Genomic DNA, 143238 nt, shown 5'->3' with positions numbered 1-143238 from the left:
ATAATACCACCATCAGCAGAGGAGACTTGTGTAATCCACTCCTTTGTTGACTCCTGGTGTTCTTTTTTTTAATGCAGCTGTGCTTGCTGCCTTTTTTTTTTTTTTTTTTTTTTTTTTGGACATGTTGCCTCTTCATATCAGCCTGCCTGATAATTTGAGGCTACATAATAATGCGCATTTGCTGAGAGCTTGTGACAGAATGGTGTATGAAGTTTGTACTGGCTGTGGGCTGCATTAATCAGAAGGAATAAAGTCCATAAATATTTTCCATATGACTTCTAAAATGAGTGCCTTCATATTGTCAAAACATCTCCCAGTGCCATATAGTCCGTGAAAGCAATGCAATGCTTTTCACGTTTAGCAATTCTATGTAGCGTATTGCCACTGTTTGTCATGTATTTTCTGGTTATTTAGAAAAGGAGAAGGAAATTTATAACTAACAAATGACACGTGTTTATACGCTAGTTTTCAAAACTAGATCTTTTTTTACCTCATGACATCACAATTTTAAGATCAAGGCTGTCATTCTCTAATACCACTAACAGGTTCTGTATCTCACTGGTGGTTGGGGATCCACTGTTTAAGAGATAAAGTATCTGGTTCTATACCCGAGTCACCAATGAAAAATTATTTCCTATTAATGGCTAGAGATTATCCATAATTTCTGGAGGAAGTGAAATTTCTTTGTAACCAACTAGGTGGTATAGCTGATGAAAGACTTTAAATAGAAATTTTTTCATATTCAGTAATAGATCCTGATCATTTTTTTATTTTGAAAACCATATGGATTATCAAGGATTATAAGGATTATTAAGGACTATAAGGATTATTATGTTATAGACAAACATCTAAAAGGTCATTGTATGTTACCTAATGATTTATCAATTAATAAATTCAATTCATAAAGTTTGCTAGGTAGTACCTACATATAGTTTGAAATCAACAATTTGGGAATAATTTGAGAATAGAGAACTGATAATTTCCTACTGTTTCATCAACATGTTTGAATTTAAGCCATGTGATTGGTAAAACAGGAGGCTGTAGCGAAGACCTCTTCTCTAACAGTTAAATTTTATTTCATGTTTGTTAAACATAGTCTTAGCTGACAATAACAGACTGGATTTTGTTTTGTACATAGTACAGTGGTCTCTGTGAAAGTATCAAAAACAGATGAAAAAAAAAAAAAAGGCAAAATAAAGTTGGGCAAGTGCACACATGCATCCTTTTGTGAAGTAGAGTCATGATAAAATCATGGACAGACACAATTCATTTTTAACAGCTGGTACCAAAACTAGCTTTCTTCCTTGACATAAAGCTTCATTTGTTCTGATAGCTCTCAAAGTCCTTATCTACCCCATTTGATGGTCATTGCCTCATAAAAACAAGTGTTCAGAATATTTTGATGCCATTGCAGAGACATCAAATTAGAAATTGAGGAAGCAAATTTTTATTACTAACTGTAAAAGTGTCATAAAACCATAGAATATCCTGTGTTGGAAGGGACCCACAACGATCATTGAGTCCAACTCCTAAGGACTCCTATCATTATAGCCCTGTTATTAAATGATGCGAGGGGCAAGACTGCAGTTTGTATTTGTATATGTATCCACTTTTACAATTATGTAGTTAAACTGGTGTAATTACTGTAAGTTGCCACCCTGTAGTAGTCAGACTGCATGGTAGCCAAAGAACAAGCAAGCCAAATTTTCAATGACCATACCTCCCTTTTGGTAATCTGAGCAGAGAGGTCATTCCTTTCTGCTAAGGGAAAGGAGGGTTTTTGTTTTATTTTGTTTCTTGGAATGGGTTTTTCTGGTATTTGCTTCAGAGGTGGTAGAAGAACAGATTCTCATTGTGCCATTTATATATACTCACCGATCAGAAGCTGGAGGTTTTGTGGCCAAGTTCAGTTTCTGTTTCTACAAGGACAGCACAGTTCACTGTAAACCAGGAGTATGGGCCAAGTGCTGGGATTTAAGGGGCTGCCCCCACTAACTGGCAAGGGAGGTACATGGCTATCAGCTTAGCCAGCTGTTGGAAAGTGGGCTGGATGCTGTCTCTTGAGCTCCTTTGGTCGATGCCTCAACTGTATTAGCCAGAAGATCTACAAAGCCATTTCTTCAACATTAGTCTGTTTTCCAAAAATATTGAGGCTTATGCAATCATATGGCATGTATCCATAGGAATTTCTTCCTGTCCCCAACTGCAGGCCTCTATCAGCAACACAGTTTCAGCCACATATGAGTATGGCTTAGTGTTCTCGGAAATATTACAGATTCTAAAGATAAGAGAGGGTGTATGGTCTGTCTGTCCCAGATCAAGGAAAGGGTACAGTGTAAACTGATTCCTCATCAGATAGCTAAGTATCAGGACAGGAAAGTCTGGCTACAGATGACCTAGCTACTGGAAAAGCATCCATGAAACACTGAACCCTACTGACATTCAGCAAATCTATCTGCAAGATACAACTTCAGAGGAATCTAGGCCCCATTATATCCACCATTGTTCACAAACAACTCCTTTTTTATTTAAAAATAAAAAATTAAATAGTCTTTGAAATAGGGCATGTTTGTTTTTGAAGATGAATGCTGAACTGTAGATACATTCTCCAATGTCTATCCTTATTTAAAAGAAAAAAGTTGAAGTATATGTCTCAAGCCAAGTTCTTCATATGTTTGCATGGTGTTCAAAGTACCACAGAGGATAAAAGGAATAAGAAGTTATTCATTCAAAAAGCAAAACACTGAAAACTGCAAAGTGCTTCTTGTGTAAAGACAGCAGGGGTTGCTTCAGCTGATTACCTTTGATATTAAATTCTGTGTTTTGCACTAAACTGATAAAAATATTATGGAAAGCTATTTCAAAGAAAGCTAAAGCTTTCAAAAGCTGAAAATAAACAATATTCCTTTTGTTAAAACTGGAAAACATGATTAGCATAATTGCCAAGTAGTCCAAAACAGAATTCTTTGTCTATGGAATGAGCATTTCATTTTCAAAAGGAGCTGCAGTAACTGACTAACACTATTGCAAAATCCTAGTTATTGATTACATTACATTATATTTAAGGCTTGGATAAAACTCAAAACCCTGTTGTTTAAGGTATTGTGCAAGCACATGATAAGAGTCACTCTCTGTCTTCAAGAATTTCATGGGCAAAAGAGATAAACAATTGTCAGAAAACCAAAAATAATAGCTTTTCTATTAGAGCCAAGAAACTGAAACAAAAAGATTGAATGACTTACCCATAATCTTATCTCTGGCAGATCTGCATATTTAACTGAGATCTCTAATGTCCTAATCCAGAAACAGTGAAGAATTGTAAACTATGTTTGCATAAGGACTCAATGAGGGTCTTGACTGTGAAAATCCTTTTAGCTCTTTCCAAAGATTCATAATGGGGAAGTTAAGATAACAGAATTGCAATTAATTCTTCTGGATTTACTTTTTATGGTTCAGTGATATATCCTTTATAAGTTTAAGGAGTTGGACCTACTAACTTGATGTGGTCTACGCCGACATTTTTCAAATAATACAATAATTATTCAGTAATTATTTCAAGTTATCAAAAGCAGTAGGCTAGAACAGGTCTTTGTGTTAGAAGACAGTTCTATACCAATGATTTCTTAAAATTTGTTATTGGTTATCAGAACATGCTAATGTTTAATTTTAATGGAAGAAACTTTCTTCATAGACAAGTATGTCAAACCTTGCTGATCTGGTGAATTTTGAGTTTATTTTAATTTTTCCAAGCCTGTATACTTAGAAAAAGTTTACTAAAGAACCTACTAAAGAACCTTACTAAAGAATGGGAAATATATTGCAAAATCTGTAAGTCGTGATGATGCTTTAAATGTGGTTGCTATACATGTTTTAACAACACACAGTAGTTATATAAACTACAAATAGAGTTAATTTATTTTTAATATTTCAATATAACTAGTGTTTTCAACACATACACCATGCTGTAAGGAGGTCATTACAAGTCAGGATCGGTAGAAAATTCTCAGTTGTAATTTTGAAGTCACTTTCTATTTTCATTTATTTTCAGGATATTAGCAAAGAATGGAACTAGAGTTTGATCTGGATTGCACCAGCAGTATTGGGGTGATAAGACATGAAAGCTGTCATGCTTAGGAAACCCAATTCATTCAAAATTTCTTTTTTTTTTTTTCTTTCTTTTTTTTTTCTTTCTTTTTTTTTTTTTTTTTAACAGCAATATGACAGCCTAACGCCTATCAGCCCTATCCTCTCTATGCAGTGAATTCCTACAGAACTTGAATTGTCATATCCTAGCCTGTATTTTTAAAACCAAAGCCAAAATACCTAAATGACCAGTTCATATTTCAAACAAAACCGCGTTCAGCATACAGACTTCTGTGGCTTAAGGGAATTCTCCTCCAACACATGAAAATATTATTAAGGGGAGATGTTCTTCCATAGTCTCTGAGAAAACATAGCCAAATGCAAGACTTAGAGTTGTCAGCACTCAATATAGATCACATTTATAGTGTGATAATACTCTAACATAAAGTGTGATGCTGAAAAAGATTTGGAATTTATTGAAGCTTTCTTACGGAATGTGAAGACCCAGTACTATTTGGAAGAAAAAAATAAATAAAATAATGAATATCTTCTATACATGAGCAGGGCTTGCAGAAGGAGCTCTCTTTGCAACATTAGTAGGACTATTTCTGAAATAATAACTTCAGTTCTCATTGTTACACTTGCATAAAAATACTGAAAGTTTGAAAGGGCTGACTAAGTGATTACATTTGAGGGAGATGTAAACTTGCTTAATTTGATTCACTGAAGAGAATATTAAGATGTAGTATTAATGATCAAGTGGTTTATGGCACGTTTACATCAGACACATGGAAGCTCAGACAAGGATAATGTAATACCTGAAGAATGTATAACAATTATTTATATAGATATTTAAATACTCAGAATAGCAACCCTAGAATATAACTTTTTTCTTTTTCTTTTCTTTTTTCCAAATATTACTTCTGGTTATACAAAATATTTATTTTCATCTTCATTCTATTTCTAAGCACCCATAAGAGCATCTGTCCAGGACTGGGGAGTGAAGTTAGAACTAAACTGGAAATCTGATAGGACTGAAAGGAACATTAGGGAAACAAAACGTGCAAGTCAAGTGCTATTTTGGGATTAAGAGAACGTATATTTCCTTTTGATCTGTTTCCTGCATTTTCAGTATAAGATGGTTAAACAAATACGTTTTATTTTGTCCATGAAATGGAAAAGGTCCCAGTGGAAAGCTTATTAACTCATACAGATGATTATCAGACTCAACTTCTGTTTACAAATAGGATGTTACTCCATTGTTGTCTTAGTAGACTTCTCTTCTTACCAGATAGTATTCAGAAACAAATTCTTGCCATTTAGTTGCAAGCCTTTCCCTTAAGCAAAAAATTGATGGATAAATACGTTGTAAGGGTGATTTCCTAGGTCAAAAATCACAGAGGTCTATTTTTTAAAAAAAAAAAAAAAAAGCAATAAATAAGTACCAGGAATGGTTATAGAAACCATTGTATATGGAAACTACCCTAGCTAGCTATCATTTTTTGATATTACTCAGCTTATTCTCATTATAGGCAATGAAGATCTAGCCAACACAGTCGGTGGAGAGCTGTACAATGGTCCAAAAGGAAGTGCCTATGGTCTACTCTATAGGATACATTGGCCCCATTGACTTCATAGTGCAATCTGGAGTGGCTCTGCTTCCTATCATAGGCCCACTGATGTTTCTGCATCTGGAGCTGAATGCCAGCCATGGTGCACTTGTTGTCTGATCATAAGCCCCCAGGGCTAATTAAGAGCCCCAGGGAACCCAAATGCAGATCTTGCACAGGAGATATGGAAGATCCATGGCCTCTCAGCTTGCAAGTGGACTAAGGTGCTGGGAACACCATAAGGCATCTCAGATGTCACCAGGCATCAGTATTTTAGCAGCTGAATTGAACCAGGCTACCTCCTGAGTAGGAAGCTGTGATCTTTCCTAGTCTACTCCCATGCCTACAGCAGCTAAGGTCTGGCTGCTTGCAGGATGGATCAGTACAAGTTTGTAAAGTTTACTAACATACTAAGACTCAGTGCAAAGCTGTATGAATTTGGTTGGTGCACATTTAGCTTGAACTTCACATAATAGTCCTTAAACCACTGTCTAATTCCACAAGGTATTTTTTGGAAGAAAAAAAAATTTACATCATTGGTAGATTGACCAATACAACTTTGCAGGGAAAAAATATCCTCTGTCATAGATTATATATGTGTAAACAATAAGTGAGGAGAATTTTTATTTATTTATTTTTGTTCTCTGTGTAATTATTTTTGTCTTAGACAGAGCAGCTGGTAAAGAGTTACATTGTGATTTGATTTTTCATTAATTTGGAAATTATGATTGAGGCAGTTTGTAGTAGAGCAAAAATGGAGGGTTGTATATGGTACATTCCTGTCAGATTGGGAGCTGGCAACCACTGCAGACAGCTTTCCTTCAGCATAGTTTCCATGAATCTGTATGTGCTGGTTTTCATTAAGAAGCTTTAGAGTTCTCTTGTGTGTTCTCCCAAAATGTCAAGCTTTTATTAAAGTTAGTTTGTAGAATTGTTTTTCACAGAAAGCACATGGTGTTTTTTGTACTGCAGGCATCAGATCTGCTATTGGAAGCAAATAGTGAAAGGAGCTGGTTAGGAAGACCTGGAAAAGAGCTGAGAACAGTAAGGGGAATCGTGAGGAAAGCCTGCACTGAGATGTGGTGTGCTTTGACTTTGAACCCCTGCATTGGTTTCCCAGTTTCTAAATCCTGAGGCTTACTTAATGTTTATGAAGCACGTGGGAGAGTTGCAAAGTGGTAAGTGGCATAGGAGAGCTGCAATAAATAACAGGTGTGGACTTAGTATGCACAGGGGACATCTTAGGTGGGTAGAGAACTAACTAGCTCTGCAGCAGCTCTGCCTCTCCCACCCAGTACAGGGCAAATAAAACATCAGAGAACACAAAGCCTGGACATTTCTTGGCTGACAGTCAATCACAGGACATTGCATTGGTCAGTAGCAAGCCCTGTGCAGCGGGTGTTCAAATGGGAATTATTTCATACAAACTGAAAGCTCAGGAAAAGGTAAAAGTGATGTACCATATTCTTTGCTCTCTTTGTTCTTCAGTCTTCTTTATTGTTCATGTAGGACTCCAGAGGTTTTAAACTTAAATATGCATGTTGCATGTTTTTCTAGGTAGAGTTAGCAACCATAGGACTTTTTCTCTTCATCGGTAAACACATTCATTCTAAACTGATTCTTGTCTGCTGAAAAATGAATTTATATATTGTTACTGTCCACAGATCCCAGGTGTCTGAGATACTGCCAGACTAATGCTGAGTGTTCCAAAATGATTATTTTTTTCTGGAATAATAGTAGCAAGAGATTTTATCTGTGAAATTCCTACATACGGAGATCTGGCATAATGCTCTTGATTCTGAGAAACAAGGTAAATTGCATGTTCACTTAGACACTGAGTGGTTTTGCAAACCACACAAAGTGCATAGATAAGGAACTGCAGAATTATAGGAGATGTCTTAGGGATCATTTCTCTTTCACTTCTTCAAAAAACCAATACTACAAAACTTTTATGTCAATCTTCTCATCAAAGCTTAAGCTTACTTTACCAGAAAGTAATAGTTTCCTTTCTTCCTCACCATCTCCAGCCCGGTTATGTTGTTCTGAGATTTACAGTGACTGTTTGACACATAAAAGTTTTACCACTTTCTTAGAACATTAATTTCCTTATGTTTTTCAGTTAATTTATTAAATGAAAAGTTACACTATAACTCAACAGATTTAATAGTTTTTAGGAACAGAGTTTCTTGTTGTTCACTGTGATGTTCCCTGACACCTCAGACACATGTCTAGCCCTGGAGTAGGCCTGAATAAGCATCTGAAATCTCTGCCAGTTGTTCTAATCTTGCCAACTTCTTTGTCCCTCCTGTGAATCCATCCAATGACTTGTGTCCACAGGGCCGTGAAATTGTCCCCAGACCTCAAGACTGACCTTGCCATCCCCTCTCTGTGTCTTTCTTGTGCACATATACCTGATCCTTCCCTTCTGCTCAGCTTCTGTCACAGATCTTAAGTCTCAACAGAGATGCCAGCATGCATGCCTTATATAGACAAGTGGAAGGATATATTTCTTTAATTTCTCTAGCCCTTGGAAGAAGTTTTCCCACTGTCCCTCAACTCAGCACTCATGGCCTGAACAACATCATATTCCAGTAATTTGTTCTTTTATCCTGAGTCCGTATAACTCCAGTTCCACCTCACTTATCTTCATCTCACTCCCCTCCTAAACTACTTGGATGGCTATTGTTACCACTTTGTGGACCTTAATATATTTACATTCATAGTGCTTCTGATGTATGGGTGCTTTAAAGCTCCTATTTACATACAAAGCACTCAGGGTCCTGTATGAAATCTGTGGCAGAGCTGGTGACCCTCTGTCCCAAGAGCCAGAGTAACCCAGACCAAAGCATTGCTGCAGCATCCTTTCCGCATGCAGCCAACCCTGATCCCCCCAAAACGTTTTTTCCCCAGCATTTCCCTCCCTGCCAAGGTTTCAAGGGTGAGCACCCTTCCAGAGAACACCCTCAGGGCACAGCTTCCCCATGTCTCTCTGAAAGGCAAGTGCTTGAGGAGCTGTGCTTGCTCACCTTGCTCTACCACTGGCCTTCACACCAGCACATCAGTTGTCTAGAGAGGTTTCCTACTTTACTTTCTCCTTTTTCTCCTGCGTATCTGGAGTTTGGTATAGTGCCACCTAATTGCTCACCAGTGCAATTCACATAACTTCCAAATACTTTTCTTCGATGCTTTCATATAAGGAAATAAAGATTGCTGAAGGCTTTCTGTGGTGGACCCTAATGTGCATATTTCTCACAACAAGAGTGCACTGCACAACACCAAATTTTTAAAGGGGCTTAATAATAATAGTGTCAAATACAGTATAGAATATATTAAAAGGATTTAAGGGTCCTTCTTACTGCAGTAAGATTGCAAAATCACCATTGGGATTCACTGATGATGAATCAAAGGTATGTCTCCACAGCAAGACTCTCTGAAGCTAAATCAATGTTAGGTCCTGAACAGTCTTTTGATACTTATTGAACTTTTTCCTAAGCAAAGAGAATCAAAGTATAGGGCAAAAAACTATCAGGAAAAAAAAAAAAAAATTACTATTGAACAAGACCACCCACTGTGACTGTTTTGATGATTTGTTCCTTTCTGGTATGTTTGGCATCCTGTCATATTTATAATTTTAAAGTATCAGTGGCAGCTTCCATATTTACTAAAACAGGCCTTGACTATTTAGTGCCATTATATTCCAAATTATATATATTATTAATTATTACTTGAAGTGCTAAGTATTGTTAATAACAAAAATGTTCACAATTTAGTATCTATATATGAATCAAATGCCAGTGTAGTCACATCACTGACACAGCCATATTCAAATGGTTTTAATATCGGTGTGGTTTTGAAATGTAATCTAATGTAAAGTACTACTTCTCTTGTACAATGTACCAAGAAATCAAGGATCAACAGGAGCCAGAACCCCACTCTCAGCAGCCACAGATGGCAGGGTTTGCTTCCATAAAAAATAAATAACTAAATAAATAACTAATAAAAAAATATAATATATCCAGTTTTGTTTAGAAATATTGGGAATGAGCGTAGTTCATAAATTCTAAATAGCAGGATGCCTGTGAAGCCCTGAGACAGCAAGTCAAGCAATTTTTATGTTGTCCTTTTCCTTTCCTTTCCTTCCCTTACCTTCCCTTTCCTTCTCTTCTCAAGGAAAAAAAGCTTTAATAAAGAGGGATGGATAGGAATTATTTGCAAACCAGTTCCACATCTTCCTGTCACCGCCAGTGAAGCAGACAAAGCATAGTTGGCCCCCAGCCCCTGGCCAGCATCAGGAGGTGCCCAACCCAGGCTCCCAGCCCTGCACTGCAGGAAGGCGCTCGGCCACCTGCCCTGACCTCTCCAGGCTCAGCAGCAGTGCTGGGCAAAGGCAGCTGTCCTGAGCTTGGGTGGGGTTGTTCTCTTCTAACAGCTGAGTCAGGGGACAGGCTGAGCCAGGTTTTAATAATCACTATCTGCAGCTATTGTATGCTTGTACAGATGCTAACGGCCAGAAGGCAGTGTGGATACTTTTTATTCCCCAGATTACATGGAAGGTTTTGCTGTTTCTTTTTTAGTACAAAATGCATGTGGTAGTTGAAATAAATTTTAGGAAATATTTTAACAAAATATATATTCAAAGATAAATCATTTTGCTTTTTCCATAGTTTATGACTCCTAGATAAGCAGCTCAACAGAAAAAGATAAGTTGATTTAAGTAATACAATTGTCACAAAAACATGTATTAGAACATGATGCTAAGTCAAATTTGAAGTGTTAGAGATCATAATAATCTTCATTCTCAAGAGTTATACTGTATCTCCTAATGGAGAAGACAGAAGAGACTTACTCTTTCTGCTGAGATGCATGTTGCAGAACTTGTGTAATGCATAACACTGTTATTTCCCTCTGCAAAGCTGCCTCCTATTCACTTTTGTGTTCATCTCCACTCTGTTTCACTGCTTTAAATGTAGGCAATTATTTGTTCCCTCTCATTCCTTCTCCCCTAAAGGGGAGAGATACGTGTTAACTTTTGACATTGAAAAAACACAGTCTCTAAAAATCCTATAAATTTAGTAAGCAACAAATGTAAGTATGGAGAGCAAAACAAGTGCAGCTATGACACTTTCTAGGAGAACAAACAGCGTTACTCCCTAGGACAGGGAAATAGCAAATTCCTGCATTGAGAACTTATGCAATGAAGAATTTGTCTTCACTTTCTATGTCTCAGTTATATACCTTCTTCTATGTTTCCCAGCTTATATAGATGATTTATATTCTGTGCTGGAATTAACTGTACAGACGCAGGACTGACACTGCTGGTCTTCCTTACAACTTTTCATGCTAAGGAGGGTGGTAGCATGCAAACCATATGCTCCACTTTTTTACATGTATTTATGTGTAAACATATATGGATATATATGTATATATATATGTATAAATTGATATATATATATGCACAACTTCAACATCAAATCATCTAGATAGTGGGTAAGAGTTGAAAAAGTGCGTTGTCTAGTTAATCCTTTCTACAAGGTAACTTATATGAACAAGCCCTGCAGATTCTTCTAGCATTTCTGAACAGATTAAGAAAATGGTTTTTCCTTCTTAAAGATTAGGAAGAAGGGAGGGTTTTGTTTGTTTGTTTTAATTATTATTTTGTTTCAAATTTTACTTAATAAATTTTGAATTTTGAGTTAGTCTTTAAAGGTTGATGTAAAACTGGAATTTTTTCCCCATCAGAGGTAGCTGATATTTGAAGAGCTGGAATTTGAAAAAGAATTAATAAATAAAAATAAAGTAAGGAGTTTAGGTAATAGGGAAAACAAAACAAAACAAAAAAAATGGAGCTCTCATATAAAATATAACTGAACTTTGCCATGGTATTTTTTAATAATATATAATAAATTAATAATACATGTGCTGTACATTTTTTTAAAATAAGTTAATGAAAAAGTCTATTCTGTATTCTGAGCAAATGTGTATGTGCAATAACTATGCATGCTCTTGTCTACTTCACAATCGTTATGCTATTTGAATTTAGGGAAATTAAGAAATTAAAATCAAAGGCTCCTTGCAGCAGCTGTATGGAGATATGCTTGTTCAGAAACAAATTGTCTATTCACTTTACATAATAAGGTTTACACCTGAAATACTAAGAGATACATATATTAAAAAAAAAAAAAAAAAAAAAAAAAAAAAACATAACTGAAGATTAAAGAACTTTTTTTTTCCTTCTTCTTACTTTCTTACTTTCTTACTTACTTTCATTGTCAGAGCTTGAGGTAAATGATGGCAGGACAATTTTCCCCACCACACAGCAGTGCTGATTTTCAGTGTAGAAGAGCAGTGAGTCTTATTTCAGTAGGTGTTGCTAGAGAGACTTAGAAGGTTACAGTCAGCTGCATGATGGCAGCCTGCTGGATGCAAGGAAGATACGTTGTGTGCGTTCACTGGTTAGGTCAGAACGTCTGGCTGGTGGCCTTCACCTCATCTATGCTTCCCTCCAGTGCTTCTCTTTTCCTGAAAACTTCAAGGAATGTTTGTTTGGCCATCTTACCCAAAAAGCTGAGGTTCTCCCATAGTACTTAGCCATTATTACAACCTAATGCTGTCAGCCACATCTTCCTGAGAGGAACGGTGCTCTCTCCCCAGCCAGCCACACAGCTCTGTCTTTACTGATGCAGTCCATAATAGGCCAAAACAGTCTCCCATCACTGTTCAGGTTAAACCACTTTGGTTTAGATTAGCATGGTTTCAAAAGTAAAGAACTTCTCTGGAAGATAACCCAAGAAGAGCCTCTTAGCAGCTGAACAGGGCCAAAGGGATCCTTTGTCCTTCTGGCAGAGCTGAGAGCTCTGTGTGACTCTGCAATGTCCCTGGGGCAGCCCTTCCTCAGACAGCAACCTCTCAGTCTGCAAATTCTGCGTGGCTAGAGCTGCCTCTTTCTGAACACAAGCAAGGTAGAAAAAGAGCTTGATTAGTTAAAACTCCTATGTCCTAAGAATTAGTTCAGTTCTTACTGATTGTATGATGGACAGCCAGTACTTCAGTAAAAGAAAGGGCATTTTACAAATGTCAAATTTTTGTACAGCAGCGAAGCAGAACCTGGTAAGAAAAGTTATAGACAGTTGCTTGAACTGAACTAACTGTATGCTCTTGAAATGATTATGTGTTTTGTTTTGATTGCTCAGTTACCGCTCCTCCCCTGGCTTATTTGATTTTGAAATGCTTTCTGGAAAGGCTTGTCTCTCTCCATAATTATATGTCCTCTAGGAGGACTATAATATTAATATTGATAGAGACATTCAGGGAGATTTGTCTGGATATTGGGAGCTCCACCTTTACGAGGCTCTGGAGTCTGCTTACAAAACTAATGAGGTCCAGAATGCAACAGTTCTGGGGAGGGAATTCATTTCTTGTCTTGTCATTTGGCAACACCCCCACCCCACCCCCCACCCCCCCCAAAGATCCCAGTTAAAACAAAAACAAACAAACAAAAAGCTTACAAAATATATGCAAGGAAGAAATGAAATTCAGTATTTATGTCCCTCTTACCCTTCCAAAATAGAAGTTCCTTGAGTTATAAATACATTTAATAAAATTATGGAAAAGGCTTCAGCAAATCCATGCATGAACTATATTTAGAAATGAACTTGCAAATGAATCGTTTACCAAAAATATGGAAAAGAAAGCCTTGCTTGTATTTCATCATTTCAATGTTTTAAATAGAAATGCTTTGTTCATTAGCCAGACTGTTCCTGGGAAGGCATAAAATTAATGCTTTGACAGATTTGAAAACAAATTGCTAAATCTGTATTGATATGTTATTTTCAATTCCTGTAGCACAGTAATCAAAACTTCCTAAAGAAACTTACATGCTAACTGATAAAAGGGAGATAGTGATTTTTTTACAATCAAGTAAAACTTCAGTCTTGTCTCTACATATCCTAATGTTTGGCACAATTAATCTTTAGTAGCAGTGCTGATTTCAATCAAAATGAACAGCTTTAGTGGAGCTAAAACTTTAAAACATTTTCAAAATTCATTTCTCTAAGAAGTTTGTGGCTCTTATATGCCCAGGGCACTTTGAAAGTTTACTATATGATTTTGGTCTTATCAGGCCTTATAAATTAGCACAAGAACACAAGTCCATCATGAAAAGGAAGTATTAGTAATTAGATAAGTAGTACTTATGCATTATTATGAAATAGGTATGGGGTTTCTTTTGTTTGTGTGTGAGTGTGTTTTCCACAGGATGGTATCCATACTTTCCTCTGCTTTGTTTATGGTGTTCTTTTGGAATATTGCCAGCTTTAACTAATACTGTTATTTAGTTCTCCGCATGAATGAGCATGTATATTTTGGGGTTACTGAGCAAAAGAAAGATGTATCATTGCCTACATAAAATTAAAAAAATAATAATAATTAAAAAAAAAAAAAAACAGTTTTCAAAAGTGAATTTTCATTTTGATTAGTTCATTTTTTGTCTCACCAACTACAATCCACTGCAAAGAAGGCAGAATGGTGAAAGGGCAGGAAGGGGAACTGATCTTCAGGCTCAGCAGTTTCTGAAAAATAAGATACAACAGCCAAAAATGGATACGGCCAAAATCACTAGTCACTTTGGAAGCCTTAACCTTTTATTTCATCACCTCATCAAGGGAATAATGTGTTCCTTATCACTTTCCTGCAGCCGTCCAGTCAGATAGGGGGCTAGCAAGCACTGGTGCACACGCAGGGCGGATAGATCTCAAGCTGCTTCCCGGGCACAGAAGTATTTCAGGGATGGCAAAATACACAATGATATCTGCATGAATCCTGACTAGCAGCTAATCCTATCCTCTGGGGCATTTCTGAGTGAAGGACAGACCATTCCAGAGTCTCAGTAGCTGCTAAATCTCCCAGTGAAAAGGAAAAAGAGCAGTGAAATTTCAGCAATTCATTAAATATTTTTTCCCAGTATAGTGAATGTCTGGGCATTATTTTTTGCCTTCATCTCACCTCAGTTCTCACAATAGAGAGGAAATGGGTTGTAAGTAATATACTCCAGCTTGTCAGAGGCATACTCCAAGAAGCAAGAACTGAATAACTGCTGTGCCTTACCAGCAGAGGAGCATACATGTGTTCACCTGCTGCTCCCATGCCCCACCTCTGCCTCTGGACCACCATGGGTATGGCAAATAGCCCACAGCAGTGTGGGCAGTGCTTCCCCTGGCACATCCCAGCACCCTGATAGCAGGCGTGCATGCAGGAGCGAGGTTGCCTCCATCCAAGCAGAGGGAAGGGGTTAGCCCTACTGAGGCATCAGCAGTGCCACTTTGGTGAGGGTTGCTCTGGTGCTATTGCACATTATCCATCACCTGTAAGGCCCATTTGGGATGAAGTTTTGCCTCCATAAAGATCATGAGTACTTAACTTTCTTCATGAAGGACACGGTCTCTAGGGGAACTTATCTCATCCTGTCTCATTACCCTTACCATTGGAAGAAGCCCCAGAGGGATTTTACTTAGGCAGGTCCATTCTGTCTCGCCTGTAAAACGAAGTGGTTTCCTGCCCCAAGTCACTTGCTGAAAAAGAGGCCTTGTATTTCTGAAGTGAACTCGAAATGCCATCTAGGATCAGACTGTGCTTGCAAGCCAGGCTGGAACAAAAACAAGCTTTTATATTAATGTCCTCGGGGCCTAAAATGACATTATTTTAAATTACAGAGAGGCATATGACAGTTGTGGGTCATAATATCTATTTGTTTTACAATAGCCCCTTGAGGTTGTATGCAGGGCTTTGGTAAACACATATACGCATCTGTGCTAAGTGCCTACACACAGTGACAGGCCCATCGTTAGGAGGAGGCAAGAACAGGCATATACATTAGTGGCACCATTTTTATTCTACTGCACAGCTCAAAGGAACAAAAAATACCAGTAACCCTAATAAGCCTAACTAGGTTTGTACAATAATTGCCAGTAACAAGTAAAAGACTATCAGGAGAAAGATAGGAAGGCAGAGAAACAGACTACCGGGGAGCTACACACAGACTGCAGCTGAGCCATAGCACATCTGAGGCTGGCATCACCCACAGGCACTTGGAATTTGTGTCTTACCGCAGTGTCTGCCCGGCCACGTCAGTGCGAGGTCTCCTCAGGCTCTCTGGGGAGCCATCAGCAGGGTCTCACCCCGGCGTGTGACTAACACGCATTGTGTGGCCACACAACGTAAACAACAGTGCAGGATGGTAGTCCTGCGGGTGCTGAGCTGGTGAAAACCAACCTCAGTGCAGGCTCTGACCCTGGCCTAACTCTCTGTCTGGACATAACCTCAAGAGCTCGAATGTTCAGGCCTCCATCTGGGCAGGTGTGACAAGTAAACAGATAGCAAATCACCACCGTAAGCAAGCGTGTGCAGTCTTTCCGAATAAACCATTCTGCGCCAAAGTAAATTACCATCAGTCGTCATCTGAATGAGAATAAGCTTCACTGATTACTTTTTGCATATTTGTTTAGAATGGAACCAGATGTTCCTCGGCCTGTGTTATAAACCTGCAACGCACGGTTAAGAAAATTATGAAAAGAAGGATACTGAGTTGAGTTAGTTTATCTGAAAATACGTATCTGCTTATGAATTACATTTCTGAATCAGAGTATGTTTCCTAGGCCGTTAGACACAGCAATATGCAAATGGCCATTCCAGAAATACTAATACTGCCCCAGCATGAGTCAAGGTTTGGTTGTTATTGTTACAAAGGAACAGTAATTGCCCCTCAGGAAAATTGCTCTGAATCACTGCTGAGGTTCGTGTGAGTGTGTTAATAGAATCCTTTTCTGGTTTTAATAATTTTAATTTTACTTGCTTGATGCTTTTGCATTTCTTGTTGTGGCATGCTTTTAGTCTGCAGCCAGGAATCCAGGCTGCAGTGATATATTAGACTTCAGAAGGAAGCAAGTTGCTCTATCTAAATCATCTGAGAAATTCTTTCTGGTTATCCAGTCTGTTTGAAATTGTCAGGACATCTCCCTTTCTGCTCAAGTTGTAATACCTGAAGCATTAGCATCCCTGCCTGTATATGTGTGGTTTCCTGTTGGAGTAATATTTGTAGCATTTCTGACCTTTGAATGAACTTTTAAGAATCAATAACAGCAAGATAGAAGGAAGGTCAGCAGCAGTTTTCCTCTTATGTGAGTGCAGCCAAAATTATGCTCAGAATATCTAAGATACATTAGGAGGTCTCATAATCACATTTATGCAGCATTATTTCAGGACATAGTTGGATTTCTTTAGCACTGTCATGTAGCCACTATTGCAAGGAAATAATACAATGCCAGAGTCAATTGTGGCATTAATGGTTTTTAAGCTATTATGTATTTTTCTTCACATGGCAGAACTACCACAACAGGCCTTAACAGTCAGTGCTAAAGAATAATTTTCTTGACTATATTTTGCCACAGGAAAAGTGGAACTGGATTAGAAACCTTTCTTATTAGTGTCTTGCTGCAACTGAAACACCAGTGAGGTATACATTTCTTCCCACTTTAAATTATATAAATAAAACTGACACAGTCACCACACATATGAGCTAGCTGTCTGAGCATGAGCAGCCATATGAGATAATTCAAGATGCAAGGTTTGCCTGTTCAGATCCATCATCTCAATAAACTTACACCTGAAATATAAAGGCTCTTTCCTAATTCATCAGCTTTCTGAAGCTCCTTCCAAAATCAAGGTGATCCTGTAATTAATTAAACATCTTGATGCTGTTTGCTGCCTCCGTGTACAGAGGAAGAAACCAAGCCTTGAAATTTCCCCTAATTTCACTGCCTAGAAGTGAAGTTCTAGCTTAATTAAGTCTTTTGCTTGTACAGAGCTGGTACCTCTAGAAAGTGTTTCTTGCACTTTTTTGCCTACCAAGGAAGCTTGGCCAGCTAGTTTAGATTATAACAATAAATTAGAAGCCTGACTTCAGGATGCACCGAGTTAAGTGAGATGAATCCCATTGCTAGAGGTGACAGTAATGAGTCTCACAGAGAGAGAGGTCTTTTACCTTGTAATTGGAGTGATTTTTGTTTTTCAGTCAGGGCTGCCCCTCATGCCTTTCCTTAGAAGCAGCAATGCAGAGTCTTGATCTTTGCTGGAGACACCTGGTGCTGCTGTAACACATAGGGCTCATATTTGCAATTGTAATATTGCTATTCTAAAAATTCTTTTATTAATACCTCCATTGTTCTCTACAAAGTACATGCTGTTGTCTGTCCTATCTCGTGTTTCTTCTTAGGTCTTTAGCAGCTCCTCCATCAGTCTGCTCTGTGTGATTTTCTACCTTCACTGCTGTAGCACTTGGGAGGCAAAGCCCATGACTTTGATTCCTCAGCTCTTCCGTAGCACTTGCAGATGAGGCTCAGCTGCTTCTTTATTCAAACATGTCTGCATACCCTTTTTATTTCCTGCTTGCTGAACAGATAGTTTACAAGGTCACATCTTAAGTGCCACTCTGTATACAAGCCAACCCCAGCTACCAAACATTATGATTGAACCCGCAGCCAGTACCGGGACTTGAACCTCTTACCACAAACTGGAGCTGTTTTCATGTCAAAATAGACCATGTTCTCCAAGCTGTGCCTCTCCAAGGCAGCTTCTTGCACATCTTACAAATACATAAGCATGTGCTGCTCTCACTAACAGCAGGCAATTTTCTTGTTGGTTCCAGAGAATGATGAGGAACAGGAGGCTCTGTTGTCACTGGACAAGCCGGGTTGGTATTCCCAAGGTAATGCTATCCATCTTTATGAACTACTGAAGAAGATGACTGGGAAGATGGATCCCAAGGTATGTTAAAAGTGAGATTAAAAAGTGAAAATAACATGTTTCAGTGTAAAAGTGTTACTGTTAATGATGTGATAAGTTACAAACTTTTGTTCTATATACACTGCTTTGGGGTGGAGCAATTCCATTATGCATCAAAGCTGACTGTTTTGTTCTGCTTCATTACTAATGCTTACAGCAATGGCCTATCAATGCACAGTGTTAGCATACTCCACACCTTCCCCGCTGCATAATATTTCCTGCCTTGTTCTTGGTGAAAAGTTCTGCGTGCACTCCCTATACTAAAGGGGAGGCAGGGGATGCAGTTGCTTGTTATTTAGGTGCATGACAAAAGCTGCAGGAGTTAAAGTGGCCTGCTACAGCTAAAGTGGCCTGCTTCTTCATCATCTTCTAGTTAACCAACTATTCCTCGATTATTTAGTAATGCTGGGCCCTGTTCTAGAGTCCAAAATATCATACGATTCCTGATGAGTTAAAAGTTTTAAACATTGCAGTCCAAAACTGGAAGGAGTATTTAAGTCTTTTTATTGGTAAACATAAACTTTCTAGCTAAGATGTTTTATTCTGGGTTTTATTCTGGGTCATGCATTTCTGCAGTTCTGTGGAGAATCAGATTATCATCACAAAATCAATCTCCCTGAGGAAATAGATCAAATAAATGAAAAGGTGGCCTCGGTGAAAAGTAGGATCATATTATTTTAATTACAGCTCTGGATGGGTGAAAAGTCCACTGACGGTGTTGGGACCCCAGTTTCCATAGTGGTTAGGCTACCACCTGGGTACAGAAAAGTTCTGAATCAACAAGAGGCTCTGCGTTCTCCCTTCTCTCCAAAGTCATTCAAAATGCATTCCAGTTGCTCTGTGCATTTTCTTTTTAGCCTTTTCCACTGCTTTCTGGCAGGCTCCTTCTGTCAGTCAAAAATCTCAGTGCTGTCCTGTGTGCTAGCCCTAAATGGGCACCCCTGGAGGGTCAGAGCAAGGAGGGGATGCAGAGCCATTCTTTTCCTTACTGAACCGATTGAAGATTAAATTCCAGACTATGACATTAACAAGATCTGTGTTTGTCATGGCCAACTGTAAACACAGAGGAATTTTTATTAGGTTGTCTTAAAGCTCTTTTTCTCTCTCTCTGAGGTAGGTTTTGCTTGTGTTTTCCTCATATACAAAGACCTTTTAATTTGCTGCTTCCTTCACAGGTTGTTTATTTTGGTGACAGCATGCACTCAGATATTTTCCCAGCTCATCACTATAGCAACTGGGAAACTGTCTTCATCTTAGAGGAGCTTCTAGGGGACAAAGTTACGGTGCCTGCAGAGACCGAATCTGAGCCCTTGGAGAAGAAAGGGAAATATGAGGTAAGGATTCCTTGCAGACATTTCCTAGAGCAGAAGAGAGCAAGTTACAGAAAAGCCTCCTGCCTCCTGTACTGAGCATGAGGTTGCTTGTTTCACCAGGCTGCTGGCAGCATCCCTCATAGACATATGCTCCTGGCCGCCATCCTGTACCAGCTCAGTATTGTATGGGTGCCACAGAGCCTTCATTACCCTGAAATAACTCACACATCTCAGAAAAAGATCTGTACATATATGGTCCCTTATTCATAAAATAGTCTTCTATCTAGTAAAAAGAATCTATCCTACAAGGAGAAGTTTCACAGCAGCTTATCAGGTGCAGCACCTGAACTCCACTGAGTTCATGACATTTCCCTGCATGTCACTGCAGTAATTTTTACTAGGTTGTTTTAAAGCTCTTTTTCTCTCTCTGAAATACAGTTTACTTGTGTCTTCTGTATATACAAAGAACTTTTCATTTGCTGCTTCCCACATAGGCTATTTATTTTGATGACAGCTGCACTCAGATAAGAAGAACTGTTCCTAAGACTGGTCAAATGGGAACGACTGATAGTTACCTCAGATAAATAATAAAATTTCCAGGTGGTTCACAGCTGAGAAGCAGACTCTTAGCATTACTGTCACTCTTTAATTGTCCCTCAGATGGTGAAATTTTACTACAGTTTATCCTTCTGTACACTGCTGAAGAACAAAGTAGGTAAGGAACAGCACTCAGATGGCAAAGTTGTACCTCCAGTATGTCATGCTGAGGAACTATAATCTAGTTCCAGTTTCAGCATAGGACCTCTGCAAACCTGCCCCCAGACAACAAGAATAAGGAAATACATTTACTAAAATTATCTACTTCTCATTTAGACGTATCTAATATTGTTCCCCACTATCCTGATTTCTAAACAAAGGACATTTGACTTAGTAAAATAAGGAAATGTAGTCTTTAATGTTCAGCCTTTTTCCTGAAGTGTAGGGTGGGGGAACAAAAAGTAAAGTCTCTTATCAATAAAAATGTGTTCTTCAGTAAAAAAAAAAGGGGGGGAGGGTGGGAGGAGGAGGAACAATGAGTAGCAGTGCAACAGAGGTTAATATAATTCAATTTAATTAATTTGTGTTGTAAAAATAACTCATTATCCTCCTAAAATCTTTTTTTTTTTCTTTTTCTCTGACTGGAGACTCAAGTGTATTGCAGCTTTCAACATACATCTCTGTAAGCTTTAGCTTATTTTTTTTTAACTCAACCATTGGTTCTAAAGCATGTTCAATATATGCGTTTGAAACATATATATTTAAACAAGCAGACAGCATAGGTTTATTTTCCTGGAAAGCAAGAGTTATTGAGTGTTATGTTTCTAAGCCCTTGGTGATGATGTGTTTTTATCTTGTTGCAATACCTCTGTCTGACTCCTCACAAGATCCATCTTCTCTATCACTGCAGTTACCAACCAGGAAATTGAGACTTTTAGACAGGTGTTTGACATTTCACTAAAACCGTGGCAGTCATGATAACAGATGGAAGCATCTCAGGGATACACCACCTCTACCACACAAAACCCCTGGTCAGTTTACATCCGCTACCAGTGACAGCGAGTAAGCAAGGGAGAAATGAATTGTGTTGATTAAAGGAATCTGAACCAAGGGGGCCGTGGTAGGTCAGTGGTGTTATTTCATTACCATGCTGCTCACTGGAGTCTGAACAACAGGTCACATCCATATCTCTGCAGTTGACTGGATGCTACTAACTTAACTGGACTAGTTCAAAGAGACTCCCTTTACAAACCCAGGAAAGTTTTATTTTTATTCCCCTAATCAATTTCTCCCATTAACCCTTTGGTTAGGAGGGGAGGAAAACCAACTCAAAGGACTGGACAAAGTCAGGTATTGTTTGAAAATTGGACAATAGCAAACTAGATTTAGTACCGTTCATTAGCCTTCTTATTCATTTCTCAAAAACAAATACTACTCCAGATTTTACATGCCACGCTGTGTGTGCAGAGAGGGACTAAAAATTTAATTCAAGACACAATCCCCCCTTCTATCAATCTTCACAAAAGAATACTCCATTAAATAAATGGAGCATTGCCTCTAATTTGCAATTGCATTTTTCAGAAAGAAATAACCAAAAAAAAAAAAAACTGTTTACAGTTGCATGATTTGTATTTTAACAGTAACAGAGAGGGGAAGAAAACAACCCACTTGCACACAAACTGGGAGCCTAGTAATTTCCATTTTCATTAGCAGTTTTTGTCTTTTCCACTTCAGTTAAATGTCTGATATAAGCCAGATACACACAACTGTGAAATTATGGAAACAACTACAGTTCTTTTGAGTGTATGAGTCATAACCAAATGAGCAAGAGAATTGCAGACTAAAAACTATTCATGTAATTATCATCTCCTAAGTGAATTGCAGCATGCAAGGAAAAATCAAAACAAAACAAAACAAAAACAAAAAACACACATTGTGTTGAAACTAGATTCCCCCCAGATTTGGGGGTTTGCTTGCTTGGCTGGAGGATTTGTTTTTTCCTTCTGTTCTTTAAATGTGTGATCAATTTAATCAATGAAAACTCTAAGAAAAGCTGGATTTAATCCCAGAATTTCAAGGGAAATCATTACAGACTAGGGTTATAGGAATGAATGGAGTAAAATGAGAAGACATTGGCAGATATAGACAATATTTCTGCAGTTAGAAGGAAAACCTAATTTTTACAGTATTGCCTAGCAGCTGTCAGGGAAGTCAGGCCCTTGCATCCCAGTACTTCTAGGACTCCTCTGAGTGACCTCAGCCAAGGGCCGATCGCTCTGGGCCTCTTGGCTCTCTTCATCTCTTTATTCTTGTTTATCTTCAACACAAATCTAATGATACTTTCAGGAACAACCTGGTGAGCTGCTGTGAAGCCCAGCCAGTTAAAGCAATGCCCTTAAAGCAATGTCCTTAATGCAGCATGGCTGTGTTGCTCAGGTGCATCTGTTCATTGTGGGCCTTACCAGCACAGCTGTGCTGGAGGAAACACATCAAATAATTGCCGTTATACAGGCAAAACTGCATTTTGAGCATTGTTTTTACTAGCACTAAGAGTCAGTGGTGGTTTTATTACCTTGGCACAAAGCACACAGCCATTGGTGCCACCCATTATTGGGATATAGTCTATGGTAATACAGTAAAGTAATCCTAGTGCCCCCCACTTGGTTCAAAGACACTGGCATAGATGGCAAATCACCATTTAAATAATGCCTTTAAAAAATACTACATACACACTGCTTTTCAGCTTGATTTTCACTCCTATCTCCCTTATATCTTTTCTTCTTTCCCCTCTTTACCAAACAGAGTAGAACTTCAGAGCTCAGCTCCCTGCCCAATTCAATTTTCTATAGGCCATTTGTAAGCTGGCAAATCAGTATTTCTTAAGGGTCCCATTAGGTGAATCTGTCTGGTCTGTTAACAGGCCCTATTTGTCTGCAGTTAATAAAGTAAAGGTGATAGTAAGTATCCCAAGTGCTTTAATTTAGTGGAAAGCTTTGGGTCTTGTGGAACAGTTGCACCATCTTTATTCTCTGAAGTCTAGACATAGCCTTTGAGGTTCTGTACCCTGATCTGATACAATCAACATCTAAACGCCTCCTGCTGTCTGACCAGTATACTTAAGAGCAAAACCACATCTTCAGGGGTTTTACACATGAAAGAAGGGGGTGCACAGCACTTCTCAGGACTTGCCGCCCTACAAGGAAAGCAAACTCCATGTTGAGGGACTACAGGAGTGGCTGGGGGACCTTCCAGAGCTCATCAGCCCTGCTGTTGAACGTGTATCTCCAGGTGTATGGGGAGCAGGGATATTACCTGGGAACTTATGCTAGATTTTGCAGCTCTATAGACTTTGTGCCACATTGTCTTGCCTTCAGTGTGGGCTATGTGTATTCCAGGTGAGATATGGACATCTTCTAGGCAGCAGTTCGTAATGACATAGGGAGTGCCAGCAGATGCTTCTAAGTATAGGGGCAATGTTTTGACAACTTTTATCAGATTTGAGATGTAGCCTTGCTACCAAACCATCTCATGTGGAAATAATCCAGCAGCAAAACATTACAAGTTCTCTAACAGGGGACTTGATGACAGTGCTCATGTCTGTGCTTGGTTTTATTACAGGCAAGAACTATAAATACTATATTTATCTTCCTCCTCCTTAAAAAGTAAGACATTCCTACTCTAAGAATCACATCTCTGAAGTAAAAAATAAAAATAAAAAAATCCTCTGTCTGTGATTTTAATTGCCTTTTGAACTAATCACTCATTTCAAAAAGCAGAAGCCTCAGATTTTTTTTCTCTTGTCAATAAACAAGACCCTTTCTTTTGTACAAATTTTTGTGTGGGTCAGCATTGGGTGTTGGTATTTGCTTTTTTTTTAATTAATCACCTAAAAAGCTGCATGTGTCATCTAGCTGGCAAATGATTTTAATTCAGCATAGCATCTACATTTGACTATAACTTCTGTGGGAAAAAAAAAAAAAAAAAAAAAAAGAGTAAAGTATTATGTTGCTCCTAAGTGGGAAAGAAAAGAGCACAGTTCCTGAATAGCAGTCAAACTGATGTTTTTGGAATTAAAGATATGTTTTTTTCCATGCTTCTTTATTCACATCAGAAGACAGAAAACACTATCTATATTTGACCAAATCACTTTCACCCTCCCACACCCAGCTATGCTTAGAGGAAAGACTATTATCCAAAATCATTGAAAAAATTGTTCTGTTTACTGACTTTTTTTTTTTTTTTTCATTGGAATCAACAGCTTTGTTGTGATCAAAAGCCAAGGATGCCTGTCATAAATACAAATTATTCCAGCACTTTCTCAAAACTATTAAGAAAGGGGTTAAATGGAAAATAAAGTACAAAAGATTACAAATCTGGAGGCACACACTAGGATATCTGTTCTTTGCTTTGCTATCCTGAAAATGACTTTACACACAAATGACTTTAACAGATTTTCTGCAGTGTGGTTTGCAGTTTTGTTTTCCATTTTTTAATCTCTCTGTAGAGGCCTCCTGGAGCTTTTTCTGGCTGCTCATGGCAATATATAGCAGGTTTCAAGATGAACTGCAAAAACAAAATTGATTTTCCCAATGCTGCTTTAACACTCTCTTTCAAACATAATGAGTCTGAAGTTGTTTACTGAAAACATACAGGGAAAAAAAATCAATTTTTCATAGTTTGTTAGGGATCTGAATGGCTCTCCATGGATCTTGTGACTCTGTTCTCATTCACCAGCTCAGAAACATATAAAAGACCACAGGTAAAATACTGCTACATTCTTCACAATTCTTCCACCTACCATGCAGCATCCTGTAGAGTCACTCCTTTCTGGTGGAAGAGTTCCCAGCTGTACTGGGCTGCTCAAGTGCTCCAGCAGAGGAAGGCAGCAAGCTAGTTATGCCATCTGAAACAGAAATAAATAAATAAATAATCTAAGGGAAAAACATTCACCAAAAGGTGACTTTCATGCCCTAGGGAATACATAAATGATGTAAACCTGAGTTTGAGGCCTTATAGGAGTAGGATTTTTACTGTTCTGTTTTACAGTACTTTTAAGCTGCATTGCTCCTGATATGCAATATAAGTTTCCCAGAAAATCAGTGAAATACTACAGACTTCTTCAACTAATGCTTGTGGTTGGATAGACAAGGAAGGTTTTTTTTTGTTTTGTTTTGTACTTTTACATATTTACTTATTTTATTTCAGGGACATCAGCCTAAAGCTCCCTACCCTATATCTAAACAGTGGGGCTCTTTCTTCGTGGACAGATTGCCAGGTCTGGAAAATGCAGAGGAAACCTTAGTTCGTACATGGTCCTGTAAATGCATTAGCACTTACAGCACTATCGCAATCCCTAGTCTTGAAGCAATAGCAGGTAAGGAAGACTTTTTTTTTTTTTTTTTTTTTTTCCCTAGTGGACATGTAGTATTCACAGTAACTTTGTCATACCATTGATTTATTTTTGAGATGACATGTATCCAAAGTAGATTCAAAAATACTGTCACACAACAGGTAAAAGATATGTCTCTCAATTAATTACTTTGATGTTTACGCTTTTAATAGTTTTCTGCTACACTACTTTTTTAGTTGTTTGTGTCTGCAGATATTAGTGTCTGCTTAATTAGAAACAGGATGCAATATTTAACAGATTGTAGAATAGTTCTTGAATTTGGATTTCAGGAATTCAGGATTTCCCCCCAGTATTTTGTGCTTTCTCCTTTCAGTGGTTAGCTACATTTGGAAACAAATACAGACAAAATTACTTGTGTTGTTTTAGACTTCAAAATGTGTTTCTCTTTGATCTGGCTCGTTATCCTCCCTTATCAGCTCCCTTATCCCATCACAGATGAAATGGAGATGAACAAACACAAGAATGTAATGAAGCCAAGAATGCCTAGGACTGTGCTTCTCTCTCTCTCTTTCATGTATTGTGTTTGAAACTGCATCATAGTAGACAGAGATTGAGCCTGAAATCTACTCCTTATCTAGAAAAAAAAAAAAAAAAAAAAAAAGGCCATTACAAGCAATGTCTTGTTCCCCAAAAAATCAGCTAATTAGCTAATTGAGAAATGAAATTAGTTCAGACTTTCTACCTTTTCCATCAAGGTTGTGCCAAAGGTGCAGTTATGACTAGTCTACTGGGTTTTGCTACTGTTTATCCCTGAAGGGGCTATGCACTAGTTTGTAAGGTTTGTAGCAATAGCTGTAGCAGTAATACTGCAATTAGCTTTGCAACTGCAGTACGTATCAGTTGATTATGAAGTGGTGGTGAAGATCTTCCATTTATCTATTCTCAATCTATTGTTTTTCCTTAATGAACTTTGATACACCATATCTAAAGGAATAAACAAAATATAAAAAGAATGAGGTGCTTAGCTCTGTGAAGACGACAGCAATTGTTTAGTTTACTAACCCCTCTGCTCAGCATCTGTAGCCTACTGTATGCACAAGACCAGTGAATACAAAGTTCTTCTGAGAGAATATTTCAGATTTGCCAAGCAGTTATTTCTATGAGAGAATATGTGATAAACCTGTTTCTTGCAACCACATCCTACACATCTCAGTATATTATAAGGATATCTCAAAACAGAAAACTCATACAATTCCACAATTTATATATGCTTCTGATATTTACTGTGTTGCAGTCTGTATTTCAGCCTGGAGGTACAAAGCCCAGATATAACAAGGGAAATTACCAGAAGAGAGGTAACTTCTGTAAAACACCTTTCTAATATTATTTTTTTTCCAGAGCCCTTCTGTAGTTTGCTTTGAAAGCGTTGACCTAGAGGAAATATGCGGGTTAACTATGTTCTGTGAAAATCCTCCTTCCCACCAGCTAAACCATAGCTCATTCTGCACAGCTAGCAAATGCTGTAGACCACAAGCTTATCAAGAAGTTCCCAGCTACAAATGAAAGTATGAGAACATTAGTCATATATGTAAAAATTATTGACTGAAGTGCAGGAACAGCATAGCTGTCTGTTCCTTCTCATTTTATCATCTGTGGAGCCCCTGCAAAGCTTGTTCCTCCATCAGGAAGGATGCTGTGTGCCTTCTCACGCTGCCTCTGACTGGCACTGGGGCAAGGACCAGTGTCTGAGAAACTTATACCCCAAAGCTAAAGGACAGCAAATGGAGAACTATCATTTTAACTTGAAGCTATGTGCGACCTCAAAGCTGAATATACAAGAACATCTATGGTACCTTACAGAGAGAGGTATTTCTCGTTTGTTTGTGATAAACACAGATGTTCATTATTATGGATGTTGAGGCATTCCTCACTCCTCACAATACCTTGTTTCACTCCTGTCACAGCAAGCAGTTAGAACCCCTGCTTTGCCAAGCCCTGAAGTTTTTGGCTGCAGTTTTAAGTCATAGCTTAGCTGCAGCTATTTTGGAATAACCAGCTAGAAGAGATTCAAACGGGTTATGTGAGTTTGATGTGCTCCAGCTTTTCCTTTCCTATTCATGCATTTTAATCACCAGCAGAGGACTTCCCTCTGCTAAGCTGCACAAACACAGACCCTTCCTCAAGATCCTTTATGCTCAAACGTGCAAGCTGCACTGTGCTGACCATACGGGTTGAGCTTTTGGCTGCCAGGCGGGCAAGCAGCTGCTTTGTTCCTGGAGATGTTCAGCAACCTTGTTCAAGTTGTGGGCTCACAGCTGCTTCACTGTTAGCAACCTGAGCTCTGGATGCCCATACAAGCAGTAGGCAGGGCCACATACAAATAAATATCCTAACAGACTGTGATCTGCAAAAGTCTTTGGTGAAAGCCAAACAATTGCTGCTAGGATAACTTTAAAATACACTTGACTCTTGTTTGGATGCAAAGTGTATCTGTACTTAAGGAATAGCCTGATTTACTTCTCCAGACAAACTTCATTGAAAAATATTATTCAAAAAATTATTTAACATTATTCAAAAGAAGTAAATACTAGTGGTGTTTTACAAAAATCACTGAGTTTTCATCAAAATTCGTATGCAAACTCTTTTGAAAGAATTATCAGAAATTAATGTGAGTTAATAAAGATCTTTGAGCCAGTTTAATTTTTTTTAGATACAGGATGTATAAAAAATAATAATAATCTGTAGATCTGGATTGAGAAATTGCAATAGAAACAACTATTAAAGTTCTCTTTTTTCACCAGCCTCTTTTGAGTTTGGCGCAAATGCCTTCTAATGGTTTCACCTAAAGAATTTACACATGTAACTAAAGGGAACAACCTGATACTTACCAAAGAGCATTGTAGGAAAAGGGCTCCCCAGGGAATGATGCTGTTGTAGTTTTTGGCCATTCAAAGTATAAAATAACAGAGCATATATACTAACTGTGTGTATAATTAGCAAAGCGACAGCTTGGTGAAAAAAAAAAAATATTCCAGTTCATTCTTCATGAGCTTTCTGGGCTGAATGAATGTAGTTATTCTTCTACACATTTGTCCTCATCTTTAGTTGAAAATTCAGTATCCGACCCAAAAGGGGGTTGCATTCAAAGATGTATCAGAAATTCTGCATTCTGATCACATATCTACCAAGCAAAATATTAGTAGGATTGTAGATTACTGCATCACAGCTTGTCATCTAAGCTCCCCTGACAGTCATTGAAAAGGAATTGTCATTTTCCTAGGGTATGAAAAGCAACATTTTCTTTATCATTAAAATTGCCTAAAGGACAGAAAGGATCTTCTATAATAAGTTCTGCATAATTTCCTCAGTTTAGAAAGGGAATCAGATAAAGGTAAAATAAAACTCTTCATTTTAAATTTTATCACATTGATAATAAGATGATATTAAATATATATATATAACTGAAAAGTAGCACTATCACTATATTGTTGTAATAGTAAGAGGAAATGAGCTAAAATGAAAGATTTCTGAATATTTCATAGTTTATTTATGACCTTATTCTCCTTCCCACTTTCAGTAAACAGGAAGATTTTTCTCAAGAATTTAAAAGCTGAGGAACTCAAAAGCAGGAAGGTTTTTCTCAATAATTTGAAAGCTGAGGAATTCATGATTATATTGCCAGTACATGGTTAATAAAATATTAGAAGCCAAAGCTCCTACTCCTGTTCTTAATGCCTCATTCACAAGTCCATCTGTTTCTTCACTTTTCTGCTATCGAATCTCTCCTCATTTACAGCTCCCTCACAGTTTTTAACCATTTTCAAGCGCAATGATATTGTAAACCAAATTTTCCAAACCAGGATCCTTGTGAATGTTATATTTTAGCTCACACATGGAAATTGAAAGGTGTAGGGATATGTCTGGAAACAAACAAACAAAAAAGGTATTTAGTATAAACAACAGTACCATCCTCAATTTCAGAAAGTTTGATTTGAACCAAGTAGAGGCAGGTGCCCTAATCTGTCATACCTGCATAACCCGAATAGTAACTTCAAGGAGCAGGTGACTGATACTCTGTGGCCTTTTCATCAAATTTCCAGATGTCTGTGTACATGATATGTCCTGTGTCGTGTAGATATTCCAACATTAACTGCAGAAGATCCTTCTGATTCAAAGGATATCAAATACAAATCATATTTTAGCTATTGAGCAAATTTTTGTAGAATAAGTCAGTAAAATCACCAGCCAGTGCTATCATTTCAGACTGATATTTGATTAATGATTGCATGATCCCAATAATTATATGCATATTTCAAGCATTTACTTTGAATTTTTTCATGGTTGAGATTTTTTTTTAAAAGTCCCACTTCAAAAAATTCCACAATGAGTAACTGTTGAGTTTTAGTGTTTATGAGGGAATTCTGTTAAGTTTGTTTTGTTGCGGGCTTGAAAAAGTGGGCCCTAAATCCTGGTAAGGAGAACCCAAGCAAAACAGTAAAACTTTTTTTTTTTCCTTTTTTTTTCCTTTTTTTTTAATTTCATGATTGTTAACCTAAGTTCCTGAACTTGTCTCATAACCTCTGAACTGTGAGGTTTGTCATTAAAAAATTACTGCAAGCAAGAACTGAGGTTTGAGAAATGTGGCAGTTCAAATCAGTTGCATTTCAAAGAATTAGTGCAAAAGTAAATGTCTTATGGACACAGTTCTTCACACTTTGGAGTTGTGATAACCAAGCTTATGTTGCACATGAGTATAAATCATTTCTTTAAATTTTGCGAGCCATACAAAATCTTATCATATCTCACCCATATGGGTACATAACATTTTCTTTATGCCTTATTGATATTTCAATTGGCTAGTGCAAGAGAAAAATCTCTGCTTTAATTTGCCAAAAGCTGTCTCTTTAAAGAAATCTACAGACCCATGCCCTGCCTCCTTCTGCAGGAGTTTGAGTCATCAGTCTGCTTGCTGTATAAATATAATGCTGAAATTGCCAGTGAACCATAGCAAAGGAGTTCATGTTTCTGCTTAGAGTTGCAAATTATCTGCACATTGGAGAGCAGAAAGCAGCTGTGGCTGGGACACTGGAATTGGCAAAGTGTGTCGCAGATACATGGGTCTGCCTGTCACACACTGACTGCAAATTGCATTCAGCTTGTATTTTAATGGTCAACGTCCTTGAATAATTTATTATTACTATGGAAGTCTTTAATTTAATCATGTAACCATGTGTAACTTGTATATCCTGAGCATTATCATTTGTAATCATTACTGACATGAAACCAAAAAATATATATAATACATTAGTTGTATGTTTTGTCATTGAAATTATATCATTTAATGTCAAACCTAACTCCTATTAAAATTAAATTAGTCTTTCCTGTAATCAAGGGGATAATTATATACTCTTACTTATTCAAATAAAACAATAATGGCATAAAATTTACTTAAACATATTGATGAATCTGTATTACAAATTACATGTTAATTATCAGTAACCTTTTGTACCTAATGCCATAACTTACAACCATGCTTTTACTTAGCAGTTTCAAGTAAGAATGTATCTATGCTGTATCTTAGAGACTTTAACAAAATACTTTGAGGATTCAAACTCCCTTTGGGGCTTAGCTGCTATAAGGAGCATTTGCTATTAAAAGACCCAAGAGATCATTTTTATAACTTCTTTTTATGAAAGAAGTGCATTTTTTAAAAAATGTTAGATATATAACAGCACAATTTCTTTTTCTTTTTTTTTTTTTTTCTTCTGGTTTTGGTGTTTTGACACAAGTGAAAAAATTGGTAGCAAAGAAAATTTACTAGAGTGAAGAGATGTATTAGCAGCATCTTGCTCTGAGTCTGTGTGTAAATTGAAAAACATCAGATAATTTAAATCCAATTCAGCTTTTCTAGGAAACTAGTTTCATTGTTCTTAATTTAAGAGACAGAAAAATACACTCAACACAATGGAAAAATATAATGCATTTATTTTTTCAGCTGCAAAATATAACCAAAACCAACAACATTTCAACCATAACAAATTATTATTCAGTAAATCAGAGATAGTTTTTTAAAAAAGTCTTCAGGACCCAGCATTCCCCAAAGGTTCTGAGAACAACTTTCACAAAGGAATTAATCAAATTACTTGGTAGTAATTTTGAACGTTGAAAGGACAATTTTCACCATATTACGGTTTGGTCAGCCTTTCCTTGCTCTTCCAGAAAGGTGTGTTGACTCGTGCCCCGAAGGCTGTGTCAAGTCATGCAGAACCCAAAAAATTACTTCCTAGCCAATAACTGACAGAAATGTTCCTGCAGTCCCTATTCTGCTCCATGAGATGTCAAAGCACAGCCACCTCTAAAAGATTAAAGGGAAAACTCATGAGCAACTCATTAAGAAAGGGGGAACCACTCAGTCATTTCTACTTTAAAATTATCCTTCAACTCAAGCAGCATAATTTCATTTGCAGGCTGCAATTAAAGCTATAATTGAGTTTTGACTAGATCGCAGGCTTATGGGGTGGTTTTAGGTTGTTTCTTTAAAAACACTGGTGGTAATACAAAGTGTTGCTAATTTTTAAGTGTGGAAAACAGTGCAAATAGCTACCAAGTATTTGAAAGACTGCTTTGACTAGAATGGAATTTTATACGATCTGAAATTTCACATATATATTGAAAAAAAAAAAAAATGTTGCTGGAAACCTTTATGTACCCTGGATTGTTGCCTAACCTATTCCCTCTGGATTAAGATGGAAATGCATTGAAAAGAACAATGTAGGCCTTGTCTTCACTGCTTAAAAAGCTTAATGTGTGTATTTGTTTGGCTTTTTACCTTTAGGAAAGCAATGTTTTTCACCCATCCTGAGGGAAAAAAAAATAGGGAAAGAAACCATTTGTTCTACAGGTGAGGGAAATGTGACAACGTTAATTCAAATATAGACAATGAGGTTGATTGCAGCATTTGCCTCAAAATGAAAGTACATTGGCTTATCATCACCAAATTTATTTTCATGTAGCTCTCATGCCTTTACAGTCTTAAAATGCAACTTAGTTCTTTTCCTCCATCAGAAATGCCTGTATGGTCAAACAATTGCTTGTTTTCAGGCTACCTCCTTTGACTTACCACATAAGCCCTTACCACCTGCCGTACGTCCAGGATGAGTCATTCAAACAAATTACTTAAGTGAACTTTTTAGGAAAAGACTAACACCTGCTAGTGGGATCTTGGTGATCTCTTAGGATTTTTTTAGATTATCTTCATCTAGATAGTTAAGAATATTATAGTCTAATATTTTGATCACTTCCAGATCAAACAAAGAACTACACAGGACTATTCTGTCAAAGGATCTCCAAAACTCACCATTTAAACTAAAACAAACAACGGCAAAGGAATTTCTAAGGTTTTTCTTCCCTGTAGACTTTACCAGGCTCAGATGCAAGTTCAGTGCATGCTGTGCGCACATCAGTTTTGCTCAAGCAGGGGTCAACGTCCCTCAGCCATAAGGTTGACCCAAAGTAACATAAATCATTATTCCTCGGTCAAGCTACACGCCACAAGCAATCACAACAGTCAAGGTGGAAAGGTCTTTCCAGCACCATGTTGCTGATTTCTCCCCAACACTCTGCCAGTGAGGCTTCTGCTTCACATTTCCCAGCAGCTGGCCACAAGTAATTTCTCCAGGTTCACTATTTTCCACATTAGATGAGACAAAACAGCAACCAGGAATAACCCTGGGTAGCAGCACAGCTCTTCTTTAGGCCAAGGCGTGCTACAAATGTCCACTGACAGAGCAGCAGGCGTGATCTTCAACCAATGCACCTGTGTTGGCAAAAGCTCTTAAATGGGGGCAATTAAAGCAGCAAATCTGCACTTGCATTAAGTTCAGTATTAGTCTTTATTCATAGATGCTCAGGAATAAACTGCACTGGCTCGCATAACCCTTTGCAAGTGTGTGCTATTTCCAAACTCAGTTTTATCACCTTCCTTCTCTAGAGCATGCCTCTGCTGCCAGCCATCCCATTTCCCAAAGATGCACAGAGATGCTCTCCCTGCTACTCCTCTTCTTCCTCCTCTCTAACTGTTCAGTCACAGCACATGCAAACAGCAGCAGTGACTTTCATGTAATTGGTAGAAGGAACTCTGACTTCAGGATTGGGGGAGCGTTATGTTAATACAGAAAACATCTGATCTCCTGTTTAGGAAAATAAGCCTTGGAAATTTTGCTAAAAATAGCTGCTATATAATAAATATAATTGTGATCTTGTTTCTTTTCTTTTTGTTACTAGTACACTCCCTCCCTCACATACTCAGGTTTTGCTGCAAGTGCTGTTTTGATTATTATAAAATAGAAATAAGTCAAAGATAGAAATATTTAATATTTTTTAAAAAACGTATACCTGTTACAGTTTACCTATAGGGTGGCAAGTCACAGAGTAGTTCACTTGGCAGCAAAACCAAACTGTTCAGCTCACCTGCAGCAGTTGTGCTTATTCCTCTGTTAAGAAATTATCTTAGAAATTATTGTCAATAAGAAAAAAGTATTTTCCTTTTTCTTCAACAGCAATTTTAAAATACAATAAAAGTTTTAAGGCCAAGCTCCTAAGCTAGTGCAAATGACTGGAATTCCTGTAAAAGCAAGAGAATTAATGAATGCTGGTTGATGATGTGACCCTATAGCTATACCGTCTGCATGCTGAGCTATGTCGTCGAGCTCTGTGTTCTCTTTTATATTTGCCACCATTAAGCAGTTTAAGATTTTTAAAGTTAAGACTCCAGTATCGCTGAAGAGGTTTTTGTTTTCCTCCCTGTGTCTTTTCCTTGGTAACAATCAGGAGAACATATCTGGACTCAGTTAAGAATACAATCCTCCTGTTTACTATGAGGTTTCTGCAGCATTTGGCTCCAACCCTGCCAACTGACCTCCAAGAAGGGAGGGGAGTGGGGAGTTCTGCAAGGCTTCACACACGTCACGGGGACGCTGCTATGGTGTCACGATTAAAAAATGTTGTTCTCCTTTTGCTGGTCAATATTGCGAAATGCTTGATGACATTTCTTCTGTGTGTTTTGGGAGCAATCCGTTTCAGTCTTGGACTGTGCTTTTAATTGGAAAAAATATCTTCCATCTAAAGAGCTTAGCTGAGATTATATTTATTTCATGTGTTATTTGTTCAAGGAAATCTCAAAAATAAGATTAGACGTGGGTACTGAGTTTATCAAGCAGGCCTATGTCTGGATTAGATTATAGTTGTCTTCCATTCAGTTACTCAAATATTTTCCTGATCACTCATCTAGAATATTATGTTTTCCCTTCTTCGTGTGGTTTTCTCTTCCTTCCTTGTGGCTACAACTCTAATTTTTCTTCCAATAAAAACTTTTGACTTTCATTCATTGGCTTACACTAACCGAATAGCACACAGACACTGAGACATTGTCAACTTAATAAGTATGAAATAAATCTATCCATATCACCTAAGTACATGTGTGAATATGGATATGCATAAGCATCAGAGCACAGTGTTGTAATTGATGTCACTTAATAGCTGGACCTTAATAATTGGAATACAGCATCTTAGTAACTGGAATTGGTCTGGCAGTGGTTACTGTTCAAACGTCATTTTTGACATTTTATTTACACCAGGGCTGCTGGAGTCCTGCAAGCAAGGTAGGGCTGGGCAGGAGTCCTTTGGTGACCTTCTGTGGTCAGGCTAGGCATGCAACCCATGAATGCTGCCCAAGTCATTGGAAAATGCTAGGAGCTCTGCCTGAAGGTTGCAAAGACAACCAACCAGTGTTCATCACTCACTTGCACTCAGGCTCTGGTGTGGGAGCAAAGAAATTCAGGAAGCTACATCTAGTAACTAAAATTGCTGTAGATATAGAAACATAGACCTCGAGAACCTCCATGTGTGGCTTTTAGGAAGCTTGGCTCCAAAAGTAAGTATCCTATTTGTCTTAGGAACAAAATGTGGCTTGTGGAATTACCAACATACAACAGAGAATTTCCAGGATTTAGGTCCCCACCCAGTCTCTTTGGGTAAAGTCAGTTAGTTCTTTCTTCCAACCTCAATCTGTTTAGTTTTTTGGGGGGGTTGATTTTTGTTTTCCTAGGTGAGCAGCAAGAGTAGATGAATTTTGTGCTGATTCCATTATCAGTGTAGGTTAGCACTGATCAGAGCCCCACTGTATGTAAGAGAGGACTGAGTATGTGGCCCCTTCCTAATTTACAACTCTCTCTCAGGGCTGGATAAGAAGGGGGTGCTAAAGTGTAAAGGTCTGCCAAGACAGCAGCTGTTATGAATATGTATGGTAGCAGAACCTGAAGAAATTTACTGACAAAAGAAAAATCTAGAAAAAAAAAAAAAAAGGAAAAAACTAGGAAGTCAGTCATTTTGGAAATAAGCACCTCTTTGTTTGGGTCTTTGTTTGTTTGTTTGTTTGTTTAACTGAAATTTGTTGTATTATCAAATGCTGTTTTGTTTTTTGTATTAAGCTGTGGCCTATGCATGCCTTTCAGTTTAGCAAAATTGAGATGCTCAATTCTTCTCAGTGTCATCAGTGATAATATAAAATAAAACTCAATACAAAATAAATTGCAAAAATAAAATGTCCAGGAGGCAAACTCAAGACCTTTATTATAGTACCTTGTTGATGAGCCAGTACTGCTGTAACTAGTGTTACAATTGCCACTTAAGTCCAAGAGAAGTTGGACTGAGCTTTCGCAGACAATGCACGTGAGACCTTTGCCTTCCAAGGCAACTGCAATTTGCAGTTGCAGAGTTTTCAAATAACTTACTTTAAAAGAGCTTACAGCACTCTTTACCAATGACATTTTATGGATTTCCCTTTTTTCATAAATTTTACATATCCCCAGTAAAATTCCTCTTTTTTCTTTCCCTGTCTACTTATCTTTCTTCCTCACTGTGTTTTATTTTTTATTGTTTTATTTATTATAGCCACTAGGACTGAATCAGTCTATGGCTTTTTCATAAATATATCACACTGAAATAAAGCAATAGTATGAAGTGTTCCATACTCAGGGGCAAAACAGATGCAGCAGATGCAGCAAATGAAATAAGTGACAAAAACAAACCTGAAAATCCCTACGTTTTTGACATAAAATCTGCTTAATGGGTGAAGAATAGTATCAGTTTTATGCTTCACATAACTTTCAGTGATGCCTTAAACAATGTTGTTGAATATGGATACCTTCTGTTCATTTTCCAAAATCATCTTCCTCAGACAAAAACAATATTTAAATGGACAAAGTGAGTTTTGAATATGTAAAAATGTGATTATTCTCTGTTGGAGTCTTGTGCATTGTGTATATAATATGTTCGGTGTTTAAGCTGATTGTTTAAAGCTAGTTTACCATGACATATGAACAAAATTACCATTTTAATCCAACTTGTTCCTTTCTTAGATTTAGATTAGATATAAGGAAAAAATCCTTTACTCAGAGCGTGGTGAGGCACTGGCACAGGTTGCCCAGGGAGGTTGTGGATGCCCCAACCCTGGAGGTGTTCAAAGCCAGGTTGGACAAGGCCCTGGGCAGCCTGATCTAGTGGGGGGCATCCCTGCCCATGGCAGGGGGGTTGGAACTAAATGGTCTTTAAGGTCTTTAAGGTCTCTTCCAACCCAAACCATCCTGTGATTCTGTGATTCTTCAACATAAGCAAACCTGCAGCACATCTGGCCCATTTATGGTGCTCTGCTTAAACTACTCTTGGGAGACTCCAGACTGCTAGTATAAAAAGATAGTGAAAGCTTTTTTTAAGAATAATTGTATGGCATTTAATTTTTGTACAGACTCAGCAGTTCGTAACATCACTGGGCCCTCAGTAGGCTAGAAAACATCTGCTTGTTCTGCCATGCTCAGAAAGGGCTCTAGAGAATCCCTTGACTAAGACAAATGAGATAATGTACTTTGACAAGTTGAAGTAACCCACTTAATAAAGCATAATTCACTTACAATCAACTCTCCTCCCATTCCTACTTTATTCCAGACAGAATCTATTATATCAGTGGAATCTAAATACTGATTTATTTGCTTTAGCTGTGTTTAATATGGTCTTAAAGTTGCAGATCTAGATGCTGACCTGGTATCTGCATATGAGTTGCTGGTGAAACAGAGCAACTGTTGTTTCTGCCAAAACTTCTAAGATTGTATTTTTCTATTTCACAAAAGCAGCTTAGTGCAAAAAAAAACTTATAGCATGTAGTAACTGCATATCATCAGCCCAAATATATTCCAAATAACAAATAACAGAAACAAACAAACAAACAAACAAACAAAGCAAAAAACACTGTTCATACTTAGCAAGGAGCTATGTTGTTTTTTGTTTTGTTTTGTTTTGTTTTTCATTTACTAGGAGGGTAACTGTTGAATATAGTTGAATAAAGTTTTATTTGTGTGTGTGTGTGTGTTTTTAAATTTGGTTTCTTGAGCTTTGAGTAAGAGGTAAGTATGAGAAGTATCAGTTTCCTGGCTATAAAGGGAAGAGGAGGGGGAGGTCACTGCTGGCAGTAAAGACTTATTTAAAAAAAAAAAAAAAAAAAAAAAAAAAAGCTACAGAAAAGAAAGCTTTGACTGTTCAGAACTATTTAAATGTATTCAGTGTTTTTTTATGGACTGGAAGTGATGAGTATGCCGAGTTACAAGTGCACATTTCTAGGAACGTTTGACACAAAATGATGGTGTTAACAGTGAATGGCAAAAAAGTCCAAGAGCGGGTGCCTTTTGGGAATCTTGCTACAATAGTCAAACACATACACACATAAAATAAAAACAACAACAACAACAAAAAAATGTTTAAATGTAGCCCTTATGAGTAGACTGCTGAGATAAAAGAGAAGGTAACTTGAAGAACTTGAAACTGTTTTAGTGGGAAAATTCCATCCAGGCTAATGAAGATTTTTGTTTAATTTTTAAGCATTGGTCTAATCATTTTAATATTTTTCTATGACTAACATTATTTCAGCAATGAAGGAGCTGAATATCCTTTACTGCAGTTGAGTAAACTGTCTTTGGACAGCTGAAGATGTCAAATAAATATGTAATCATGCAATCTGATTGAGTTCTAATACCAGTAAGCAAAGAGCTCAAGGACTTAAGAAACACTGCTGTTCACTCTAGACTTATTTTTTATGTGATATGGACTGTACTGCTAATCAGATGTGGTATATTTCTATCTTTCAGATTTACCACTGGATTATAGATTTACACGATTTTCCTCAAATAGCTCAGCAACTGCCGGGTACTATCCCAGCCCTCCAAGAGCCCTGCTGACAAGTGAGGAGTCAGTGACTATGAAATAGGTTGTTAGATTTTCTTAAATAGCCCTGTGGTCCTTTCTTAAGTGCTAATTGGTGAAAATGGTGTTTGATGCTTCATAAAATGGAATGATGGATTAAAGCAGACTGCTGTGTAGACTTGTGTTTCCCCTGTTTCTCTAATCCAGCTGGGACAGGTGAGCGATGCCTGCTTCACTGTAAATCCCCTTACCACCACTACCTTTCAACACAGTTATTGGCTTTTTCCATGCACTGCCCAAATGCTTTAAGAGAAATAATCTGTTAATAACTTGTCCCAAGTTACACTCTAAATTTCCAAGGGTATTTTCCATGCTATGGCTATTCAAGGTGGTGCCATTGCTGCTGTAAGTCCCAGGAAAGACATGAAATTAGACCTTCAACCATATCCCATTAAGAGTTACATTGGAGAGCCCAGGTTATCACAATAGATCAATGTTTTGCAAGCTCTGATGAATTCATTTTCTCACTGTCTGAATAAAGAAGAGAAGTACTGTGACTGTTCTTGGAGGTATGGAAATACCGAGGCCTAAAGAGAAAGATGCATAATAGCCAAAAAGAGACTTGAATGGAGTTTTGGCAGAAAAAGACAGAATTATAGTCCTGAAAGCCTTGGGCTCATGCTTTGTATTCCTGAAAGTGCCTTACCACTATTTCAGCAGTAAGGTTCTCTACGTGACTCCTCCTTCTCTAGCCTCAATGTCAGAACTGTTCTGCAGAATAAGGGAAACCCATGAACAATACCCTTTTCAGCTGGAGTGGCCTCAAACCCACATTTTCCACCTTCCTGGAGAAGCCTTCCAAGAGTAGGAAGGACAGAGCACCACGCTGCCTCCATCTGCCTTTTCTAAGTGCAGCCTAAGCCCAGAAGAGAGGAGAGACTCAAGGCGTAGGCTGAATATGTGTTTTCTTATCAGCTCATTTAGACAAGCAGGCATCCTGTTCTCTGTGGATTCACTCCAAAGACATGGTTCTCCAATGTCTTGATCAGGGAGCCTTTGGCACATAGCAGAGGGTGACTGGTGCAAAAACATGTCCAACACAGTGGTTTGGTCCAGGAAAACTAAGGTGGCAAAATTTTGAATGCACTTCCCTCCAAGTTTAAGGAACAATGCACAGAAACTTTTTTATTTGCTTCAAGAAAAGCCCACAATATGAGGTTACTTTCTTAGGCCCATAAAATTCTCAGAATGGATTTGACTTGTAATAACTCCTAACTTGTGTCATCAAAGGTCACTATTTTTGCAGCTTCACCAGTTAAAGTATTTTGTATTAGGAGCAGACCCAAACACTATTCTGCCCTATTTCAGAGATACCAGTCTTTGTTTCCATATTTTTTCCTACCTTTGTTTCATTTATGCTGTTTTAAATTTTAATTTTAATTTTTAAATTTAAATTTTATGCAGATGCTGTTTTAAAATTCCTGCATACTTACAAGTGATATACAACTTTTCCAATCTAACAGTTAGCATTGTTTTTCAAAAGGGAAAAATAAAACAGATGAGAAAGTAAAAATGAGCAAAACTTTATTTAAAACAAGGTGGGAGGGGAAGGAAAATTAAAGTGTCATTCCTCCTCATAAACAATAGGCTGAAAATGTTTGACTTAAGAAAGTAACAATAAGTAAAATGCTTGTGTTTATTTTGAAATATTTAAATTAGTATCAACATTGAGGGCCACAAATCTGGCTCAAGATAAGGGTATGATTTGCACAGAGCAGAGAAAGACTCAGATTAAAATCTCAGATCCCTGATTATAGCTTCATTTGAAGTTCTGACCTGAATCAAGTAATCCTTTGCAAATAATTTCTAACCAGGTTGCAGTCCAAACCAATATTGTGTACCCTTATGCTTTTGTTGTGCTGAATTAGAAGCTGATTTTTGGAGGTTGGATGTGTTTTTGTTTTTGTTTTTTCCTTTGGTTTTTAAATTAAATAATAATAATAATAATAATAATAATTTAATACCCACCAAAAATGAAAATCAGCTAAGTCCCTGGTTCCTGGCATCTCACTTTTCATTTTCTTTTCTTTTTTTTTTTTTTTTTTAATAGAAAGGTGACAGATTCTAAGTCTGAACACAAACCTCATTAGCAAAAATAAATATTCGGACTTAGCTGCACAGTGGCAGAACCTGCTTCTGTCCAACACTGTCACTTGCCATTTATATTTCCTTCCAGAAGTATCACTCAGTAACAGAGAAAGAAGTTAACAACAAACAGCTACGGTAAGCATAACTCCATGTGTCTGAGGTTGCAGAAAGAGTTAGGAAAAATAGTTGAAGTGTATGCCAAAAATAAAAAATAAAAATAAAAAACTGAGTTCCTATGAAATCAGTACTTAAAGACTCTTATTAAAGACTCTTATTAAAGAATTTCAAAAGATATTACAGGTCTTATTACAAAGCCCTCCAAAATGAATCAGAACATTTTTGTTTAGGTTGAATGAAAAGGTTTCATAAAGCCAGACAATTTTTCTGGTCTTTGCAAAAATACTTGTCGTCGCAGTATTTTTTGACTCAGCCACCAGCTTGAAAAGTTGCCATGTGCTCAGCAGTGCTGATGGAGGGAGGCCTGGCTGCCTGAGCAACTGCCCAAGTGGAGGCTGGTGATGGAGGACCTCCAGGAGGGCCACTGGTGCTGCGGCGACTGGGCAGCTCTTAGGAATTGATCTGGCATGGAGACCAGTGAGAAGAAATGCTGACAGCAGAAAAATCGCTAGAGCTGGCCACATTGATCAAGACCCTGCAAAGACATGACCTTTCCTTCTTCTTTCTCTCTCTTTTTTTTCTTTTTCAATTTGAACACTTGGAAATCTCATACATATTATCTTGGATTGTGCTGAGAGAGGCCATTGACAGAAAGATGGCTGAAGTGCCTGCAAAAGTATCTTAATTCCTGGCAGGGAGATATAAAGTTGAAAAGATTCATTAAACTCAATGTGTCTGTTTATATAGCCCTGAAAGACAGTTTGGCTTAAAACTTGAAATGACTAACAATTCTCTTTTGGCATCTGCTTTTGGTACATGTCATAACTTTAAAATAAAGAGAATTTATTTCTGAAAATATATATATGTGTGTGTGTGTGTGTTTTCTGAATTTACTTTATAGCTGAACAGCAGAAAGGACATTCTAAATCAGTGCAAGGAGAGGTCAGTGCTGCAGCCTCCAACAAAGCCAGCCTTGACCTACTCAAAATAACAGATAAGTAAGTCAAACAAGACCTGCTATTAATTAATACCTGTAATAAAGTAATACCTTTAGTACCTATAGGAAACTTTTGCTTTGATAGAGAGCAGAGTCTACAGTAAACACTTCCTAAACAGGACTTGATCCCGGAAACTAAAGGCTTCTTAATCCCCAGTGAGTAAAAGTTAAACAAATGCAGATAGCTTATCTCTGTGGTAGACCCAAGGGCACTGCTAAACACAGGCCTCACTGAGGCTGCTGGAGGCTCTTTACCTTGGCTGAGTCCCACAGCTGCCCGAAGCCCAAGGCAGCAGTTCTGGAGCAATTCCTCAGGAAATTCCCAGGAAAATCTCTGCTTGGGTAAGCCGTGCTTAAGATAACGATGTTAATGGTAGGCACTAGAAGGCACCAATCCTAAAACTGATTTAAACCTGCAAGTAGCAACTAGATGTTGCCCTGGTGGGCATGACAGCTAGAGAACTAACCTACCTGGGGAAATACCATCTATTAAACAGGGACATGGTAACACAAAAACAGGGGTTCTGACACAGGTATGCAGTGGGCAGGTCTTCTGGGGTGTCGAAGGACTCCATGGCACCCTTTGTCAGATCTGGCCACAACCGGGCTGCAGACCATGCTACCCTCAGTAAAGGCTGAGTTGCCACATACCACAACCGAGACTGCTCTAATTCAAAACCCTTCACTTCTGTTTTCCTGTGAAACATCATTCTCCTGCAGAAGACTCGATTTTCTTCCCAGGAGTCCTAATCTAACCTGAGAGAGGCACGGGGTAGGACCAACACCTATTGCCCTATCAAAACAAATTGTTTCCAGCCTGGCATTGGAGGGGTTCTCTTTCCTATGATTGCACAGACATTTTTTAACTGTGTGGAGTAATATAGATTAGTAATCATACTTTCTTACCATCAATGTGATTCTACATTCCTCACAGTGGCGTTGTTTGAAAAGTGCTTGGCTGTGATTTGTCCAATCACATACCAAGTAAATATTGTAGCTTCAGCTTTTAAGTCTTTTCTCCTGGGGCCAAACATGCATTAAATCATATCAAGTCAGATGGCAGCAGAGTGTAAGAACATATAGATTTCTATGGAGGTGCCAACAGTCAGAACATAATGGATGACCTTCGATGTCAATGTTCTTTTGCCACCACAGAGAACAAAAATACAGTAAATGTAAAACATGATTTTGTACACAATATTGATGTTTTATAGCAGAGAAAGTTCCTCAGAAAGTAAGGTTTAGAAATAAGGGCAGTACTATGCAAAAATGGTGATAATGGTGCAGCCACAGACATGTATTGTTAGCAGCCACCCAAGAACCACCCCTTCCAGCAGCCACGCAGGCCCCCAGGAAAAGACTCAATCCCATTACAAGTCCTGGTTCCTGGAACTCTGTTTTCTGCAGTTCATAGTAAGTGCAACATCAAACCTTCTCAGTGACTCACAGCAGAGAAAAAATTGTATCAAAAAGAAAAATAAATTAAAAAAAAAAAAAAAATGAGGTTGTCTTCAGAAAGATTTCAGTGAAAGGAACAAATCCTGCTTTTCTGTAACTGTTATAAATAGAAATGCTTACTTGAAAACTGAGCATGGATGAGGGCCAAAATAAGACACAATCCAGGAAGTTAAACAGACTTGGAGATTTCCAGTTCAAAAAGTTTGCCAACATCTTTACAGGTCAAAACCTGGGGATTCTTGTGTGCAGGTCAATGGACTAGTGTTGTGGCCAGCGTGACTAGTCATTTTCTTGAATGTAAGACAAAGGTCTAAGGGAAATCTTTTCAGGATGAGCTGGGTACCCACAGCAGTTCTCTGACAAGCATGGCAAGACCACAGAGGTTGTGAAGCTGACCAGATGTCACAGTTCACAGAAGGGCAAACATCTGAATCACCGCGTCTAACTTCTGCCCCCACTGTAGCTAAACCGATTTAATCAAAACTGTGCTAAAAGTCCCTCGTGCTTCCCACTCACGCTGCCAGAGCTCACACACATGGTTATAACAGCTTTTAAATACTTGCACTGGGGTGAGAAACCGTCTGAGCCACTTCAAAACCATTTTATGCCTTCCATCCTTTTGCAAATTAGAGGGTGCAAGGCACAAAATGGCAGCGGCACAAGTAGAATAGCAGGCTGTGCACCCACCAGATCAGATGGCCCAGACAGAGACAGTTCCCTCAGTCGGGAAAGCAGTTATATTTCCAGATGACTACTAAATGTTGAGTGGTTGTATGAAACACTTGATTTGATCTTCTCCTATTAAAAGGTTGAAGAACTTATGGTCCTTTTAAGAGTGAAGAACACAATCACAAAATATCTTGCACTCTGTATACAGGATGGGAGGAAAAAAAAAAAAAAAAAAAAAAAAAAAAAAACTTTTGTCCAAAATTTATGAGGGTATCTTTTGGGAAAACAAGTCCATTAACAATGAATAGGGCTTGTTATGTCACAACATAAATGCAACTCTGAAAACTGTGACTCCGTGTGCCTAGTAAATTTATATTAAAAAGAAAAGATCAACTTTTAAAGGCTCCACCAGCTCTGAGGAATAAAAGTGTCTAGGTGAATACAGTAACTCTTTTCTTGCCATATCTCAAAATAGTTCCTGATAACTGTAGTTTTCTTGCAACATAGTTCCCTGGAGCCTCAGGCCCACAGTAAGAATTTAAGTGGATGCTGAGCAATCTATAAATCATATTAATCCAGAGAAAGAAGATGACACCATAAATTTTTTGAAAAGAATATGATGTTATGAAATGGAGAGACAACAACTGTTTGCCCTATACTGACACAACACTGTAGAAATATCTACTGGAGGGCTGCTGTTGAAGCAGCTGCAGCAGTGTTGGAGATCAACAGCAGCAGAGAACTTTTATGCCCATTTTCTTCCTCAAAGCTGTCCAGAGAAAGGACATGAATGCCCACTCATATATAGATATAAACTGACAGCAATTAAGGGCAAGGACTCCATGACCAGAGAACCCAGAATCCAAGGGATGGAGGGAATTATTTGCATTGCATAGAAGGGTGGGAGGAGTTGTTTGTACTTTTTGTCTATTTGTTGTTTTTTTTGTTTTGTTTTGTTTTGTTTTTTATGTCAGTTAAATAAACTCATCACTTTTAGGCAGCAACCAGGAAAACCTCTAGATCAGCAGTACAACAACAACAACAACAAAGTAAACAGAAAACAATTGTGTGAATTTCAGAAAATAGATTTGATAACAAGCATTAATATGACTGTAAATAAGTAGATATTAAAATTACTGTAAAAAGCATGTGTATGTATGTATATATATATGTATGCATATATAGTTGATGGGCTCCATTATTATGCTTTTTGTTATTAGTAGTAGCAGTATCTGTAAATAGAGTTCCTGAAATGAGTTTCTAATACCTATGTTTGTGTTTGATCCAATATCCCGCCTTGGAGTCTTGGTGGTAAATGGCTCGCAGCAAACCAAAGTGAGATGATTATGAAGAGAAATGGAGATTCAGCAACAGTTCAAATACAATCTCTAAACCACACCTTTTTCATTGACATATCTCTAGCATCAAGATAAAGAGAGAGACATGGGAGCATGAAACACAAGTTCTGTGGCAGGGGGGGAAGTAGGCAACTTTTAAATATTTTTATGAATTCTAGCAGTTGTTTAGTTGTCTGCTTGGCTTTCCACATATCGGGTGACTCCATAAAATAGGTGGATTCAAGCTTTAAAAATTCCATTCATTGAAAACAGTGTGTTACAAATGGAAAACATTATTGCAACATATCTGGCATCCAGAGAGGGAGAATGTGGCTGTCGGCTCTAAGGGAGGACTGATGAAGCCTGTATGTTGAAGGTTTCTCTTGGTATGAGCATTAATGATTTGTTCTCCCCTGGGCATACTGCTCAGTTTATAACACCGCAGAAATTTGGAAAGAAAGATGTTGACATATTGTGAGAGATCACACATTTGAGAACATAAAGTAACAAGTTCGGCTGAATAAAAAGCCATATGGTGCTGGGTCCCCCCACTCCAGACGGTTCTGATTGTCATAAGAGAAAAGGAAGGGCAAGTGCTGAAGGAGCAGGACAGTGAGGGAATGTGGCAGCTGCTAGGCGGAGATAAACCTAAACACAGATGATGTCTACATCAATACAAAAGCAGTAAAACAGATATTGTCCTACAGTCACCATAACAGACTCTGCTGGTGTAAGGCAGACAGCAGATGATACATCTCATTTTTTACTGGAAAGAGGTTTTCTCTGGTGTTTCACAATATGCATCTGTGTACCTGCTTTATGGCTTCTATCTTCCAGAGATGTCTGAGGACCATGGGTCTGTCTCCATTCACCAGTGTGTTACCTCTCCTTGCTGAGGTTACTGGTGTTGCATCTCCCAATTCTCTAAGAAATCTGCAGGAATTTTTTTCTGATCTGACTGTCTGCTGGCCTCAGGCTAAACCCGTCTGAACACATGGTGGGAGCTAAAAAGAGGGAAAGAAAGGAAATGTAAAGCAGAGAAAGATGTTCCATTTACATATAAAGAAGAGCTGTTTAGGAAACACAGCTGGTGCTTTCCCCTTCCAGCTACAGCACTGGTACTTTGGCCATGTAAAGGAGTAAAAGATATCTGTGGGACAGAGAGAAGTATTTCCAGTGTGTAGATGTAGCAGAAGATGGAGGAAGGAGAAGCACTTATTAGTATTCTTCCAGTCCCATGACTGTACCTGGCACCTGATAGACCCTAAGAAGCACCTGACTAGATGTTCCTGTGAAATAACTTGTTTTGCACCACACTACGTGTGCCCTAGCCAGAAAGGTGTCTTAGCAAGCTTAGAAAAGATTTCCAGATTTCCAATTCTTTCTGATTCTCAGGGCTGATTTCAGGCCACTCCTTTCAATTACTTAGTTTTGGACCTGTGTCTATTTCTGCCCATTGCCTGCACAGCGAGCCAGAGCCCCAGATCCCCAAGTAGTAAATGGTATGAATCATGCAATACTCTCATAAACTTGAAGGACATAGTAGTAACAACAAAAACTGTCTGGTCCACACCCTGCCTGGAAAAGAGGACATAGCCAACATTCCCCCACATGAGTCTGCAATTAGGATAAGTTTTGAAAATTAGAGCTCCCTTCATGTGGCACTAATACAGTCCAGGGGGAATCACTGGAGGAGACCAAGGAGGGCAGGGTGAGCATTGTGCAAGGATGCAGATTTGCAGTTCTGCAGTTCAGCGACAAGAAGAGGCTGGCCTTATGTTCTTGTACTAAAGATTTCAGCTCACAAAGCTGAGATCAGAAATCATCACATCTGAACATGAGAGCTGAAGGGAACACAAGGGTTACAGTTATAAGAAAATCAATTGTTTTGGGGAATTAGTGAAAGAATCTGGAGAATTTTGTATTTTTCTCTCTTTTCATTTGAAGAGTTTTAATGAGGGTTTTAAAGTCTTAATAAGAAAAGTAGAAGTGTCTCTTACAGGGAAATTAGGGACTGAACACATCACATAGAATAGGACTTCATAGAGAGGGAGGTACTCAAAAAAAAAAAAAAAAAAAAAAAAAAAAAAAAAAAAGGAGAAGATTTGCTGTTGCATAGGCTTGGAAGGAAGGAAGATAAAAATGGCCAAGACTGTGTATGTGAAACAGACAGAAAGACATACAGCTTCCCTCTGTAAGCTAGCATCTTCAATCCTAAAGAAAAGCAACATCCCCACATTTTCACAACTAAGTTAGAACCAAAGGCTTTAAAATGTACAAATCATCAGCAGGCATTTAATATCTCCTCCAGAAAGGGTGAGCCCTCCATCACTGGCTTCATGCCACCCTGCCGTCTCCCTTTCTCGCTGCCGTAACACAGCACTGGGGGTTGCTGCCCCTTCATGTCCTCCTGGTCCAGCTGGGCAGCACAGCAGTGAAATAAAGTGCTCCTTCCTTGTCTGCACCCACCGCCCTTCTCTCTGGGCTCTAAGCCAGCTGTCCATAGGGCCATCCTGGAAACTGTCACTTCTCAAACATCATTTACTCTGAGGAGGAAAAAAGGATAGATGTCAAGATCACTGGTGGACTTTTGGAAGACATCATCTCATGCTTATGCGTCTAAGACAGTGACTTCTCTGTGTGTTCACTAAAAAACCTGTCCTTCCTGGAATGGGGCTACCTCTCCCATGTACATTTGGCTCATTCTGTAAGGCACCAGGCATTTCCTGTTCCTAGTAACATTGCTTGTCATAAAGGCCGAGGAAAAATAAATAAAGAGTGTGTGACGTATGAACAGAACAGTCTCTGACCTGAAGGGTTTTCAAACAATTTCCATGGAACATGCACTGCAGAACTAGCCAAGTCAATGGTCTTCAGCTCCAAAAGGTAAATATAACTCCTCTCCTAAATCCTTTCTGGAGCAATGCCACCTGAAATGTCAATATGCTATATGTTTCACTGCGGATGTAACTTAAGGAAATGACAGCTACAAAATTTATTAATCTCAGTGGGATTTTTCTGAGAAGAAAAGGAGAGTGAGAAGGAGAAGGAGAGTGAGAAGGAGAAGGAGAAGGAGAAGGGGAAGGGGAAGGAGAAGGAGTAGGAGAAGGGGGAGGAGGAGGAGGAGGAGGAGAAAGGAATAAATAGTAAGGGCTTCTGATATTTGAGAGCAGAGAGGGAGTGAGAGACTTCAGGGACAGAAGTACCATGAGACTGAAAATCGTATGATGATATGTTACTGAGTCAGTCATTTAAGCCAACTTTAGTGTTGGTGGTAAGAATAAGCAGCTTGGGAGCATGATTCATCATGTCCTAAAGAAGCCATCCTAAACAGGTCAGACGAATTCTGTTCTGAAAAGACTTACTTTTCTCTGAAGTTATAAAGGGAGTCTAATGCGAATACATCAGAGGTAGTTTATTGTTCAACCATAGAACAAAAGAACGATACATTTAACGTTTAAGGAAGGGTTAGATATATACCAGCCAGAATTTCTGTTTCAGAAGCTTTATTGTTTAATTGTTTTACGATCATTTAATTGCCATTGCTCCACAGATATATCATTTAATCATTTTCTCCTTTCTGCCCTCAGCAACAAATTCACTGATACGTGGCAAGGCTGGCACACCAAAGAGAGAAGCTCAGCCTTAGCAGGGCAGGTTATAGCCACTGCTATAGAAGTGAAGGGCACAGTAAGATCAGAGATCACTAACGTGCCTATGCAGGTTGCACTTTGAACATAATCATACAGAGCGGGACTGGAAAGGACCTTGCACGTCGTGTGGTTATGACCTTGCTCTTAAAGGCAAGCTCCATCAGACTTTCTAGACCTGAACTATTCCTGTTAAGTACATGTTTAACTGTTCTTAAAAAGCCTTCAGCGATAGTGATGCTGAAGTTTAACTAATTCCTGCTAGTTTAACTTTTATTTACACTTACAGATACTTATTTTTTTTCCATTGAATTTAAATTTCTCTTACAGCAACACACACACTGCTCCCAGAGGGTGTGAATAAGAAATTATTCTCTTCAGCAGCTTTTATGTAGCTGAAGGTTGTTGTCATATCTTCCTCCACTCAGATTCTCATCCTTAGGCTATTTTTTCCAGTCTTCCCATGTACATAATGCTTGCTAGACCTGGGATCTTTCTCATTTCTCTCCTCTCTCCACATGGTCCATATCTTAAATAAAGTGTGGTGGCTGAAACAGGATACAGTTGTCCAGCTAAGGCTTTATTTGCTTAAGGTAGAAGGATTTTTTTCCCGAGTCTTATAAATAATTCTTCTGTTTATACACAAATGAATGGAAAATTCATGAATTCTTCAGAAATGCTGCAATAAACCTTTCCTGATTGTAGGGGTGATGGTGAAGTAAACAGCATCTGCAGGATGTAAAAAGAAAATTATTAGTGGCAATGCTGAAATTAAACTAGAATGGAAATATCTTGCTCTCTTTTTACACAAGTCCCATTTTACACAAGGAGACATAAGGCAGAGACGCTTTGGGGCTCTTCACTCCACACATGGACAGCCACTGTCTAGCTCCACATCAGAGTAGGACCCAAGCACATTTCTCTATGAGAAAGAAACCTGATTGCACAGCCTACGTGGGACCCACAGTGTGCTTTGCCCAGGTATTCAGTTGTGACAAAGCAGCACAGTGCAGTTTCTCTGAAATACAAACAGGCACAACCACAGACTAAGGCCAGGATTTCAAATTATGCTGTTCAGAAGTGCAAGGTCTAATTCTGTATTACTTAGCATCAGATACTCAGTGCATTTAAAGTACCTTATGATGCAGTTGTACAACCATTACATAGACACCTCCCTCCTCATCATTTTAGGCATGCTGATGATTTTGGAAATTCCAGTAGAATTTCCCTTTGAGCCACATCTGGTAGTGTTTGCAGTTCTCCTCATGCTCATGCTTGTCACATCGATATTTTACAACTGCCGTATCAATGCAATATAGCACAATACTATTCAAATAGGTGTTTAGAAACATATCTTCTAATGATTAATCTAGTGTTTGCATGACTGAAACCGAAGCACTTTGTGCTTTTAGGCAAGTCATTACTGGTAAGAAGTGAGGCTTCATTCCAGGCTCTGGCACTGCTCTGAGTTCGCAGAGACTGCTGGTCCCTATTCCTTACACTAAGACCATCAATAGACACTGCTGGGAAATACAACAGAAGAATTCAAAGTAAATGTATAGTTTCTGGTTTTGCGTAGTTTCTACATGTTTACTAACCTTTACAGAACAGCAGGAAATCACACTGCTGTAAACCATGAAGATCCTGTTTAAAACCCCCCTCTCAGAAAATGCATTTTAACACTGTCAGAGCAGAGAACTGAGCACTTATAGACCACCGAGTGACTCAGTAGCACCCGTAAACTGACTTAAAATAAAGAATAAGCTTTGGGTAATCTAAACCTCAGGTACCTGGACGGCATCCCGACCGATATCACATGTAAATATTTTTATTTTGATCCCAGTCCAATGGTCTGAAGATGACAAAGCGTGCTCAGTTTTCTGAAGACAATGAACATTTGAAATCTTTTGTTTCGTACTTTTTCCTGGTTACAGTGACCAAGAAAGCAAAGACAACTGTTCCAAAGGATCTTCTGTTTTGTCATCTTTTGCATTACTTCCCTAGGTATTTTCAAAAAGGAAAAGGTCAGGATAATTGGCTTGAATGGCTACGGCATTTCGCATTTCTGCTTTACACGGGAAACATTTATATAAATAGACCCACCATACTTAGGGGAGCAGATTAGCAAATTGCCTTTTTGTTTCTTCGCTGCCTTGTGGGAACTTTCGCATGGGAGGTCCCAGCGCACAGCACGGTAAAAGAGACGGGTATCGGCTGGATCATCCCGGATGGTTTCATCAATCTCTGTGCAAAACCACACCGCCGACACTTGGTGTCGGGGGGCGGGCGCGTATTTCCTTTTGATTGATTGATTTATATATATATATATATATATTTGCTTTTCGCTGACTGCTCTCCCCACCTCGGTCCCGCTGGGGGCGAGGGAAAGCAGGAGGAGGCCGGGGACTCCCCGAGCCCGGCGGGGGCACAGCGGGGCTACGGCGCTGCCACGGCGTGAGGGGCCGCCGGGGGGGCGGGGGGGGGGGGGGGGGAGGAGGAGGGAGAGGAGGAGGAGGAGGAGGAGGAGGACGGGGAGAGGTAAGGAAGGCGGGCGGAGGGCGGGGAGGAGGGGGTGGAGCGGGAGGGGGGAGCCACTTTCTTCCTGAGTTGAAAAACGCACCCCCCCTCCGCCCCCCCTTTTCCCCCAGGGGAGGAACCGTGGCTGAGGAGCCTGAGCAGAGCCGAGCCCAGCCGGACCGGGGTGAGTGCGTCCCAGACCCCGTCCCGGTACCGCCTCGGGGTGCAGCAGCTTCACCTGCCCGTGCCCCCCCGGAGCACCGCCGATGAGTTGAGCCCCCAGCCACGCTCCCGTGGAAGGTAGGCGGTGGTACCCGTGTCTGGCGCCTGGGGAAGGCGAGGGGCAGGAAAAGGGGGATTTGCCCCGTGCGACTTCCTGCCGCTTTCCTCCTCCTTCTTCTTCTTTATTTATTTATTTTTTATATATTTTTTATTTTCTGGGAAGTCGCTGCTGTAACTCGCGGTGCCCAGCCGGCCTTGTGCGGGGGGGGCGCCCGCACTCGGTGCCCCTCCGCCGGCTCTCAGGTTGACATAGGTGCATGCAGCCGCTTCGTTGACCTCCAAAAAACGTAAAGCTGCGAGGTTTTCCTGCTTTTTTTTTTTTTTTTTTTTTTGGAGCTGCTGCCTTGTTGGACGTGAGGAGTGACAGCGTAAGAAGTGGCTACAGCTGTGAATGAAATAGGGGAAATGTTGCTCAAGTAGCTGGGCGGGTTTTGGTCACCCTGAGAAAACCAATTGCAGTTTAACGCTAAGGTTTTAATGTAGCCTAAACAAAGGCAAAGCAAATCTCCGCTAAAGATTGCCACATCACGTTTATCTTGCCAGCAATTATTGTAACTCAGCACAATATTTCAAGAAGGGAACAATGCAGCTGAAGGGCAGCAGTGGGAATCAATAATTCAGATTTTGCTTATTGCTCTGAAAGACTCTTGCTGGGTAGCCTTGGGCAAGTTGCCCCACCTCTCCACGTCTCTGCTTCCTCCCTCGTAAAACAGATAAATACACTCACCCACTTCACCGAGGTGTTGAGAGGCTTAATTAATGAATTTCTTTCAGAACCACTTCAAGATCCTTGGGTGCATTTTTTTTTCTACAGAAGCACTAAATATTATTTCAACTAGGAATCCTTTTATTGTGTGTTGCTGCTTATATGTGTTTCTTTTGTGACCTACATTAATTAAAGTTTATAAAGGAAGTCAGCAAACGACCAGTTCTGCATTGGCATTTTCCCAACTGTAAACTTCACTAGCAAGCAAAACTAAAATACTTATAGTAGGCAGTTTCATTGGGAAAGAAGTGTTAGTGCTTTAACAAAATACCCTTTTATTTTCTTATTCAATATAAGAGTTTGGTTTTGTTGCTTGAAGTACTGGAATACTTAGCATAATCTTGCATTGACATAAAAAAAACAACAACAACAAAAAAAAACTGAGTGCTGTTATTTGATACAAGAGCAAGATAGGAGAATAGTTTACAAACATATCTGTATCCTGTGCCATGGATACAAGCCTCAGAAGACACTGGGTGCTGGTTTGTCATTCCATAGCCATGTACAATCTCTTCCAAAACCAGTACCTCGATCACAGAATATACAGAAGAAATATGTGAATTGGCTTCCTACATTAAAAGCTGAGAGGTTTGAGTTGTCCAAGGGAGCTCAGCTGTTATCACAGTTTATTTTACATGTTCTAACTTTATGTAGTATTTAGTAAAGTTCTGTATCATAGTTGAGAGGAAAATGTGTTTAATTACCAGGCTGATTGTTAGGTTTGATTTTCATAGGTTGCATACAGTTACAATAAAGTAAAAAGAAGTAGCTGAAAGCTAGTTTAGAGTGGCAATTCTGTTTTGGTACTTCTTAAAGGCTCATCTCAAACACTGCGCTCCATTTCTTATTCCCAAGTACTCTAACAGCACATACACATACACTTTCCTGAAAAAGTTGGGTTCTGTTTTTTTTTTTTTTTTTTTTTTTTTTCCTCCAAATAAAGAAAGCCTGGATCAGTGGTGGTAGAAAGTCATTGCCATCAACAGGTAGCTGTTGAGTTGTGGATGAACATAGCCATCTGATTTACTGGTGGAGAAATCCAACACATCCATCAGTACCTAGCAGTCTGAGCAGTGAGAGCGGAGGTCAGATGAGGATGTCAATGAGTCTGTACAACTGAAGTGTCCCTTCTCATGGAAGTGATTGCATTAATTAAAACTGAGTCACATTCCTAGGACTGCATTTGGAAACTTGCACATCTGGCACCCACAACATACTCTAGCAACCAGGAGAAAAGTTTAGTTACTACTGCTATTGTTCCTGGACATTTTGAAACAAATAAAGCTTTTTTTTTTTTTCTTCCCTCTGCACAAATTAAAAATGTAAACAAGGAAACAACTTTCTTTAACCATCGTTTCCTGGTTTAGACTTGATAATCCAACTCAGGAGAGTAGAAGAAAATGTCTTTTTACTTAGCATGTTGTATTGGCAAATATATTTCAGCTGCAAGTTTGTCCTGGCTGTTTGCACTTTCCTTGCTGTTTCCATTCAGCTGATCTAGATAAAAGAGCTGAACTTCAATCCCCTGAAGTTACTACAACATGGTGCCAATTTGTGTTCACAACTACAGCCACGTATTTATTATAAATAGGCTTAATATTTGATTGAAAGCCTTTCCTTTGAGCTGCATCTCTGTTTGGGTGGATAAGCCTTGTACCAAAGCATGGAGGAACATGGTCCAGGGATGATGTCCTAGGTGTGTGTCAGGCACGACTTCTTCACTATAATCAGGAGGTCAAGTTTCTGCTCACCTATACAAGGATTCATTCACTCCACAGGTTCAAAACTTCCTCTTGCAAAACCCATGATATGTGTCTGTCAGCACAGCTAAGCACGGTGGGGATATGGTGAGGTGTGAAGTTGCTTCATTAGCAAAAACCCCAAATCCTTGTACACTGCACTTTTTCCAGACTCAGTTATTTGTTCAGCATGGGAACAGAGCAGACCCTGCATTAAAGCCTGCCAGGAAAAATTAAATTTTGCTGATGTGACGTGGGTCCTTTCTCACTAGTGCATGGTCATCAGAAGTTTAGCGGAAGCAAGGTGTTGTTAACTTAGTCCAGACCTATGAGGTTTAGTCATTTTGGCGACCATGTGAAGGACAGAGCACTGAAAATAGGTTCTCCCAGCAGGTACTGACATCCTGCTTTAATCTGGTGTTGGGACACAGTCAGGTGTTAAAGCCCAGGCACAGTAAGGCCATTATTTATTGAGCCTGAAATTACCTTTGCTTGATCTTTTTCCCTCCTCTCCCTGCCCTCCTCCCGCCCCCCCCCCCACCACCACTTTAGACTCAATCCCTTTTAAAACAGGGATTGGCAACAGCCTTATTCAGAACAGACAACGAATTGCAGGGACTCTGGTTGTTTTACTCAGGTAGGTATTGTATTTCAGTAGCAGACAGATAATTTTAACATTAGATTTCTTCTACTACAGTAGTCCTGGTTCATGGTCTTGATTTTTTTGTTGTTGTTGTTGTGTTTTATCAGTAAATATGCTGAATGTTTGATAGAAAGCGTGTATGCCATCATAAATGTTGTAATCACTTGGCTGCTTAGAGCTATTAAAGTATTCCTAAAACTTGTTTGAAAAAAATCTGTGGCTGTCATATCATTTTAAAGCTTTTTAATCACATCCTTGTAACTATGGTGCATCAGTTTTTCTACTGAAGTAGTCTATGAAGTTTCAGTTGCACTGCAAGAGCCCTGCCTGCACAGCTCAAGGTCAGAAATGAGACTATACAATTCTAAATTTCAAGATCAGTCTATTAATTTTATGGTTGTGTTGAAGCCTACTCAAGTAAATTTGTAATCCCAACTGAGTAGCTAAGTTTTGCAGGAGTAGCGAACCCTTTAATTGTATCTGCATTTGAGGCTTCTTTCCATGAAAATGTACTTGGCACTTTGTATCAAGGCTGTTCTGAGCAACAGTAAAACAGTAATCACCCTGAAGGAGCCACATGACAATAGGTTTGATAGTCTCACAGAGTTTGTACCTTGAAAAAAAGTCAGTTGCATCTGATGATAATAAAGAACACCGTATCGATCTGTGTGAGATGCGGCTATCAGGTAGGGTGGTACAATTTAGGCCCATGAACACAGAGGCATTCATTTCACAATCTTTTTATGTTCGTGAGTTGACTAGCATAAATGTCTTTGGTCTTTCCTGGTGCTGCAATGTGCTGTTACTATATATTAACATAAATGAAAACTAAAATTATAGTTTTGTATGCTAGACTGAGTCATTAACAGGGCATGGAAACAGTTAAAATATACTTTGATTCCATAGCAAGTGAAGGATGTGCTGCATGATGCATTCCCATTTGTTGGTATGACATCCTGCAGAAATGCTTTGCAGATATAAATACTTGATATCTTCAACTGCTGAAGTGTGTAGATAGGTGTAGATATGCAGAGAGAAAGAACTAGTTTTATAAAACTGCATCTGGGACATTGATCTCCATTCATTCATGTCCAGCATCTTGGAGGCAATTGAATGAAGGTCCATTATCACAATAAGCAGGAAAGTTTAAAACTGTTCATTATACACGGTGGAGGTGAACAACAAGCCAGGGGACTTAAAACTTTTACAGATACTTGGAGGAATAAAGACCGAGATTGATAAAGAAGTATTAGCTGGAAAAGAAGATAGAAACTAAGGTCAGAGATGGAAACACCAGTGTCAGTATCAGAAGTCTCTGGTGCTGTAATCAGTCACCTGAAACGTGAGGGAAGCTCCATGGCATGCAACAGTTTGAGTAGGCTGGATTAATCACAAAGAGAAACTTCATTTTGACAGCAGTAAAGTTGCCTCTTCCCTTTTACATGTATGATTAATTTTTTCTGTCCTTTATTTGCACCTCCTGCCTATTGGCAGTCATGCTCCGAATGTTTTGCAGCTTTTCCTGTGTGCTGTAGTTCTGCTTGATCCATGCATAGATCTCAGTAACCTCAAATAATCTCTTCCTTTGCTTACTTCCCGTTGTGAAATGCTATTTTGCTTTTAGCTGGTGGGCTGCCTTCACAGGAATCCTTCTGCGTGGTTTCTGATACCCTGAACCCGTGTTCACACGCTTCCAGACAGCTGAATGGGTCTGCTTGCATGGACCAGAAATAGCTGTACTTCTTAGCAGCTGCCAGATTGTCTTTCACCACCCAAATTGTTACAGGCACTTTTGTTCTGTTTTTCTGCACTGTCTGTTACAACAATAGTCCTAGTCCCTAAAAGCGTCCTACATTCTATAACAGTTTAGCAGAGGGACAAGTGGTTTGCAGATTGACCTCTGGGACATCAGTGGGTGGGATAGTGGAGTTAATATTTTCTTTTGGCCCAGAGGAAGATTCTCAAACGTTTTTTCTTTAGTGCTAGCTTCTGTGAAAGCTATTTTTAATTATCTAAATGGCCTTTTACAAATTATTTCATCTTGGGATAAGACAAAAAAAAAAAATGCTGTTGCTCTAAAGGAGATCTTTCAGTGGTAATTCAAAGTTTTATGTCTTTGATGGTAAAAGTGACTGAGCTTTCATTTCATCCACTGAGTGTGGATGCCTTAACAGGCATGTCTGTACTAGTTGGGAATGAGTGCCTTTATGGTTCTGTAAAATTATGTTCGTTCTACACAGTGAAGTGTATGGAATAAAAGATCCCAATAAGAGTTAAGAATAGCAATATTAGTGCAACCAACACATTATTGAGAAAGCATTTGTGTGGTGGAATAAATCATAAAATAGCAGAAAATTCTAAATTCCCAGGCTATGGTTTTGGCATGCAGACAATTTAAATCTTGTCTTCACATGAGGCAGAGAAATCGTTATGCATCCAGTGTGTGTATGTTAATTTATATATATGTGGTAGTAAAATAGACAAATAAGATTTTAAATGAAAGGAATAAGCAGATGAAGTTTCCACAGCAGATAACTTACACATCCTTCTGTAAACTTATAAAAATATTTTGTAGTTACTGTTCTGTCTGTAGCACAGTGTAGAATGAGTGTAAGCCATCGTTCTCAAAGAATGATACTCACACAGCTCTTTACTGTGCTAAATAGATCCATTTAATTTTGCACTTAGATCAAAGGATAGGCACAAGTTTAAATCTTGACTGCTGACATGATGTCATATATTGATAATTAGTTTAGGAACTGGTTCTTTCTGGTTGTGTTTATGATTTTCACAGTACAGCTGTTATTCAGACATGAGCTGATGTGAAGCTTATTTTAAAGTATTTCAGATCATTTTAGAACAAGTGCAAAACAAATGCATGGGTACCTGAACTATACATTCGTTATTGTAGATTTAATTCAGAATCATATTTCAGACTTGAGTATATAAGCTTTTAAATACTTTTGACATTATGTAATTGCAAGGTAGCATATTTCTCATAGTGGAAAAAAAATCAGAGGAAGAAGTGAAGTAATGTCCCCTGGTGGTTAAGGTCATAATAGGTATTTTCAAGTTGTAAGCAGTGATTCTACACCTTCCTGGCATTTTAACTGGAGAGACAGATAGAAACTGGTTTTATCCGATTGCTCAGAAGGAAGCTGGAGGAAGGACTCCCAACTGCTCTTCTCCTGGAACATCAGGTTCTCCTGCACCGGTGTCCAGCCCAGCTGCTTTGAAAGGGACTTGGAGTACTTGCTGATGTGGGAACGGTATAGCGTGGAAGTCTGGACACTAGATTTGTTGTGACTGCTGCAGCACAAAGTTATACTATTCTTGGTGCCAATGTGCTGCCTAATTTTGCACTCAGATTTTTCTGTGAGTCAGTAGGAACCGAATGGCAACATAGAGGAATTGGTCTCTATTGACCCTTTCACTCTGTGTTTTCATGGAGTTAGTCTGCATTATTCTGTCCTTAAATGTCATCAGATTCAGTAGGTGACTTGGTAGCTCTCTTGTTTTTAAATACGTTTGCAAAATATTCTGATCAGTAGTAAAACTGACATTGACAAAATAAATCCTCAATTGCTATAAGAACTGTGGTTTTAAAACATCACTACTTATAACCGATAAACTCGGTTTATAGATGCTGGTCCTCCACCATGAGGTGGAGGAGGGCCCATGGCCTCAGTGGGTGTAGGCGAGGCAGGAGCTCTATGCTGTGACAGTCACTCCCAGTGGGACTGAGTGGACAGGTGTGATTTGTACATGTCCCAGCCCTGGCTCTGGCGAAGTACTCTCATACAGAAACCTGAATAATCCATGGTGTTGCGATGCCTTCTGTTCATGGAAATTTTAATCACCAGCAATCCCAATTACTACCTTTTCTGGTGTCGGTGTACAAGTTGATGAGACCACCATTTGAGAGGTGATGCATGGGCTGGTCTCAGAGACGGTACCAGAGACACCTGTGACTTCTTTCTTCTAGGAAGTGATAAAAGTGTTGCCCCAGCAAAAATCATGCACAAAAGTATAGTGCTCTTCAGAACTGATACCGCAGAAGAATACAGTTCTCCAAATGGCTTATTTTTTTTAGTGCTCCACAAGATCAGATTGCTTTGAGGATGGCTGTGCTGGCTGGTGGTCCCAACCATGCTATTCTTTCTCCACTCCCCCTTCTTCTGCTCCAACTTTCTTGCTAATGGAGCTGTCTTTCATTGCACAAGTAGCTGGAGTAAACAGGGCCTAGGGTTTTCCTTTAAACAGTGTTTATTTGGTGAATCTAATGTGTATATACCAATGTCCAGTTCAATTAGCGGCATTAGTTTTACAATTCCTTTTTTTTTTTCTCCAGTTGAACATCTACTCTTTGAAGCAGACAAGGAGAATTGAAATAGTTAAGATTTAGTCTTTTTTTTTTTTTTTTTTTTTAGAATATGGTGTTAGAAAATGTTTAGAAAATGGTGTTCTTTACTGCTTGTTTCTGCTGGCAATGGAGTGGAACTCACGCCAAAGGCTCTTTCAGTCTAGGACTGAGTGACAACCTTTCAAAGCACATGGTATATTAACACTTTCTTCTGCGGGCAAGCATCCTTCACTCTCATTATTTTTAAAACTTTATCAGGTTGTGGTTTCCAAACTGAATAAAAAAACAGTTTCAGAAAAGGTTGAGTTGCTTGGTAAAGTTTTTCTTGGAAAATGCAGTTGGTAATGATGTAGTGTAATACGAGAGCAAGAAATTCTTTTAACCTAAAAAAAAAAAAAAATAGTATTGTGAGTGAGATTTAAGCAATCAGAAAGCCCAAGCTGCTCTACTTTTGTGCCCCGTGTATTGAACAAACTTGTTGCAGTTTCACTCACAACTGGTAAATTGGAATTTATGTGGCCAGTTATCTATCCATGTTTGGGTTCACCTAAGCTATGGAGATAACTGGGTTTTATATGTACATTTCCAAATAGTGCTGTATTTTTCTTCAGGTTTTAGTATCCAAGTAAGTTAACTAAGGAAACATCAAAATATGGAGTTCAACATACAATGTCTGCCTTCTACTTTGGTGGTTTGGTGTTATTCCACCCTGCAGGTACATTTATACCATTGTAGAAATTTTTAGATAGTCCCTAAATGTTACTGGCTTTGGTCAGGTTCTCCTGTTGAAGGTGCTTTGGTTCTGCAGCCTCTCTCACCTGATAATCTTTGAAGTGGTTTTGGAGATGTCTTATAAACCAGTTTAGCTTCTGAACAACTACAGAAGTTAGGAAGATCAAACAAACCCCTTAGCCCTGTGGAGTTACTGGAACCAGTCAGTAAATCAGTGCAGTGTGTGGTCAGGTCTGGTTCAAGTGTGTGATTCAAGGCAGTTTAGTTTCTTGTAATCCCTTTGGGGGTGGTTTGTCTGGGTTGTCTGTAAGCACATAGTCTGTATTTCCATGCTATTTGGGTGATAGTGGACATCCACGCTTCTATTATAGTTGGAGCTTTGCAATTCTAATTATTAAATTTCCTCATCCTGCTCTTAAGGAAATCACAGCTGAGAAAACATAGAGATCTGTGTCTCTTCTCATCTTCTGTAGAATCTTTGGGACCGTACTCATGCCATCTTGGGTCCTCACCTTGGTGATTCCATCCATGTGGTTGTAGCTGGTGCCTCCACAGAGATTTTCATGGGAAGGAAGGTGGGCTCCTTATTAGCTGCTTCCTCCAGCCACCAGTCTCGTGGTGCTGAGCCCTGCAAAGTTGAGGAGCAGGGCTCACTGGCCTAGCTGAATTGCTGCCGCCATGGGCTGTTGTCTTTATATCACAGGAAGGACATTGGTATGATTTGACCATGAATAAGTAAAAATGACTTTGTAGTCTTGCTTTTGTCACTGTCTATTGACTTTTCCATACCCTCATTCTGTATATGCTGGTTATGAATATATGATATACCCATTTTCCAGTTATCCTATTTTTAGGCCAAACACTATGGTTTGGTGGTTGCCTCTAATATACAAGGTAAAAAAAAAAAAAAAAGGTATTGTGTTTTAAACATGATTTGCTGGTCTGGCAGCCTTTTAGCTCCTTAATTTCAAAATATACTGTTGTATGTTTTCATTATTTACAGATGAGGATACCAATGGGCTAGAGTCTGTTTGGATAAACTACAGTGCATGTTTCTTTGTGTGTGTATATGTGGTGAGAGGATATGTAGACATAGTAAAAGTATTACCAACTACTATTTGATCTGTGTAATGTGTCCTGTAATGGTTGGTTTACATCCAAAAAAAGGGCAAAACTTACCTGCAAAATGCATTAGCATGCTGTGAAAATGTCATCTTCCATTACTCTCTGTTAAAGCAATTATGCTATGCACTGTAATGCAAAAAAGTATGCAGTTATAGAGTACAATATTATTTTTACCCTAAGAAGGAATGCACGAGAAAAGATGTACTTCTTGGCTAAAATTACTTTCTCCCAAATTAATTTTAGGAGCTGAACATGAACGACTAGAGGGTCTATGTACCCAGTGGTTATTGAGGGACCCAGTCCAACAAGGTTATCTTGTTGTTTGTGCATGTAGACATTCTACAGTGACATTGTAGAATCAGGATGTGGGTCTCTAAATAAGGTTTCAGCAGCCTAAGTTTCTGTTAGGAAATTTTGGCATCTATATGTTCAGAGCTGTGGGGAGAAATAAAAGGTTGCTTTGTACTTCAGCTTCTTAAGAGATCCTATGAAACAAGTTTTCCATGGAAAAAAAAGTTTTCGTTATTGTTTTTAGGTTTTCTTTCTTTCTATTTCTCTTTTTAATAATTGAAAACTACTGTTCATTATTTACATAAAACTGTCTCTCTTGGGTCTGCTTTCTGTAACCTTTCCCCTGTGAAGAATTTGAGGAATTTGCTGGCTTTCCTCAGGGGGATCCTGGCCATGTTTTATCTGAGACTTCAGGCTAGATAGTTGGTATTTCTTTCAAAGTAACTTACTATGTTTAAATACTTGCATTTAACCTCAGTATAGATTTGTCATTTGAGCACATTTTGAGAAGCTGTGTATGTAGGAAAAAAATGTACTTTAACCTTCAGCCTTCTTGGTAGCTGGCATTAAATCTCCAAATGCAAAATGGTGAGCCCCTTAGGAAAAACAAAAAAAAAAAAAAATGTACTAGAGGCTAGGTATTTCAGCTGTTTTTCTAAGGTTCAGCCTATTTCTTTTTCTCTTTTCTTTTTGTCGTGTTGGATATTTTTGAGGTGGTAGTGGTTTTATTTGTTTGATTTTAGATGTGTTTTTTTTTTTTTTCTTTTTCTAAGTGAGGACGTGTCAGAACTGGAGGCGCTGAGCACAGTTTAAAGTGACCCCTGCGCAAACTCCAGCATTCCACATCCTTCGTTCTCCAGCTGTTAACATCAGCCAATGCAGCACACAGGCTTGGCTGCTGCTAGCACCATCTCAGTGGCTGTCTCCACGCCTCCTTCCTTCCCTCCCTGCCTTCTCTGCTTGCCAGTACAGTCAGCAGTGCTTTGAATTAGGCACTCCTGCAATTACTTGAAGTCTTGGTGAGTTCAGAGCACCAGAGATGTCATTGTGTTCATTTGCCTTGTATCAGCTACTGGAGGTAAAGATGTGGGAGGGAGAGGTTTTCTGCAAAGCATACAGTCTTTCCTTTAGGATAAATTGCTCAGTAGTTGTTTTGTCTGGATGATTCATATAGAAATGATTTGAAAGCCAGTTGGACAAACCATTATTATTATTTTCTAAGTCTAGATGGAATCATATTTCCTAGGAAGCATCCTTAATTATGTTGCCTCATAGATTATTTTTCTAACTCCTTCACATCTGTCTTCTGTAGGATATTTCAAAGATGGTTTGGCTCCCACTGGGGCTTGGAGATCTGATGCCACAATGAGGACTCACACACGAGGAGCCCCAAGTGTGTTTTTCATAAACACAATTTGCTTCGCCTTTGCCTTCGGAGCCAGGGAGAACTTGGATGCAATGGTTCCTTTTGTCAACGCCAACTACGACAGCTACCCCATGCTCTACTTTTCCAAGGGGGATGTGGAGAGCCTGCGTCTCCAGGCAGCCACCACGCACCGGCACATTGCGGCTCGGCTGATCGAGGCAGTGCAAACGATGCTCTCCAATCCCCTGGAGTACCTGCCTCCCTGGGACCCAAAGGAGTTCAGTGCTCGGTGGAATGAAATTTACGGCAACAATCTCGGGGCCCTGGCGATGTTCTGCGTGCTCTACCCAGACAACATTGAGGCCATTGGCATGGCCAAGGATTACATGGAGAGGATGGCAGCTCAGCCTAGTTGGTAGATTTTTGTCTTTTCTTTTTTTTTTAAGTTGCTGTTCTTACTGTATATACTACTTGCAGCTGGAAGAGTGAGTTGGATGGGTGAATTACTTAAATTATTTCAGTTGACATTCACTTTGACAGTAATTAACTTGCTGAATGCATTTACCCTCATCTGGACCAGCGGTGCCACACAGCTTTTGACCCTCACTGTAACTGCTCTGTTGCAAATTGATGATGAAAGAAGGGGCAGGGCCCTTTGTGTGCAATCCCAACTGCTATAAAGTTTTTAAAAAATAATAATAAAAAGTCACAAATCACCACAGATCAGAAGCCAGAGTTTCACATCTGATTTGTAGTGAGAAATGCTGAAAGTGCGCTTTTTTTTTTTTTTTTCCTCCAGACTTGTACATTTCCTTCGGGTAATGTTTCCTTAGAAAGAATTCAGGAAAGGTATCATTAAGTATAGGTACAAGTGACTCTGAGTTTCCTCAGTCAGGTGTTTTATGAATGCTCTAACATCTGTCTGAGCTTCAAAATGTCTAGCATACAACTAAACAAAAACGTCATACGATGGGAGAGCAATTGGCTGATGGGCAGGGCTCAAAGTGTTATGGTAAATGGGGCTGCATCAGGCTGGTGGCCAGTCACCAGTGGGATCCCCCAGGGCTCCATTTAAGGGCCAGTTCTTTTCAATGTTTTCATAAACGACCTGGATGTAGGACTAGAAGGTGTTTTGAGTAAGTTTGTTGATGGTACTAAACTGGGAGGAGTTGTTGCCTCTAAGGGTGGAAAGGCCTTGCAGAGAGATCTGGACAGATTGGAAAGCTGGGCAATCACAAACTGCATTTAAACTGCAAAGTTTAAGAAGAGCAAGTGCCGGGTCCTGCACCTGGGACGGGGCAACCCTGGCTATATGTATAGACTGGGTGATGAGATGCTGGAGAGCAGCCCCGCAGAGAGGGATCTGGAGGTTGTGGTGGACAGCAAGTTGAATATGAGCCAGCAGTGTGCCCTGGCAGCCAGGAGGGCCAACCGTATCCTGGGGTGCATCAAGCACGGCATTACTAGTCGGTCGAGGGAAGTGATTGTCCCACTCTACTCTGTGCTGTGTGGATTCAACTTGAGTACTGTGTGCAGTTCTGGGCACCACAATACAAAAAGGATGTAAAACTGTTGGAGAGTGTCCAGAGAAGGGCTACAAAGATGGTGAAGGGCCTAGAGGGGAAGATGTATGAGGAGTGTCTGAGGTCACTGGGCCTGTTCAGCCTGGAAAAGAGGAGCCTGAGGGGAGGCCTCATGGTGGCCTGCAGCTCCCTCACAAGGGGAGTGGAGGGGCAGGCGCTGAGCTCTGCTCTCTGGTGACTAGTGACGGGACGCAAGGGAATGGAGTCAAGCTGCAACAGGGGAGGCTCAAGCTGGTTATCAGAAAAGGTTCTTCACCCAGGGAGTAGTTGGGTACTGGAACAGGCTCCCCAGGGATGTAGTCATGGCACCAAGCCTGTCAGAGTTTAAGAAGCATTTGGACTATGCTCTCAGTCATATGGTCTGAATTCTGATTTTTGCGTAGACCTGCGTGGAGCCAGGAGTTGGACTTGATGATCCTTGCGGGTCCCTTCCAACTCAGGATATTCTATGATTCAGGCTTGCATCTTTGCTTTGCCGCACTTAACCTAACTTAAGTCTTCTTAACTTAAGTCTTCTCCTTAAGACTTACTAGGATATGATAAAAATAGTTGTTTATGTAAATACTTTAATACAACTGTTTGAGTATTTGGCATTTTGATGACCTGGATAAACTTCACCTGGATGTGAGTTCTTATACATGCGTTACTCTGTCCTTGCTCACACTCTCTCTACAGCAGCAGAAGTTAAGGTTCTCTCTGTATGAGTGAATCTAGTAATTGAAACCCCAAAGTGTCTCTCCTTCTCCTCACCTTCCTTTTTTCTACCTACCAGCAATTTATCTCCTTCCCCCTCCCCTCAGGCAGCTGCATTTCTCCTACCCACTAGCAGCAGTTGCTACTTCATGTACCTTGCTGACTGTACCTCAGGTTTACTGCCACTGTGAGGAGGTCAGAGGATGGAAATAGGGGTTTTGCCAGAACAGAGGCTTCTGCACATGACAGTTAGCTGTAGCTAGAAAGGGACACCATATCCCTCCAGCAGTAGCAGCTGCTGTCCTACAGCTCTGTGTTTGCAGCAGCTCACCAGAAGTCCAAGTCAGATTTCAAGTCAGCACAGGAGGAAGCAGACCACTACTCCCTACCGTCTCTGGAGAAAGATCAACTAGTAATGTCCTATAAATGGCTTCCAGCTCTGGACCTTCATGGGAAATATGCTAGATTAAGATAACATAACTTGAGATCTGTATCATCCTGATGGGCATGATTTAAAAGCTATCATAGTGTTATGGTTCCCCTATACCATGTATTAAGCTGTTGAATGCTACAGAAATACACAGAGTAGAACAAAACTGGTGGGAGGGAGAAGAGTTGCAGTGGGCTTAAGTTGTTGTATGTTAAGGAAGAGAGGACATGTGAGAGTTAAGAAGAAAAGTAGTGGCACAAAAGGAAGATGTTTGATTCCACATTTTTTTCAAAAATAGGAAATTGCCATCCAAAATTTATGTATAGCAATACAAACCCTCAGTCTTACCTTCATTTCACCAGATATCCTGGGAGGCAGCCTGTAGAACTGCCTTTCCCCTGGCAGACTGACAGCTGTAAACATTTTTCTTCTGATACTTCTATAGTGTAGGTGCCTAGACTGCCATGTAAATTGCCCTAAAAATTACTTTTTATCTCTGAGGAATAATCAACAAGTGTTAGGAAGTTAGGTCTGGGTGTCATGTACATTACCTCTTGGCAGCTTGATCTTTCAAGAATATAATCTGGATTTGTTTTTGACTTTTGCTGAAATGGCATTGACTTTAAAGTAACTCTAGAATTAAAAAAAAAAAAAAAAAAAGTTGAGTGAATTTCCTTTAATTTTCATAACAATCATAAATAAAATTTAAACCTTGCTAGAAAACAAAAGTTTATTTTGGTAGTGTGTGCAGTAGTTGGACAGATTGCTGGTTATTTGTCCAAGAATGTCAAAAGATCAAGGAGATTGACATTCTTAAATCTCATCTTTATGTTAGTGACTAGCCTTTATAGTCCAAATGTAGTTCAGTATTATCAGGACACAGATAAGATAACGTTTACTGATAATTGATGCTTGCTTCGAACGGGCATGTAATTAAGCACTTATGTCTTTTCTCAACTACTGTGATAGTCAGTATATGTCACATAATAAAATACACCCTTAATTGAATTCCCATCCATGTAGGCTAACAGAGCTTAAGCTGTTTGTCATAACAACCACTGTTGATAGTCATGCTGCTCATAACAGAGCATCCATAATTGCTACATCCTGGAGTAGGTTTACATTTTAAAATAAACAAAGGGTCAATGGCTAATAGCTAACTATAATAATAATCTAAATAATACGGGAACAGACAATGTTTTGAAGGTTAGCAAGAGCAGGGAAATGTAGTACATTAAAGTTTCAATGAAAATATATGATTTTTTACTGTTAAAAATTAATGTTAAATAACTTGCTTGGTCTTCCTGTGATTCAATAACTAAATGCTGTCTAAAAACTTAGGGAAAATTTGTCCTTATTTAAGCCATATTACTTTATTTTACAGAGAGCAGAGGATATAGATCAGTTTTCTGGCATTTTATCTCTGACTTGCCTCTTGAACACTCCCTACCAGACATGCATTATTGGCTGAGGGGATCTGCACTAGTGATTTTTTCCATATGCTGTCTTGGCCTCTTCCAGCACTGAGCAAAGTGATGTAATTAGAGTCACACATCATGTAGAAATAAGAGTCCAGTCAGATTTTGTATTTTGGACAAAGCAGTGAAAAAGTTTCTTGTTTACTAAGCCTGTTGTACAAACAAATACCTCAGAAGCTCACAAATTCTGCACAGAGATATTCTTTTCACAGAGATATTTCCCTCTTTAGAGTTGCTAGACAAGGGATTTTTGTTTTGTTTTGTTTTGTTTTTTTTTGGGGGGGGGGGGGTGCCGCATAGTTCACACACCATTTTTTTGAACACAAGTATGTTACCAATGTACAGTAAGGTGTAGGATTTGACAGCAAGCCTGACTTCATGGGTTTCACATTGGAGATAATTGCTCTCAAGCACATTCCAAGGAAATAGCAGTGAGGAAGTAAAAACTAATAGGAGGCTTCGGCATAACAGATTTTTTGGCCCTCCCAGTATTTCTTGTTAACCAGCAATCCTGTAGCCTTCTGTTAGTCCATGTTTATTGAAAGTATTGGAGTATGCCATAGGACTGTTGCTGATAGTGTCCAGATAGTGCTCAATGTAGAACATGAATTGTAAAGTAAAAGATACACAAATACAAATACTTAAATGTGTAGATAAATGTACGAATAAAATCCATTCACGAGTGCTAAGATGAAACCAAGTGAGGCTCTATGCTGACAACACAAATTTAGCACATCTGTTTGAGTGCTAATAATAACCATCAGGCACATTCAAAGAATACTGAGAAGGGTTTTATAAGAGTGTAGAATAGAAAATATTATATAAGAAGCCTGGAGGAGTATGCTGAGATAGTCTCCAACAGAGAAGAAGAAAAAGAAGGGTAGGAGGATGAATCTGATACCTGGAATATTTATTATTTTAGTAAGTGAAATATCAAACCCTCATGTTGTTTTTATCTTTTCCACATGTAGCATTTAAAAACAGAAATTGTACTTGTCTGTAAAATTGACTTGTGAATTGTGAACGTCTGGCTAGCTGAAGTTTGAAGAGTTTCTTCTACATTTTCTATTTTAATGTATGGTTCCAGCTAGGTTTTCTAGGAGATAAATAGTTGCTGAAGTTCTGTAGTGACTACAGGGAGCTCACATGCCTGATATAAAAATTCTCTACAATGAGAGCTAGAGGTAATCTACAAATAATAACTAAATTTCTGTGTTTTCTTTATGTGTCACTGAGAACTACCAAAACAGATTTGGTTCTTGTTTATTAATTTGTCAGCATAGAAGGATCATGGTTGACACTAAGAAAGAGACAGGTTTGAAAGGGACTGTCTTACGATCAAAGACAAAACTGATCGAAAATGATATGAAAGCAGCTTTAGAAGCAATGGAATGATGGTTATAAGCCCATAGGGAAACACGGAGAAAGAGAGGATAGACAGTAGCTGAAAGTTTTTAAAGGAGTAAAATTGTAGTTGCCTCGTCAGCGCCTAAGCGGTACAACCCTACTTTTATAATAAGCTCTTAGACAACATTTTTTCAGAAGTATTATATGTTGTCATTTTTTTATGGTATAAATTTAAAGTTTTATATCTAAGCACCATTTGTCTGCTTATGAACTGAGCTGAAATAAGCATGAGTTGGGTCTCTGTGACTGCTGTTGAAACACGGCTGATAGAGGGATAGGAGCAAACTTGTTATGTTTGTTATGTTTTACCTTAGTCACAGGAAATATAAATCATCAGTTTTTCAAGGACTTTTTTTTTTTTAAAAAAAAAAAAGCTCTTAGCCATTTGCAACCATAAAAATACTGAGCAGTTGAGTTGTGCAGATAATATGGCTTTTGCTCTGGTGGCAACCAGAAAAATGTTGGAACAGTGAAAGCTGAGATATTGTTTTGGATGGAAGAGATTTTTTCAAGGATTTTCTTCTTTCAAAAAAAAAAAAAAAAGGAAGACATTGTTCCGATAGTGAACAAAGTATTCAATTTAAGTACAAGAAAATATTTTGTTTTAGAGACTTTCTAAGAAAAATACTGGACATTGAGTATAGTTTATAAAATAAATGCTGGTGGTCTCATTTCCCTTGGTGGTTATGCTTCCTCTTGGTATGTATGCTTCCTCTGTTCAAGAAATAATATTTCCTTTGCCTGATTGAAGGTTTAAAGCTGTATCACCTACTCCCAGAAGTGGGTCAGAACAATAGTGAGGTTATCTGGAGTTCCAGGGTGTTGATGTTGACGTTGGCATTGGCAAATCTGTACAATTATGCAGTTGGCCTCAGGACTGAGAGCTCAGTTGGCACTATTACATGCCACATTTGCATCTACGCTTGACATTTAGTGTGCATTAAGCTCAACCATGTTGTTACCTAGCTACTATGTCTAAGATGGATTACATGTATTAAAGGGATGTCCTTGGACTAATTTTCAGCTGTAAACGTTCTGAATAGAGCCCTGATTCATTTGCATTTGCATCTACCTAATGTGAGTGAGAGTTCCAGTACTGCAAAGTGGTTTCTGCCATGCTTCCTCCAACCATTAGCTTAATCTGCCCTCAACCTCCAAGTTATTCTGCAGTAAGTAATTTGTCATGGGGAAGTTTGGAGCATTAAGCTTCAGGATGTGGATTACTTGAGTAATGTATGTGTCAGGATGTGCTTAGTGCTTCATTTTGCAGTCAGCTATGCCATGTTATTTATTGATACGGAGGCTGGAAATCAGATATCACAATACCCAAAGGGTATTATGTTTCTCAAGCTAGAGCGTGTTATTTTCCTATTTACTTCAGTTTGTTTTTAAGAATTTGATACAAAGTGAAGGAAGGCTGATTCTAAATATCCCGTAGGCCATGATCAAGGACCTCGCTTTAAGTGGGAGAATTGTTTGTCTTAAATCCTGCTTTGAACTGGACAGACTGTATTTTTTTTTTTTTCTTCTTGGCTTACATTTCTTAGAGAAATGATAATTCTTCTGGTTTTGATAATGCAGTAGTTATTAGTAGAGAGAAATGAGGGAATAATAAAGAAAAAGTCTACTGAAAGAAGAGACATTAGCAACTTCAGTGTTATTGTCAAGAAGTGGTGAGGTTGTAGTAATCTTACCATGATTTTTCTTGGTGTTGTTTTTGTTTCAAGGAGACGGGATATTAATTTTTAATTTCTATGCAAAAAGGTGGTATGTATGCCATTAGTTTTGGGCAGTGCTGTGAACTCGTGGTGCTTCTTGACAGCATAAACCGATGAGTGAAAAATTGAGCCATAATCACCTTCAGGTTCATTGTTTGTTATAGAAGGTGGCAAATTTAACACACACACCACCTTACGCTATGCTAAAACACTCAGAACATGTAGGAAAACCCCATTACTTACATAAAACCTTATCTGTGATCTCTTCATTTCCCTACAGTTTCCTCATGGAGGATCTACATCAAAGTCAATGTTTAAAATAAAGTAACAAAAATATTTCAAACAAAAAAAGTTCAAGTTGTGGGTTGGAACTAGATGATCTTTAAGGTCCCTTCCAAACTGAGCCATTCTATGATTCTATGAAAGAGAACTGAACAGAGCAACCCAGGCATGTCTTTGCAACGAAGTAGTTGCTCTACACTAAAGAATCCATTGTAGACATTTTTATTTACTCTGAATCTCAGGATTTATTTATTTATTTATTAACATCTCATACCTTTAAAAGACAGGAGAGGTTGGCTACAGCACTACAATAAAGATTGCCTGCTGCCCTCAGACACAGTTAATTGCTAAACTGAGGTTCATACTGGCAGATGTTTTTTTAGTATAGATAGGGTTAGAAAATAGCTATTTTCAGTATGTTTTCACCCATCTTTACTTGTATTAATACAAACAACTTTAATATTTCAGAACAGAGTAGTTCATAATAGCCTTGAAAACTTGTCACAGACCAAGCTCATTGCAAGCCTGGGGTACCATGCTTTCCCACGGCTTCTCAGCCAGGCAGTTTACCACATCTGACGCTGGCGATCTATTTGAAATATGAGAGCACAATTTAGATACAAAAAAGTGTTTAATGCTTACTACTTGACCATTCGTGAGAATCATTTTACACATTGTTTAGTGTACATTGCTTGATTCCATTGAAATGAAGTTAATGGAGGCACACTGATTTATATCAGCTAAATCGCTGTTACTTACAAGGGAATTTCATTTTAAGAGCAGATGTTGGCTGTAAGCTTTGTATGTTTAGCAATTAGTGTATTTAAATCATCATGTTTGGTTTTCCCTGTTACTTGCGTGCATCTCCTCTGTTAAATTTTATTTACTTACTATACAAAATTGCAATTTGATGGAAGTAATAACAAAATTAAAGTTGATAAAGACCCTTAAATGGCTTTTAACATGTTCTAATGAGCAGTTTATATGTTGTTATAAGGATACTGAAATCTGAATTAAATGTTATAAATCAAACTCTTTTGTTATTCTTTCATTCCCCTAATGTATAGCTTAGCCTCAAGCACATGTTAGTTGTTCTATACTAAGGTCTTTAAATTCATATTTCCTGTTCCCATTAGAACTCTGATCTATGAATGTGCAAAGGTTTGGTGAAAAGCAAAATCAAAAGTACTTTGCAAATTTGGGTTCGTGATATAGCTGGTCAGAGATAAGAGCGGTACATATATCCAGCACAGAATAAAGTTTTATTTTTACGTATGTCTAATTACACTTTAAGAATTTTTCCAATTATATCCAAAGATGAAAAAGCAGAAATCATAGAATCAACTGAGATTGACAAATGACCTGTTAACTCAGATTTTCAATTTTTGTGCCTCCGTGACACAGTATAAATATACCTAGCGATTGGGAAGACTTGCTTGCCTAGTTCAGTTACGTTTTCTTCTAGTTCATCTGGAAGTATGGAAATAATGAGCACCTAGGTAAAGCGTGTAAGTGTTTTGGCCTACACGTCTGTAACTCTTTTCCCACAACAATTAACCTAAAACATAAATATGAAATTTTACTATACCTGGCTGGAAGCCTTTGTTGATGAGTTCAGAGTTTGAAACAGAAGCAAAATGAGAGATAAATTTTCCCAACAGCGACCACCAAGAATGTAATGTGGTTATGGAGAAGATGAAAAGTAAATTTTGAGAACTTTTTTCCTGATGCTTTGGCTGATGTTACCACAGCTTTAGATGTCTTAATATTGTTCACAACCTTGTTCGCAATAAAATCATCTAGCCTAGTAAAAATCCTGGTTCAAAAAAAGGCCACCTTTTGCTGTTCAAGTAATACTAAATTGAGTTCCTGTATTTAATTCAAAATCCTTGAAATAATGATTTCATTTAAGAAAAGAAAAAATGAATGCATAACCTGTGCAATGTGCACCAGGTGACCCTGCTTGGCAGGGGAATTGGCCTAGATGATCTCAAGAGGTGCCTTCCAACCTCAACCATTCTGTGATTCTATGAAGATTCTATGATATTCTATATGTGATTTTATTCTTAAACTGTTGGAAACTCAGCTGATCAAAAAGCCTGGGGAGGTTTCCTTACATGCAGTTAAGAATCTGCCAAGGTCATTTGAGTTCTTCCAGTGGAGTTAGGAGTATTGAAATAAAAGTTAAGAGTCATTTTCCTCACTTGTAGACCATGTGTTTTAACTATAGTTGCACTGCCCTAGCCTGATACTCATAATTTCTGGTTCATTTATGTATTTTGAATGCAAATAAGTGCTCCTAAAGTTGAATGAGGTTTTTTGTTTTGTTTTGGTGGGGTGGGTTTTTTGTTTAAGATCTTGTTAATACGATATTTTTTATCATCTGTTTGTTCACACTACTGCTTATACAAATCCAGGAAGAAATTATATTTATAGAATCACAGAATAGCTGCATCTTCAGGGGTACAACACAGTTTCCACAGTACGACACTATCTTATCTATCTCAACAATTTAAAATTAGTTTCTATAGTAGAAAATTTTTGCAAATTGTGTGAATGAAGATGACAACCACCAAAGTAACTGATAATTGTTAAGCTTATCAAGTTTTTTTTTTTTTTCTTTTTCCACTTTGTATTCTTTCACATTTCCTTTTTTTGTAGGACTATAACCTGGAAGTACTCTTCGTACTGAAAAACTAAAGTCTTTGTTAGCCAACATATGCTTGATTTAAGAGAAATATTTGTTCTGTGCTGCCTCCACCTTTGTTATGAATTTTCTTGATAAAAAAAAATTGTTTTGCTAAATTGACTGTAATTATTTCATACAAGCAGGTAGTTCCTAGAAAACATCTTCGAGTTACGGTATCATTTTACTTATTTTATGTTAAATGCTGTTGTGTTTTTTTTAATGATGTGAAGTATGTTAATTTGAACTATAGTCTTGAAGGTAATTTTCATCATCTCTACTTCTATCCTTACATGTGTTTGTGAAATTAAGAAACAGCATTGTGTGTTATTGTATTGTTGTTGCTTTAAAGACAGCTTCAGTCCCATAGTAACCGTTTACGATTTTGTTAACATTCAACTGCTTCGGAGAAGAAAAAAGATTCTTACAGATTTTTGGAAGAGTATAAACTATGAGTTACTACTTTTTCACAAAAATGCTGTGAATCTTTTTTCAGATAAATAGATTCTGTTTCTGTGCAATAAATATTCTGCATACCTATTTCTCTTAGCAAAACTCAGAATATTGCAAGCCGTGCTTTATTATTTAAAGATTTGATCTTTCTAATATAATTAATGAGGTTTGAAGCTTAGTATTGTCCATACTTTGGAGAGAATAAAATGGTCTCTGAGACCATGGTAAGTAGCTTACTACTGTGTCAAATTCAACATGAGTTGCCTAACTTCAGAGATGTTAAGTCATACACACCTCACAGTATGGTAATGTAGAAAAATAAATAGGTGAAACTTAATTAATTGGCATCTTTCTTTATTGACAGGCTAGTGAAGGATGCCCCATGGGATGAGGTCCCTCTTGCTCACTCCTTAGTTGGCTTTGCCACAGCTTATGACTTCTTGTACAGCTATCTTAGCAAGACTCAACAGGAGAGATTTCTTGAGGTAATTGCCAATGCCTCGGGATATATGTACGAAACATCATACAGACGTGGATGGGGTTTCCAGTACCTCCATAACCACCAGCCTACCAACTGTGTGGCCCTGCTGGCTGGAAGCCTGGTTCTGATGAATCAAGGTATGTGCTAAATCAGGAATGCTTTTCTACAATTCATCAACTCAATCGCTCCTTTGTGAAACAATGTACAGAAACTGATAAATATATTTTTTTTCTGCGCTTTCTACATTAAGCATCTGTGGCAGCCAGCTGCGAAGGTGTACTGCTTTGTGTGCTCTGAGAGCTCAGCTGTATTGAGTTTGCTCATGTGCTGCTTAGAAAAATGTAATTTACTGAATAGAACAAAAGTCTGTGGGCAGACGTACAAGGTATAATATATATGTTATAGCTGTGTATATAAATATAGCTATCCAACTGTTTTTGGATTTCTTACTTCACTGTTGGTAAAAATTAACACTTCACTCATGTGCTGGGTTGCCAGTCTAGTTTTTCAGGGCAGATTATCAGTTCAGAGCTTGTTCTAATGCCTGTGGGCAGTGTGCCATTGCTCCCTTGGAGCGATGCACTTGGTCTCCTTGCACAATGCATCGAGAAGGTCAGTACTCAGAAACACCCTATGCTCTGACCTGGGAGCCAGGCAATAGTATCAGCTGGTATTTTTATCAGGACTTCTATCCTATCTCCCCTGAGATGGTTGCAAAGCTATAGCTTGATCCACTCACAGACCACAGCTCTGGACCTTTCTTTTCAGCATCCTTTGCTAAGGAGAGGTGCAGGATTTTACCTTTTTTCCCTTAAGTGATAGTCTTGCATCCCACAGGCTTTCTCTGAGATTCTGTGCTGGGTACCATCTCCCCCTTTGCTTTGGGAACTTAAACCCATCCTGCCCAGTCTCCAGATAGATACCCTCCCCAGTTGCTTTTGCCTGCTCTACATGGGGAATATCCCTCTCCTCCTGTTTAAATGATGCAGACTGTAAAGGACAGTGTAAGTCCTAGAGTCAGAAGGAAAGAGCAGGTGAGAAATCCTGGCTTTAAAACCCAATGGTACCTTGGCTGAGAAGTGAAAATCATGGAGCCAGCTCTTGCTTATAAGAATGTGTCAGTATTTGTGGTGGTTTTACCGTGCTAGGCAGTTGAACACCACAACCGCTCTCTCACTCCCCCTCCTCAGATGAGGAGGGGAAGAAGTAAAGGAAAGAACAACTCACGGGTTGAGATAAGGATGATTTAATTAAAAAGGGGAAATATATATATATATATATATATATATATATATATATATATATAAGGAAATATTATTATTAATTAAACAATTCAACTAAAGGGAAAAAAGGGAAAGGGGAAAAGGGAGGGGGAAAGGGAATAACTAAACAAAACAAGTAAAGGCTATGTGGAAGTGCAGAGGAAAGAAATTACTCTCTACTTCCCACAAATGAGCGATGCTTGACCACGTCCTTGAAGCAGGGCCTCAACGCACGTAGCCAGTGTTCGGGAGGAGGACAGACGTTTTCGCAACGAGAGCCCACCCCTCCCCTCTTCTTCCTTTTTCCACCTTTTATTGCTGAGTGTGACATCATATGGTATGGAATATCCCTTTGGTTGGTTTATGTCAGCTGCCCTGCTGATGTTTCTTTCTCACTTTTTGCCCACCCCCTAGGAGGGTCAGAGAGAGTCCTGATGCTGTGCCAGCACTTCTCAGCAGCAGACACAACACTGGTGTGATACCACTGCTGTTCTAGCTACAAGTGCAGAGCGCAGCACTGTATGGGCTGCTGCAGGGAAAGTTAACATCCCAGCCAGACCCAGTACAGTATTTTATCAAGTATTTATTTATGTGCTAGACGTATTTTGAAGACATGACACCTGATGGAAGTACTTGATGCAAATCAAGGACAAACTAGTTTCTGGATGCTGATGGTATTGTCAAGCTGTTCAGCCCTGCTAAGTAAGCAAGGGCACATCTGCACCCTGTTGGGCTCTCAGACACACAAAGAATGTGTTTCAAAAAAATGTGGCACCTATTGTGTTTGAGGGGGGATCATGTTTTTGTTAAGAGCTTGTCATAACGAATGCATTCACTAATGTGCATATGCTAAAAAGCAGGAAGGGTATACGTAGAAATTATTCCCTTTCCTCCTATCTCACTTTCCACAAACTGAAGACTGAGATCATCATGTTTATTCAGTGGATTTTGCTAAATTCCTCATAATTCCATCCTTCCCTGATCCTCCATTGTTGGAAAAAGCTGGCAGTTTACAAGATGATTTTGCTTTTAATTAGAGTATAGAGAGAAGTATGCTTCATGTCAAACAATGATAACATCAATTGGGTAATATTCGTTTCACTAAACTTCATATTTTTGGAAAAAAAAAAAAGTAAATTCAGTAACACTTGAGCAATTTAGAAATAGTGCAGATTTTTCAAATGAAAACAGTTCAAAACATCCAGACTGTATATTTCTAAATGAAACATCAATCAGAATCAGATTGACAACCTGATAAAATCAAGTTGTCTGTTTAACTTAGACATTGCAATTTTTTCCTCTCTGTTAACTAAGCAGAATTTGGCAGTCTTGACTGCTAGGAAGTCTGAATTGCTCATCACTCTGAGCATAAATACAGTAATTGTGGCAATAAAGTGAAACATTCTTGGTAGCGGGTTTGAATGTAGCTCATACTCCCTCAGCCTGGCACGTGTGCTTCATTCATCAGGCACCACTACACCAAGTAATGGGATATAACGTGTGCCAGCTGTCCTAAAATTGAGCTCCGCTATATAGTGGAAATAAGTCTGGTTAAATCTGTGTCCAGACACTTTGAGTTGCGTAGTCACTAAGTAGCCATATAGACATGCAAGGCAATTGTTCTCTGTTTATTCCTACCTCTCCAGCCAGTGAATCCAAATCCAGTTGGGCAACCTCTTCCCAGCTCTTGATTTTCATAGAGCAGACCTAAATAATAAGATCTCTGGAATTCTTTTCCTTAGAAGAAGTATAACTGATAAGGACTTGTATTTGTGGAGGCTGGACCTTAGCTTACTTGGACGACTAACTTTATTCTGGAATTGAGGAATCTGCATTTGGAATTAAACATGTAAATCTTTTCCAAAAAGAACTTCTATTTTAGATAATCCTTTAGATTGTGCAACACATTGAAAACGTAAGTAGAATCACAGAATGTCTTAAAATAGAGCATGTCTTAATAGAATGTCAGTTAAGTGCAGTTCAAGTGTCAATTTTTTTGTAAACTCTGAGAATCTTTTATCGCACCAGTGATTATTCCAGTGAAAAATGACTGAACAGAATATTTACTTTATAGAGCCCTCTAGTGGGGACTGTAAGTTTGTTTTCCTACCACTTTAATTTGAAATGCAATAAATAGTTTTCATGTGACTCTTCCCTTTTTGCATGTTCTGAATGCATTAAGGAAACTTTCACTTTAAGATGGAAAGCATAATCCCACATTATTTGCAAAAATGTATTTTATAGTTTTTTGTTTTGTTTTTCACTCCTGTAAGTTTTGCTTTATTGTGTTTAAGTATAGTGTTTTATTTTTCACCCTAGAAATACAGGAGTTCTGCAGTGATAGGTCATCTTTTAGAGCTCTGGCAGTTTTCCTTGTGGATTTGTTGCTGTGAAGGATCCCACTGTGGAATACAGGTGACATCATCTATGATCTATAGTGCTATTACCAGATTTGCTAACATCTTTTTCTTTCAGGCTACCTTCAGGAAGCTTACCTGTGGACCAAGCAAGTGTTGGCAATCATGGAGAAGTCAGTGGTCCTGCTGCAGGATGTCACAGATGGCTCCCTCTACGAAGGGGTGGCTTATGGCAGCTACACAACCAGATCGTTGTTTCAGTACATGTTTCTTGTCCAAAGGCACTTTGATATCAATCACTTCAGCCACCCCTGGCTCAAGCAGCACTTTGCATTTATGTACAGGACTGTCTTGCCAGGTAGGTCATTTGGACCAATGAAGATGGATCTTCTAATTCTCAGAGAAATTTCCTACATCAAGTACAGCATTTTTAATTAGCATTGTACTTGGATATTTAAAATAACCTTTTCCCTGGATTTTGCCTTCATCGTGCATGGAAACAGTGATATCATTTGTTATCACTTTTTATTGAACACCATTGTTTATTAAACCCTGGCTTTTAGAATCAGTTAAAAGAGAGGAACGTTATTTGGGAGAAAAAAAAAAAAAAAAAAAAAAAAAAAAAAAACAGTACTTCAGAACTTGATTTCTGGTTTTCAGAGTTTGAAGTTCAGCTGTTTTGGGGCTTTTCTGTTTGAAAAATAACATTCTTTGAGATTCTTTTTTTTCCCAAAAAGAAAAATAATCTCACTAAAAATATTGTGTGAAAGGAGTAGCAAATCATAAAGTCAGGGTAAAAGTTTCAAGAAGGTGTGGGGAAGTTTTACTTGATCCCCAGTTTTCTATCAGATATTGAAATCCATTCATATAACCATTTTTTCAAAATATTTTTCATATGGAAAATGTAAATGACTTAACTAATACGTTTTTCAGTGCAGTCCAGGGGTACACAAATCATTTCCTTTTATCAATGTGAGAGTTAAAGAGAAATATCAGACATCACTGATGGGTCTGTTTTGCAGACTTTTTAGTATTTCTGTTTTCATGCTGAATCTCTCCAGTGTTCCAGCGTGTTTCAGCATCTCTGGTATGAAATCCTAGTTGTGGCTAAAAGATGGAGATCTACAAATCTACAAACAGATATAACCTAATAAATACTGCCAACCACTTGTAGGTTTCAGAAGAGATTTCGTTTTGGATAGCCTTGTAAGTTTTCAGTGATGGCTTTGTGTTACTTCTTTGTAGGACAGTTCATTAGGAACTTATATTGTTCAAAGTCCTCTTAAAAAAGATAGTGAAATAACTTCACTGGGTGTTAGAAAGCCCAGGTCTAGTTTTGTGTGTAAGAGGGGAGTGCAGCTTTGGCGTGCTAGTACAGATGTGTAAGGAATTACATTGAATCCGTGCGATACCTTAGGCATTTGCTGGGGAGAGGTTCCAAAAAAGCAAAGTGAACTCATTTTAACTGTTTCAGGGTGAAACTGTTTTTTGTTTGTTTTTTCCTTGAGGGAGTCTCTCTTTTGTTGTTTGGAGAGTTTGGATTGACATGGGAAAAGCAAAAGCTGTAAAGTGAAAGTTATCTTTGCAAGATTTGAATGAGGAGGAAAAGTGGATGGGATATTGCTTTAAAAAGCAATTTAAAATTTAAGCACTTGACATTTTTGTAGTGCTTAGACTGTCTGTAGCTTATAGCTGAAGAAGAAGGGTGACTAAGTTACCTACAGCAGAAGGAAACAGCTACTGTGTAATGTGTCTATGGCTCATTTATGAGTAGGTGTATGAACATCTGAAAAGGCTGCTTCTGTTTGTGTTTTTACTGCTTGGTTTCATCATCATTTGTTCTTTCTTACATTCCTTTTAACTTTTTTTTTCCCAAGGGTTTCAGAGAACTGTGGCCATTGCGGACTCCAACTACAACTGGTTCTATGGGCCAGAGAGCCAGCTGGTGTTTCTAGACAAATTTGTCATGCGCAATGGCAGCGGGAACTGGTTGGCAGAGCAGATCAGAAGGAACCGGGTGGTGGAGGGCCCAGGGACTCCATCCAAAGGGCAGAGGTGGTGCACTCTCCACACTGAATTTCTCTGGTATGAAAGGGAATGAGTGGGCTTGGAAGGGACCAGACAGCTGCTTGCCACTTGTGATAAGCTGTTATCTTTAGATTTGCACTGTAGAAGAAGAGATTGTGCTGGCCATGTGCAGCTCTGAGTTTTTAGGCTCACAAGAACTTCACTTGGCAAGGATATTCAGAATATGTTGCTACAGGCAACACTTTTGTCTCATCCTATGTGTGCTTCCATGTTTTACTTCCATTGTCTGTTGTTTTATAGTATACATGCATTTCCAAAAGGACTGAAAATTTCTGAGTATATTCTTTGACTTGTTTGATCTATTCTGATTAATCATGTTGTGTTTTTTTTAATAATTAGTAAGACAAATATTTAAAGCATAGATTTCTTTTAAAAAACTATAAGCAATATAAAAGATAATGAATGCTATTAGTTGTATGTGCATACTAGTTAGCAAATTATATTTAGAAAATAATATGATAGATGACTACACCTATACCTTCCTTGTAATTTACACCTCTGCTTACTTATATGTCAGTCTACAAAAGCTGAGAAATGAGAAGATCCAAGATGTACATATAAATTTACATAAAAATTCCCTCAGTCTGTAGAGAGAAGAAATACATTTGAGGAGTCAGTATAGCAAATGAGTCAAAACAACAACAAGTTCTGAATATGCCAGCATCTGCTTTTTCCTTGTGCTGCAGTTTTGCTCCTTTGATGAGCACATCCACTTGCATTGGAGTCTCCAGAAAGAGGTCTGCTTTTAGGGGGATCTCCATCAAGAACCACTAGCTCTAGAGCAAATTCCTAAGCTCTGCAGCTTGGGGGCTGATCAGAACTACATGAAGCTGTATGCAGCACACGAGCTGGGGTTGTCTAGGGCCTGACTGAGACTCCTGATTAGTTGTGGAGAGTAGTTCAGATGAGGAACCATCTAACAGAGGTTAGATGGTTCTATACTATACTTCATGATGGTTTCATTCATTTTAGTTATACAATACCAGAAGGCTGGGTTTTGTTTTCCTGCCTGTTGTTGTTTTTCTTGCTTTTTTTGTTGTTGTTTTAATTCATGTAAATCAAATTAAACAAAAATTATAAATACTTTAATATTTTCAGGAATTAAAACCTCTTTTTTTAAAACAGATTTCTTATATCTTGGAATTTATACAAGAAATCTGTAAATTTTTTCTTCAACATAGCAGGAGAAAAAAAAATAGCATATACTATGTGATATCATTAAAAATCATTTTAAAAGATTTTTTATTAATTTTTAGTTTATTATTAATTCTGTTTGTTCCTATAGTCATCAACTTTGAGGAAGCGGGTTCTCTGTTTGTTTTTCTTGGTTAAGTAGTTAGCAGGTAGGTGCAACTGTTGCTGTCACATGCAAATAGTGCCTACAGCCTTTCTAATGTGATTTCTAAAATATTTGTATTGCAGTCAGTAGCTTTATAAAATGTAACGTGGCTTGTTTGAGGAAAGTTCATGGTACTCTTATTTTTGGACTGCAGAAGGATTGTTTGTTCTAAATGTAGAACAGGTTATTATTCTATAAAAATGATACAACATTAATTTGACTCCTACAAATTTGCATGGAGATTAGTATGGTAAATAGCATTACAACTATATGCTTATTTTTTGTTCAGGAAGGATACCTGTGGACTTTATATTGTTAGGTTGCTCCTTAATATAAGTATTTTGAGCGTTTTGAGTTTTGTATGGGTACTGATGAAATCAGTCAAGTGATTATTAAACCCATTTTTCTCATATTTTTGGCAGGTATGATGCAAGTTTGCACTCTGTACCTCCACCAGACTTTGGGGTTCCAAAGCTACATTACTTTGAGGACTGGGGAGTGGTAACTTATGGAAGTGCTTTGCCAGCTGAAATCAACAGGCCTTTCCTTTCCTTCAAGTCAGGAAAGCTGGGAGGACGTGCAATATATGATATTGTTCATAAGAACAAGTACAAAGAGTGGATCAAGGGATGGAGGAACTTCAATGCTGGTCATGAACACCCGGACCAGAACTCCTTTACTTTTGCTCCCAATGGTGTACCTTTCATAACAGAAGCTCTGTATGGGCCAAAATATACTTTTTTTAATAATGTGTTGATGTTTTCCCCTGCTGTGTCCAAGAGCTGCTTCTCCCCATGGGAAGGGCAGATTACAGAGGACTGTTCTTCAAAGTGGCTCAAATATAAACATGACTTGGCTGGTGACTGTCAGGGACGAGTGGTTGCTGCCATGGAGAGAAGCGGAGTGGTTTTTATCAGGGGAGAAGGAGTGGATGCATACAATCCTAAACTGAAGCTGAGAAAATTGCAAAGAAACCTTATACTTCTCCATCCTCAGCTTCTGTTGGTGGTGGACCAAATCCACCTAGAAGATGACAGTCCCCTAGAGGCAGCAACCAGTTTCTTCCACAATGTGGATGTGCCTTTTGAAGAAACAGTTGTTGATGGGGTCCATGGGGCATTTATTAGACACCGTGATGGGATATATAAGATGTACTGGATGGATGATACTGGCCACAGTGAGAAAGCTACCATTGCCTCAAGGATGTATCCCCGGGGCTACCCTTACAATGGAACAAACTACGTGAATGTAACAACCATCTTGCGGCACCCTGTCACGAGAGCCATTTACCTGTTCATTGGGCCCTCCGTTGATGTGCAGAGCTTCACGGTCCGCGGAGATTCTCAGCAGCTGGATGTCTTTGTTACCACCAGTGAGCACGCTTATGCCGTTTACCTGTGGACTGTTGAGGAAGGGCCCCGTTCTGCCTTTGCACAGGTTATTGCAGACCGCCAGAAAATTGTCTTTGACCGAGCCTCTGCCATTAGGAGCTCTGCAGTGCCAGAAGTGAAGGACTATGTAGGGATTGTGGAGAGGAACCTGCAGCGTTTTAAGCCAGTTTTCCAGCAGCTGGAGAAGCAGATACTATCTCGTGTACAAAACACAGCTAGCTTTAGGAAGACTGCTGAGCGCCTGTTGAGGTTTTCAGATAAAAGACAGACAGAGGAGGCCATTGACAGAATATTTGCAATCTCACAGAGGCAGCAGCAGCAGCATGGCAGAGCAAAGAAAAATAGAAAGGTAACCAAAGGCTACAAATTTGTTGATGCTGTTCCTGACATTTTTGCACAAATTGAGGTAAATGAAAGAAAAGTGCGTCAAAAGGCACAGACTCAAGCACAAAAAGAGTTGCCTGTAGATGAAGATGAGGAAATGAAAGATCTTTTGGATTTTGCAGATATCACTTATGTGAAGCACAAAACTGGAGTGTCAATCAAAGGCCGATCAGGGCTGGCACAGATGATGACAACTGCTCGAAGCAGTGCCCCATCAATATCGGCCTCTTACACCCGCCTCTTTCTCATTCTCAACATTGCTATTTTTTTTGTCATGTTAGCAATGCAGCTCACATATTTTCAGAAGGCCAAGAGACTGCATGGCCAAAGATGTCTGTATGCAATACTTTTAGTAGACAGCTGTATATTATTGTGGCTGTATACTTCGTGTTCTCAGTCACAATGTTAGCAGAAGATCTCTATTAGTCGACCAGTTTATGGTCATATATGTCTATGCAAAAGCATTAACCCTAATAGGGCCAAAGTTCAAAGTTTTTTTTTTTTTTTTTTTTTTTTTTTTTTTTTTTTTCTCTGAAACATTCCAAAAACAGCTAGGGAAAGATTGGTTTCAGACCAGAAAGGATTGACAAATAAGGCAGGCAAAGAATTTCTCAGAAAACTAAGTACTTAACGAGTATTCTTCCTCTAAGTTTTGAGTTGAGCCTCACATCTGTGGGAATTTTATGCTTTGTTCATCAGAGTTCAGTAATGTAAAGTTGTAATTAATTTTTGGTGAGAAGAGCCCTCTTAAGAGATTTGTTTCTAAGGGCTTAATTTTTATACAGAATTGGATTTGCATTTAGTGACTTATCATTCCAAGCTGCTATGGATGTCTGTGGACATGCTCTTAAGAAAAGGACATTTGAACGTAAGTATACAGGGCATATCTTAGCAGTAGATTTTACTTCCCTCTGCCAGACCAAAGAATGCTTCAATGTGGGACACTCCTGTATAATTATTTCAGAGCCTTACATCATGTCATTTCTTCCATGCTTTACAATCTGGCACAGTAGGAGATGGGAATCCTGTCAGTACTTACCAAGTGAGCAGCACAATGCTTAGTAGGCAGTAGCAGAAAGCAAATAAGGGGCTGGTTCAAAGTATAAAGGAACACAATTCTCAGGAAAACAAAAAAAAAAGAAAAAAAAAAAAGGCATTTTTTTCTTTCAGTCAAGTTTAGACTGCAGAAAGATGAATGTTGTAGCGTCTGTCCTCAGTTTTACAAGGCAGGGTCTCATAAAAGTTTTGCAGTTTGAAGTGCATCTTAGGGAAATAATACCCTATATCTGTGCTCTTCCATATGCAATTGTAAAAATAAAAAATAAAAAATAAAATAATAAAAAAAAAACAATCCTGTGGTAACCTCAGCAATTGCCAGTATGGAAAAAAGGGTATTAAGGAAGTATTTAATGTCTTTTTTCTGTTCACATGGCTAGAAACAGAGGATAGTTAAAATTGTGTACACTCCACAATAAAGCACCATCAAGAGTTCTGCAAGCTCTTGGTGGCCCTTGGGTCAATTATTTGGGGATTAGTGGTAAATGGAATCATGTGATTTATGACAAAAATAAGTTTGACATCTCTACATATGTTCCCTTCTGTTAATTAAACTGATTTCAAAAAATCATAGCCCTTTGAGAGAAAGGCAACTCTATGGAATTGGGGCATATCTGTATGTCTTTACAGAAAAACAATTCTTCCAGTAGATTTGCTAAATAAAAACATTATAATTGTCTCTGTGGAAAAAATGTTTTTCTTTGATTAAAATACTTTTCCTGGTAATTACAATACATACTTTGTTCAACCATGACACTTTATTTCATTTTCCTTATGCCCATTTAAGTAGCTATTATCTACATTGCTATTTTTAAACCTTCTGTGATTTTATGTATTGAAATGTGTTGAGCTTTTCTTGTCTAACATCTTCAGTGAATAGATCAGAATATTTTCACTAGGTTCCAGATACTGAGGCAGTTCTGAGCACTGTATTCATACACAGAAGCCCTGCTACAGTCTGCAATGCCTTGATTTAGCCATCAAAATTTGATACTTAGTCTGGACAAAGATGTAGGACTCCACTTAATTCTGCTCTGTCTGTAGGCGGTGGAGAGAGCCTTCAGATTACTAGTCTATCTAAGACCTGAAACACCTTCAGACACCTTTCCCTGCTAATTGAAAAAGACATGTAAAGTGGTTAATCACCTATTTCAAATCACCCAGTTAATTGCTTAAGGTGAAGGAAGTTGAATGTGGGGAATTTCACTCCATATAACTCCATATAGTTCCATGTAGGACAGGTTGGAAATTAGGAAAAAATTATTCTCAGAAAGAGTGGTAAGGCATTGAAACGGTTTTCCTGGGGAGGTGGTGGAGTCACCAGCCCGGGGGTGTTTAAGGAAAGGTTGGACTTCTTAGGGACATGGTTTAGTGGGTGATATTGGTGGTAGGAGGACGGTTGCACTAAATATCTTAGAGATCTTTTCCAAACGTTGTGGTAGTGCTAATTACAGGTAATGATGGAATGAAGGGAAATTAAATGTACTAGTCCATCCTCCTGAGTGGAAGATGAGGTCTATTTCTGCATAAGTGGGAAACTAAGGGTTGTTCCAGCTTGTGCTTGGTTTGCACCTGATACCTCTCTCCGAATGATTTATGAGTTACCTGAATTGTGTTGTTACTGGCCACTCTGGTCCAACTTACACAGATATGATTTTTAGTCAGATAGGGCAGGTAAGCATTGCTTCAACCAGTGATGAAGTCCATAATTGTCCTGTATATATTTCAGACATGAAAAAAATCTCTTAGCTATTCCTTTCCAGGCCAAAGCCCCTTAAAAGTGCCTCTCCAATGGCCATGTAAGTTTTGTTTCCATTCTTCACTTCCATTCTTCTCCCTTCTTTTTTCTATCATTCTGTAACAAAGATCATCATTTGTTGTAATGGAATTTGAAGCAAATGAAAGAACAGATGTTTCTATGATGTCAGAAAACAGGAACTTGGGCCGCGGGCTGGAAGTGTCTGTGTCACAAGCCAGAAATAAACAATTCACGCCTTCAGAGGGCGACATGCACTGAAAAATCTGCCCGTGCATTAGCAGGAAGTGTAATGAGGAGGAGCAGGCACATGGGATCAGCCCAGCTAGCCCTACTGGCTGGTGGGAGTGCGGAGGAGGTGTCAACAGGACTGTAAGGTTGTCATTAAGGTTGGTGTCCTTAACACTTACTGATCTAAGAGAGGTTGCTGTCCTTGTCTTTGGGTCTTTGTCTTAAATATAGGACAGAAGCAGTCACAGTGACCTCTATGTCCCTGGCAGAGGCATTTACCACAAGTTTCACTTGGACTAGTTATAATGAACAACAAAATGTCATTGAATGGTAGCCAGTAGCAAAGTTATCTTCCACTTTCGATTTTAAATGGAGTCACGATACTGAAGTGTTTCCCGCACATGCTTCTGCTCCCATTGCTGGACTCCCTCTTTTTGGTTTCTGAAAATGTTAATTTTCTATGTCTCTGATCACAGGAAAAAATGGCTGTTCTATAACTGGGTGTATGTAGAGGGGTTCCTTAAGAGACCCATCTGACTTCTCAATTTCTATTCAATACTCGATGGTCTATCAAGTGCATTTGTTTTAAGGTTGTAGTCTAAATTATTCTGAAGCTTGTTCAATGAGAATTCAGCTCACCAGTAGCTCTGTATATGTCTGAGGGCAGAATCTGGTCCTTAGATTTTTAAGTGATTTTTGAGATCAACTAAAAACCGAGCGTGTATGTTATATGCATCATTGTGAGCAAAGGAAACAAAGGGAAGGGAGCACATTACCTCATTTCTTAAAACTTGTAATATCAAAGTTGATGCTGAAGTATTATAGTCTGAAATATATCAAATTCTTCTGTTGGCCTATGATTTTTCCACTGAAGAACAGTTTTTTCTTAGTGTTTGAAAGCAGGTAATATTTGGAAAATAGCTGTATTTTTGTACCAGGAGGGCATTACTATCACATTTATTGGGTCTGTAAAAATCTTAGTTGGAATCAAATTTACTTCTGTCTAACTTTAATCCTTTTCCTCTGTCTACTCCATTAAAATTCAGCAGGATAACTTTAAGCTAGTTAAGTCAGACTCGGCTAATGAAGACAAAATTTTATTTTCTATCCTTCCATGGTGGATGACTCCAGGAGTACTCTGCAGCAGGAGGCCCATGCAATCCACTGCAGGGTATGTCCATACTGTCCTCAGTACACAGGCTGTTTTCTAAATTAGTTAAACCTTGAAATGAATAATGTCAAAGCACTGCAAAGAAAATAGTAATAAAACAAACAAAAAAAGCATCATTTTTTCTCCTGATAATAACTAATACAGATGAGTGATTAATTTAACTTTTTGTTTCCCTTCGTTACTATCGTAGTCAATGGAAAAACTAGTAACTTCATAAGAATTCACATTTTATCTTCAGTTTTCAACAAATCTTAATATGACTGCAGTAACCATGAGATACTAAGCATGAATTCATATATACAGGGCCATATCCTCTCTGCTTTAGTTCACGTTAACAAAAATAGCAAGAAAATAGCTATGTGTGGGAAACTTTGAAAGGGATGGGATCTCATCTGTTGCACTGCCTTTCTGTTAGAAAAAATCTCTTTACGTACTATAATTTGGGCAGCAAAGGATCACAAAATGGGAAACTGAAGGCAAGTGAAAAGGAACCATGAACTGAAGAACCATTAGTTAAATTGGATAAAATAGTTAATTAGTTCTTGTTTACAAAGAGGGGAAAAGATTAATTGAATGAAAAATTACAGATTTTTGTAACACATTTTTTGTAGCATATGAAACATATTTGTAGCATATAATCAGACAGCATTAGGCCATGCACATTAGAAGAGTGGAACAGGATGAAATCTCAGATGTTCTGCAGTACCAAGATCGCATTGTGCTATGGCGTAATGTGAAGACAGCAAAGACATGAGGAATAAAGGGCATACATATGAGACTATAAAAATGTTTGGGTTTTAATGTGCTCATAATTGCAAAAGTAGTTTTATGGCATATCATTTTACATAGTAAGGGAAAAAGACTGAGCTTTGTTTTCTTGGAACTGACTAGTTGGCTGCTCAGGGTGAATTACTTGACTACAAATGAACTAACTCTATAATCTGCACACTAGGGCCTCTTGATTTCTCCATAAAACCTGACAACTTCTACCTTTCTAATCCTATGAAAATACGATATATTTTCTTACAAGCTCAGCAAATATTCCACAGATCACAGCCAGTAATTACAGTGCTGCACAGACTGAGTTACGGTGTATATAGACTGTAGGTTAATGTAGGCTGAACAATAAAGCCCTCAGGCAGCTGGTTGCTCTAGGCCACGTGATTTGGTTACAGGAAGCTCACTGTCCAGAAATGAGATTCTGTGAACCTGTGGTGTTAGAAGACCAGCAGTAAATAACAGCAAGAGAAAGCTGGTGCAGCGGCTTGTGTGACAGCACCACAGCTCACCCCCTAGGGTCTCCTTAGGAGCTGTGCTTAGTTTGGCCATCCTGGTTCCTTCCTACCCACTAAAATTCTTTTTCAGCCAAAAACTGCTAATAAATGTAATGTCTTAAAATACCAGAATAATGTACACAAATGCTTGTAAGCTGTACATGCACAGACACAGTGCTACCTCTCAGGCTGCTGCTCAACTAAGTATTAGTATTATTAATGATTTATGTGGTGCCATTGAGCTGCATGGCAGTTCACAAACAAGTAAGGCTGGTTCAGTCATAAAGCCAGAATAACTTCCTCAGTTTCACAAACCGAGGTAATGGGCCTCCAGGGGAGGTCAGTCCACCTGGAGGGTAGGTGCAGAGCTGTGTGCAGGCAAGACTCCCACTAGTTAAGCATTAATTTCACCTGGAAAGAGACAAAAAGTATTACAAGAATTTTGCTAGAATAAGAAGACTTTTCCATCTGTCTTTCTTAACTGGGAAGTGAGAAATACAATGCTTTCTTTTGAAGAAACAAGTCATTATAAAAATGAAACCTATTGGCAGTGCTGTGGTGTTCAAGCTCCATTGTGTCCATGGCTTTTAGGGTTAATAAAGAACAAGCTTTTAGGTTAATAAAGAGGAAGTTGAGCTTGATAAGACTAATAACAGAAATCTGGGACAGGATGGACCTTCACAGGAGCAGCTAGGAAAGAATGATTTGCAAAAACAAAAGCAGTCTTTTGCTAAACCAAACAAATAGTAAAAGTCCTGCAAAATAAAATAAAATAAATGACCTATTGCAAAGATTTACTAAGATGAATATAACAAAATGAACTATTGGCAAAACCTCTCAGCATGTATGAACACACACTTGCTGTATTCAAGACCAATACTATACATTTGACACAACTGCAGAACTAGTTGGACTACAGCTTTTTCCACCCAGAAAATGTCTGAAGAAAGGACAGAATTTAAAACATTAAGGTGAAACTTGATAAATGTTCTTTTCATCTGACTTCTTCATTTTAATAAAGCATATATCAAAATGGAAATGTTTCAAATTACAGTAATCACCATTTTGTTCTGAAAATATCTGGTTTCTTTTTCATTCTAGCATTGTTTCTATCCCCCTTGGAAGGCATGAAATTTAACGTGAATCAATGCAAAAACAACCATTAAATTGGAATGCTGCATTCTTTAATGGAAAACTTTCTGACCACTTTCCAGCTAATGCTTTACAGCTGTTTGTGGAGAGACAAGTGTTAATTCAGAGAGCAAGAAATAGCTGCCCTGGGAGAACAATGCACTGACGGAACCGGATGCTAACAATAGCCTGGTCAGGGGGCCCCGCGCTCTCTCTGCCTCTCCAGCTTCTCCACCATGGGTCTTCTCCAGCCCCCCAGATTCCCGAGGCTGCCCGTACCCCCTGGGGAGCCATCACCGTTTCAGCCTCACAACTTGATTCATAGCACAGGCATTCCCTTCCTTCCAGCCCGGGTGGTCTCCTCTCTCCCACCTCTTTCTGCAGTGTTTACTGGAAACATTTTGCTCAGAGAGGAGGGTTAATCCTTTTTCACACGGAGCTCCCTTCCCTTTTCCCAGGAAGCTTGCTTCTGAACTCATATTTTATTACAGAGAAACAAAAGACGGCTAAAATTAGACATAAAGTGAAGTAGCAGGGTTCCTTGGCTGTTGTCTTTACCCTGCATGAACTTTATCTGCTTCAGATTTCAGGCTTCCATGTTCAATTGGTGGTTCTCAGATGCAGCTGTGTCCCTGCCACCATGAGGAGGACAGTACCTCCACAGTGATTTCATCTACATGTTCCAATCCAGTGCACAAGTCTCTCAGAGCATGAAAAACCCCTCCTTGCCCAGGAGGTGAACACAAAGCTGATGAGCTCCTCTCACCGCCATTAGCTCCTGTCCCCACCATAAAGCCAAACACAGCCTGACTGCCAATTGCAGGAGACGCAGACAAGCGTCCCATGTAATACAGGGCTGCCTGAATGGGGGTAGGAGAAGCAGCCACAGTGAACACCTGGCAGCAGAAGTGGAAAAACATCACCAAAGCACTGATTTATTAGGAGCAAAGAAATTATTTTCACTATTGTCTCCTCTACATTGTTGCTGAAGGGTATGGAAAGGGTCTGGGTTCATTTGTGAGGGTGTCACCCTGTTAATCAACTTTACTTTAAGAAATTGCCTATAGGAGGTGATAAGAGGTACATTTTTGCTGGTCATGGGATTCAAATGGCCATCTGTCTGACTTTTTTGATGTTCTTTATGTTTTTTTTTTTTGCAGTGCTTAGGGCATTAAAGTGGCTGTGGCAACAGCTCAGGCACTGCAAAAGTGTCACCTTCAATGTGGGTGGGAGGAAATCCAGAGCTTCCATTTCCTCCCATCCCAACACATCCAACACTGGTCCAGACACAGTGAATTCTGGTTTTGAGGTACGCTATCCATTGTCTCCAACTGGAAGTAGCTACTAATAAACCCATCCATTGTTTTACCCACGTAGGGACAGAGATTAGTTCTCACAATTTATGTGGAGGATCTTCACGTTGAGTTTGAAACATGGGAAAGTTAATCAATTTAAAAAGAAAAAAAAAAAAAAAAAAGAGAACTTCTTCTCAGACATCTTTTCTGAAACTTTGAAACTTCCTCATCTTGCTCCTCGTCTGGTAAGATGTTTAAAAAAATTATAATCAGCACGGCTTTTTTACATTTGTTTTTCCAGAAACTTGAATTTGCATAGAAAAATGAGTATTTTTCACAGCAGTATTTTTTGTGTAAAGAAAATGCAGCTGTCATAAATACATTTTTTTCAGAGAAAATGTTTTTATTGGTAATAAAGTTGCAAAGTGAAATGAAAAATAAATACTTCTGGTATTTGTAAGGGGCAGCTAAATAGAAACTATAGTGAAGAATGAAATTAGTGTATATGTATATTAACATGATGTGAAATGGTGAACAGGAAGGTGGATAAAGGAGATCTGATTTGATTCTATTTGGATTTCAAAAACATATTTGACAAAGTGCCCTGCAGAATTTAAGAAAAAATAAAAGACCAGGCAGTTCTGGAGTGAGAAGAAAGGTCTTCAGGGGTTTTAAGTTTTCTAAAAATTGCAAAAAGTAATGCATCGGTACTGTGAGAATAATGCTTAACAATCTTTTATGTGACCTAAAAGAGGGTATAAATCAAGGCAACAGTATTTGTTAATAATATGAAGTTGTTCTGCAGAGTAAAAAATGAACTTCTGGTTTAAAGAACTGCAGATATAATTTACTAGATTGTCTGACCAGAAAGCAAAATGGCACATGCAGATTAAGTGGTGATGAAAGAGAAACCCATTCCTACCTTAATATATAAACTGATGGACTCTGGGCTGACTGAAATTAATCCTCAAGACTGATATTTTTTTACATAATATGCATCTTAATAAAATAGCAGCTCACTGCTTCAAAGATGATAAAAAAACAGTCAATATTCTAGAAACTGTTACAAGGAAATAGAAAAATAAGTAACATCAATATGCGGGTGTGGAAAATGGTGATCCACCTTCAGTGCACTGCAAATCTTGTATGCCCCTCCATGTCACTTCATGTCAAAAAGGTTACCCAAATCCTGGAGAATGGCTGGGGTGGCAATATGGATAAAAAATAGTAGGTATACAGCCCATCAGACAAAGAACAACTAATTTTACTACAGGCTGCTCAGCCTGAAAAAGGGGGATGTGTTGAAAGTGTACAGTATGAATGACAGAGAGAGACTAGGGAAGGATCAACTATTTTCTCTCTTCCCCTGCTGGGACCTGGGGGGCATCTAATGGGGTGGTTTCAGGTTTGAATGAACATGATTCATCCCAATTAAACATGCTTGCTACACAATGTTTTAGATGTTAAGATGTGTGCTTGGTTTAAAAAAAACAACTGGACAAAGAGGAGAAATATCTCAACAGCTACTGAATTTCAGGGAAACCCCTGAAATGTAAATTTTGGGGGTGCAAATGCATTCTGGAAAAGTACTTGCCTTCTCTGTCCTTGTGCTCCTCCCCAGGTATTTACTGTAGCCATTCTCAGCAAGAGGTTAGCAGGCTAACTCAGCCTTCACTCTGTTTCAGTCCAGCCAGTTTAGCTGGTCTACATGTTTTTTATTTTTTGTTTCTTCCTTTTTCCCTCAAAGTTCAAACAATTTTTATGTCTGCAGAATAATAACGAAGTAAAAAGCACTTCAGGTGGTGGTGCATTTTCCTCCTCCATAGCAGCAGCAGCAGGAGCTTGGTGCTGAGCATGACACAGCTGGCACAGCCCAGTGGTTGCCAAGTCCTCTGTTGCCTGCTCTGGTGCCTCTGTGCCATCTGCTCAGCTGCTCAAATTGCTGCTCACCTGCAATACCTAGGTCATATCTTTAAATAAAGGAATGAATGATATCTTTTGTTTACATCTGCAGGTTATCATTTTATACATCCATAAACCTTTTTTACCCTGCATAAAATGTAGGGAGCTGTACACTGAGTGGACATTCACAGTCACTTGGTAACCACACTCTAGCCAATTATGTTTAGAAAATGTTTTTCTTATTCTTGCCTATTTTATGTGTTCTGAGTATGTATAAAAATATAGGACAACTCTTTTATCCAGTAGCAGAAAGGCAAAGATTCAGCTGTGTCCCACAAGTGTCCTCTGCATCACCATCTTTCCTGCTGTTCTGCTGTACTCACAGCTCAAATCAAACCTAAGACTGTTCTTGATTAGCCTTAGACTTGTGGTCTTTTACTTAGCATCACCTCTCTAAAGCCAGAGCTTTGTTTAATGCCTTCAGGCTTACTGAAGCCACAAGGATGAGGGCTGATTGACATTGAGGTCCTCTCGTATATCACTGTGACTAATCATGAGCAGAAACACAATCAAATTTTCTCTCTATGTCTGTTCCTGTTGCTTTTTTAGCTATTTACTCTGGGTGTTGGTATAGTAGAGACTGGAGACATTGAAGTACTATTGGTGACTATCTATATATTGAAGGCAACTCAGCTCATAATCTCATATTACTTGTCACTCCCAGAAGTCTTTTGCATCTTCAGGAAATATGCATGGTGATCTTTGACACAAATGTGTGTTACCACTTAAGTCTACTTCTGGAGGATAACTGAGAATATATATCACAGAATCACAGAAAATCCTGAGCTGAAAGGGGCCCACGAGGGTTATTGGGTCCAGCCCCTGGCTCCACACAGGTCTACACAAAAATCAGACCATGTGTCTGAGAGTGTAGTTCAAACACTTCTTGAACTCTGTCAGGCTCAGTGCTATGACCACTGCCATGGAGAGCTTTATGTGCCCGACCACCCTCTGGATGCAGAACCTTTCCCTAACCCACAGCCTGACCCTCCCCTGTCCCAACTCCATGCTGTTCCCTCGGGTCCTGTCGCTCTCCCCAGAGAGCAGAGCTCAGTGTCTGTGTCTCCGCTCCCCTTGTGAGGGGCATACATATATATATAATCATGGAGTCATAGAATCATTAAGGTTGGAAAAGACCTCTGAGATCATCTGGTCCAATCATCACCCTACTACCAATGTCACCCAGTAAACCATGTTCCTACGCACCAGGCCCAACCTTTCCTTGGCTACTAAGATAGTGAAGGGCCTAGAGGAGAAGACGTATGAGGAGTGGCTGAGGTCACTTGGACTGTTCAGCCTGGAAAAGAGGCTGAGGGGAGACCTCATCGCGGTCTACAGCTTCCTCACGAAGGGGAGTGGAGGGGCAGGCACCAATCTTCAGTCACCAGTGATAGAACGCGAGGGAATGTCAAGCTGCGACATGGGAGGTTCAGGCTGGATATCAGGAAGAGGTTCTTCACTGAGAGAGTTGTCATGCACTGGAACAGGCTCCCCAGGAATGTAGTCACAGAATCACAGAATCATGGCACCAAGCCTGTAATAATTCAATAAGTGTTTGGACTGTGCACTTAGTCACATGGACTGAAATTTTTGGTAGACCTGTGTGGAGCCAGGAGTTGGACTCGATGATCCTTATGGATCCCTTCCAACTTGGGATATTCTATGATTCTGTGATTTCCTTCAACAACCCCAGGGATGGTGACTTGACCGCTTTCCTGGGCAATCCGTTCCAATGCCCGACCACTCTTTCTGAGAAGAAATGTCTCCTAATTCTTTTAAATGTTGAAGAGCAATGTTCTTTGTTCAATTATTTGTTTTAATTGTTGAAGTACTCTTCAACAGGGGCATGACGTTTCCCTTTTTTCCACTCACCAGGGACATTGCCCGACTGCCAGGACTTTTCAACTATGATGGAGAGAGGCTTGGCAGCTGCATTAGCCAGTTACCTCAGGACCCTGGATTCATGTCATCAGGTCCCATAGACTTGTACCTGTTTAGATTCATCAGGTGGTCTTGAACCTGCTCTTCATTTACAGTAGGTGGGATTTTGATCCCCCAGACTCCATCTGCAGGTTCAGGGAAATTAGAGACATGGGAAGCCCATCTACCAGTGCAGATGGAGGCAAACAAGTTGCTGAGTACCTCAGCCTTCCCCATGTCTGTCGTTGCCAATTACTCAGCTATAGAAACTCACTCCTAAGATAACAAATTAGCCACCTATAATCGCTCACACACTACTATTTTCACCCCTCAGTCTATTTTCACAAATGTTAAAGGCACATGGTGGCCCTCGGGGACTCCTCGTGTCACCCCAGTGGTGCAGCCCGAAGGAGGTTGGGTCCTGTCTTGTGCTCTTCCTCAAGGCTCTGTGCAGAAGGGATGCCACCTCTCACACAAGGGCTGGGGGATGGGAAAGAAGCACTCACACAACCCCTGAGAATTGGCAACAGAGTTCTTTATTGCCGGGACATCTTGCAGATAAGCCTGCGGGATGTCCATGGTGTTTGGTGGCTTCAAGCTAATGCTTGGGATGGAGCCTGCGTGATGAGTAGGGAGCTCGCCTGGCACTGCTGCAGTGCTGTTGGTGGGCTCGGATGACAGAGAGTGAAGATATGCCAGGATAGTCGCAGGTCTGATCTGGCACAGGTGGATCCACTTCCATCGGTTCCTCCACATCAGCTGGTGGATCCACCTGCATGGGCTCCACAGTGTTTGGCAGGAGGATAAGCCACTCCAGCCTGGGACTGCCCAAACAGGATGCCTTCTGTCAGGAATGTTTTCAGGCCAGGGTGCCGAACCAGGGGCTTGTCCAGTTCCACCCCTAGGCTCCATGCCACTGTCCAGCTGATTCCCATTTGTGGGTTTGACGCTGCCATCTTGTTTACGGCCACGGCTGGGTCCCATGCTGAGTTCCAGACTATGGGCATGCCTCTGCTCCACCTGGCTGTCTCTGATGCTCCTGCCTTTGCCCCACACCGCTGTAGTGCCAATGGTTCGGCCCAGGCTCCCTGTCGCTGTATGGCTGAGGGGGTGGCCTGTTCCCCGCGTTGTTGCAGTGCCAGTGGTACCGCCTGTAAGTGTCTGTAGGCTGTGCACCACAGGTCCCTTGGGCACTGGTGTCAGTTGTGCTGCAGGTGCAATCCCTCTGCCCATGACACTTCTTCTTGTTAGCTGCCTTCATTCTCGGTGCTTCCTTGGACTGCATCACTGTCCTCACACCAAGAAGGGCTGCCGCTCGCCTTACTGCTCCTGGACTTCTTCCTGCCACACAAGCTGGCTGTCAGAGTGCCTAGAAGCTCAGCGAGTGGTGGGCCAGCTGCAGGAGTCCTGTTTTATAGGGGTCCGGAGCAAGGGCAGGGCAGTGGTGGCCACTGTGACCTCAGCAAGCCTCCATGATGGAGTGGCCCACGCGTGGCCAAAGGTGGCTGTGTTGGGAGCAGCCTGGAAGATGCCCTCACATGGAAGGAGGAGGAGGGTTGGGGGGGCTGAGGGCCCCTTTTCTGAGGCTGGCTCCCCTGGGCCATTTGGCTTGCCAGAGAGAAAGGCTGCCCCTCGGCCACAGGGAGTGCCCTCCACCTCCCATCCTGTGCCCTGGGTTTATTTTGAACACTGTTTTTTAGGCAATTAAAATTAATTTACAGAAAAGAACAGAAGCAAGGTGCATCTTCAGCCCTAATTCGCATGTGCGCTTTGTGCTCTGAGTGAAGAATTTCTTTCTCACATCACATCTAATCTAAATCTCCCCTCCATTTTTTCAAAGCCACTATTCCTTGTTCCATCACTACACGCCCTGATAGAGTCTCTCTCCAGCTTTCTTTTAGGCTACTTTCATGGGTTAAGTTAGGTGGCAAAACTGCAGGACCTTGCAAACTGCAGCCTCATCTACCTTGTTGCACATGTTCACAGAATCACAGAATAGTCTAGGTTGGAAGAGACCTCCAAGATCACCGAGTCCAACCTCTGACCTAACACTAACAAGTCCTCCACTAAACCATATCCCTAAGCTCTACATCTAAATGTCTTTTAAAGACCTCCAGGGATGGTGATTCAACCACTTCCCTGGGCAGCCTATTCCAGTGACTAACAACCCGTTCAGTAAAGAAGTTCTTCCTAATATCCAACCTAAACCTCCCCTGGCACAACTTTAGCCCATTCCCCCTCGTCCTGTCACCAGGCACGTGGGAGAATAGACCAACCCCCACCTCGCTACAGCCTCCCTTCAGGTACCCGTAGAGTGCAATAAGGTCACCCCTGAGCCTCCTCTTCTCCAGACTGAACAACCTCAGCTCCCTCAGCCGCTCCTCGTAAGACTTGTTCTCCAGACCCTTCACCAGCTTCGTAGCCCTTCTCTGGACTCGCTCGAGCACCTCCATGTCCTTCTTGTAGTGAGGGGCCCAAAACTGAACGCAGTACTCGAGGTGTGGCCTCACCAGAGCCTAGTACAGGGGGACAATCACTTCCCTGGACCTGCTGGCCACGCTGTTTCTTATGCAAGCCAGGATGCTGCTGGCCTTCTTGGCCGCCTGAGCACACTGCTGGCTCATATTCAGCCGACTGTCAACCACTACTCCCAGGTCCTTCTCTGCCAGGCAGCTTTCTAACCACACATCTCCCAGCCTGTAGCTCTGTTTGGGGTTGTTGTGCCCCAGGTGCAGGATCCGGCACTTGGCCTTGTTGAACTTCATATCGTTGGCCTCGGCCCATCGGTCCAGCCTATCCAGATCCTCCTGCAGAGCCTTCCTACCCTCGAGCAGATCGACACACGCACCTAACTTGGTGTTGTCTGCAAACTTGCTGAGGGCGCACTCGATCCCCTCGTCCAGATCATCGATGAAGATGTTAAAGAGGACCGGCCCCAGTACCAAGCCCTGGGGGACTCCGCTAGTGACCGGCCTCCAACTGCATTTGACTCCATTCACCACAACTCTCTGGGCCCGGCCATCCAGCCAGCTCTTAACCCAACAAAGTGTGCGCCAGTCCAAGCCATGAGCAGCCAGTTTCCTGAGGAGAATGCTGTGGGGGACGGTGTCAAATGCCTTGCTGAAGTCAAGGTAGACCACATCCACAGCCTTTCCCTCATCCACTAAGCGTGTCACCTTGTCATAGAAGGAGATCAGGTTCGTCAAGCAGGACCTGCCCTTCGTAAACCCATGCTGACTAGGCCTGATCGCCTGCTTGCCCTGCAAAGGTTCCACATGACCTTTTCCAGCTCAGGCTCTAGCCTCTGATCAGTGTAACATAGAATGAGAGAAACATTAAGGTTGGAAAAGACCTCCAAGATCATAACATCCAACCATCACCCTACTACCAATGTCACCCACTAAACCATGTCCCTAAGCACAACATCCAAGCCTTCCTTGAACACCCCTAGGGATGGTGATGCCACCACTTCCCTGGGCAACCTGTTCCAATCATAGAATCACAGAAACACAAGGTTGGAAAGGATATACAAGATCATCTAGTCCAACCGTCCCCCTATCACCAGTACTACCCACTAAGCTATTAAATCATATCAATGCCTGACTACTCTTTCTGAGAATAATTTTATCCTAATTTCTAATCTAAACCTCCCTTGGCACAACTTGAGGCTATTCCCTCTAGTTCTATCACAACCTGCAGCTCCCCACACCTTCCTTTCAGGTAGTTATAGAGAGCAATAAGGTCTCCCCTGAGCTTCCTCTTCTCCAGACTAAACAACCCCAGTGCCCTCAGCCACTCCTCACAGTACTTGTGTTCCAGGCCCTTCACCAGCTTTGTAGCCCTTCTCTGGACAGGGTCCAGGACCTCGATGTCCTTGTAGCGAGGGGCCCAAAGCTGAATACAGTACTCAAGGTGCGGCCTCACTAGAGCTGAGTACAGGGGAAAATATATATGGATACAAACACACACACTCTTCATATGCATTATACACATGTAGTATATACATGTATGTATAGTTTATATATGTGTGTGTATATATATAACTATTTATATTAAAATCTTGTGTTGGATAGGCTTGCAACATGGCAAAGTCTCACATACCCTGTCCAGTACAGGGATGACAGGTTGATAACACATATTTTTGCACTCCATAATGTTCAAAATCTTTTGATTTTGAAGAGGAAGAGATTGTTAAATTCTTTTTTCAAATCTCTTTTATGCCAGCTTTTGGAAACTTTCATTCAGGCTGGGGGTGCTCAAGTGGTAGCAAGAGAGTGCTCTAGCAAATTGCTAAGTTGCATTATCCTTCCTACCAATTTGTTTGCCTCATTACCTGAGTAGTCCTGATTGACAACTACCTTAGCTCTTGACATGCTGCTGCACAAGTAAATGATAGGGAACTGGAAAGAAACCAACATTTTTAGCAAATCCAACTCCATAATCATAAAAGCTAGTTAGCCCTTAATTCTAGGATGTCTTTCATGGAGCTGGCCCCAAAGGGACCTTTAGTAACCAGATGAAAAGGAACAGCAATTTATAGCAAGAAAATCTGACCAGGAAAAACAAACAGAAAAACAAACAAAAACAAAAACAAAAACAAACAAACAAACAAAAAACACACTGATTTCAGGAAAATTAGCCTCTGTCTCCTTTTGAAACAAAATATATCTTTGCCCAGAGAAGTGTTGGATGCCCCATCTCTGATGGTGTTCAAGGCCAGGTTGGATGGGGCTGTGAGCAACCTGTTATAGTGGGTGACATCCCTGCCCATGGCAGGGGAGTTGGAACTGGATGATTTTTAAAGATCCCTTCCAACCCAAGCCATTCAATGATTTTATGTTTTTATGAATATATGTGATAGCTTACTTAGATGACTGAGTATGGTTCACTAATCTATGAAGAACATCATAGTAGCACCTTCACATAAGTCCTAAAGAAGTTACCCACTCTACACAGGGTTCGCCCTCTACACATGATTCTATACATTTCATTTTATATTGTTATTATTCTTTTCTTTCTTTTAAACATAACCTGGGTGCAGATGCTCTCTATTTTCAGTCATAAAAATGTAGCAAGAATGACAACCCAAACAGCCTGGTGCTACCTCATCACCTTATTTGTGAGGACCATCTCTCAAACTGTATACTAGAAGACTTCAGAAGGTTTAAATGACTCTCAAAGTTCATCGGCAATAATTCTCACTGGAGACATTTTATTTGCTCTGTGCTTGTTTCCTGTAGCATGAGCGATACAGCCAGCACCACATCACACTTGCTGACTTGCTTGAAATAGTCTCCACAAAAGTCCGGCTGACAATCCAGATGAGAAAAATCTTTGTTAGGGGTCTGGTCAAAGCCCCTCAGGGTGTCAGTGAAACCTATGAAATCTGGGAACAAATGTTTTCACAGGAAGCTCAGTCTTCCAGTCCCTTCAAGATATTTTATTTTGATATGCAAGCCTTTTGCATCATTTTTCCACTTTATGCCATTGGCTTAGCTGCTTAATTTTTACTTTTTAGGAGCGGGTGGGTGTTTTTGGGGGTGGGGAGCTATAGAGATGCCACTAGCTGCTATGGTGGTGGGAGTTCACAGTCTGATTTCTGGCAAAAGGCGGCAAAAGGCAGCAAAAGACACTCTGGTAGCCACAGCTTCACTCAGTAATCCTGGATCAATGCTAGGTGCGCATTGGCTAACTTTCTCTGATTACTTTAAAATGATTAATTGGTTAGCTTTAAAAATTGACATGATTTTCTTCTGTAAAGAATAAGCCATAATGTATTGCTAATAATAAGATTGGATTTTAAAATGTACACAATTGTGGGTGGTTACCTTACACTTTGGTCACACTTTTAATCTGATGCTTCACTCAAAAGCTTCCCTGAGAAGACTATGATTTAAGCCATTGCTAGTTGCAATGCAGGCATGTCTGGACAAATATAAAACTATTTGTATAGAAACAAAGACCGACTTTGCTGTTTTGATACTGATTATTGGGGTGGGTTTCCACTGGGGTATCCATTTGACTGTCACACTGTGCAGCGAGTTCATGCTCTTCTGTTTCCTCTAAAGGGCTGCTTCAATGATTTGCTGCTACAGCTTTACCAACAGAAAGTGAAAGCATTGTGGGCTTTTATAAGCTGTGGGACGTTGAAGACACATCTTTTTCTTTCTCTTTCCTCACTGAGATTTCACTATACTTGAAACACAGGGAGACCGCCAGAGCCTGCAGCAGAAAATGGAAAAGTTGCGCACTGCAATGGATTTTTGTATCCGCCACCAGAAGATTCTGGGTTACAGCATGGTGTCCCTGCTGACAGCTGCTAGCGAGTATATCTTCTCCTCCGTGGTCTTCAAGTGTCCTTGCAATTCCTGGAACACCGTGTATGGCTGTGTCTTCCTCATAGCGCCAGCCTTCGTCCTCTTCCTGCTCGGCTACATGATAAATGCCAGGGTCTGGCTTTTCGTGACGGGCAGATGCTCTCCAGAGAACCAGTGCGGCTGTGACTCGTGTAGAAACTTTCTCAAGGTGCTGGTGCCAGTTACAGCCAGCACCTTGGTGGCCCCCTTCACCTGGATCGCGGTGGCCCTTCTCAGTGCCAGCTTCTATGAGTGCGCAGCAAGCAGGAACAGCTTCATCAGAAAGCTGCCATCCAATGCCAGCAAAGAGTTCTGCAACGCATCGCTGGAGAAAATACCCTGTGACAAGGAGTTGTCCAAGAAGATAGGTGAATTTCACAGCCTTCAATCTGAGTCCCAGGTAAAGCCTCTCTGCTATGCGCTTCCCTGATGGACCCCAGCCCCACCCTCTTCACACACACTGGTGCCTGCAGGGGACTGCATGAGTCCTCATCTCTCACACTGTGTGACTAGCAAAAGTACACAATTAGCAAAAATTCATTGGTCAAAAATACTAACAGAATGCTTACAAGTGGCTGTTTGTGCTAGCTTCTGTTTTTTCATGCTTGCATAGCAATTGCTTGGCAGAGGCACTTGCAAAACCTTTTCCAGAGCTGGGCAGGGAACTTTCCATGGCTGCTTTTTTTTTTTTTTTTTTTTTTTTTTTCTCATTTAGATCACAGCTGGCACAATCTTATCTCTTTTTCCACTTTTACCCCTCTAAATATCTCAAACTGTTGTAAGTATGCATTAGCTGAGAGAAAGCTGAGGTCATGAATAGGGAGGAAGCCAATGTCGCATTGCAACAGAGAACTGGCGAGTAAAGCAATAGATGGCTGGTTTGACTACAAACCTCAGAGCTTGAACCTGTTATTAAATTCACACTTGTGGTCTAGGTGAATAGCTTAAAAATATGTCTACCTTATTACAGTTTTGTTGTAGTGCTGAAAGCAAACTGCATGATCAAAAAATCAATAGCACTCGTGAGTGGATTTTTTTTTTCGTTTGCAGCGAAATGAAACTCAAGCATTTTGGCAGCACTACAGTTTTGTTTCTGTTTGTTTGGTCTCTTAAGGAGAAGTCCTTAACTCCAGGAGATAAACCATTTTTCATCACTTTTTCTCAGGAAAAAAATTAAAGCTGGTTAATGAAGTTAGATTTATGAGATAATTACGCACACACACAAAGTATTTAAATTTGTTAAATATTTAGCTTGTGGATCCTCCAAGAAAAAGGCTGAAAAGGGGCAAATTCTATATTGTTGTATTCTGATAGTGTAAGAAAGGAGTAAAATCAAGCAAGACTGACTGTTACTGATATTTCAATGAAATTAAAAGGAACAAACCAGTCAAGCAAAGATGGAAGATGTGAGATCATTGTAATTAATGTACATGATTTTTTATACCTGACCTACTTTCAGCAAACTTAAGAAGCAAATATGTTAGGGGTGACAAAGTCCTGTACAAACCAGGAATTATTCCTGTATTTAACAGTCAGATCCATGTCCTGCCTACAAAAATACTGTTTCCATGACTGATTCAATGTTATGTTCTATACTCTTACATAGGACTATGTAAAAACACTGTTAACCCACCTATTTCTTTTCCAAGATGGTAGGATGGTTGCTGATTGCCATCATCATGACTGCGGCACTCATTTCAAAGTGTTTCAGCCGCTGTTGCTCCCCGGTTAGCTACTTTCAGATGAAGTTCTGGAAAATTTACTTGAAAAAGGAACGAGAGGTCTTTGAGATCAAGGCTAAAGACCATGCAGCCAAGCTGGCAGAAAGAAATGTTCACTTCTTTTTTGAACCTGCTGACCTACCACCACCATTTTGGACTCCCAACAATGAAGACTGGCAGAAGATTTCATTCCCATATGGCTTCAATACAGAAGAGCAGCATTACAGCATGATACACAAGTACGTGAACACAAACAGAGGCAAGGCATCCAGTGAAAGAGGTCGCATTCACACTGTTTTAGGATTTGTGGATGAAGCACATGCAAGTGAATCAGGATTTTGATGAAGCATACCCTTTGTAACACTGGCAATATTTTAAACCTACTAATATAAAAAGAGTCTTATTCTGAGCTCTTACTGAAATCAGTATGTAAAGATTGTATGTAAACCTCAGGAGTTTTTTTTTTAATAAAATATACTTTTGATTAGGTGCATTTAAATAAATACATGGTTCACAATAGGAGTTTTCATATGTTGATGTTCATTAAGAAAGAGTTGTGTAAAATAACAAGGATCCACAGCAAAGATGTCAGCATGTACTGTCAAATTATTTTCCAAATGCCTTAAGAGAATTTGGCAGCTGGAGTGACAAAACCAAACTTTCATACCTGTCAGTAACACAGGGACAAATAGGAATTGAAATTTTGACCATAAGTTTAGCTTAGTTTATTAGCTATCACTTGACTTGAAAATAAATATTTCAGTAGAGCTTAAAACACGCTCTAGACTAAAATATTTGCTTTCAGTCAATTAGTTTCTCAAGGCAAAGATTATGTCTTTTAAAATCTGGGAAGCAATTAACATTTTGGAGCCACATGTGCACAAAATCCATTGGAAATGCTAAGCATGACTTCAGTTGGTCATCAGTTGGAATAACCAATAAATAAGTCCCAGCCATTTTACTTCTGTGTGTCTAGTTGTTTTAGATAACAGTGAAACTAAAAGCTTCCACTCAGGTGAATTTTCTTTACCGCTGTCTGATCTTGAGCACCTTTTACAGCAGGCCTTCTTCTACTCTGTGGGAAAGGAATTCGCAGGTGGCTTTGCACTGTTTCCCATGTCCTTGAATTAGAGATAATGAGGAAACAAGCTAGAGACAAGTGCACAGAGAAGCTAGACCAATGATAAGTTGTTGTCAGCATGTGCTGTAGTTAGTTGCCTATATATACTCTGTTAGAACATGCAATAAAGGAGGACGATTATACCTGCATCGAGGTTGCATCGTTACTCTGGGACCATCTCCCTTTCCGACACTACTCTTCATTTCCTGTTATTCTAAAAGTTTTCTTTGGAAAAAAGTGTGCATAACTTCCAATTTATATTCCATCTATATTGATTTCTATTTTATCTGAAAAATATATACATATGTATTTTAATGCATAATACTACACATAGATTTCTGGTCCTGACATCAGTACCTAAGCTACCCCTGGATGTATCCACCAAATAATCTATTTAACTTGATCCAGAATGGAGGCCAAGTGCAAATTTACATGGCTTGAGGAGTTAGGTTTGTTAATAATATGACAGTGTAGGTGAAGCTTATATTAACAGCTACACATTTAAGGATGTTATAAATCTGCAATTCTGCATACTGTTAGCAAACACTGATGTTCTTATCAAAGAACTCCCAATGATAAGAAGCAAATACTTCAGTTTTGACTGAAGATTGATAAAGTGTTTTTTTTTTTTTTTTTTTTCTCTGAAAGTATTTTTAAGAGATGAGTCAGGTTGTTTGGTCCAGACTGTCCTTTCACTCCTCCCAGAAACCTTCTCTTTGTAGACAGAAAACTCTAACTTGGAAACTATTCAGACAGATAGAGAGAAATCCCATAATGTTTCTTGTTACAGCCGTTTTCAAATGAGGAAGCAAGAAAGTGCCCATTTTAATTAGATGAACAAAACTAGTTTGGTGACTTCATTCTTTGTTGAATATATGACATATAAAAGGAAAAGAGGATCTAATCCTGTGTTGACTGCACTTTAATCAGTGGCTCTTTTTCTTCCAAGGAACCTGATGTTAATAGTGTAACAGGTGTCCAGTTTGTTATTTGTGCCTCCAGGAAGCACAGTTCAGTTTTAAATGTCCCACTTTACCTCTCCTATTGAAGAGTTTATTTGTTCGCTGACATCTAGAAAACAATAAATCTGCTCTGGAATGTCAGAAGTTGGAAGGAAACAATGTCCTGGCCCCACTGAAATCAGCACCAAAATGTTCCTTCACTCAGTGGGGCCAGGCTTTACCATAGAGACACATAAAATAAAATAATTCAGGATAGTCTGAAAGCATCTGGTTTAAAAATAAACAATACACACACACATATATATAAAGCATCCAGTTTAAAAATAAAGCCATGTTTATTTCACTTTCTGGGGAGAAACTGCAGTGAAAACACCAACAGAGTTTGTGTTAATCCTCTCAGCTGTATCTGTCTGGGCTTTTGCCACTTCCCAGTCACAAGCACAGCTGCCAGGGTCGCATCACCAAAGCTTCTTAGACTTTCCAGGGAAGATGTAGAGCCAGTACTTCTCGTTAAAATGAAAGAGAAAAGGCTTCAGAAGGTCTTCACATCTTCAAGTTTGCCTGTGCAGTCTATGTTTCATACATAAAATTACTTTTAGGGGAAGGAGAAAAATTCTATACGTGTATAAGGATATGAGCAGATATTTATATAATGTTTTGTATGTATTTTGTATGTATGCAGTCATATTTGAATTTTTGATCTTTCTTCATATTTATTTAACACTCATACCCTCTCTGTGTAATTATATAAGAAATAAAAAGAATTTTCAAATGGAAATCTCAGTGCACTTCTGAGTGCTCCATCAGCCAACTCCAAAAGAAATGTCCACGCTAACAAGAAACATTGACTTCTGGAAATACGTTACTAAATAAGACAAGTAAAGTCTGTACATCTACAGGTTACCTAATGTCAGCAACTAATGATAATGTAATTTGTGTCACTGTTTCTCCTGTTGTTTGTTACTGTTTTTCTAAGAATGTTTCCTCTTTAAGTTCCTCCTGTTTTCATAGACATCTGTAGCATGATACCACTCTGCTCTGCCATGGACAGAAGTGCATCACCTTGCTGATCACTTTCCTCCTCTTCAGCAATGAACTTTAGACCTTCTCCACGTATATGAAGAGATGTCTAAAATCTGAAATGGTGAGCTTGTGCTTGCCTGACATTGATGGAAGAATTACCACTGACATCTCGAAGCTCACATACAGGAAGATGGTGCTTGGCTTTATGACTACTGTGCAGAATAATTATATATTTTCAGTTTTTTATTATTACCTGTGAAATATGATCTGAAATGTGTGAGAGAGTCTCTGTCTCTTGAAAAGTGCCAGTGCAAACAAAAAAGTGGAGGGGCTTTGTGGTCACTTTCTACACACAGGTGAATGCTCTCTCTGAAATGTGGGCTGTAATGGATGGGTGTTGTTTCACCACCACTTTCTGCTGACATACTGCTTAGCATTTGCTTGCTCCTTCTTATGCTCCTTAGATGATATGGGTCTGGAGCATCTTCCCTATGAGGAAAGGCTGAGAGACCTGGGTCTGTTCAGCCTTGAGAAGAGAAGACTAAGAGGGGATCTTATTAATGTTTACAAATACCTGAGGTATGGGAGACAGAGGGATTTGGCCAACCTCTTTTCAGTGGTTTGTGGGGACAGGACAAGGGGCAATGTCCACAGAATGGAGCACAGGAGGTTCTGAACCAACATGCAAAAGAACTTCACGGTGAGGGTAACGGAGCACTGGAACAAGCCCAGGGAGGTTGTGGAGTCTCCTTCTCTGGAGATATTCAAGGCCCGTCTGAATGCCTACCTGGGCAGCCTGCTCTAGGGAACCTGCGTTGGCAGGGGGTTGGACCCAATTATCACTTGAGGTCCCTTCCAACCCCTACAATTCTGTGATTCTGTGATTCTTTGGAATACAGTAGACAAGGTGATCCAGTGTGGGACAAAAATACAAAAAACAAAGCAGAACAATGTTTTTACATCAAGCATGCCTACCCAGCAAAAGGGAAGGCAGTGGGGAGCCAAGAGGAGGAAATACTGCAAGACCAGATGCCTGATTTCACCAGAATGAGGTGAAATGAGTATGAACTGGCACCCAGTCCAGTCTGGCAGTCTCACGTAATCTCCAGGCTCAATCTCAGATCTGGGCTGGCTTGACTGGCTCAGGTGTTTCTGCTATATGTTCATTTGCAGTGTGGAAATTTATCTTCCAGAACTTATCAAGTCTAAAGAACCGAAAAGGTTTCACTGGGCTGTTTATTCTGAAATATAGAAAGCAGCAGCTTTGGAGTCCTACACTGAGTATCACCACAAATGTTTGGCATGGAAGGAAGGGGCGTGCACCTGTGTGAAAGTCTAATGCAACAGAGGTTTAAGAGAATAGTATCCCACAAAAGAAGGATGTCACAGGCTATTCACTCCACAGATAATGACAAACAGAGAATATTCTGTTGGCAGGATGTTGTGAGAGAGAGGAAAAATGGCCATTGCCTTAGAAAGCACCTCTTTGTGGGCAGACAGAGTTGCCAAGTGTCCATCACAAAGAGCTTGGGCACAACCAGCAAAAACTTGTTGAGGGCTCCCGTACAGGCAGTGAAATCAGGCAAACTCCACGCTAACTTTAATATCTATTTTTACAAAAAGCAATTGGAGAACTTGTTGTGCATTTTAATGTGTTGTTACATGCTGTTACTTGTTAGTTGTAGTAATTACCGCACAATGGGCTGAGCCCAAGGCTGAGTAATGAAAAGCTTAATTTTTACTCTGCATAAAATTGATCTCTCAAAGGTCTACGGTGAGCTGGCTCTGTGGGTAGGGCACTGCATGAGGATTTGGGATGTGGGCTTTTCTCACACCTATACCCAGATTTCTTTCCTAACATCAGACAGCATTAAACCTTTCCTGCAACCCAAGTGCCTGTGAGGCTGGTGTTTCTTTAATTCTGTCATGTTGTGATAACAGAAGTCCCCTGCCAAGAGGAAGATGTTGGCAAAGGTTATGTAAGAATACACACAGTGACCAGCAAGTTGGTTGTATGGCAATCACTGACATTTTATTGAAGTTTCCTTAGCTGAAGCATAGATCCACAGTGGTCATATATTAAATATGATATGCTTTTTTTTCAGCACAGTCAGAGGATCAGTGCTCATGTAGAGCTGGCCAATGTAGGAGTGGCACAAAAGCTAAAGTTTGGAGGAACAGCAGCAATGCCATGATTGCTGATGCACACACCAGGCACCCAGCCCAGAGGAAACAGCCCTAACACACCACATCCCACACCAGACAAATTACATGTCTGTTGGTATCAGAGGCAGAAGGATTCCTCGTGTAAAGTTCCGTGAGTGGCAAATCATTGCATGCCTAAGCACACACTTCACAGTGAGAAACTGCATCTGGTAGGCACAGCAAAATTAATTATTATTATTCTGAACCCCGATCAGGCGGTGAAATAAAGCATCTCTCACCAGCCATGCTTTTAATCACCAACAAACAAGATGGAAATAAATAGTCATGTTTAGCTGAAAATAGCAGGCTGTCCGTTTGAATATTTTGCATCAGCCATGCACTAAATACTGAGGTAAAACTTCCGGTGAGCTCAAGAGCATGGTTATGTGAGAAAAAAAAAAAAAGGGCAAGGCCACTTTGATCTTTAGCATCGATACCTATGTCTTGGTAAGTAAGATTGCTCTCACCCTGCTCTGCCCTTGTGTTTGCTTCCCAGCTCTCCTCACCCTTCCAACATCTGAGTGGTGCAGCTTACTCAAGGAAACCTTTCTACCCTATACATTGTCCTCAGAAACAAAACGTGCAAAACGTCACTTAGCAAAGGTTTCCCCCAGTATTTCTTTCATTTATTTCTTCTGTGCTTTCTGTCTTCAGCCTTCCTTAAAAATGTAATTCCTATTTCTGTCACGGCATCGCCCTTCAGCCTGTCCTGCAGGAAGGTCACTTCTGCTGCTAAGTGAACCTGGAAAGAAGCAGGTTTGATCAGTTAAGCAAAGAAATACTTTTTTTTTTTTTTTTTTTTTTTTTTTTCCTCCAGCGTAACAATCTTCTTATCTCTCACCACAAGGGGACCCTCTTTCACAGGCTTCATAAGAAACAGATTTCTAGAATTTCAAAAATATCTTTCCAAACTAAGTTAATAGAAAGGAAGGTTATGTACACTGGAATTTGAATAATGTGTTAATCATCATTCCAGTGTTTTGCTTTCTTCTAAGAACTTACATTTTTGATAAATTTGGAATGCCATCTGATGCACTTCTGATGTTTGGGTTTTAACATTACTTGGTTCTTTCTTTCACCTGATCTGCAGTTGTGTTGCTTTGACCCGAATATGTTTTATTTGTCTTCATACATTTGGAAAGAAACAGGGATGGCTATTACTGGTAATGCCTATGCAGGAAAATGATACAGGATCAAGGATCAAATGAGAAGTGCAGCATGACCCCTTGGCTCTGGCTGCTTTGTGGTAGCTGACTCCCCAGCTCCATCAGACACCAAAGGAGCGCAGCTGAGACTGAGCTCAGTGAATCAAGCTGTGTGCTTCTTGGCATCCAGGATCAGCCTGGCCCTTTCTATGCCAATATAGACATTTAATCTGAGAGAGAGGCTGAACACTACTAGGGTTATTACAGTTATCTGAACAAGTAGTGTTGCTTTCCTGGAGTTATGTCCCTGCTCATTACCAAAGAACAGAGAAAATAGAAGTGCACTTCCTTACCATTTCCAAGGCACCTCGAATCACCCCACAGAGAAGGTTGCAATAGCAAAGTGATGCTCGCTCCGCTGGCAGCTCCTCCACAAAGTCCACCAATGGGTTTTTGTCCAGGATTAAGGAGAATTCATTACCTGCAGCGCTACTGCAGCTCACACTGGGGGTGACCCCAAGGTACATCTTGAAAGCAACCTGCAAAAGGAGGAAACCAAGCTTAGTGGTGCAGTCAATACACCAGAAGGAAGGGATGTCATCCTAAGGGACCTGGACAGGCATGAGAAGTGGGCCCATGTGAACCTAATGAGGTTCAATAAGTTTAGCTGCAAGGTGCTGCACCTGAGTTAGGGCAATCCTGGACATGAGTACAGACTGGGAAAGGAATTCATTGAGAGCAGCCCTGCAGAGAAGGACTTGGGGGTTCTGGTGGATGAAAAGCTCAACATGAGCCAGCAGAATGTCCTTGCAGCCCAGAAGGCCAACTGCATCCTGGGCTGCACCAACAGAGGGGTGGCCAGCAGGTGGAGGGAGGGGATTGTCCCCCTCTGCTCTGCCCTGGTGAGGCCCCACCTGGAGTGCTGCGGCCGAGTCTGGGGCCCTCAGCACAAGAAGGATGTGGGGCTGTTAGAGCTGGTCCTGAGGAGGGCCACAGAGGTGATCAAGGGACTGGAGCACCTCTCCTATGGAGAAAAGCTGATAGAGCTGGGGCTGTTCAGCCTGGGGAGGAGAAGGCTCCAGGGTCACCTTGTTACAGCTTTTCAATACTTAAAGGGGACTTATAAAAAAGATGGAGAGCAACTTTTTGCTCAGGCAGACAATTATGGGACAAGAGGGAATGGTTTTAAACTAAAAGAGGAGAGACTGAGATGAGATGTTAGGAGGAAATTCTTCACTCAGATTGTGGCGAGGCCCTGGTACAGGTTGCTCAGAGAAGCTGTGGATGCCCCATCCCTGGAGATGTTCAAGCCCAGGTTAGATGAGGTCCTGGCCAACCTGATCTGGTGGGAGGTGTCCCTGCCTATGGTAGGGGGTTTGAACTGGATTATCTTTAAGGTCCCTTCCAACCCAAGCCATCCTATGATTATATGAAACTCTGACATTTGAATCTACTTGGTACAAACTAGAGAATAAACTATAGGATGCACCATCCTGCAGACTAGCTTTGCTCAAGGTAAATAGGGCTAAAGGGCAGAAAGGCTTGAGATTAAACTAGATTTGTCTCTTCTGCACTCAGCTGGAGCCAGAGACAGAAATCTGGAGCTATGTGTTACTCCAGAGAAGTACAGTGTAAGGCTGCTTATTCTGTTCTTGATGTTCCTCCACTTACAGCCCCATACAAAGCAGTTTTATTGTTATAACTTGTGCTTTCAGTGGCGTCACGCTCCCCTGGGACCATTAGCTCCATATTAGGTCCTTCCCTACATTGCTGGCAACTTTAATAATCCCAGCTCAGGAACTCCTGCAACTGGTGAGTGTGTGCATTTGCTCTGTTCTCATTTACAGCCAAAAAAAAAAAAAAAAAAAAAAAAAAAAAGAATAAGACTGCCGAGACTGCAAATGTATTTGATAACAGGGCATTGTGTGCTTTTCCTCTGCCCTGCTCATGGAGAGGTCCAATGTGAGTGCATTTGTACAGACAGTGACATCATTACAGGATCTAGACAGCACTGAAGCAGCCAGGCTGGCAGCAGGCTGTGCTTCCCTTGAAGAGCACTCCCCTAATACACAGCTACAGGCTGCTACAGCTGAAGATACAAGTGTTTTGATTTTTACCTCTTCAGGGAGTATCATCAGACATGGATGGTTTCCAAACAATCCTAAAATTCTTTATAAACCGGAGAACTGCTATTGGTTACAGTTTTATGGCTCTGCTGACACTGGGAAGTGAACGTGTATTTTCTCTTGTTGCTTTCAGATGTCCCTGCAGCAATGAAAACTTCAGGTATGGATTAGTATTTCTCTTCTCCCCAGCTTTTGTTTTGCTGGTCATTGGATATTTTTTGAATAGCAAGACCTGGAAGCTCTTCACAGGCTGCTGGGTGAACCCCAGAAAAATATTCCCCAAAGGGAATATCTGCCATTTCTTCTACATCTTCGGACAGATCACTTTAAATGCTCTGGTAGCCCCTGTGATGTGGCTTTCTGTGGCTTTGCTCAATGGGACTTTTTATGAATGTGCCATGAGTGGCTTGAGAAATCCTGCCTACTTAGATGCAATTTGCCACAACAAATCCGTGAAGTGCTTTGAGGAGTTGCACAAGGTGGCCTGTGGCAAAAGCACCATGCCCTTTTCAGAGAGCGAGGAACTCAAGCTAACTCTTCAGGCACAGTCACAGGTAAGAGAAAGAAATAAAGAGGATCATACAGTTTGTACTACTTCTGTGATTCAGCTGTGGAAGTTGCTAAAATAAAACTGCTGGTTCCACATAAACCACGTTTTGGCATGATGCAGCACTGCTAAATACAATAATCAATCTCTTCGTTCAGTTTGAGCCATGACGTGTTTCCTGGGGGGTCCCACTGAAGTCAGGATCAATAAGGCCAGGTAACTTAAAGCTATCTTTCTGAAAGAAGAGAGCTCTGAAGAGACCACAGTTTCATATTTTTTTTTTTTTGATACTATTATGGACACTGTAAAGAAATGTTGCATCATTAGCAGTGGGAAAATAGTGGGAAATCAGATTTGTGATGCATTATTTATTTAACTTGCTTCTATTTGCATTTCTCAAGTTTATGATGCCAGAAGAGAGCATGTTTTTGTCCTTCTTGGAGGAAGGAAGGAAGGAACACTAAAATAAAACCAGAATATGCAAGGCTAAGATAACATGATTACATTTTACTATATTTCTGTTACAGTCTGTTTGTTGCCTAAAATCAAATCAAAACATAGGAAAAAAAAAAAAAGAAAAAATGCTATAGGAAATGATGGAAAGATGATTGTCAGCAAAGTGCAGGAAGAAGAAACATTCTGTGGAGCCAGGAAGTTTTTGCCAGGCAATTGTGTCCATCTGGAACTGTTTCCTATCCAAGACCTGGTTTTATTTTCAAGTCCTCAAGCAAATAGAACTGGAATGCAAAGACTGCAGTGCAGGCAAAGCAATTTAATTGAGGGATTTAGAAAGAAGTAACAAATAGTTCTAAGACTTTAAGTTTTATGTATAGTGAAGAAGGAGATAATGAAGAAAGAAATAGAAAGACCAAAGGCTCAGAGTGGGAATAGCATGGGAATACATAGGTTCATTCTCCAAGCTGCAAAAGAGTGAAAAGCTGCTAAAAAGAGCAATATCTCAAATACCCACAAATATCATCAGTAAGTACAAAGTGACCAGAAAATGAAAGTACATGAAGCCATTCTTCCATAACAGTCCCTAAAAACAATTGTTTGTTAGGCTTCCTGGTTTCATGTATTTCCCCGAGGAAACTTTCTATAATTCCATCAGCTAAACACAGACTTTTACTGGCCATTATTTTTCCAACATCACTATAAGTGTTCACATGAGGCAGGCTTCAACTCCCCATAGAGACAGTGCATGGGAAATCAGTTCTAATTCATATGGGTTTCTGAAACCTAAAAGATCCATTCCACACTGGAATTTGTTCCTGCATTTGAAAGAAAAATAAAAATAAAATCATTGTATTTTATTTCATTTTCTTATGTCCACATTGCAGTGGAGTAGGTGAGTAAAGCTGTTGACTAGACCAGAGGTACTCAGCATAAAAAAATTACATTCATACCCCTGCTCTCCTTAAAGGAGAACATACTACAAAAACAATTGCTTGCACATTTTTCTACCCTCAGCTCTAATCCTGGAAGTAACTCTTTCTTTTAAAATATTCCTGTCAGAATTTGGTCAAACAAAAAACTTGAGGGATACTGAAAAAAAAAACACCTTGAGGGATCTCTGAAAACAGAGGAACTATTTCTAAGCAGTGTGAAGATGAGTTGGGCTCTGTTTCAGTACAAAGAGAGACCTATTGGTGTGCACACTATTTCTTCTTCCTCTTACACTCTCTTCTCAGCATTTTCACAGGACTCGGCAAGAGGAAGATTTTAAAACAGTTTTGGTATAAAAAAAAAATTCCTCTACAAAGGGCTGATTCATCAAAGTCAAAAAAAGTTCACAGGAAGAGGTTAGATTTCAGTGAATCTCCTAGTTAAATAATTGGGGAGGGGGGGGTTGAGGGGGAGAAGCTTTTTAAATTTAAGGCTTTTATATACCCATTAGCTAATTTATGCTAAAACAGGGTTTTGTTTTGTTTTAACGAAAAAGAAGTCTGAAAACAACACATCTAAAATGGTAGCAGTTTAAAAGGTTGATTAAACTGAGATAAAAGTTACTTACCCAGGTAGTTCATCACAATTCAGAACTGTGTCTTAAATCTAATTCTTGCTGGGTTCTACGAATGCTTTCAAGAGGTAGAAAGCTATGAATGTTTTAAGGAGACAGAAACCCTTATACCAACTAGTGATCATGACATCTTATTTGACTTGTGCACTTTTCCCTCTATGTGACAGAATTCAGTGAGCAATTCCAATACATTACATACCCGTCCATTAGATTTTTTCAATAAATTCTCATCAAAATCATCTTTAAATTATCAAGACACTATTTCTGCTCTCAGGTCCAATCTGTTTACAGTTACACTATACAGTCATAACATTATTTGATTTATCAGTTAGATTTCTCTTGGATTTTTCTTTGTTCGTGGTTGTGTTGTGGTTGAAGTCTGATTTGAGAACAGAGGTGTTCCTGAACCTGCCATTGCATTTGCTCTGGTCTCTTCAGCAGCTGTTACTCAAGTTCCTTTCATTACAGAATCACAGAATGGTTTGGGCTGGAAGGGACCTTAAAGACAATCCAGTTCCAATCCGCTTGCCATGGGCAGGGACATCTCCCACTAGACCAGGTAGTCCAAAGCCCCATCCAGTCTGGCCTTGAACACCTCCAGGGATGGGGCATCCACAGCTTCTCTGGGCAGCCTGTGCCAGGGTCTCATCACACACTGAGTGAAAAATTTCTTCCTTATATCTAAATCACCCCTCTTTTAGTTTAAAGCTATTACTCCTTGTCCTATCACTACACTCCCTGATAAATAGGATCATTTAAAAACTGAAAAAAGTGCCTGTCTCTGTGGCTAGACAGTCTCTAGTATAAGCTAACTTTTTGTGACGTTCTCCCTAAAGAACAACTGTCTTTCACTTTCCTGAGAAAGAGACATCAAAACGGACAATATGGAGAAGCCTTGGCCCTGACTTCTTCTGCCTCCCTTTGGTCCAGATGTGGAAGGCCCATTAACACTAATGGCAGGCATCAAAAGAAAACTGGGAAGTGATGTCTGTGGAAGGTCCCCCAGAGGAGCAGCAGGCCCTCTGTATAGCAGTCACTGTTGGACATTCTTGATTTAAACAGCATTTCCACTTGGGCCTTTTTAACCTGATACCTGTTCCTTTTTTTCCCCCAGATTTTAGGCTGGTGTGTGATAGTGACTATGGCCCTTCTCTCCCTGCTAACCACTTGCTGTGCCAGCTGCCAGTCAAAAGTCAGCCACCTCCAGCTGATGTTCTGGAGGGTGTATGCCGAGAAGGAGAAGGAGCAACTGGAGCAGACTTTCCAGCTGTATGCCACCAAGCTGAGCGAACGAAACCTGAAGTGCTTTTTTGAGAACAAGAAACCGGAGGTTATTCCCCTGCCAGCTTTTCAGGCATGGGAAGATGCTTCCCAGATCTATTCTTTCAGCAGTAGCAAACAGCATTATAGCACAATTCACAGGCTAGTTGAAGAAGGCCAGAAAGAAATCAATGAGGAAAGAGAGACAACACTAGACTTTGTAGATAGAAGGGAAATACCATAGATCATATATATATATATTTTCAGCCTTTTAATATCTTGCTGATATAGCATACTTCTAGCTGATTTCATCTATATTTTTTCAGAGTGGTCTCTTTCTTCTTGATCACATTCCCTCCCAGTTTCATATTTCTGTCTTTTTGATGCAATTACTTCTGCACAACAGTGAAAAGACTCTAGTCCTCACTGGAACTTCAGGGTCATGTTCTGCTAATGTCACTGGCTCCAGAAAAAAAGCCAAGAGTAAGAAGGATTGAATAATGACTTAAGGGAGGGTTTAAACAATATCCTATGTAAAAGGCCTTATAGCACACCTGTCCTATGTAAATCAAAAGACTGTCATAAAGTAATACAATTCAAAATGTGTGTATAAAATAATAGAAGACCTGTGGCTGTCTGACAGTCCACAGAATGTAAAGGTATTGCTTCCACAGCACTTTCAGGCACAGCAATTTTATTTTATTTTTTTTATGTGGCACCAAGGCACTTGGTCACTCAATGCATCCCAGTGTCTTTGATCTTTGATTTCCTGTTGCACCTAAAATGCCATGGATGGCTTCATTGTTCAGCCCTGGCCTTCTTGTCCCTGAGATGCCTTTCTGAGATGTGGAGGAGCAACCTCACTTGACAATGAGGTAACTTCTTGGATGAATCTTACAGTCAAAGTGTTGGGTACCAAGAACTTGAGATTCCCAAATAGTTTGACATCTCTATGTCTTTGTTAATAATAATAATAATAATAATAATAATAATAATAATAATAATAATAATAGTATTTTCAAACAGAACTAGAGTAGCTGCCTAAGCTTTGTTACAATAATTAAAATGAACCAGTGATATTTTGTCTCTAGAGAATACTTGGCATTATCTTCTCCCACGGAGAACCTGGGAGGCTTCCCGTCCCACTGGTACAAAGCTCCTGCCTGGAGCATATTCCAGATGCTGGCTGTAGAGCTGCCTGGCATTGCTTGTACCGGGCCTGCAGCCAGTGAACAACAGAGGCCCTGGAAGAAAACTCCACATTTTAAGACAAGAAAATATTTTTGCAGAGGGCTGATTTTCATTTATTTAGTGTCTTTGGGAATGCAGAATGTGTCTGGAGCAGAGGGGCTGGCAGGCCAGGCAGGTGGGGTGGCAGCACACCCCTACTTCTGATAAAGGCCTCTCGCCCCACAGCCCTGGGCTTCAGCTCATGCCCCTGGAGTTCACCATGTGGCTCTCGCATGGGTTGCCTGAGCCTTTGCAAATGCTGTGTGAAAGAGGCACAAAGTTTCTGCCAAGTTTCCTTCCCCGAGGTGACTGGGTAGGCTTTTATGCTGCCAGTCTCCCAGAGTCTGCAAAGAATCATATTTTTGCACAGGTTGAATCAGGCTCTTATCAACAAACCAATATACTTTGTCTGGCTCTTCTCATACTCTTTAAGCTCCTTCAGGAAAAAAAAAAAAAAAAAAAAAAAAAAGCTAACTGACTAACAGCACCACGTCTGCATTTACAGACCATTCGTTTTTTAAAATATAAAATCCAAGAGCTGTTTCCACTACCTGCTTAGATATTTTTTTCTGTGCATTTAGAAGATTTTGTGGTCTTTGAGCAAAGGTTATATTGCTTTTTATCCTGGCTGCCCCACTGTGCAGCAGAATTGAACCGTGTTGTATGCTTAAATGTACCTGCTGCACCTGAAAGCAGAGAGGCAACACTGCCAGCATAAAAGTCCCAACAGCAGGCATGTCTGACACCAGTAAGTCAGACCTTCAGGTGGTCACAGAACTGCAGCATTTCACTTTGCTAAGTTCATGGTAGCAAATGGCCAGAGCATGTGGGAAGCTCTGAGTACAACGGACTGTGTGATTACAACGGATGGGAAGGATGCTGATTGTAAAAGCCCATGTCATGGATCTTCTGATCTCACTCAGAAAAAATGTTTACAACCTAATCTTTATTTGTGTTACAACTTCACATTCCCTTTGATTTATTCTCTTTACCTATTTTCTTCTGACATTCATATAATCAGTTTTCTACTTGCCAGAATGTTTATTAAAATAATAAAATGTAATTCCCAAATTAATCCCTACTAAAAGTGAGAGTGTTTGTCAGTGGCGTCCCAGAAGGAGCTACTACCTGCAGTGCTGGGTATATGGCACTGCCATCTCCACACTGCCTCGTCCATTTCACGTGCATCTCTACAACTCCCCGACTCCCACGCAGGAACAAAAGTGCTTTTGTCTGGTTTCCAGCACAGGTCTGTACAGAGAATGGCAACAGTAAGTAGCCAGTCAATGAAGGAGGAAGATCTGAGTTCTGCCCAAGCTCCAAGAGCTACACTTATGTTCTGTGACAAGTTGGCCAAAACACAGAAAGAGGCTCCAGGCTGACCCCAGAGGCTCAGCCATTTGGATACATTTTATTAAGCATTGATGCAGAAGATGAGAACATTTATCAGATGTAGTTTAAAAGGAAAGACTAAATCCCCTTCAGTCCATGCAGGTTTCTACCTCACACCTATTGAAAGAAAAGCCAGGGCTTCCCTTCCCTTTCCTTCCCTTATCTGTACACCTCCCTCCTCACTGGTACCACAGAAAACCAAAGCAACTTGGGATGCAAAAGGGAGGACACTAAGTAGGTTAAGAAGATCATCAATCACTACAGGGAACAAGTGCATTGATGTAAGGATGAGGACTTCACTGTCCTGTAACAGCTGGGACACAAAGGTAGAAGTGTATGTGGCAGAAGAAGAAAAGGTAGGAGGACTGAGGGATCCCACCTCTGGCTTAGGCAACCTTTCCTTCTTCAGGAGAATGCTCAGAGTTCTGCATCTGAGTAGTCAGAAACACATGAAGTGTGAGTGCTTCCCAGCTTGGCCTTCTTATTTCCCATGGAATGGCAGAACTGGGGTCTACTCTCTTCTCCTCCCCCTTACCTTGCTGCATGCTCACAGATGACTGGTGTTGAGAGCATCAGGAGATGCTGGTTGCAGCTACCAGTCCTCCAGCCTGTGCTGCTGGGGGACAGGCTGTACTTACCAGCCCCGTGGCATGAAACACAGCTGGCATTTCTGCCCTGCCAGGGGCAGGGAGCTGTTTCTCCTGTACCCCCCTTTTCCCTCTCAGCCTGGTCTCTACCTTGAAGAGCAGCTGCTGAATGCTGAGTGCTGCATTGTGTGCCTGATAGGCGCCTCAGCCCCTTGCTGATGCTTGTTCCCAGGGCTGTGTTATTCTAACTGTGTTGTCTTTCCAAAACGTCTGTGATTTAATGCAATTGCCATGCGGTTCCTGGAATACTTCTATCAAAACAGACAAAAATAAAACCCAGCCTGACCCTATTTTTTCAGCTAGAATCTGATTTTGGCAAATTTAACTCTGTCCTTCAAGCAGCTATTATAAAAGCTGTTTTGTATCAACATTTTCTCTGAACTCAGTAGCTACCACAGCAGCTCATTTTCAACACGATCCAAAACAAAGTGATCAAAGAAAAAAAAAAGCAGAATCAACACATTTTATCTTAGGAAACAGATTTTGCATTAACTCTGATGCTGATCAAATATGAGTGAACAAATAAGCAGGAAAAGTCTGTTCAGTTCTACTCCATGTTTTTTACTTCAGTTTACTTATTTATTCCCCTCAATGAGAAACCAGTTTTCTCAGTTAAGTACAGTTAACTCTCCTTGTACTACAGTACACATCTGCCCCTTTGTCAAACTCCAGATCTTTGTTACGAGACAGGAACTGGTTAAATATGCTAGGTCCTCATGTGCTTATGATTTAATTTCAGCCGTGTTTTGCATTATGTTATGACGAATCGTTCAAAATCCTATTGTTAAAATTTCCGGTGTAAAAGAGAACTTGCAAGGAAACTATGCAAAACCAGGAGCTGGCTTGCAGTACAATAGAACACCAGATTAAGGCAACATTGAAAAGCTATAAAGTGCAAATTGTTAAATTGAATAGATAAGAAATGAAATTGTTTTTTTGGAAACCGGGCTATGACTGGAGAGAAATTCCTTTAAAACTACCATGTACAACTTATCTGAGGGTAAAACAAAGACCTTTCAATCTTCCTTTGGGACTCCAAAAAAGAGGGAATTAAAACGAATGGACCATTTTGAAGCTTGCATCCATAAATTTGCCTCATTGCTATTTTTATGAAATGGAAAAAAAAAAAAAAAAAAAGAATATCTGTTTAGACAAATACATAGCCAGCCATTAAAATGAACCCATTAAAAGCAAAAAAGCACAGCTGTCTTCCTTTTGAAAATGTGTCTTGCTATTCTGTGAGATTATGTGTTGCTTAATGTCAAGCAAGAAATCTCTGCACTCAACAAAAATGTGAAGTTGCCCTTTTTCAGATTCTCATCCAGCAGCCTGTGTTTCTCTAGCAGCAAGACTAAAATTGGGTGACATTTCGATGGTGATCAGATGCATTCTACAACTACTGAAAGAGTTGGGAATCCACTAACTTATCAGTCCCTGTAGTGAAGAGTTCCCAGTAGCACATACAACTCCACAAAATGTTGTATATGCAAGTAATGGTGCAAAGAAACCGACACTGTTAAGTATATATACATATATATATATATATATATAATCAGATGATGTAAGAAGATTAATCAAGGAGATTACTTCATCTACTTAAAAGGGGGAGGGCAGCCAAAATAACTTTTTTGCTGGCATACTTCTCATTCTTAGTACTTTTCCACAGTCAGTGTTTTGGAAGAATAAAATACTTCAAAGGCCTTGTCGTGTATTCTTGATCCCATGTACTCACAAACTTCCCTTTACTCTTTACAGTGCAGCATTTCATGTTTCAGTTTACTGCTTACCACTTAGCACAGCAACCTGCATTTCCCTCTCACTGGTGAGATCTGTAAAACATTGAGTAGCTTTGTGAACTCTGTGATCTTCTGTCAGTCTTTCATGGGTATTGTCCGGCTGCTGCCATCTGTATCACACACAAGCCCCTCTTGGGGCATGGTGGCATTGTGCTATGAATGCTTGTAGGTCTAGGATCCTCTAGGATCCTAGAAGATCTAAGATTAGATATAATGAGTTTTTTGTTTGTTTGTTTTTTTAAATCAAATCAGTGATGCTTAGGATCTTTTGAGGAGGGACTGAAGTAAAACCTTGATTTTTGCAGGTCTATAGTGTAAAATTATAACCCTTGTTTCATATGATTCTCAGCTTCTATGAAAAGTAGTCCTCAGTTTTACCCCGACCCAAACTCTGAATCCAGTGTTGGATGATATTTCTTCAGCTGAGCTTTGTTCTCAGATGGTTTCTATTCTCTTATACCAATTTGCCAGTTAGCAGAAAGCCTGTTTTTACATGGCCTGTTTTTCATTCTGTCACAACTGCAACCATGCAAAGTCACAGCATCAACACGGAGTCAGCAGGCACCATGGGAACTCAGTGTAGACCTCTGGCTCATCACCAGACAATGTTGGCTTTCCTTCAGTCCCATGTAAACTAGCAGTAAATCCCAGGCTCTGCAGTCTGAGTCACTGGATCACAGAAAATGACTGCCTTAGGTACAGCTTTCCTCCACTATTTATTTCTCAGTATAGCAAGCTGGCTTTATACTCCTCACGGTATGCTTTTTCCTTTGCTTCATCTCTTTCCATTTACACAAAAACATTCTCCAGTGAGCACCCATAGCATGACCTTGCAGACTTTGTCTTTGCTTTCCAAAGGACTGCAGGATAACAGCTATGCTTACAAGATGGTTGGCTTTAATTACTTTCACTGATTAACTGTCTTAATTATTTTAACCTTTTAACCAGTCTCACTCTACACAGTCACCTTCAAACAGATTTAAGAGTTAGTGCAATGAACAGATAAGAGTTAGTGCAATGAAGTATTTAAAACTTTTTTCTTTTTCCTTGCTGAGAACACTGACACTGAAGAGTTAAAGAGGTCATGTAAAAAGTTGTGTAATTTTGAACCAGCAACTTCAACAGTGTATTTGCAGTTACTCCCTGGGTCATTTTGCTTATAATTCATAGGCATGTGCATCAGAAAAATGCGCTTGAAGACTACTTCACAAATGCTTGGCAAAGAAACGTGAAAACATTTTCCATATATTTTGTCTCAGAAAGAATATACTTCCACAGAACTCCTTTTTTAGTTTGCTGAAAACAGAATTTTCAAGAGACTTTCTGCTTTAAATTTTGTTCCAATCATTCTGAGTAATATGATTTCTCTCAGTAAGTGTATTTTGATGTACAACCTGTAGCAAAAGGGAAATGGTATCTTTTTCCTTACTTTGATGGTTAACTTCTCACTGTATTTTGTTGTTGAATTTCCTGTACTGGACAATGATGATGCAGCTATGCTACAGCAACTCTATATAAGGAAACCACAAGGAAATGCAAGACTCAGCGAACCAGAAATCTGGCACATATATGAAAATGCAGAGAAAACAAAGAACATATGCCACCTGAAGAAGAACATGAAATAGAACAACAAGGTGATTTTGCAGCCTGGTAACATTCTTCTAATTAGCCAGTATGTTTCAATAGAGTGATTGAAACGCTGCTTTCCTTATATTTTTCATTCAGCTGACCTCAGTGCCTCCAGTGGATCCTCTACCCAGGACCAGCTCCTGCTAAGGACAGGCTTTGTTATACATTATTCTGATTTGAGACTCCAAAGCACACGTTGCTTCAGGACAAAATGTAGTTTCTACTCTTTTATGAGCTAGCTGAATATGACTAGCTTTTTGTAATGTAACTTGCTTCTGCTTTAAACTTTGGCAGATTATGGTGTGTGTGTGTCTTTTGCATGTGTGCATGTGCAGTGAATTACTTTATAGCTATACTTGCAACAGGAAATGCAAAGAGGCCCTTTATTTCTATGACAGCCATCAGTTCCCCTACGACAAGTATTTTGAAATGATAATACTACTTCTGTCCCACCACTTCAGTCAGACATAACTTAGTATTTCTGACATGGTATGATGAATGTTTCCCAGCTCTGTAGTCAACATCATATTTAGCTGATGCTGCTGGTAATTCTTATGTAATTCTCAAAAAGTATGCCAGACATACTTTTGTCTTCCAAAACAAGCCCCTGTAAACAAATCTCTGGTGTATTAACTGATTCCCTGATCTCTCCACTTACAGCAAATGACCACCTAGCAAACAGTTCTTTGTTATAAGGTGTGGTTAATTTTTACCATTGGGAAAGCTCAGGCATATCTTCACTGACAACATTTCATAGATGAAAATTGTTAAGGACAAAATGAATCATTCACAATGATCTGAGTGGGTATCAGTCTGAGCCAACTCCATATCCATGAACTACCACCTCCTTTACAGTGTCTCTGCAGTCTAGAAGAGCTAGACATCCTATGGATTTCTTTTCAGGTTTTCCATAGACTTGCCCCTGGGGTCAAAGCTATATCTTTAGAAACTTCATTATTGCTACTAAATTTTCTCCTAGATCTTTACTGACTGGCAGTATTGCGAAAAACTACTAAAAAGGAATTTTTCCATCAAAAAGGGAGGAAGTACCCACAATTATTATTTTTTCTTTTGGTTTATTGTGGTGGAGAGTGAGAGAAATGTTTCTCATTTTCCTTTCTTAAGTTTCTTCTCTTCCATTGTTGAGTCTTATTTTTGCAGAAAATCCTGCAGCTTCTTCCTAGTATTACCATTCTAAGGTTAAAAAATATATGAGATAATATGGACATGCTGAAGGGAGTTCTCATGGCAGGAATAAGAATATCAAATTTTAAGAATCTGTATGAGATACTTAAGCCATTTATGTTCCTAGAAAATAAAGAGGGATAATAATAATTTGAAGTTATTTAATGAATAATTTGAAGTTATGACTTAGATTTGAAGTTAAATGACTTTAAGGTCAGTTTAGATCAGGGGTCAGCACCCTTTCACAGCTCTCACTTTGTTGTCTGTGTCCTCAACTCAGACACAAAACTATTACCCATGTGAACCAGTTCTGTGTTTCTGATGATTCTTTATGTTAAACTTGCCATTGTGGGTTTATCAAAACCAACTGCAAGATTCTCATGTCATTAAGCATCACATTTTTATGCTATGTTTTGGTGTTTTAGAAACTGATATTTTCTCTCTAAGAGAACCTGTATGAGGTACTGGTTGATGTGAGATTGTAAATAAGGAAAAGGCTGTATTTCACACAAGGGAAGCATGGGTGTGGTTGTGGAGAACAGTCTTTTTTGTTGTTGTTAAGACAATCATGATATAACAAGAAATGTAGATAACTGTTCTGGAACAAACTGATGGAGGAGGAGGGAAAAGCTAAGACCATTGAAGGAGACAAGGCTCTAGAGAATGTAAATCTTGTTTACCTGTGCGATCATGTCTGCGGTTTCAGAATAACTGCGACACCGTTTCACAGATGAACGAGCTAAAAAATCATCAATCAGCCTTATGCCAATGGCGTATCCCCTAAGGGGAAAACAAAGAATGTTAACACTCAAAAAGAGGATTTTCTTCACACTTACCATCTCCTAAATCTGTTTCTTGTGCTTTCTCAGCAAATCACCTGCATGTTTCTGAATGAATGGTTTTGAGGACATCAGATGTTTGTGGTCGAGATTCTTATTTCTACCGCATTTTGCAGCACAGTAGGATGTAGTTCATGTAGTCATATAAAGAACCTGTATTGCTCCAAGTAGTTTTTTTTAAATGCAAAGTTTATGAGATGGACAGAAATGTTATGAAAGAATGTGAAGTCTGAAATGTTTTTAAGGAATATTTCATGTCTATATGCATGGATATTCTTAGTTTCTACCTGTTTGGCAGAGGCCTTAAACCCTCTGCAAGGAAGGCTGCAGTCAATGGAGTTTCTTAGTGATTTTGTACCACATCTTTGACAAGAAGCCAAAAAGTGATCTGATGTTCAATGTGATGACAAGACAGAAAGTGTTTTTGGCAGCATGAGGTTTGAAGCTGTAGAATCTCATGCATCAGAAAATGATGAAATATTTATTTATTGCCTAAGTATCAATATCAATAACGTTGGTAAATGTCATCAGCAGTTAGCAAGGTATGCATTAGTGATGCAAAAGATCCTTTTCAATTTTTATGCCTTAGATTTGCAAAGTCAAAACAATAATAAATTGGCAAGCTGCTACTTGGCTACTATATAGTGAAAAACACCCATCTCATAACAGATTATGTATGTATATACATATATAGAGAGATCAGAATACCTTTCCCATCTGTTACAGGTCTGCTAATCTGTTTCTTCCTCAAGATGGGCTGCTTTTATCATTACAGAAGTAAAGCTGATCATATTGTTTCAATGAAAACTGTCAATATTTTATCACGTCTTTTTCTTTATTGAGAAAAACAAAAAGATCTTATAGAAACAGCTATATGAACAAAACCTCAAAGAGAAAAATGTCTCCACATCTTCCAAAACTATCCTTCCCTAACTGCTACCATAGTATCAGATATAAGCCTATTTTTTTTTTTTTTTGAGGGATGTTGTCCCTTTTTAGTTGTGAATAAATTATTTTTCAAATCAATGGTTTTTAGTCGCTTCCATCAATAGCTATTGGACAATAACTTGTTTGCAAGTTTTCAGATTAAAGTGTTTAGGTATTCTGTAGGATGATCGTTGTAAATCCTTGGCATGTCAGTTCTGCCTGAAAACAGCCCTCCTCTTCTGAGTAGCATCTTAGTATAACTTCTTGTTAACCAGTTCAAAATTTCTTTCTTACTGATTTTCTGTGATACTATTTCTCCTGTGATAATGCCTAGGAATCTCAGTAAAGATGGCATGTTCCTACATAGGACCTTCATTTTCCAAAGTGGTTATCTGTATAAAAAACAGTTTCTCATTGACCATTTGTGCTGTGGCACTCACTGCTATATGGTCTTTTTAAAGATGAGAGGCCCGTTGGCCCTTAGCTGGGGAAAAGAGAACCATGGACAGAGGCTAATTAAAAGTGCCCAACTGAAACACCTGAATTACACCCTTAAGGAAGGTTGTTGACTAAAAGGAGCCTGGTAGTGTGATTACTTCTTAGCATCCAAGTCACAAAACCACAGTGCTGCTAGATGAGGGGAAGCTCTGGAAGGCCACATGGACAATGGGCACACAAATGCATGTTACCTAGGAAACACCTGTGAGAAGTAAAAAGCTTGAGGAGATTGAAATAACATAGATATGAAAGAATAGAAGAGGAGAGTTTACACGGAAGTTGAAAATGAGTACCTGAATATAGGAGATGAAATTTAGAAGTCTATATTATTAACTAGCTCAACAAAGGATTAACAAGGAACAAGGTAAACAATCAAAACAATCCTGACACCTTTCTTCTGAGAATTCAAAGGTTAATTGTTCATCATAATTCACAAATTAATATTATTTCTGTTGAGAGATTATCAAGCCTTAGCCCCATGCTCTCTGTAATCCTTGACAGTGCTGGAAGTCATAAATTTAAGAGACAAATACAAAAGGTAATATACAGGTAGACAAATAGCATTATCAACAAAGACGGATATTTAATGTAGTACTTACATTCTATCTAAACAGGTGTTGACATCTTCATCTTTTTCATAATCCTTGCACAGCTGGGCTACCAAAGCCCCATACGTGAGCACAAAAAGTTCTCTGCTCTGCCAGAGAAAGATGGAAATCGAAAATGAAATAAATTATAATTAAATGTTTTCATGGTGTTGAGTTGCTACTGTATTAAAAGTAAACAAAAATACCATTTACATTAATAAAGAAATATATTTATATAAAGAAATATTCTGCCCATTGACATGTAATCACTGAAATCCATGATTTAAGTGTGACAGAGCCTGACTTGATCATCACTGTAGTTTCTATACAGGGATTTTTGATTGTCAGAAATACCATTTGTTGGGATACAGCTACTTTCATCAGATACATTCTTGTGCCCTGCAATAGCACATACACTTGCTGAATTGATAAATGTTGTAAAATGCCACCCATAACTAATGACAAGCATTTAACTGCAGGGAGAATAAATGATGCAATGAACTATTAGTCCCTCTATAATAGAAACAACAGTATATACAGTGAAATTCCAATTCTTTCACAAAGGTATGATTGATTTGATTCAGATCATCAGCTGCCCCACCCTCCCCCCCCCCCAAAAAAAAAAAAAGATTAAAAATATTAGCTCAGAATAATGAAAAAAAAAATCAGCACAAGTGTAAAGAATAACAATGAGCAAAGCAAAAAAGAATCAGTCCCATTGACATTTCCCCTTCTTTACCAGTCTTTACAAGTAATCATAGAATTATAGAGTACCCTAAATTGAAAGGGACACACAAGCATCATCAAGTCCAACTCCTGGATCCACTCAGGACCACCTAAAAGTCAGACCACATGCCTGAGAGCATTCTCTAGATGCTTCTTGAACTCTGGCGGGCCAGGGGCCATGGCCACTGCCCTGGGGAGCCTGTCCCAGTGCCCAACCACCCTCTGGGTGAGGAACCTTTTACTAGCACCCAGCCTGACCCTCCCCTGTCCCAGCTCCATGCCATTCCCTTGGTCCTGTTGCTGTCCCCAGAGAGCAGAGCTCAGTGTCTGTGTCTCCACTCCCCTCGTGAGGGAGCTTCGGGCCACTATGAGCCCTCCCCTCAGCCTGCTCTGCTCTGGGCTGAGCAAAACAAGGGACCTCAGCCACTCCTCACGTCTTGCCCTCTATACCTTTTACCATATTTGTAGGCCTCCTTTGGACCCTCTCTACTAGTTTTATGTCCCTATATATTGGAAACTTCTTTCCCTCCTTTCCCTAGGGCAGTATCCTGCCAGATCACCTCCATGGCACTGCAGAGCTGATGGTATTTAGCAGGAGTAGCAGCTGGCCTTTAGGCCTAAGAGATTAGGTTGGCACTCATTACATTCTTGGACAGGAATAAATTCAAGGAAGTGCTACAGGACTGTGGCATGTGGGCAGGCTGGAGGTGCTTTTTTTTATAATCTGTGGAAAAATAATAGCAAATGCCAATGAAAACACAGAACAGGAAGAATGGCCTGGTGGAAAGACCTTTTCCTGCCCCCGTGACATCAACAGCTTGGAGTTTAATAAATTTTTCCATTTTAATGTCACTGTTCAAAATGTTAAGTAGCGTGGAACTATATCCTAAACTCACCATGGTGATAACTCCTGTTTACAATAGCATTGCACACTTTGCCAATTTCACATTAACAAGTTCTTAATGCAGTAAGTCGATGTTGTACAGGTTCTGCATTGTTCTAGTCTCAACAAAAAGTCTGTGTTGTAACAAGACAAATGCCTTAGAGAAATCTAAGCAAAATATACTAAGTGCATTATTGACCACTCTTTCAATGTGTTGGAGAAAGAAACTATGTATTTGACATAGTATTTTTTCCATAAATTACGGTAAGTTAACTTTAACTATAGTATATTCTTATATTTCTTTTTCAGTGGAGACCTTTGTCACCCACCAAATTTTCCATTTTCAGAAATAGGTACATGGTATTAGTGCCTTCTGGAACTTCTCTATTGCCCCCAACTCATATCAAAACTCACTCTTTCTTTGACCCTACAGCTCTCTGAGCACTTAGACCTCTGCTTCTGAGCAGACTCCAGTCTTAGGAACTTTGTGTCCATGTCTTTCTTAAGCTTGTTTAGAGTTTCAGAACTAAGGATAAAGGAAAAAATGCAGTTAAGTGCCCAGTTAGACATTCACTTTGTTTTTGCTATCACTTTTCTACAATTACTCATGTTCTCTTTTCCTTACTAGCAACTTAATCTCTCTTCAGTTTGTTATATGTATACAGGTGTGTCATAATTATACTTTTAGATGCAAACATTTTCTATTCTAACACAGTACTATTGCTTTTTTAAAACTACTGTGGCCTTACTTCAGTATTGCTCTTTTGTATTTATGGTAAAATATTCCTAGACAGTTAGAAATTTTCAACTAAAATAAATTGGGAAGAAACTTAGTATTAGCAGTGTGTAATGACCATGACCACTGAAGTTCTCCATAAGAGTATTTTTTTCCACTACACCCTCTTCTTTAGCACATAGTATTTCTAAGTGATTTCTGTAGCAAAAGCAAATGTACCTCACCTTATGCAATATGTTATAATAAATCCATAAGACATTTAGATCAGTCGTTCCCAACATGGGGACACGTGAATTTAACTAAGGTGTAGAAATCCTGATCTGGAGAACTCACAGTACCAGCTCACCCTTGGCAAATATGATGGTTTTATGGGGGCAAGAACGGAAGGATGGCTGGCACGGGGTCCCAGGACTCACCACCTCCAGTGGGGTACAAACAGCACCACCCTTTTCCCAATTCCAGCACAGAGCACAGCATGGTCCCTAGTGCAAGCCCTGGCTACTACCTCTGCTTCTGTCAACTGCCTCTATCACTATCCCATCTAACAGCAACCTCTGTCCATCTTTGTCCACCCTCATGCTGCTTCCTGACCTGGAACATCAAGAATATGAGCTTAGAGTCAGATCTCCTAAGGATGTGAGGTTTACATGATCATGCTGTCCTTCTATTGGGTTTTTCCTAAAAGCTAGACTTCACCATAGAGTCTCAACCACGGAGGTATACACACAGAGTTGTACACCACAGAGGTATACACACATGAGGAATTATTACATACTATGGAAAATGGTGGCTGTGGAGATGACAGGATAGATATTAGTACAGTTGTCATCACTATGATGGGGATGCAGAAGAGAACTGAAGGTACAGTGGGGAGGGGAATTGATATAACTGTCATATGAACATCATGAAAAAAGCAATGTGGAAAGGAGCGTGTGACTGCAGAATGGTATTGGTGACTGAAGACATCTCAGTGGGGGACCAGGACTGTGGAGGGTGCTGTGACCTTTGTTAAGAAAGTGCATACAGTCCTGAAGCTACATTTAATTGAAAAAGAGTTTTCACTAATCCTGATGATTTTTGAACTAATTGATTATTTATTGCTATACTAGTGGGCAGATTTATTTAAAACTAGCTTTGTTATCCAGACCTTTGCAAAGCGTAACATATATCATATATAGCATACTGAGGGCTACGAAGATGATGAAGGGCCTAGAGGGGAAGACGCATGAGGAGCGGCTGAGGTCACTTGGCCTGCTCAGCCTGGAGAAGAGGAGGCTGCGGGGAGACCTCATCGCAGTCTACAGCTTCCTCACGAGGGGGAGTGGAGGGGCAGGTGCCGATCTGTTCTCTTTAGTGACCAGTGATAGGACCTGAGGGAATGGTGTTAAGCTGTGACAGGGGAGGTTCACGCTGGATATCAGGAAGAGGTTCTTCACTGAGAAGGTTGTCGTACAGTGGAACAGGCTCCTAAGAGACGTAGTCACAGCACCAAGCCTGTCAGAATTCAAGAAGCGTTTGGACAGTGCACTGAGTCACATGGTCTGAATTTTAGGTAGACCTGTGTGGTTCCGGGAGTTGGACATGATGATCCTTATGGGTCCCTTCCAACTCGGGATATTCTATGATATCGGCTGAGACCAAACTGTGTTGATGAGAGAATCCTTACTTTTAGAAACACTATGGCTCATGCTCTATGCCACTGTGATGACTAGTTCTCACTGAAAGGAATTTTGAAGCATAAAAAAATGGCATCACACAGGAGCAAAACATAAATTTTCTGGGAGAAGATGTTCAGTAGTAAGATTAAAACATAGGTTTCAGAACAAATGGTTAAAAGTAAAGTGTTCTTCAAACTGGATTTTGCTATCTGAATGTTTCATATTTTAAACACCACTTGCAGAGAACAAGAAGAACAATAATTGATATCTCTAATGGCACAAAATACTCCTTTTTATGACCATGCAGTCCTCTTGGGAAAGTCTTGCATGCTTAAAGCAACTGCCTGAGCTTTAGGAACCACATTAAGATGAAGCAAAGAAAAAAAAAAAAAAAAAAAAAAAAAAAAGTCTACCTACATAACTTCTACTTGATGTAATTCTGTGCTAAATTATCAATGGTCAAAGGCAACATTTAAAGACAAAGGGTACAGTTGTACCATTGTTTTCAATGGTATTTCATTCCAATTTCAGCCTTAAAACCACATGTTGAGATCCTATGATAGTGCACTCCTTGTGCATAGAAAAACTGTCACACTAGGAGGATGAAGAAGGATCCCTGCCCATGCAACACAAACCCCAAAAGAAAACATGGTCTGCTATCTATGGGGCACACAGCGGGTACCAGGTATGCTGTAGCCCCAGATGAACCAACTCTTCCTGTAACTGCTCATGTGCTAGAGACAAGGCTGACATTGCTATTTTTTTTCCCCCAAAAATAAGAACAAAGTTTTGGCTTCAGGATTCATACTGAAGGATTGTCTGAAAATAATTTCATGTCATGTCTCCAGGTATCTGGAGATATATGAATGTTTCAAAAGCAAATCTTAGCATTACTGCTCAAAATCAGACTCCAAGTCCTATGGGTTTGCTTTTTTTTTTTTTTTTTTTTTTTTTTCAATGCCACGTATTAACAACTGGATAGCTGGCAGCTTGCTGGCAGTCCACCAGAGAGTTCCACTGTAGATATAAATACTGCCAGCACCTCTGTTCTAATACTGGCAGACTCATCCCCGTCCTTTCTGTATTTTCAAGCTATTCAGAAATACGTCTGTACAAAACACATCAATACAATAGTAACTTAGTTTTACTCCATGCACAATTTCAGTTGCACATCACAAAAATATCTTACTATTTTCTGGCTGTCCTGCTTTCTTCCTGGTGGTCGTGACATGTTGCTTGTGTAACGCTTGAAATATGTGACGCTTGAAATATGTGATTGTCAGCTTATAGCTTTTCTTCCTCAAGCAGCATGTTCTTCTCTCAGTTATTGCATTTTCTCGTTCCCTCCTCTAAAGTTCTCTCTTTTCTGCTCTTCTGACTTTCACATGAGATGTGCTTGCTGCGATCTGTAATGCTGCTGATGCTCCTCCTATTCTCTACGTGTACCGAGCCCTTTGGGAATGTGACTGGCAGCAGATATGCCCCTGTACACAACATAAACAACTGCTCCATCCGTAAAAATGGGCGGTAGTTAAGTGCATAGTAAACATCTACGGAAAGTCAAACCAGGCAACCTCAAGAGTTTGCAGGTCTTATATTTTTAGGGACAACAAACTCATTTTGTTGTTTGTGTCAGGTCTTGGTGTTTGGAGAGTTAACAAACACTCCCTCTCTGAAGAACAAAATCACAATTACACCATGCTGATGTGCAAGGTAATTAAAATTTGATAATTTTCAACTTCAAGGAGCAATAGTCTTCTGTTAGCTGTGACAGCTGTAGTCTGGTGAGTTAATGTCTTCCTGGGCAGGAAGAGCATGGGTTACAAGCACTACTGTCATCATGGTACTGGAGGTGTAAAGCTGGTGGGATGGATCTAGAGCACCCAGATTCCCAAAGGAATAAATTGGGTACCCACTACAGCTGCCAACTTTGGCAAATGGCATTTTCATTATGAATGTTTCTAGCAGATTTTACATTACTTTTAACCTGCTATTACCCCTACTTGTAAACATCCCTGTTACAAACATCCATGAAGGTTCACCTTACTTTTCCTATTTTCACCTATGGCAATTTTGGTCTTTTTAATTAGTTCAGATTTGGTACAAATTTAGGCTATGATCACTAGGGAATTTAAAAATGAATCTGATACTTGTCTTTCCTTATAGCACTTTTCTCCACATACGTTCCCACTGAGTTCTCTCAGGAGAACAAGTAAAAGTTGTGGCCTCATCTGAATGCCATGCAGTTATTCGATTCTAATTCATTAATAGATTTTGTGCTAGAGTAAAATTGCAGATACATATTTCTCCAGACACACAGAAAGCAGCAAATTAGGAGAAGGAAGATTATTTAAGAAAAAAATGGTAGCTTAAAATTATAAGAAAAATAACAACAAAAATCAGGACAATGATAAGCATTTTTTAGCCTTTCTTGTGCAAAATATGATTCTAACATCTTCCATTGTACCTACAATGAGATGGTGTGGACAACTGTACATTAAAATAAACCTCTTCCACTTTTTTTTTTTTTTCTAGGTACTTTTCTGGCCCAGTAAAAGCTGACTCCATTTCCAAAGTGAAAATATTTAATAGGTACTTTCCATGTCTAAATTTAAGTAAATTATAAAAGCCAGGCATTAAAATTCTCCAGATAATCACTTGCATTTCTAAATGGAGTCAGAGATGGATTTGTTTCTCAGATTGCCTCCAACTGGCCACAAGCACCGAATATGTCTCTCACTGCAAGAGACGTTCCATATCCTGTAGGAAAATGTACTGCACTGCATTAAAAATAAATAAATAAATAAGCTCTAGATTATCATTAGCATAAATTATCTGCAGTAAAAACTATCACAAAGCACTTAAGGCAACCCATAAGTGAACATCATTTTATTTATCTAGTTCTGAGTATAAGAATGAATGATTTCAATCTGAATTATTAATACTAAAATCATGAAGGAACACTGTGGTCCAGAAGGTGCAATGTGTGAAAGAGAACACATCAGCTTTGTTTGGAAGATGCTATATGTGCATACATGTATATACGTAACTTCACATAATATGATGCACTGGAGGGTATGTGCTATGCTTTGAAAGGTTTGCACACACTAAAGAAAACATAGCAGCAATTCTCTGTCCAAACAAGCTGGGAATTAAATGGCTCCAGTGAGGGAATCAAGTCATTGGTAGCTTGAATCCACACCTTTAGGAACAGCACAAAGCCACCTTCATAATTTTAACTGCTGTCTGACTTGCAGCCCCATGTAGAATTTGGCACACACCTGGCAGCTGTTTAAACCATAACATAGATGTCTCAGAATAAATCCAAAGCAATTTGAATAGTGAGGATGTTAACCTCACCCTCCACCTACCTTTCTGTGACGTTTTTCAGAAGAGGGTATCAGTCCAAGAACTGTTGGTGTGGCACACCGCTTGAGCATTACAGTTGTTCCTTCCCTTTACAATAAACTGAAAACAAATATACACAAAATACCTCCTAAAGTTTGAAAGCATGCATAAACATGCACCAGTGTCCTGCCTCTTACAGTGGACTGGCTGTTATGGGAAAGCTGAAACCTCTAGGGCTAAGTACATGATCTCTTCAGTAGTTCAGTATCTAAGGATTCTCCCAAACACAAATATTCCAGACCACAGTGCAATAGTGCATTTGGTGTTCAATATATTAAACAAACAAACAAACAAAAAAACACTAAAAAAGCTCTCTGAGACAAATCAAGAATAAATTTCCCACAAAAGACGGATATCCAAATAAGTACAATACAGGGCCGGGTTTTTGTTTGCTCTCTGTCTTCAGTTTGATAGATCTTGTGCTAAATATTTCATACAGAAAAATGAATTATTTCAAACTGTAAGAATGTAGGTGATGTGGGTTTGGAGCTACATGGGAGAAAAAAAAAAAAAAAGTACTCGAGCAATGGTTTCCCACATCACAAATGAGTGCTCTTTCTCAGAGCCCAGTGTGGCTGCTGCTTTGGCTGTGTTTCAGAAGAAGGCAGTGCCATTGCTTCCACCTTTCCTTTAGTGCCCTATCTGGGAAGCATTTTCAGCATGACCTGCTGAAAATTCCTTGGTTTGGTTAGATAGCCCAGGAACAGCTTTCCAAGGGAGTGCTCTCAGATTGGGCACCTACTTTCTGCTGAAACTCACTGCAGACACCTAACATCTCATAAATTTTCCCTGTAAGGCACAGCTGAAGAAAAAGATGTAAGTTGATAAATAAATAAATAATCATTAACTGGTTTCTAATTTTCCCTTAAAATGTAGCATTGATGGTTTTCTCACCAGTGCCTGCCCTGGTTAAGGGGAATTTCTCCCTTAACCAGGCTAGAGTCCATGAAAATGGCTTGGCAGCCTGAAGCCAACCCATGACCACGCAGAATGCAGGATATGGATCATGCACCCCTCAGCTGCCCTAGAAATCTGTTGTGCAAGTACTACCTCAAGTGCATAGGCAGGCTTGATGTGCACTGAAAACCACAGAATCACAGAATTGTTTGGGTTGGAAGGGACCTTAAAGACTATCTAATTCCAACCCCTCTGCCATGGGCAGGGATACCTCCCACCAGACCAGGTTGGCCAAGGCCCCATCCAGCCTGGCCTTGAACACCTCCAGGGATGGGGCAGCCACAGCTTCTCTAGACAACCTGTGCCAGTGCCTCACATCCCTCTGAGTAAAGAATTTCATCCTAACATCTAATCTAAGTCTATCCTCTTTTAGTTTAAAGCCATTCCCCCTTGTCCTGTCACTCCATTCCCTGACAAAGCGTCTCTCCCCAGCTTTCCTATAGGCCCCCTTTAGGCACTGGAAGGCTGCTGTAAGGTCTCCCCAGAGAGTTCTCCAGGCTGAACAACCCCAACTCCCTCAGTCTGTCTTTGTAGGAGAGGTGCTCCAGCCCTCTGATCACCTTTGTGGCCCTACTCTGGACTTGCTCCAACAGGTCCAAAATGCAGCTAGATGAGGCACAGCACATCAGCCTTTTGACTGCTAGGCGTTGAAAACACTTGTGCAGGATGGAAGAGACCAGGGTTCAGTCTCATCCTCTGAAATCCACAGGAATAAAACCTTCAGATGAAAAATAGAGGAATCCCCCCTTTTTACCTCTACCCTTTCTTGGCCACAAGATAACAAAATCCAAATCTTTTTCTGATCCAATAAAATACCAGCTAAGCATGACTGGTAAAACTGAGTCAGGAATGGTGGAGAATACAGCTTCTTCCCAACACCTCAACACCCACAATGACTAGAATGAGAAATGAGATGAGTGAGTGAGTTTTGACTAGATAAGGCAAGCAGAGGAACTGAAACCAACCTCTCTCTTCTGCCACAGCAGCTTTATTTCAATAAAAAGCAAATGAGCACAAAAACTGTTTTATGCATATGGAAGGATAGGAAGATGTAATGTCTTCTAATATACATGTTTTAAAAGAAAATGGCAAACCATGCTCAGTTCTTCAGAAAAAGCACTTATTCTCATAACAAGGTTCCTGGCAGAGAATTCAAACTGACGGAGCCCTGCAAAATGACAAGGAAAAACACGGCTAAAGTTTGCCCATGTATTGCTATTTGCCTCAGACATCAGCTACAATCCTCTCTTTGCCTCAGAGGTGAGCTGGCTGTCACCCCAGGTTGTAGTACCTTGGACTGCATTCAATCCTAACTCCTCCTGGGCATCAGATAAAGAGACTAGATGTCTACCTCAGGACTCTGGGTTCCTCTGCAAAGGTGACTACTTAAAGGTTTGATGTGCCGCCCAAGCTCTTAATTGGATCCAGCCTGTAATTTGTTCCACAATAGGATGACCCAGCAGGGCTTTTTACAGCACAACATGAAAGCAAATGCAGAAAAAGTGACAATGCAGCACTACAAAGTTGTTTTATTGATTGTATAAATTGCCTCATTCAACAGCCTTAGGCTGACTATGAATATTTCAGTGTTGTGCACCTCTTCAGTTTCACATCTAATGTGTTTCTTGAGTAAAGAAGTGATGCTTGGGAAAGCCTACCTCTTTTATAAGCAGAAAGGGTTCCCAAAGAAAGCTCAGCAGCAATCAATTGGAGATTTTAAAGAGAACTGAGGCACAATGGAAGAATCTTATGAAGCACATTTTCAAAATAATTCTTTAATAGCCACCTGGGTTTGTTTTACTGGATTTAAAGGAGGTAAATTTTGTTAAAATATAATACCACTAGTTAATTAATATGTATATATATCAAAAGATCTGTGTTGTTGAAAGAAAATGAATCTTCAAAATTCAGACAGCACTGGAATTTTGTTATGGTACTACATTGCCCAAACAACCAAGAACTTAACAACAGATTCCAGAAAAGCAGTGGCAAAGTGCTGATGGATGTTTCAACACATTTCTCTAACACTTTTAATTTTGTGGAATGGTGTTGCATGGATTTGTGAGCCAAATGTCAGCAAGGGCCTCATTCATAGATTGTGAATGAGGATGGGACAAGCAGATATCCACATTGAAAATGCACTGGAGGAATAGGGTCTTACCTTGTAAATAGGCATAACTTTTTTCATTTAAATTGGGTACTTTTTTCCTGTTCTTGGTAAAAATCTTTATATTACAGGCTTCTGAGAAGTTAGACTTCTCAGAACCTAAATGTTTACAGGTATTTGCATATTCAGCACCAAATGGGACAGGATTGTGCAGTGGGCAGAACTACTGGATGACATGACCTTCGACAAAGTGCAACCTGGACAAAATCATCAGGAATTAAATGTTCTAAACTAACCTCTGTTTAAGGCTTGATTTGTGAGAGGTGCTGAGAACCCAGGTCATGCATCCTAGTATTCAGAAACCAGCTCAGGAATGTGTAACTGAAAAATTTCTATCTACCCCCAATGATACCTACACCAAATTTTAAAAATCTGAATTGTGAACATGCTATACAAATGCCAGCTGTTGCCATGAGTATGTCTGAAGCTGACTTGACACCGCATGAATAGCAGATTATACATTACCACAGAAAATCTTTCTGGAGACTGCTGGTTTCTTGCCAACCGCAGGTGAAACAATAAAATACTCGTGGTCCAGCAGCTAACCACTTCTCAGACTCCAGCACTAGGAAAGCAAATAGAACCAGAACTGACATTAAATGTGAACAGAATAGGGATTCCAAACTTTGTGCAGCATATTGCATTGTTTCAATTTTTATCTTAATGGTGAAGCATTTTAAAATGACTGCTTTTTATCATTGATCCACTCAACAAGGATTTCTTTGTTTTGTTTTGGCTTGTTTTTCTGTATGCTTGTTTGCTTTGTTTTTAATGAAGAATAGGTGAAAGCAATTCCTTTTATTCTCCCCCCCCCCCCCATTTTTCTCATTTTTTTTCCCCTAATCCCAGACAATCCTTCTGCTAATTACCGTTGATTAGAAAATTGCTGGCCAACTGAGCCTGGCAGGGTAGTGATCAGTTTACTAGCACTGCATGCCCTTCACAAGGTAGAGAGGACTGATTGGTAGTTTTAGACAATTAGCAAGGGGCTGGCAGAGCTCACAATTGCTTAAATGCTGAATGTTCCTGAACTGCTGAGGGAAATTACTGGATCAATTAAAGCATGTGACTGGATGTCTGCGAGTAGATTTAAAGCTAGTAAACAAGTTTCTGGCTGTTAAGGAGCAGAGTCAGAAATTGGTTGAAGGGGAAAAACTAACAGTTGTTATATTTGTTTTTTGTTGTTGTTGTTTGTTTGTTTTTTTTAGTGGTTGTTTTATTTTAAGCTATTGGGATTGGTTTGTTTCCATTCTAGTCTGCTACTAGTGTTAGTTAACTACAATTAAAAGCTATTATTGACTTAACGCAAAAGCATCTGGTAAAGAGTAAGATCTAAAATGACTTTTCTTCCAAAGTGGCTAACTTTTCTAAAGGGCAAAGAGGTTGTTATTGCTAATGCCATAATTGCAATATTGACAATTGGTGGGCAGCAACTCTTCTCTTTCTTTACGTTCAGCTGTCCCTGTCATGTGGGGCAGAACCTCATCTACGGGCTGGCCTTCCTAGGTGTTCCTGCGCTGATCCTTCTGGTTGTTGGCTATGCTCTGAACAACCAGACTTGGAGGCTGGTCACAGGCAAAAGGTCTCCCCTTCAGGCAGAGGGCACGCAAAACCAGCTGCTGCAGTGCAAGCTGACCTGCTTTGTCCTGTGCAGCATCACTGGGAGAGCGCTGGTCGCTCCTGTAACGTGGCTAGCGGTCACTCTGATAAACGGCTCCTACTACGTGTGTGCCATGAGCGAGTATGTCTCTGTATATTATTATGGAGCTAATCCTAACGTTACTGCTAGCGAACGCAAAAAGATACTGGCTGCATTCCCTTGCAGTCAGTTAATTCCTCCAGAGCTGAGCCGGGCAAGAGATGAAGTGATTCTCCTACTCCGATACCAGTCACAAGTGAGTAACTCATGTTGTTTCTGCTGTGGGTGATGGTGCAGATCTAATGATATCAGTGAGTTAATTCAACAGTGTGAGGATAAAACAGGATCAATATCTTCTGCCTTGAGTGCCAAATCCCATGTTTTGAAGCCTGCTTTGTTCCGGTAAGAGTAATTAAACTTTCAGTATGTAAGTTATTACTTCTGACTGTCCAGTTTTGTACCTGCTACTGGAGGATGCATTCCTGTATGTTGAGAAGTACCTCCAAGTAAGACCAATGGAAGTCTGAGAGCCATTGGCGGGTAGGAAGGTTCTTGATCTGAGCATAAGCAACGTGACTAAGGGTCTGAGAGAGCACCATGCAAGCCAAATTTAAGTTCTCTATATTTTTTTCTTCTTTTAGATCAGACTCAATTCTAGGAGCTTACATATGAGATAAATATTAGAGGGAATATTAAGTTGTTACTTCAAAGAAAATTGGTTTTAAACAGGGTATAAGATAATTTGGGCTAGGATTTAGAGGGTTTCTCTGTTACAGACTCACAATAACAGCTGCAGAGGCAACATACTATGCAACAGAACTTCCTTAAATTTGATGGAAATAAATGTATTGCATGGCTGGCTGCAGTAGGTGGGGAGTGGGTGTGATGGCAATAGTCACAGGTTTATACCCTGTTAACCTTCTTCCTCAGGAAGAGAAAGTAAAGGTTGTCTTATGGACTTCCTAAATTATTATTATTTTTTTAACACTCAGAAGTGACCACTGTGGGTATTTCCAGCTGTAACAGCTTTTGTTTGTTTGTGGAAGGTGGCTGGCTGGCTTCTGATTGCTGTGGTAGTCATCACCGTCTTCCTGTCTTACTGCCTGGCAAGCTGCTTCTCCCCGCTCAGCTTCCTACACTTCAGATACTGGACCAGCTATGTCCATAATGAGCAGGAGCTCTTTGATGAAGCGACAGACCAGCACTCCAAGCTCTATGCCATCCAGCACATAAGGAAGTTTTTTGGCTTTGTCCCAGGGAGTGAGAACGTAGGAGAAATCCGTATCCCATCTCTCAGAGAGTGGCAAGCCATTTCTGGACTAGCCTTCCTAAAACTGGTGGATGAGGAGCATTATGACTACAGCCTCCTCCATGACTGGGCGCTCAAGGGTTCTGTAGACAGGAAATACCTGAAGCTTGATGAAGACCCTGTGACCACAACTTAGCTCTGAGGGTCTGAACACCACCAACACCTTGTAGAAAAGCAGGAATGTATCTAGCTCAGCTTCAGACCTGAGCTGCTGTGGAACTTTCTGAGACCTTATTACATAAAGCACATGAGCAAATACCTTGTTACACTCATCCGTTAGGTGCTTATAGGTATCTCCTGATGGCATCTGACTCGTGTGAGATGTGATGGTCTACGTCCAGATTGCTTTCTAACACTTCTGCAAAAAGGATGAGTTTTACTGGAAAGTAGGTTATCCCCAAATGCTTTGTATCCCCACCCATTAGCTATTAATTTTAATATTTTTTTTTAGACTCTGAACAATTAAATTGTATGAGCCTGATCCATTCTGTGCAGACTAAAAGTGTACACCCAGCATTGTCTTACTGACCTCTAGCAGAAATGCCTTATTTCCCCCTTCCACTTCTTTCTTATACTATGTGACTAAAATATGCTGAGCTAACTACAAATTCAATCTGTGGATATAGCAGTACAGAAGAAACATAAGGAAATTTCAGCAACAAAAGCTAAATCTAGATACAGTGATAAGAACTTTCAGTTCTGTTAAAAGGATAAAAATGCTCCCTAAGATGCACAGGATGGAGGGGTGCAGCATGTAGCAGCTGTGTGTGTGTGGGGGGGGGGGGGGGCCAACACTACACTACATGTGAAAACTTGAATTCAAGTTCTTTCTGGAAGAAAGCAATAGCGGAGTCGATCTCCTGTTCCTTTTGCATGTACTACTAAAACTGTCAGCTTCCACCTGTGTGCCAGCCTACTACACAAACAGCACATCAGGATGGGAAAAATCTCACTCTGGAGTAAGGTGGGGGGGGGGGGGGCGGAATACAATTCAGTCACTCTACCGTGCTCGTAACTCTTACTGTGGTTAAAAGCTATTGATTTTAATGAAGTTTTTATGTTAATTCTGCATGTTACAATGTGATGTTACAAGCTGGCATCTCTTCTCTAGCTCCCTGTGCATGCGCTTCTAACCCTAAGCGGGGACAAATGGGCAACATGGGTTTTCCTTAACGCTTCCTGGACCGCCTTGCTGCCAGCAGAGTGTGCTACGTGCCCGACCGTAGGATGCTCTCTGCTGTTTGGAGGGGGAAAAAAAAAGTTCTCAAGTGGAGAAATGTAGTTATTTAGCACTTCCTATTATGAAAGGCAGGAGCCAGGAGTACGTTAAAAAGCAGGCCTTGGTAAGTGTGCATGGCCTTCCTTTGAGAAGAGCTCAATTTCTGAACAAAGGCAAGCACTTCTGGGCAGGCAAGAGGTGTTGGTGCTGAATAACTGGAATAATGCGTAATTCACATCACTGAACGAGTTCTTATGAATTCACAAGTATGTATTTCACTTGAATCCTAAACTTTCTGCTAATGGAACCGCCTGACTTGTACGACAAGCTTGGGAAGCAAAGTGTCTGCTAGGGAGCACAGTCTCTAATTTCACTCTAAATTATTTGGGTTTCTTGGCATTGTTTTAACTACGTGCAGTCTGTGAAACGTGATTGTGTATCTGAAAGTTTCTGAAAAATCCTATGCTGTCTTCTCAATTGACAAAAAAAAAAAAAAAAAAAAAAAAGCTGCTACCTTAATTTTGTGTGTTTTTGTACTTTATCCCTTGTACCTTCACGGTACTGCTATAAAATTACATGGTATTTGTAGTTCAGCGAGAGTGAGCTGTCAGCCCTTTACTTGTTGTGCGAGTGCAACTTGTAAGCGAGCCTTGGTGTCTCCCAGCTTCGTCCCAGCCCCTATTTTAATCTGAAGCGTGAGCATAAAATAAAAATACAGGGCAGCGTTTCTGGAGCAGGAGCTTTATCGGCCGTGGTGAAGTCAGCCTGCCCCGACATCGGTAGAGCAGGGCCTTGGCAGGCTCTCCGACCCTGTCGGCAGCCTCCAGCTGAGGGGGATCCCAGCACAGACTACGGGCATGGGTGTTAATTGCGCTAATTAGGCTCTCTGATGAAGGATGCCCCCCCCCCCCCCCCTCCATCCGCAGCCCAAAGCCATCCACGGCCGATCGGGGCGGTGAGGGGCGGTGCCAGGCGTGCCTAGCCGCTGGCGGAGCGGGGCGCGCAGGCGCGTTGCGGGGGGCGGGCGGGCGGCCGGCGGCGGGCGATGACCGACTACAGCGAGGAGCAGCGCAACGAGGTGGAGGCCCTGCAGTCCATCTACCCCGACTCCTTCACCGGTGAGCGCCGCCCCCGGCGCCTCAGGCCCGGCCGGGCCCGCGGGAGGCCCCGAGCCGCCGGTGCGGAGCTCGGGGTGCGCTGCCAGCTCCTTCTGCGAGGGCCTCGGCGCTCCGTGGGGGGCTCGGCTCCGAGAGTGAGCGCCGGGGAGTCGCTGAGGGCTTCCTCTGGGCTGGCTGCGTGCTCGCCATGAGCCCTGCCCCGCCGTACTTCGGGAGGGCAGTTACCAGCAACCTTTCCCTATGGCTCTCACCCGAAAATCTTCTTGTGTGCTTCGCTGTTACCTGTTAAAGCTGTATGAGTTGATCTCTGGTTGCTGAGGATGCTGAGTCAGTGATTGTAATGTGTTTTCATATGCTTCCTATTCTTACTCTGTGCTCTCGAGTAACGCGCTTATGCCCAAAGAAGGAGGGAGGAAAAAGGATTGTAATAGCAATATATAAGCAGTTATGTAAAGTTCAGTTAACAAGTCATGTCTAATAGATAATTTATAGGTTATATCCGTGATTCAGACTAACCCCTGTTCAAGGATTTGGTCTGCAACGCGCACTCGAGCGATGGGGTGAAGCCCACTAGTCCTTGACTGTAGATTGTAGAGCTTGCCCATTTTATGTTACTTTATTTTATTTATTTATTATCTATGTAAAACTGCTTGTTGTCTGTCTTCTAGCAGCCTCCTTCTCAGCTGGGCACTAAACATGACCATACTTTGCTTTTGCAGGTGAACCTGGCTGCTCACGGATTTAATTTTGGTATTGACTGTTTAAAACTCCTTTTAGGCTACTTCCAGACTTATGCTCTTGAAGGAAAGCATTGCCTATCCTTTTGTTTTAAGAAGCATTTGTTACTTTAAGCTGTCCTAAATACAGTAAAAGGAACAGGTATACTGTAAAGTCTAGGGCTAAGAATGCACTGGATACCTACCATACATATCTAGCACAATACAGCAGACAAGCTTTGGGATCTTTCTGCACACGTTTGGTGCTCTGACATGAGTCATCTAGTGGTAGGTAGATCTGCACTCTTTCTTTTCATGGAGAAACCTTTTGGTATTGTTGATGCTATATGCTGTCATTCAAAGAGCACTTCAAACTGTCGTAAGGAAAACAGTTGTTAACTGAAAAGTACTTAATAGGTTGAAAAGGCACTGAACGCTGTATGCAGGTGCTTTTCTGCCTTATTAGTCCTAGAGAAATTCAATT

At 39.8% G+C, this 143238-nt stretch overlaps 7 protein-coding genes and 2 long non-coding RNA genes across 13 annotated transcripts in view; 6 read left to right on the top strand and 3 right to left on the bottom strand.

The window, feature by feature from the left end:
• The window catches only part of NT5DC1 (5'-nucleotidase domain containing 1), a 149351-nt gene extending 110198 nt beyond the window's left edge, over positions 1–39153 (top strand). The window contains exons 9-12 of the mRNA XM_035320604.1: positions 18391–18509; positions 19703–19861; positions 25583–25751; positions 38921–39153. Of these exons, the coding sequence (XP_035176495.1) occupies positions 18391–18509; positions 19703–19861; positions 25583–25751; positions 38921–39039 (566 nt within the window). The 3' untranslated portion in view covers positions 39040–39153. The remainder of the gene's footprint in view (positions 1–18390; positions 18510–19702; positions 19862–25582; positions 25752–38920) is intronic.
• On the bottom strand, positions 19668–20556 carry LOC118163701. Its single transcript, XR_004749164.1, has 2 exons — positions 20416–20556; positions 19668–19836 (listed from the first exon to the last, which is right to left on the bottom strand). It is a non-coding gene; the product is annotated as an uncharacterized LOC118163701 (long non-coding RNA).
• Positions 39154–51358: 12205 nt separating the features above from the next.
• On the top strand, positions 51359–84955 carry DSE (dermatan sulfate epimerase). Of its 4 annotated transcripts, XM_035320600.1 has the most exons (7): positions 51916–52052; positions 59525–59529; positions 63122–63590; positions 74270–74523; positions 78124–78363; positions 79883–80090; positions 81855–84955. In XM_035320600.1, exons 3-7 carry the CDS (start codon positions 63175–63177, stop codon positions 83614–83616), a joined length of 2880 nt encoding a protein of 959 aa, XP_035176491.1. In that variant the 5' UTR covers positions 51916–52052; positions 59525–59529; positions 63122–63174; the 3' UTR covers positions 83617–84955. The 4 variants fall into 4 exon arrangements, with proteins under 4 accessions (XP_035176489.1, XP_035176491.1, XP_035176490.1 ...); XM_035320598.1 differs by lacking the exons at positions 51916–52052; positions 59525–59529 and adding an exon at positions 51359–51545; XM_035320599.1 differs by lacking the exon at positions 59525–59529 and having other exon boundaries at positions 51916–52168.
• A 16282-nt stretch (positions 84956–101237) lies between these two features.
• LOC118165063 (calcium homeostasis modulator protein 6-like) lies at positions 101238–103458 on the top strand. Its single transcript, XM_035322940.1, has 2 exons — positions 101238–101759; positions 103009–103458. The coding sequence occupies exons 1-2, from the start codon at positions 101238–101240 to the stop codon at positions 103420–103422; spliced, it is 936 nt and encodes a 311-aa protein (XP_035178831.1). The 3' UTR covers positions 103423–103458.
• Positions 101738–104745, bottom strand: LOC118165070. Its single transcript, XR_004749840.1, has 5 exons — positions 104692–104745; positions 104392–104425; positions 104131–104155; positions 102993–103121; positions 101738–101860 (listed from the first exon to the last, which is right to left on the bottom strand). It is a non-coding gene; the product is annotated as an uncharacterized LOC118165070 (long non-coding RNA).
• Positions 104746–108191: 3446 nt separating this feature from the next.
• Positions 108192–131666, bottom strand: TRAPPC3L (trafficking protein particle complex 3 like). Its single transcript, XM_035322944.1, has 5 exons — positions 131411–131666; positions 126231–126328; positions 124048–124147; positions 109889–110074; positions 108192–109132 (listed from the first exon to the last, which is right to left on the bottom strand). The coding sequence occupies exons 1-5, from the start codon at positions 131450–131452 to the stop codon at positions 109013–109015; spliced, it is 546 nt and encodes a 181-aa protein (XP_035178835.1). The 5' UTR covers positions 131453–131666; the 3' UTR covers positions 108192–109012.
• Positions 111123–117187, top strand: CALHM5 (calcium homeostasis modulator family member 5). 2 transcript variants are annotated; one of them, XM_035322942.1, is made up of 4 exons: positions 111123–111166; positions 111251–111347; positions 111661–112215; positions 115343–117187. In XM_035322942.1, the coding sequence occupies exons 3-4, from the start codon at positions 111676–111678 to the stop codon at positions 115730–115732; spliced, it is 930 nt and encodes a 309-aa protein (XP_035178833.1). In that variant the 5' UTR covers positions 111123–111166; positions 111251–111347; positions 111661–111675; the 3' UTR covers positions 115733–117187. The 2 variants fall into 2 exon arrangements, with proteins under 2 accessions (XP_035178833.1, XP_035178832.1); XM_035322941.1 differs by lacking the exons at positions 111123–111166; positions 111251–111347 and having other exon boundaries at positions 111362–112215.
• Positions 131667–137951: 6285 nt separating the features above from the next.
• On the top strand, positions 137952–140472 carry CALHM4 (calcium homeostasis modulator family member 4). Its single transcript, XM_035322937.1, has 2 exons — positions 137952–138648; positions 139439–140472. The coding sequence occupies exons 1-2, from the start codon at positions 138091–138093 to the stop codon at positions 139835–139837; spliced, it is 957 nt and encodes a 318-aa protein (XP_035178828.1). The 5' UTR covers positions 137952–138090; the 3' UTR covers positions 139838–140472.
• Positions 140473–141885: 1413 nt separating this feature from the next.
• RWDD1 (RWD domain containing 1) overlaps positions 141886–143238 on the top strand; it is a 7052-nt gene continuing 5699 nt past the window's right edge. The window contains exon 1 of the mRNA XM_035322943.1: positions 141886–142038. Within this exon, the coding sequence (XP_035178834.1) occupies positions 141966–142038 (73 nt within the window). The 5' untranslated portion in view covers positions 141886–141965. The remainder of the gene's footprint in view (positions 142039–143238) is intronic.

Source organism: Oxyura jamaicensis, chromosome 3 (genome assembly GCF_011077185.1).
Source record: "Oxyura jamaicensis isolate SHBP4307 breed ruddy duck chromosome 3, BPBGC_Ojam_1.0, whole genome shotgun sequence".
Classification (NCBI taxonomy): Eukaryota; Metazoa; Chordata; class Aves; order Anseriformes; family Anatidae; genus Oxyura; species Oxyura jamaicensis.
Note: the sequence above shows the minus strand (reverse complement) of the source record. Positions and strands in the feature narration are given on the sequence as shown.

Excerpts from the sequence above, each read along its gene's own strand:
- DSE (XM_035320598.1), top strand. The coding sequence starts at position 51,521 with ATGGGAGGTCCCAGCGCACAGCACG. Across the intron at positions 51,546-63,121 it reads AGGTCCCAGCGCACAGCACG|GATATTTCAAAGATGGTTTG; the intron begins GTAAAAGAGACG and ends TGTCTTCTGTAG. Across the intron at positions 74,524-78,123 it reads CCTGGTTCTGATGAATCAAG|GCTACCTTCAGGAAGCTTAC; the intron begins GTATGTGCTAAA and ends TTTTTCTTTCAG.
- CALHM5 (XM_035322942.1), top strand. The coding sequence starts at position 111,676 with ATGGATGGTTTCCAAACAATCCTAAAATTCTTTATAAACCGGAGAACT. Across the intron at positions 112,216-115,342 it reads CTCTTCAGGCACAGTCACAG|ATTTTAGGCTGGTGTGTGAT; the intron begins GTAAGAGAAAGA and ends TTTTTCCCCCAG.
- LOC118165063 (XM_035322940.1), top strand. The coding sequence starts at position 101,238 with ATGGAAAAGTTGCGCACTGCAATGGATTTTTGTATCCGCCACCAGAAG. Across the intron at positions 101,760-103,008 it reads GCCTTCAATCTGAGTCCCAG|ATGGTAGGATGGTTGCTGAT; the intron begins GTAAAGCCTCTC and ends TTCTTTTCCAAG.
- CALHM4 (XM_035322937.1), top strand. The coding sequence starts at position 138,091 with ATGACTTTTCTTCCAAAGTGGCTAACTTTTCTAAAGGGCAAAGAGGTT. Across the intron at positions 138,649-139,438 it reads TACTCCGATACCAGTCACAA|GTGGCTGGCTGGCTTCTGAT; the intron begins GTGAGTAACTCA and ends TGTTTGTGGAAG.
- TRAPPC3L (XM_035322944.1), bottom strand. The coding sequence starts at position 131,452 with ATGTCACGACCACCAGGAAGAAAGCAGGACAGCCAGAAAATA. Across the intron at positions 126,329-131,410 it reads AGCAGGACAGCCAGAAAATA|AGCAGAGAACTTTTTGTGCT; the intron begins GTAAGATATTTT and ends TTTCTCTGGCAG. Across the intron at positions 124,148-126,230 it reads AACACCTGTTTAGATAGAAT|GGGATACGCCATTGGCATAA; the intron begins GTAAGTACTACA and ends TTTTCCCCTTAG.